The sequence below is a fragment of the Acipenser ruthenus genome, chromosome 28, assembly GCF_902713425.1.
Source record: "Acipenser ruthenus chromosome 28, fAciRut3.2 maternal haplotype, whole genome shotgun sequence".
Lineage (NCBI taxonomy): Eukaryota > Metazoa > Chordata > Actinopteri > Acipenseriformes > Acipenseridae > Acipenser > Acipenser ruthenus.
Genome location: NC_081216.1, coordinates 20,898,948 through 21,043,126, shown reverse-complemented (window position 1 = coordinate 21,043,126; position 144,179 = coordinate 20,898,948). Strand labels below are relative to the sequence as shown.

Here is a 144,179-nt window from a genome sequence, read left to right as displayed (position 1 = left end):
GTCAGTTCGTGGTGGGGTTGATTAATTTGGACCTGTGAAGACCTCTACCTACTGTAGTGTACAATACACTTCTCTACTAATCCAAGGATATTAGTTTAACTTTGCATAAGTTGTTTCTAGATTGCAAATCACTTCAGTTTAAAGGCTTTGCATTGTAAAAACATATTTTCATATACCATTCTTTTTACTGTCTTAATGAAATAAGCCATAATCAGTGCCTGTTCAGTATTATACAGTAGTTTGGCTTGTGTTGAGACGGCCAGATCTTCCGCAGAGGTAATGGTAGTGGCTTCCTATCCCATTAGCTACTCCCCTTCCTGGAATGTATGCTGTTGAAGTCAAAGGGCTGACTGGAGTCCCTTGTGGTGGTGGGTTGTGCTTTCGATAATTAAGCTCCATGCGCATTCCCAAGGTTTTTTTTAATTTTGTTTTTTTTAATTAAGGGCTGTGCTGAAATGCTGTTGTACTATATGTTGCCTTTAAAATCCTCCAGGTGAAAATAAAAGTATTATTATTCATTATTATTGAATAAAAAATATTATTATTCATTGGTCTTCCCAGGGCTCTCTGCGTAAGGAGTTCCCCCAGACACTGGGTGGCAGTGACAGCTGTCACTTCTGTACGAAGCGTGTGTATGTGATGGAGCGGCTGAGCGCAGAAGGCAGGTTCTTCCACAGGGAGTGCTTCAGGTGTGACTCCTGCAACACTATCCTGCGCATGGGCATCTACGCCTTCGACACAGAGGAAGGTAACATGGGACACCAGAAAGGTTTTCTCTGTTTAAAAGAAACTGTCTGACTTTGTGTGAGGCACTGTCAACACTGAATTATTGGCAAACATTTTTTCTTTAGTTTTTTTTCTTTCTGGACTAACATGTATTTGTAATTATTTCTCTCTGTTTTGGTTGCTTTATTCTCTTGACTATTTTATGAAAGTATGCTGCTGATCATCCTTTAAATGGCTTATCATCTTAAAGAGTGTACGCTGCTTTGCATTATGCTATGATAATGTAACACTTCTCATTTTGTGTCTTTTACCAGGTAAATTTTACTGCAAGACACATTTTGCTCAATGCAAAACCAACAACAGGCACAGAAAGCAGAGAACTGAGTTACAAAAGGTACAAAAAAATCTATAAAAGTTTTTTTTTAAAAAACATGATTTGGTTGCTCAAAACTCTAAAAAGTAAGTGTTTAATTATACCAGCCAATCATATGTTAGGTAATATGTATTATATGTAAATATATCATATCCCATGTGATTCCAGTGAGTTAAAGATTTTTAAAAGTACTGTACATCAACAGCTTAGTTTTCCGAATCTGCTTTAAGGTTACACACACAGTACTTGTATGTTGGTTTACTAATCACGATGTTTCTTTGCTAAGAGGCTAAATGGCCACAACTTATTAGATTGTCATTTCAGTGTTCTCAGATATTGACTGCAGACTGTTCAATGTTATCAGAGATTGACTGCAGACTGTATTTTTAGGAGGACACAGGGCTGTCAAAGCAGGAGGAGGCTTGGTCTTCCCCAGACTCGGCAAATGCCTACTCTGCTGCCATCACCTTGGAGGACAGCCCCCCAGGTACCATGACTTCCTTCCTTAGGAAAACCATAAGCTGGCCGATGCGTGTGACGCGGGATCTGTTTGATATCCCCAGGCGCCTGTCTTGCTGGATGCATGGTGTGATGCACGCCACTGGCCTCCATTTAAGGGACAATGCCGACGACTATGCCTATTTGTATGAGCTCTTGAGTCTCGGTGTGCCATTACTGTGCATGCTTCAAGAGGTCCTTGTGCACATGTACCAAGAAGCAGCTCCCCCCACACTTGAATACATGCTTGAATGGGCGGAGAACTACTTAGGAGTAAAACTTATTTGAAGATCCATTTCAGATATGGTCCTCCAGGTACCAGATGTGCATTTCAGTTTAGCGGTTACCGAATGGGAAAGTATATACTTGGCTAAGGCAAAGAAAGATTGCCTGACCTATTTTTTTTTTAAGGCTTTGTACAGGTTACTACTTGGTATTAAAATCTCATTAATACTGTGCCAGCAAGTAAGGTAGATATACTGAAAGCACTTTAACCTGGAACTCTCAAGCCCTGTAACTTCAACTGGGCTGTAGAAGAGTCGAAGGATGAATAGTGATCTGATTCCGTCAGAGGGTTTACTGAAATGTGCACAACCTGTTAATATACATGCAGCAGCTATGCATTTTGCAAAGTGCAATGGAATTGCCAAAAACAATTTTTACAAGCCATTTTTTTAAGTATTGTTTTGAGTTTACATTTTTATACTGGTCATTTTGTTGCCAAGAAATATGAAACTAAATTTAAAAGTCACGGTTGGCTGAAACTTATGTTTTTTATGACAGTGTGTTTGTGTTTCTTATAAACTGTATGCACAGCGCTTTGCTTTTGAATATATGCATTTTGATTTTTTGAATGTCTTTTAATTACTGTTGTAACCATTGACAGCCAACAACAAGTTTACACATTTTACTGTTAAAACTCTAACCTTTGTCAACACCAGCTTCTATATAAAGAGCATCTTCAGATTCAATGTGCAACCACATGTCACTGGGAGACGCACAGTACTTGGAGCTGTATGCCATGCATAAAATTTTGTGTTTATGGGTGTGAAATAATGCTAAACATTATAGGTTTCCACAATTCCATGCAAATCCATGACATCCATTTCCATTGCCATTCTACTTAGATCAACCCCCCTGTGCTTATTAAATACTAACCGAAAGAAATCAGGGTTTAATACAGGTTGTCATTTCATTATCCTGTATAAAATTAAATACTGTAATATACATGCAATATAAAGTAGCAACAATAAATATATTAACTTGGTGTTGCCAAAGGTTTATGCTTTAGATCTAAACCAGAATTTGTACACTGGAAGTTATTACATTTGAATACATTCATCATTTTAAGATAGATGTTTAGTTCAGGGATCATGACACTTTATTACCAGTTCAGTTTTACAAAGTCTGTTGATGTTTGATACCTACAGTGCAGTTGATGCTATGAGGAGATCATTGAGGTTTACAGCATTATCTAAACTTGATTGTGGTAGGAAACTGTGCTCCAACAATGAACCGTTCTCATTGAACAATCTAAACATTGTTCACAGGGACTAAAATGACAATCATAATCAAACAAGCAGCCTATGAGCTCTGCATTTCCTGCTAATGCTCCTTAGATAAAGATTTCTAATTGATAGTACCGTTACATTGGCTTTTGCTTGAGTGCAAATGAGAAGGTTCGTTATTTTTTCTTATCAGTTGGTCTTTTTTTAAAAAAATGGCAAACCTCCTCAGATTTTTTCTTCTGTTTTTTTTTGCTTTAACAAAACTAAAACTTTTTTCTTCTTATTTTCTTTCCCCAACCTCTCTCTCTTTCTTCAACTTGCTTGTAGTCCGTTTGAACTTTCCAGTGATGCATCCAGTTGTAGGCTGAAGCATTGCAGCTGGAAGGTGAATGGCCTGCGTTGTGTTTCGTGGCTTGTTATAACACATTAACCTTGTCGAAAATAAACTGCATGGGTCTTGCACATTGAAGCATGTCAACATTGTTGGCATAAACCATTCTAACCTAGCAATGCACTGACTGTAAGAGAGCTTAAATCAAGTAGTTGTTTCTTACCCCTTAAACTTTAATATTCCAAAACAGACATCTGATCAAACACTGTATGTTGTTATTATTGACGCGCAATTCAAAAAGAAAGCAAGGGACTTGAAACTGCTACATAGGAATCCCTTCAATGCTTTACTGCAGTGTGTTTGATGGGGTTTATTTTACTAACAGAAATGCCGTAGCATTTTTTTTATATACATTTTTTAGCTTAACAAACATAAAAACTGCATGTTTTATTTAGGCTGCGCTTGCAAATGTGTGCCTCGTTTATTTAAATAGCCAGCTCTTTCTCTCTCTCTCTATATATCCTATATATATATATATATATTCCTATTTTATCTTCTGTTGCAGCACCCGCTTACCTTTCAGAAAGCCAACCAAGAAATTGGTCTTGTTCTTCCTAAATATTGGGGTTGTTGTTGTTTATTCAGATGGTCTTCATTTTGCAAATTAAAGAACATTTTTGTAAATTAAAATGTGCATCTATAAAATCACCTGCAGTCCTGTATTTTGCACACAGTAAAAACATGTTTAGCTTTATTTATAATATTTAAGGCTGTAAGTAAAAAAAAATAAATGGATTGTATGCTTCATAAACTTACTTGCTTCCTCTGTTTTTTTACTGCCCTTGTTTTTTTATTGCTAATAAACAGGAACATGTGCAGCATTTTATTATATCCAATTACTAAAAAGTTCAAACTGTAATGGCTAGAAATATTAAAATTATTACAGTAAGCTTTTTAGTGGGATTACTTGTAGCAGTTGGAGGTTTTTAATGACCCCTTCAAACTCTGTTATAGCTGAAATTAAACACAGGTTATTCAAATGTGTCTCCAAAAAATGTTCCTTCTTAGAGAAAATGCCTATTGCTGATATTTTCATCCTGGACTTGCAAAATAACAACCTTACTAAAGCTGGAAACAGCTCTGCTAACCATAAACAAATCCTTTTAAAATAAGAATGATAAATAATTATGTATTAAACAGGTGCTGTAACATTTATTAAACACCTAATAAATTGTAAATAATAATAATAATAATAATAATAATAATAATAATAATAATAATAATAATAATAATAATTGTACACTTGGTAATAGTAACATGAAAAGTACAGATTGTACCGGTCAAAAGCTTAACACTAGAACCACCATGCGGGTCAGTTTGACCATTTTACATTTAAAATGTTAATTACTCTTCCGTTGTAAGTCGTATGTGTGTGTCCGTTTTTGACTTTTCCTAAATATATGAATTAAATATCCTGATGGCGTTTGATAGTCAGAATCGCAAAAATGATAAAGTTATAAACAGTTTTACCTGGAACCGCCACGTGGGTCAATGTGACCCATGCATTAAGTCTTTTTTTAATATAACGTAAGATATTCTATTATTTTTGTAAATGCAGTAAACAAGACACGCTTCCTCCTCCTAGCACACGTGTTTTTATTTTTTTTATTTCAAGCCTTTGTTTGTAGACTGACTACGAGACAGAGATTGCTATGATTGTGGATTTGTCAAGATGTCAACTCAGTGAAAGCCTAGTTGCTTATTTTTCCTGTACCTGGGAGACAACAATCCTTTGTTTTGCTCCACAAATAGAACTGGGAATATATCAGAAGGAAATATTTAAATCTTGAAAGTAGTCATTTTGATTGGAATATGGCAAGCTGCACTCAGATGCATACAGCAAACTGAAATGACAGGTAGTATAACAACATTATTATTATTATTATTATTATTATTATTATTATTATTATTATTATTATTATTATTATTATTATTTATTTCTTAGCAGACGCCCTTATCCAGGGCGACTTACAATCGTAAACAAAAATACATTTCAAGAATCACAGTACAAGTAATAATACAATTAAGAGCAAGATAAATACATGTGCCTAACTTATGTGCCTAATATGAAACTTATTTTATATATTCTTTTTAATATTATTTTTAGAAAAAAAAACATTTTGGTTTTACAGGTTTGTATGTACCAGTTTACACGTGTTTACACAATAGTGTTCAATGGAACTGCGCCTGTGTTTACAACACAGCTCCTGGATGCAGGCACAGCCAGCTGGCAGACGCGTACGCTCCTCCATAGAGTACAATGCAGCCGTCATACTGGAAGTAGTGTTATATTTTCTTTTTATGTAGTATTAGAAACAATGGTTTCGGTTTTATAGTTTTGTGTGTACATGTACACGTTTACACCTGTACACAGGTATATATACATACCCGTTTCTTTTGAAATGTGTATTTTATTATATTTTTTCACTGTTTGTAGTCATGCTGTATATGCGCTCATTTTCAAAATAAAGCCTTTTATGTTTAATTTTCCATTTAAATACTGTGTCTCTGCGATGCAAATGTTAGATATGATGTTCATGAATAAAACTTTTCACTTGTATCTGATAGTCTGTCTTAAATTTTCTTAACAAAGCAGTTTTAAAATGTATGGGTCAAAGTGACCCACATGGCAGCAGTGTGGAGTAGTGGTTAGGGCTCTGGACTCTTGACCAGAGGGTCGTGGGATCAATCCCAGATGGGGGACACTGCTGTTGTACCCCTGAGCAAGGTACTTTACCTAGATTGCTCCAGTAAAAACCCAACTGTATAAATGGGTAACTGTATGTAAAAAATAATGTGATATCTTGTAACAATTGTAAGTCGCCCTGGATAAGGGCGTCTGCTAAGAAATAAATAATAATAATAATAATAATAATAATAAATGGCGGTTCTAGTGTTAAAAGACATCAGAGTTTTCTTAAACAATGTGTTTATAGCGTGTGTTTAAATAAAGTGATTTATTGTGTTGCGTTACATTGTTCATGGTTGTCGTCATTCTTTTAAATCAATCCTCACATAAATCGTGTGTTGTAATGTTATTATTAACTCAAATTACAAAAAAACCCAAAACATCTCTGCACAATTTCTCTTAATTAAAGCAGCTGTATCATTGACTGCTTTATCCAAACCTGTCTTTGCCTTCAATGGCATTATAATGGCTTTGATATTTACTTGAAACTTAACCAAGACAAATACATTGCAAGAAGAAAGTTTAATCTGAATTATTCAGAATAAATATGAACAAGATTAGAGACAGCTGTGATTCTAAGTAGAGGCAGGATCGCGATGCCAAGATTATACACAGTACATTTTATTTAAACTTTCCACATTACCCACACATTTCGTTTAAAACATTGATTAACTGATAAAAAAAAATGGGCAAGGAGAAGAAGCCGTTCAGAGTGTTAATTGAGCAGATAGTTCATTGAGGTACCTCACTGGCTATTATATTACCTTTAAGCAGGTTTCGTGAAGGTCTGCTAGATGCTTTCCATCACTGATAGGACCTGCAGGTTGACATGCTGTATCCCTCAGTGTCAGGAACATTAATGGGATTCTTGTGGGATGAGGTCATTATCTTGAGATTAACTTTCCACAGAAACTCTGTGCTGTAATCAGAATGGGTGCGCCAGAGATACAGCCTTCAAAATGACAAGGCCAGAAGCGTCATTTGCAATTTGGCTTATCACTGCCTTTTAAGGCTTGTGTTTGCAATACAGATTACAAATCTTGTTGCCATGTGAACACTGTTCTGCCGTATACCAGGGAAGGAAGAAATTGGTTTCTGAGTGAAATTGGTTTATTCACCAGCATAGTTCTGTAATGACACCTGTATCATGTTCAGCTTGGTCAGAGACGCTAACCTGGTTAAAATGAATTTGCACTGTAGAGATACACACTTAATAACTGCATTAACGTACTATAGATTTATTTTCTAAAATCACCCTGATGTTCATGGGTGTATTTTGCAGATGCTGCACCGCAAAATCATGAATTCTTTACAGATACAGTATTTCGAATGATTAGTGCTGGCTATTCATCCAAAGCCTGGGCGATTCTACATCTGTTCTTATTGTATTCATACTTTAATTCAAGCTGATCAATAAAAAGGCTGATCAATAAAAAGAACACAGTCCATCTTCGTGACCCATGTTGTTTTCACTTTTCACAGAGGAAGGGAAGCGTTTCCAATTGAAGGCTTTACAGATATTAACACAAGAATTTCACATTTGTATAATCACAAATTGATCTTATTCCTGATTTAAATAGTGTTATTGAACAAAAAAATATAAAGCAGAACTCCTCAACCAATGTTTGCATGTGTCTGGTCAACAATATAAAGCATGTGTCTGGCCATTCGGTGAACAACACAGAACTTCACCTGCCTTCCAGCTGTTCTGCCTATTTACTGAACTGTACCAGAGTACCAGTGACCTGTGTTTATTCTTGTTCCTGTTTTGCTCACCACACCTTCCTGAATTCCACGGAACTGTAGCTGCATTCCTTTTTCACTATCTCATACATCTGAAAAAAAAAACAAGCCTGCAGCTATCAAAGTATATACTGCAACTGGGTGCAACACTGCCTTATGTAAGTAATTGAAACGAATTTTGTAACTAGATGACCTAAACTTCTTTCTTTCTTTCTTTCTTTCTTTCTTTCTTTCTTTCTTTGCTTTTTAAATCAATGTTATGTGTGTCTGTTTTCATGGGGAGCTGGTATCAGTGCAAAGCAGTATCAATTCAAGGTAACCAGAGTCAAGTTTAACTTAAGGAAACTTCAGCTTCAATTGATGCAAATGGACCATTATTGGAATTGGTGCAGGTCAGGAGCTGTGTGGAGTAACTGGGAATTTGTGAGAGCAGCATGGTAGTAGGGAATAGCCACGATATACAGAATATTCAAAGACAGAGAAGGTACTCAAAAGAGGGGCCTGCACAAACCCTTTAAATTTCTTTTGCTGACTCTAATTGGCTCATTGCCTTTTTTTTATTGGTTCTGATTGGCTCATTGCTCCATCACTCTAGAACACATACTAGTATCTGAGATATACAAAAGAAATGCATTTTCCAAAAATAGGAAATACTGAACTGTGCCTATAAGAATGAAAAGAGCACTGCCTGGTATTCACCTTTTTTTCTTGATGGTCAGTGCAGGTACCAGAAGAAACTGATTGTGTTGGCTGCAAGTCTGTATTTATAATGGTGAAAAAAACAATAATTTCATCTACTTTTTTTTTTAATAAGCTGGGTCCCTTATCTTTTTTAATGTGCATGGTGCATTATATTGTAAACCATATAGAAAATAGAGGGCTTTTAACATTTTTAAGAACGGAGACAAAAAAAACAATGTTTCCCTTGGGCCTTTGTTGCTCTCCTTTTATTTGCTTGGGTTGCTATTGAACCAGGCAGATTATGATCCACAAAACGAGGCAGAGCTCTGTGTAACGTCTGTATCATGTTTGAATTGGCTTTAGAACGGACTATAATGTTTACATGAACTTGCTAACAATTCATGTCATTGACATCTCTGCTGCCTCCTTTTTCATGCAGTCTGTAGGTTCCAAAGCGTTCCAGGGCATGATGGGAAAAACAGTGTGGCTTCAGTGGAGGAAACAGGTTTTGTTATTCTTGGTCCAAAGGTCACATGCAGTATCAAAAGCTGGACAAAGGGTGATTTCTATTTCATCGGAGTAGACATTACATCACCTACTGTACTTCCAATTAGATGCGTGGGAAATGACCACTTTATCATTAAAGCATGTGTATGCAGTCATATACATTTCCTGTTATGAGTGTTCTGCAACAAATAATGCAGAGCAATTACTTGCCAGTAAGAAATATTCTGCCAATATCTGAAGCATGGCTTTCCAAGCGTATTCGACACTTGGATTGCCCCAAAACATGCTTTAACAATAAATCAATCATCGTCACATGGGGATAGCCCATAACAAAGACTTGTGCCAAGCAAAGCAAGTTTAATTTGTATATTTGGGGATTGGGATAGAACGAGGTATAAACTCCTGACTAAAGTTTCTAAAGCACAACCTGAATTGCTCCAATATGGAATTAGGCAATCGAGTTGATTAAAGCAGGTATCAGCAGTGAACAGTTGTTAAGTAAGAAATCTTGACAAGTGCCCAGGTAATGAGCCTCCCATTTGAGTAACAATCTGGTCGTCTTCACGTGGAATGACATATAGAATGACTCCTTCATCTAAACTCTTGCAACATAGCGTGGAGATGAAATCATCTTAATCTAGTAATACAGTATTTTGAGTTGACCTAATGCTGATACGGTATGTACCTAGTAATAGCATGTTTGATAAAGCATTAAAATTATTGCAGGAAGTAGATCTCTTAGAATGATCTGCATCATAAATTGACTGCTACCGCCTAGACATTGGAACATTAACAGATTTTTTTTGTTACCAATCAATTTGTAAAATACACCCACAGCTGTATACAGTAATAAACATTGCCTTTGTTTGATAACTGCATGAAATAATGAACCTCTGTGGCCAAGGCTCCAACTGAACAAGGTCAGCTACTAAATGCATGAAAATGAAGGTCTTATTGTGATTGTAAACCAACTGGCCATTTTGCCACAGTTGTGGATAGTATCACATCTTTGAGTGGCAGGTTACTTATATTGAGGTAAGCAGGTAAAGTCCTTTAAAAACAGGTCACTGTTATTTTTGAGTAGTATTTTGACGGTTGGAATTTTTTTTCTGGGATCTGACTTGAAAATACACAGAGGATTCACTCAGGTAACCCAGCATGGTAAGAGTCTCACAAAATGGGAAAACAAGAGAATGACAAAACACAGCCCAGAAGCTTTTTTTAGGTAAGGTAAGGTATTTATAATTCAAAAACCGTGCATGTACAACACAAAGAAGGTTAAACTTAGTAATACATCATTAAGAACATGCAACTTGTGTCTTAATGTTAAGATTAAAACAAGCCTTTGCAGCTAGTTCAATCTAGCAATTTGCTCTGCACTGACCAGTAAGAAAAAAGCTGGTAGGTGAATGCCAGATTCTGTGCTCCTCTAATTCTTAACCATGTACTTTAGCTTTTTACTCCCTTTCTACACCATGATGACCCTTCAAGGTATTGTCTTTTGTATTTACCAGCATTTGCTTTAGCCTCCAGATGTTAGATATTCTTCTGTTTCCAGGTGGCTATTTCAAATGCCTGGGAGACCCAACTAGATCAAAAAAGTCCCATACTCCAGAGAACAGGGTGCATGGAGGTGAATATCTTTCATTCTCCTCAGCCCAGACCTCCGTGAGAGCAATCCCTGAAGAAGACATGACAGATCATAACCTTCTGGCAGTGCACGTCCTGGTAACCAGTGATGCCAATGAGTAAGTATAAAGAACCAGGTACCTATTCGATTCCACATTAGTTACTGTGTGCCTGTATTCATGAACACAGCTCACCATGACAATGTTGATAAAGACTTCTCACCCAGGGATATACCTACCTGAAGAAGTAATGAGCCATTTTAAATTTTGTATGACAGATGGAAATGGAGACAGCTGTGTTTCTAAGCAGAGGTAGGGTCACCGTGCCAGGATTATACACAGTACATGTTATACATAGTACATTCCACACTTTTTCACTTAAAATATTGGTTTACTGATAAAAATTTTAGCAAGGAGAAGAAGCCATTCAAACTGTTAATAGAGCAGATGGCTAGCTCTGCTGTGTAACCTGACTAACTCCTCCTTGTGCTCCGTCTTTCGGGTGAGACGTTGTTGTAAGTGACTCTGCAGCTCTTTAAGTCGTCTTGGATAAATGCGTCTGCTAAATAAACAAATAATAATAATAATACATAAATAATAAAAAAAAAAAAACCTTTTTTAATTGATGTACCTCGCTGGCCCCTCCCTCTGACCTTTGACTATGATATTACCTTTGAGCAGGTCTCGTGAAGGTCTGCTAGACTCTTTCCATCACTGATAAGACTTGCAAGTTGACATGCTGTATCCCTCAGTGTCAGGAACATTAATGGGATTCTTGTGGGATGAGGTCATCATCTTGAGATGAACTTTGCACAGAAACTCTGTGCTGTAATCAGAATGGGTGCGCCAGAGATACAGCCTTCAAAATGACAAGGCCAGAAGTGTCATTTGCAATTTGGCTTATCACTGCCTTTTAAAGAGTAAGAGTAAGTAGAGGGGTTCTGAAAATATAGCGTTACACGTTCCCAGGGGTTGGTAACATCCTGACAACTTTTAACACTTATAACTTTAAAGTCTGGGGTTTGAGATCTGTCCTCTAAATCACTGCAGAAAGCGATTATATATATATATATATATATATATATATATATAAAAAAAAGTGCTCTGGCTTTTCTGTTCCATACCACATAATGGATCGTTATTGCTGTGTTACCTGTTTGACAACATGGGCAATAATCCTTACACTATCAGTGCACTAGAGCAGACATTTTGAAAAGAGCTTTGAAACAGACTTTAAAGTTATAAGTGTAAAGTATGTTATTTAAACAGTTGTCATCTTGTTGGCATGTGAACACTTTGGCAGTATACCAGGAAAGGAATATATGGATATCTGAGTTTTTATAGTACTAGAGTTATAGGGGTTTTATATCATATTTTTATGATATTAACTTTTAGATTATATCATCACATCTACTTTTTTGTTTATTTTTTCCTTATATTTAAAAAAAACAACAAAAAAAACCAAAAAGGTTTTTAAACAGCGTCACTGTTCCTTCTTGGCCTGTCGTTTCATTGTGAGGAATCACCTCTTGTTTTTTTAGTTTAGTTCCAATGCTTTGGCAGATGTTTCCTTGCAACCATTGCATAGTCAACTGAAGGTCTGAACACGTATTTGTGAGACTAGATGTCCATGTAGTACAAATGAGATGTATTGTACCTTCTGTAGAAAGAGAGCATATTCTTTACGAAGAATTTCTGCAAAATAATCTTTCAGAACCAGGAGCCGACACATAGATCAAATGCTATGTTGAGTGCACTTACGAAGTCATATTATTTGACATGAAAAATGGAATCCCACCCACTTACAGCAGTTGTGCTATAGGCGCAAGATGGAAGCCATTTCATCATGAGGTTCAGCAGGTGCCAGTAGCTGTTGGGGCAGCAGGGTTCTTATTCATCAATAGCAGAAGGTAACATTTGATCTACAAGTGCTGTTTAGCTTCTGAGGGACGGGAATGGGAGAGTAAACATAATTTACATTTCAGTATGCGCTCTTCACCCGCTAAATACAACTCAAGAATCTCAAGGTGCTTTAAAATACAATGGCTCTTCAGTGTGCGACCTGAAATGTTTCCTGACTTCACTTGCTGTCTGAAAAGTTTTACCTTGAAAATTTGAGTAATTTTACAATTACAATTTAAGAAATGTGCAATGGCTTCCTCTAAAACCTTTATCGGGGGAGTTTTTTTTGTGTAGTGTATTGATGGCAAAGAACCAAAGCCTCAAAAGAAACCCTGGGTGAAAATACCTGGCTTCTGACTCACTGTAAAACACACTTGGCATGGCCTTCTTTTACCATCACAGCTGATAAATGAATTGAAAGCCTGTCCTAATCTAGAACCATGTCTAATTAATTGAGATAAACATTCACATCTCTGTTTGTTGTATATTTGATGTTTTTTTTTTAAAGCAGTAGATACATATGGCCAATTAATTGGATCCAAGATTAATCTGAATTGGTTGTCCTGTGGAAAAAATATAATATAATATTTCACAGTATAGCGCAAATACATCCTAGCAGCGTGTCTGTGCTAGAACTGTACTCTTAGGAGGAAAGCGACTTTTCAAACTTGTCACTAAACCCCAGATCATTATTATTTGTTTATCTAGCCGACACCTTTATCCAAGGCGACTTATAGAGACTAGGGTGTGTGAACTATGCATCAGCTGCAGAGTCACTTACAACAACGTCTCACCCGAAAGACGGAGCACAAGGAGGTTAAGTGACTTACTCAAGGTCACACAGTGAGTCAGTGATTTGAACCAGGGATCTCCTGGTCACAAGCCCTTTTCTTTGACCACAGGATCACACATCATGTTGGATCCATGACATTTCATTCATTGCTATGCTATATTTAGAAATGGGTTTCATATGTCACACTGGTTTCATATTATTCATGTGTGGTTTTCACATAATTCAGATTGGACTTTACATTTCACAGTAAAATAAACAAATGTGAAGAGGGAAGTAATTTCATACATACAGCTCTGGCCAAAGGTTTAGCATCACCCTATAGAATTAACTCATTTTGCTTCATAAAGTCGAATGAAACCTGATGAATAATGTTACGCTAACATACTGAATTACATACCGCTTTGTAGTTTTCCATATACTTAACGAAAAACTTGAACAATTTGACATTTCGAAACCTAACATGAAATACTGTACTACTATTGTAGCTTCCTGTAGACTTTTGCTTACGATTTTGTAGTTTCTTTGATTACATGATGTTAAATAAAAGATCTAAATTATGTTCCTATCGTTTTTTTTATTATTATGTGTTATTATGTGTTTATTATGCATGTGTTGTAGCTGTTGCTTTTTTGTTGTTGTTTTTTGGCCATCTTTACTGTACTATACATTGGAGATGTATTATTTATTTCATGTTCATACAAAATGATTTCTGCTTCCTTCAAAGTCAGTGTTCAGACACCGAATCTGACCCCTGTAGCAGCTCCTTGAATAGCGCTGGAGCAGAGATCCCAGATTTCAACTCCTTTACACCCAAGCCAGTCACAGATAGTTCAGAAGGACACTTCAGAAGACAGGACTGTGACCTGAGAGAGGAAAACTCCAAACCTGATGATGGTAGGTCAACCTTCCATATTTTTTCAATAATAATTATTTGTTTAATTATCAGACACCTTTATCCAAGGTGACTTACAGAGACTAGGGTGTGTAAACTATGCATCACTGCAGAGTCACTTACAACGTCTCACCCAAAAGTCGGAGCACAAGGAGGTTAAGTAACTTGCTCGGGGTCACACAGTGAGTCAGTGAGTGAGCCGGGATTTGAACCAGGGAGTTTCTGATCCAAGCCCTTTTCTTTAACCACCAGACCACACAGCCTCTTATGACACAGAGAGAGAAACAAACTTGAGCTTTATAACAGAGTGCAGCACATACTTCGAGAGAGCACAGCAGCTGGCTTAACCACGTATCCACTGTTATACTTTACATCCAGTTGTAGTATTTTAGTACATGACTCATTTCACTTTTTAGTTGTTTCTATTTAAACGATCCTGTCCACCAATCACACTACATTGTCCTTAGTTTAGCCACCGGTTCAATCTTTTTAATCAGAAATCAAGACACTATTATTTACTGTACATAAGATATTTAGCATAATTCTAGTAAGCCATGGCATTCCGTTAGTTAAAATACAAGATCTTCAGGTCAAATGAGCAAAATATTTGCATGCATGGGTATGAGACCTGAACCTTATTTATTCAGGTGGCAAACCTAATTAGTAAAAAACCATCAAACCCCATAACAATTCAGGAACAGTCTGCTTCAGTTGACACAAAGCATAGTATCAGGGATCATTCCTAAAAACCAAACACACGAAGTGGAGCATGGATTTGGTTAAACAGTCCTTGCACCTGATGCATCCTCTCTAATCAGTCTTGCCTGTTGAATCCTGCCCTGCAGAGAAACCCTGCTTGGGGAAGGTGATGAGGATCGTGTTTGTGTTGTGACTTTCTTTCTTTAGAGACCATTATTGCATTTACACAGAACACTCAAAGGAATACTGTTGCTGCATACTAGTAGCAATAGTAGTTCCCCATCATTTATAAAAGGATTTGAGGTCAGCATAAGTATGTAAATCTAGTTTTTATAAGTTCATCTACAGTATGTACAGCAATGAAGCAAACATGTAGGGCAATATTCATAATGCAAATATATGTGTGCGATTTGTCTAAAATACCATACTGCAAAATGAATAAAGGACAGACAATAATACAAATTAAAAAACTAGCTACAGAGCTCAGGTCTGATCTGGTATTATGCAATGCAATAGTGACATTATATCTGATAATTTTACATATCATCAGCACCATTGAATACTGTACATGATCGCCAAGGCCACCATACTGAAAATAACGGTATTGACGAAGGCATTAGAGGAAACAGTGTTAACTTCGATTTACCTCATATAACTGAGTTGTAATGTAAGTGTTCAGTTGTAATCAGGTTTATAAAGGCTTTTCATTCTGATGGGCTGAATTTAATATAAACCTGCTTCACTGCGCTTATAAGCAAAACAAGTGCACTGGTAACCAAAAATGTGATCTGTTGCATAGTAATGAAGTAGGACTGGAGATGTTTATTACCCATTTCATCACACTGGGCTGCCTAAATAGATACTGCAAGTGCCACATTTTAAAATACATACACGTTTTGAATTGGTATTACTAATGATTCCCCAGATGTTTTTAATGTACTTAAAATGTAAATGATTGGGTGCCGATTAAACAAAAATATGTTGTAAATGTGTGCAGCTGAATGCATTTGGTCATGTATACAAACTACCTGAATGATTAATCCTGCTATGCCCCCTTATGGAAGGAAGCTAAGGGCCAAATTAGTTGACACTCACCTTTTCAATTGGATTAGGAAAGGATACGTAAGTGTTCTGCAATAAAAAAAATTAACAAACATGCATGGTTGAATGTAAAATAAGAACAGTTCATGCGTTTCAAGGTTTCTAAATACAAAGCTTCATTGGGGTAGATTTCCAAAGCTTTCCCCCCAGTCTTCAATTACGCAACCTTTTTTTAAAGGAGAAAAAACACGAAAACCCTGCTGGTGTTTCAAAACTAGAACAAAGCAACTAAGTAGTATGATTCAAGGGTAAAGCACTCTTAATCTTATGTGGAGTTAATTAAAGACTGGAGTAAATGCTTTGAAAATCTGCTCCATTGTTATTTTTAATTATTATTTTTGGCACAATCCTTTTGAATATTTTAAGAGTTTTTTTTTTTTTTTACAAGAAAATAAGATTTTTAACCAAAGGCTTGTATTTTAATAAATCTGACTGTGCTGATAAATATTTTCCAGCTATCAGTTGATTAAAGAGTTATTTATTGTGTTGCTATTCTTCACAATTCTTGTCCTATTTTAATTCATTGCTTGCTTACTAATTTTAATAATTGATATACATATTTTGGCCAGCCATGCAGCTCTCCAGTAAGTTGCAATCATCCCAGCCATCACCATTTGACAGGCATAATAGATGGAGAAGAAAAATTCAGACAAGTAAGTATTCTTATTCTCTGGCCCTTGTCACATTCTGGGATAGGTGTTATGGTACATCAGCAGTGTTAATTCCTGTATTATCATTGTATTATTAATATTAGACTAGGGAAATAAATACCCAGCTGGACAAATGTTTTCACTGTGTCACCAACATTGCATGGACTAAAAAACAAAACACAAGTCCGCAGCCACTATGAACACACCAGGCAAAATGTTTATTAAATCTAAACTGCTTTAACACTGTACAAAATCGATTTCGAGAACCATACTCAAAAACGTTTCAATGAATCCAGCTTAAAGCGCCCACACTAAATGACTGTTTCATGTTTAGTCGGGCTTAATGCGTACTGTACAAACACTATTTCTAGCCCTGTTGGTCAATTTAATGTTAATAAACATTCACCCACTAGAGGGTGCTGCTGCTCTCTGGTACACTACAGTCTTCAGAAGCAGACGTTTTTTTTTTTGGCAGTTATGACCCGATTTGACTATAATCTGTGCATTCCATAGGCGTAATCAAGAGACATCAGACTCATTTGAATCTATGTGGTCCCCCATGAGCGACACATGGGGTCCGTAGGTGATAATCAACGCAATGAATGGGATTGAGTAAAACACATTTCTATAATTATTTTGCCACAAAAATATAATTGAATAGTGCAGGGTGCAGCCTGTCTAGCTGTGAACACCATTCATTGTGTTGATGATCATATACAGACCCCATGTGTGGCTCATGGGGGGCCACATATTCAGTCTCATGTGTATAGCGATCAGTAAAGCCTGGTGAAATAATGCTGGGTTTTGTTTTTTCTTTCTTTTTTTTTTTATTTGCATTTTTCAAACAGCATACATTATATAAAATGTATGGCATTTATTTTGAACTAATTTACCCAAACATGTTTGTGTAGCTAGTGTATATGCTGTTCGTTAATTTTAGTTAAAAAAAAAAGTTTTAAATAAATTCATATGATCATTAGATTTCAAATCTGAATTGAATGATGTGGATGTGCGTTTTACAGATAGTTTTTTTACAGTTTCTTTTTTCTTAAATCAAGCTCTGCCTTTAATCATGTATAAGAGATCTTACCAACACTCTGGGGGTGACACCCACAGCGTTCCAGAGGAACTCTCGAGATCTCAGGTAGGACACCAGTTCTGCAATTTGAAAGTACAGAATAATACGCAGTTTATAATGTGGATCATTCTCATGCAAGACACAGATGTGACTTAAATAAAATAGAAATTGTAATTTCAAAGAGGACACCTTAGCTTTACCATATGTAAGATTGCAAGCATATGTGTTAGTATAAGCTTTTTAATGTTATAAGTCTTATGTTTACTACATGTTGTTTGTTGGTATTCATTATGTTGACACTTGACCCAATCACTGGTGTGACATGCCTTGAACATGCCTTAAACATGCCTTGAATGGAAAATTAATTCATATATTTTTATTCTCATATTTATATACAGAAGCTCTCTGAACAAAGTTCATCTGAGCATTTACAAAGGCATTCTGAATCGTGCAGCCCAATTGAGACAAGTACAGACAAGACTACACCATCACCCATTGCTGACAGGGAAACCTATACACCATTTACAGATACCAAAAAAGGAGGCGCTGAGAGTCTGTTTCCAAGTCCTTATTCTACAGACACAACCAGAATAAGTGTCACTTGCCACGATGAAGGAAAAAATGCAGATGTATATAAAGAAACGAAACAGCTGATAAGGAAAAGATTAACTCTGTCCCCTAAAGAGAAAGCTAAGTTACTTGACTGGGAACTGTCTGCCCCAGAGGACACAGCTAGGCAGAGAAATAAAGGAGATAATAGCAACTCCAGAGCTAGTGATCATGTTGGTTCTTCAACTAGTGCTGCCAAAGTGCCTTCAACTGTGGATTCCGGTCGTGTGGTAGAACTTCCAAAAGTGCCTTCTTCCAGCAATGATAATGACAGTGAAGACTCTCAATCCCCTCTACAATTTTTAGCCAATGCTTTTAGAAAATCTTTCAGAGGATCTAGCAGCACTTCTTCTTCGAACATCAGAAGGACTGAAAAGGCTGCGCCCAGGACTAGACCCCTCTCCGAAGGATCTTTCTTTGACTTTAGCGCTGTGTTTGGCAAACCAGTGGATGTGTTGACCAGCAATGAGCCACCTCAAGCCTCTTCACACCTACCGGCATCAGAAATAGCTGCGGCAGGACAGCCTGTCATCAAGGTAACTCCGTGCTCTGGTATCAGTACTGAAGGACCTTTGCAGGGTCCCTCAAGGAATACCAGGAGAGCCAGGGTTGAAGCCCATGATACAATGGAGGATGATATGCCAAGATTATTAGAAAAGGCTTCATTGATCGAGAAGCCAAGCAGCTCCTCCAGTGACGATGTATCATTTCTCTCGCGGAGAAAACCCGGTTTCTTTTCCTCCTTGAGAATAAAGAAGCCAGAACAGACAAAGAATGGTCAACAAGGTTCGGAAGACGTAAGTGGCAAGATTGATATCTGGAGGCTTCTTACCAGCTTTAGAAAGAAAGGGTCTGAGAAGGAAACAAAGGAAACTCCAATGAGTGCACTTCCTGCAGACTCATTATCAAATGCGACACCATCTTATGTTCTGTCTGCAGCAAAAAAGCCAGGTAAACCTACAGTATGTTTTCTGATTTGTTTTCTCCCCTATACAATGTTTTGGTACATTTGTGAATGATAAGTTACCTGATGGATCTACGTGTCAAGGTGGATTTCTTGATACTGTAAAATATTTTAAAAAAGACAGCTTTGGCTTGTCCTGATGGTGTATAGGTTGATCAAAGCAATGCTTTAGCTGACTGGCCCAATAGTTTCTGCTTGAAGAGACACGAGACTGACAAAAGGCTTTATAAAACACTTGCAATTCTTTTAAGCTTCTATGATTTGAGATGGATAGGGTCAGAGAAATCAATAAATACTGTGTAAAATATTCAACCTGCAACCTGTTACTAATGAATTGAAGCTTTATGCCATTAGCATTAAGCATGTCTGCTGCTTAGCACATAGTATTTATTGCACTCAATAAACCTAGCACTCCATAAGTGATAATGCTCTTGAGAATGGTAAAATTAGAAACATACTAAACGATTAGATACTAATACAATCAGTAACCTTTACCTGTTGAATTATTATTATTATTATTATTATTATTATTTATTTCTTAGCAGATGCCCTTATCCAGGGCGACTTACAATTGTTACAAGATATCACATTATTTTTTTACATACAATTAACCATTTATACAGTAGGGTTTTTACTGGAGCAATCTAGGTAAAGTACCTTGCTCAAGGGTACAGCAGCAGTGTCCCCGACCTGGGATTGAACCCACGACCCTCTGGTCAAGAGTCCAGAGCCCTAACCACTACTCTACACTGCTGTAAAAAAAAAACACCATGCTCTGAGCAATGAAGCTTTGCATTAAAACAGATGAGTCTTGAGCCAAATCTTGCTCACTGGGATCCAAATTATGGCTCTTTAGATTTAGAGGCAGAGTATCCAATGGTAGGTCTGTTAACAGGCTCAAAAGGAGCCTGTTGTCTTAGGTGAACAAAATGATAAAAATACACAAAACCAACTTGTTAAAAAAAAAATGTGTGCTACTATTTCGTGAGCGTTTTACTAAACCTATTTAAGGTTACAGTCTGCAATGTTTAACAACCCACTGGTTGTCGGCATGGCTGGTTTATGAATAAAATACAGTTTTCTATTCATGAAACTGTTCTAGAATGTGTTGCCTTCTTTTAAATCAGTCTAGAACAGTTGCACAGAATTTACATTTTATTTAATCATTAAAAAAAAAGCCCACCAAATAAATAGCTGACACGGCCCTGATTCCTGTAATCCTGTGAAACACAATGAGACTTACAGAAAGCTTATTCTGGTCACTTTTCAAGCAACTATTTCTGGCAACTGCTGGCGCAATTAGTTGATTGCAACATCTTTAAGACATTTTGACCCAAACTTAAAATTGTTTTGATGTTCTTCCATACCCCTTCACATGGAGAACAAGTGTGCTGCCTGAAAAGCTGCCAGAAAATGTTTCCTGAAAGTGTCCTCATGTTTGGTTGGTTACCGGTAAGTGCTGGTACTGATACAAAAAAAAAACAACATAATTTTACAAAGTATTCTTAATGGTATTTTGATTAGAACTGGTTGAGATCCAGACTGTTAGCAGATAATTGATGTGGTCACTATGTGCAGAAGGAGGATATTCAATCAAGACCAGCTTTTTAAGAAACTGATGCCAGTTTGCCCCACAGTATTATGGCAGGTTAACTTGTTTGGGGTATGTGCAGTATAATTCCCCCACACCTTTCAAGAGCAGCTGATTTACTGTAGAGATGAAAATAGCAATGTTATTTACTCAGCAAGGAATGCTTTTGGTTATCTTATATTTAAAAATGTAGACTTTGAAGATACACTTGTTGCACATAATATTCGGCTTGAAGTAAAGGTGGTTCGAGTTGTGGAAAGCTAACGAGTCAGTCATCTGAAAGACAATAGCACAAGAGATTTGTTTCCAATCCAGGAAACACGCTTATAAAGAGTTTGTGACACCTGTATTTGTTAGTTAAACAATGTGACGATGTCATGAGCTAGCTAATCTGAAGGAAACGTTTATTGTGATAGATGCTAATAAAATATTTATGTTGCATGACAGTGTGAGATATGAACTTGTTCCGCAAGTGCTTTTGCTTATTATTACACTTTTGTTTCCATGTTCTTTTTTTTGTTAATATATTACCAGACTTTCTGACGCCAGATATTTTACATTGAACAGATGTCATGATGCAAATTGGGTGCCAGATGCTATGAGCTACCTAAGGGTAATATGCCTAATAGCTGCCTCCAATATTGAATCCAATTATGAGGCAGTGCAAAACTCACTAAGTCATTTAAGCTGGCATGCAACCTTCAGCTACACAATTTAATAGAACAGATACCTGGTTTAAAACCATTTAGACCAGTGAAACCCACGTCATTATGTATTTTAGCAGCAGGTCGCTCTGGCTTTGTAAGTGACACTTTTCATGGCTGGATAGTCTCATCAAGCCTTACGTTTAGAGAATGACCTTTGCCTAATTAGCTTACTCAGATTGATTACTGGTTAACATGGGGACATTTTCTGATATCACAAAGGATGCAAGTGTTCTGGAATTAAATTAACATCTACTAGTGTTCCAATCAGAAGTAATGTTTTCTAAAGAAATACATATTTAGTTTAGTTCCATCTAAGTTTTATATACAAAACTCACACCTCATAATCACTAATGATTGGAAAGGAGGATTCAGTGAAACATAATTAGAAATATATTTCACACAATATTCCTAGAACCACAAGGGGAGAAAAAAAAAGAGATGTGACTTCCTGCAAGGCAGCATGTTGCATTGACAGAACCCAGGACAGGTGGCTATAGGGCTGTTTGCAAAAGCCTCTAGGCAGCCTATTAATGCTTCTTTTTAGTGTCAGCACAACCAAGTACAGGGCAGACTACCCAGTGACAGTTGCATTGCTTTCATTTAATTAGCTTAGCAATGTGCTTTAGGAATACTTAATTAATGAGTCCGTACTAAAAGCATGACTGGTCGAATAAGTATTCATTATGTCTCAGTCGATCTCTACTTCCATGTCTTTTTTTTTTTCTTACTATTTATTCCACCTTTAGAAGTTCATCTCTCTCAAAACACTGCAAAGAACCCACATTCAGATTCACAATAGCCTCAAGATGACGTTTCTGTTGCCTTCCATATTTTAGGCCCCAGTCAGCTGCCTGTGGGGAGCTTCATAAACCACCAGGACGACAGCTCCTCCAGTGAGGACCCTGAGGAGAAACCTACTTCAAAACTAAAGGTACCTGCTAGAAATCAAGACCAAGACCATTTACTATGTAAGACAACTGAGTCATCGGGTATGATCTGGATCAGCATGGGCCCTATTTATCAACACTTTTCTAGTGCTTAATCAACATTGTTGTTACATATGAACTAACACATGATTGTCCCCTTAATACTTTTATTCACATATAAATAAATCAACATAGAAAAGCTTTGTGTCTGATAATGCTGTCCCTGTGCAATTCAACTTCAAGCAAATTCGACTGTGAATTCAGAATTTACTATGTCATTTTACTACGCATGTCACAGAGAGATACATGCAACACCTTTTGTTACTACAGTATGGTTTTAGATTGAGTTATGGACAACCTTTTAAAGCCAGGGACCTCCTGAAGCTGCTCAGTTTTTACATGGCAGGCAGTGGGAGTTTGCTGCTGTGTGTGGTAGTTCAGACCAGCCTGTTCTGCGGATTTCAATAGCATTGTGTCTAATTATCTGTTCAGGCGACTACGAGCTTCAGACGAAAGAAGAAGCAGGAGAAGGTCGCCCAACACCAGGCACGACAAGAAGAGCTAAAAAGACTTCACAGGGCCCAGGTATGCCTGACAAACCTGCAGCGGAGATGAATTACAATGTGTATTAATCCATTAATCACGTTTTGTTCAGATATTTCTTGTGGGTGCTAAGAGGCTCAGTAGCCTTTCATGTCTGGATGCCAGGGTCACAGGTAAAATAAGTTAGGTGGTCTCTACAAAGCCCGACACACTTCAGCACAACTGAGAGTCAGTTTAAGCGAGGCCTTGTTCAGGCTTGAGGTGCACTCTGGAGCTGAGCGGACTGTACATTGAGTTTGTTTGGAACTCCTCGTAGTAAAGATCTCAATGCAAAGCTATGCCAGCTCTAACTGGATTGACAGTACTCTTAAAGGTAACCGCAGTGACTCTCTGTCATCAATGATGTTCCAGGTTATACAGAGGCAGCTGCAGGAGGTGGAGGAGCGGCAGAGAGCCTTGGAGGAGCAGGGTGTTAAACTGGAGAAGGCGCTGCGGGGAGAATCAGGTTAGTGACTCAGCTGAGACGACAAATCCATTTGTATTGTACTGGCTGGAAGGAGGAGAGGAGCGAGTGCCTTCAGAGTCAGATAACGAGTGTAGTGGGAGAGGGGAGGCATCTCTTTGCTATCCAGCTACACCTGCCACACGGCATCCTCTGCTATGTCAGTCTTGTATTTCTGAAATCACATTCTCTTTCCTCCTGGCTGATTGAAGCAGTGCCTTTTCATACCAGGTGGCTGTTTACCTCCAATTCTGTTCAGCCCGTCAGGTGTGCCTGACAGAAGTCATTTCACCTCAGAGATGAATGCCTGTCAATTAGACATGGCTTTGGAGGGAAATGTCTTAATCGGAGTGGAATCTTTGTACAACACACCTTGCCCCTGCAAGAAAGGCTCTCAATTGTGATGTGAGGGTGATTGCATTACTTTGGTCTGTGGCTGTAGCCAGAATGATGGATTAAGGTACAACTGAGAAATTACAGCTGTCTCTTTATAAAGAAATTGGTAATGCAGTTTACTGTTATGCTAGTGCCTTTGGCAACTTGTGTCTTGCTTTCAAGCTCTGACTGATTTTTATGGCGATAATCACAAAGGATGCATCTAATGTTGACAGGGCATTTCATAGCTCAGAATTTGCTTTCACCCACTGTATCTGGAGTGGCTTGTAATGTTACTTTAAGCATCCGAACTGTGAAATGTATAATATATACTCCATTTGAATTCAATATTAATTCATTAAAGAAATGATACTGCATTTGTATACATAGTAATAGTTCAATAGGTGAAGCAAAGGCAGACCTTTATACTGTGGAACAGGGTATAAGGCCATACAGTCATGGCTTACATTTGCCATTCCATTAGCACTAATATTCCTGTTATAAGGAGGAACACAAATAGCATGATCTTAATGGTGTAAAGGGGAGCTCTTTATTAAAGCATGTCATTGTGTGTAAATGCGAATACTGGTTGCTAATAATGAATTTATGTTCAAAATGCACAGTCATTGTAGTCCCTGAATATGCATGCAACGAATTGCTGGGTAATTCTTTATCAGGCTTTCAGTTTAAAATGCCTGTTTCTACCTGAGTCGCAGAACATTGAAAAGCAAGATTTTTTTCAGTTACTGGCCTGCACTTTGCATGACCTCCTATGGAGAGCTTGGACTAGCTGGGAGGCAAAAGAAGGAGAGAAATGCAATATAACTGTGATTAGTGTGGCAGTGATTTTTCTTTCAGAATTGACAGCGCCGCTGCTTGCACTACTTCAGATATTAAGCCCTAGGCATCATTAGGATTATCAAGCACCAAAAAGGATTACATTTATACAGTGCAATATGAATAAGCCACGTTTTATTCTTTTTAGAGTTCTGTGTTAATTTCACAGCTCTGAGTCACTGCAGTATACACAAGCGATGGGGAGCTTAGAATAGCATAGGCCTTTGGGCTAGAAGGTTGAGTTTCAAATTGAATTTCATTAAACGAATGCCAGAGTTTATTTTACTGAAATTAATTGAAAGCACCATTTGTCAGTTTTGAGATTGAAAGTAAATACATATTTAAAATGAACTAAATCAAATAGAGCATCAAAATACTTAATGGAGGAAAGTGTATTAGTCTTGCAATTACAATACAACAAGAGAAATCATGCAGTTCCTACGGAAAATCCATACATTCTAGAACTATTTATTTTATTTATTTTTTTTACTGTGCTTAAGATCTCATGTCCCTGTGAGGTCAGTAATGGTTTGGTATCTAATGTTATCCCAAACGTATTCATATATCCAGACAAATGCTTTTATCTTTTTAAATCAGTTTTATTTTTATCATTTCCAGCTCTTGGCTTAGTATGCAGTCATTTCTTTTCTGTTTGTTTATAGAGCACTGAAAATGTTCATAGCATTTGATGTATTTACTGTACTGTACAGGAAATCTTTTGAAAATTAAAGGGTTTAGTCTAAAAGAAGCAGCAATTTTTAACAGATTTGTTTGAATATTCTTTTCTTTTTTAATGATTACCTGTGGAATAAATGTTTTACATTATAACTGCTGCTTTGCAACACACTAATATTGTTTCAGACCATCAATTTTCCACGGTGCTGCTAAATGTGTAATGATGATGGAAGATGTAATGGTTTCCATTTTTTTACATAATGAAGGGCTGCTTGAATATAGACATTTTATTGTGATAATGTTTATTAAAAACAAGCTGAAGTGGAGAGAAGCAACAATAAAGAGGGTTATCTAAGACAATATATATTTTTATTAAAACCAACCTGCAAATGTAACCATAATATACCCAGAAACTAAAAACTAAACTGGGGTGCTCTGGTTTTTTCATATGTCGCAATTCCTTTTAGTGCAACACATTTTAGTACATAAATGCATGGAACATGTCTCCAGTAATGAAAGCTTGAGGCAGAGCAATGACCATTGTGTGTCATGTTTACATGGCTTTGTTGGGATAATTGCATTAAGGAGGAGAGAACATGCAATGAATGGCCCTTTTGTTAATGACTTATTCATAAACCCAAACTGGGTTGAAAGAGAACATGAGTTGAAAGAGAACATGAGTAGGTGGAGAGCAGTGCAACCAAGCCCCTGCTTTCTGTGTTAATTAAATAGCAGAGTATGTTTTTTGTACATGTTAAACATGATTTATTTACTTACCAGCAGTATGTACTGTGGCACTGAACATTTTGGAGAACACTCCAACTCTGTCTGATCATTCTAATTCTTTTCACAAGGAATTACCATTTGGTTTTGATGGTTCATATGAATAAGTGTGGAATGCATCATAAATTAATTATTACATACAATCTTCCATGCAATTACTAAGTAGTTGCTATGTAAATATATGGTTCTCAATATAGCTTAAAATAAAATAGTTAAAAAAAGAAAAACAATCTGTACGTAAATCTATCATACAAGCCCTGCCCAAGCATTGAGGGATATTATTTATGAGAGATACTAAGTGTCTATTTCTGTAGACAGAAGATGGAGGCCCCCTTACTGTTGTGGTTAGTGGTTTCCTTCAAGGGCAGGGAGATTACTAAACAATGTTCACCAGTCATGCATTTGGCGCCAGCACAGATATTTCCAATTCAGCTGGAGTGTTTCCTGCATAGTGATGGCCAGTCTTCTACAATATATATATTAACATTCTAAAACTTTGAATGCGGCATACACAGTCCAAGCATAGTAAATGTGTGGAAATGTATTGTGATAGAAGTGTCAGGGGAAAGAATCAGAACCTCCCCCTGCAGAAGAATGCTAGAATCAATTAAAATGAACAGGAAAAAGTGTCAAAATGGCATAGTAAACAGAAAGGTATTTAACATGTATTTTACCACAGTAATGGACAATGTTTGATGTTTGGTGAACATACAAATGCATGCATATTTTAAAGAAAAAATATTGCTATCCAGTATAGTATTTCATTTTGGCTTGACACAGACTTGTCTTTTGTCTCTCTTTTCACAAAACAAGTGCCAGAAGGGGGCACCCCAGCTCTAACCTAATTTGGACACAAATTGAAATGTTGGGAAAGGATTGGTAGTGAAAGGCAACTGCATTCTGTAAGATTCTTACAGTAGGACACCGTAACTGGCTTTGGTAGAAAAGGATCTGATTTTGTATTTTGTAACGGGTCAGTCTTTAAAAAATATATACAGTATGTATAATAAAAAAAACTAAAAAAAAAACTACAATAACACATAATGCTGACAGCACAACCATTGATTTATACCAGTAAATTATACAGCGGTAATTTGTAATTACCACTGATTTGATATGGGTGTCTATTTTAATGATCTACTATAAATAGCGTCAGATCTTAATATACCGCCACCCTAAATCAATCTCACTATTAGCGTGGTGGTGTTTAGATCAGTTATAGCTTGGAGCGTTTAGGAGGACGTGTGTTCCAGCCCCCATGATTTATAATATCATGTACAATATGCTACAGATATTCTACATTTTGCTTTCCAATTTCAGATTGCAGCCCAAAAGATGAAACGCACCTTCTACACTCCTGGTTTAAACTGGTTCTGGAGAAGAACAAGCTAGTCCGCTACGAATCTGAGCTCATGATATTGTGAGTATAGATGGCAGACACAAGTTGATGAATTGATTGTGTTTCTCCAAACCCTTCCACAAACGCTCATTCATATGCACTCTCAGTTAATCAACAGTGTGGGCTTGACTAACCTCTGAATCCCACAGTGCCCAAGATCTGGAGCTTGAGGACTGTCAAAGCAGACTGCAGCAGAGGCTACATGAGAGAATGGCCTTTGATGGTAAGTGCTTTGACAGATAGGAAAAAGCAAATATGCGGATTATTACAAGACTGTTTTGTCGTTTTAAAAATCAAAGGCTATGGACGGTATTGTTAAATGTGATGAGCTCTGGGGGAAAAAGTGAGGCACAATCAGCTTTAGCAATGTCTGCATTTAAGCCAGAAAAAATGCTGTTGTTACCTCACAAGTCTGTGTTGAAAATATTAGCTTTCCAGATTTTGTAAAATGTTAGTGCTCTGTGACAATGTTTTCTTTTTGTGTTGCTTCACTTAGCCTAACCCTCTACTGTACATGTACTGTAGCATTTGTACTCTGCTCCCACAAGGATGTATATGTAGTATGTTTTAGGTAATGTGAATTTGTTTTATGTGACAAACAGCCTTGATCCAGCTTGCTCAATAGTCAGTACTTTCACTTATTAATACTACCCTGCAGAACCTTTGTCACTTTTGTAGACAAAACTCCTGGGAAGTGTGAGCAATAATACAGAAAAAAAGATTAATTGAATATAGAATTATTTTTCAATGGACCATTTGACCTTGGGGTCAGTTATAATGGAATAGCAGGGTATATCTTATGTTGCCCTTTTAATTCCTGTTCTGTATAGAATGTACAAAGCATCTATGATAAAACATAGTGGTTTAACCTTGCAATAGGTGCCCTGAGATTGATGCATTAATTATGTTATGAGAAACATATTTTCTTTTATAAGGTTCTAACTTTAAGGAACAAAAATCTTAATTCCTGATACGTGTTTCATGGTAAAGAATTAACAGTGTTGTTATATTTTATTTGTAACATGAGAGAGGTTTTTTAGAAGTTTGTTAGACTATTCATATTCATAGTTAATATAAGTGTATATGTTTTTCCCCAAGTGTTAGCAAATGTGGATGAAATTTCAGAAGTTCGTCCTGAGCAATATTATTGTGCTCGATATGTCATTGTTTTAAATAGGATTTCAAACCGTGTAATTCTCAAAGGTCTCATACAGTTCTTCATTCCTGAATGAATTTTGCTTTATTCCCAAATCTCTCTAGATTCCCAGAAAAGTCAGCAGGAGCGTGCTGAGGAGCAGCAGGTCCTGGAGAAGATGCTGGGGGTGGTGGAGAGACGAAACAAACTGGTGGCTCTTCTGGAGGAGCAGAGGCTACGAGAGAAGGCAGAAGACAAGGACTTGGAGTGTTGTGCTATCCAAAGGGTACCACTTTCACTGGACCTGAATCCTCCAATGTGAAGACAAAGAGTGGCCCAGCATTTCAACAGCACCAATGCACATTCAAGCAAACTGTATTTCAAATACAGCTGGATATAAAAAGACATTTGTTTTGATTTTGCAGACTGAAGGTGAATATTTATTTATATCAGGACCAGTTTTATGCAGACTGCTGTGCAGGAGAGTGTATATATATATATATACATTTATTTATTTATTTCGTTCAATTTAAGATTGTAGCTGAATAATTGTTAATGCACAGTACAAGTTTTATGTACAGTACTTCAAGAGCCTTGCTCACAGGAAAAGGACGTCTGAATGAGATTCTATTAGTTTCTGTAACTGTCATTGCTGAAAAAGGGGTTGTCATTATAATACTGCCCAGAAAAGAAAGCCGAATAGCAGAACACAACATTACCATTGTTGGCAACACAGTGGATTTGGAAGTAATACTGTGTTGCACTGTGGTAATGATACAATAAATAACAGTGCCTATCAGTCTATTTATCTTATAGCTATCGGCTATCCACCATGATTCCATGCAAGAACCCATGTGGTCACATTTCAAGATACACATCTTCTGTACATTTCAATAAAAAGGGAAACAAACCTGTTTTTGTTTGCTTTAGAAAAATGCATAGTATTTGTACTCATGTGTTCAGCTCATGTGTAATATTTGTACACCATAGTCTAAACCCTGGTCCAAGACTAACCCAATGCAGCTGTTTTTCTTTTCGTTTGGTCATTTGCATTTTGTATACTGACATTTAAACATAAATTGCTTTATTAGGCTTTTTGGTGCACTTTGTTTATCCCAGAGAAATAGACATGCTCATAATTGAATACTTGAATAAAACATCCCAGAGTGCACTTTAGTGAAAGCTAAGTAAATCTAGCCTAAGTAAGTCTATTTCGCAAGAAATAATTAAAAACATATTCAGGAAGCATATGAAGCAATATTGAAGAATATTTTATAAAAATAGTCAATGCCAGAGCAAATACATTGTTCAGTACAGAAGAATACAAATAAAAAAATGTAGTTTTCTTCTTGCCAATGTTGCCTGCATATTACTCAATATGTCGGGTGATTAAAATCCATTTTCTTAATTCCGACTTTTTAACATTATTTCTGGTCCAATTTTAATGTGCTCAGAATTTTGGGGTTCACTTTTTAAAATGAATTATTCTGCCCCATAGAAATGCAATACAAATAATTAGCAATAGATAGATAGATAGATAGATAGATAGATAGATAGATAGATAGATAGATAGTGGACAAAAAATGGAAGCACCTGGGTGTTTATTGAAAGCAAGGCCTTCCACACAGATGTGGCTCATGCATTAATTAAGCAAATAACATCCCAGCATGCTTAGGGTCATGTATAAAAATGCTGGACAGGCCAGGTTGCCTATAATTATGGCTAGCATGGCTGCAAGAGGAGACCTCAGTGACTTTGAAGAGGGGTGATTGTTGGGGTGCGTTTGGCAGGAGCTTCAGTGACCAAGACAGCTCAACTTGCTGATGTTTCACGAGCAACGGTGTCTAAGGTGATGTCGGCATGGAACACCGAGGGAAAGACATCATCAGCAAAGGGCAACAGTGGGAGGAAGCGCATACTCCAGGATCGTGATATCAGTGCACTAATTTGAAGTGCAAGGCAAAACAGGCAAGCAACTGCAGATCAATTGACTGCAACTTTCAACCTGGGCCGCGAGCAACAGGTTTCATCAAAAACGGTCCACCGATAATTCCACAGAGCGGGTTACCATAATGGCCCAACGCCCTATTAAGTGACTTTACATTGGTGTTTCCATTTTTTTGTCCACTATGTGTATGTATGTATGTACAGTATGTGTGTGTGTGTGTGTGTGTGTATATATATATATATTGATTTAGTGTTTTATTTGGTGTAGTGGTTCATATACTTACACTGGATTATACAGTGCATTTCTATGTGTGTCTGTATAATAGTTTATGCCCAGTTCCCATTTTCAGTAACCAGGTTATTTACTGATACTGATAGGCTGCTGGGTTACACTAGCTTGCTCAGTGAACAGGGACACCTCTTACTCTAGTGCATTTCAAAGGACTTGCAATGTATCCAGTTTATGTAAATGACCTATGAAATATGTTCTTTGCTTCATTGTACTGTCTATAAAAGATGAATGCAGTAGTATATTGAAATTCCTTTTTAGTGCATATAAACCCACTGAACAAAACAGTAGAGGTATGCTTAAAAAGAAGCAATTAATTCACTTTCTACTTTATTTTTATTTATTTATTTATTTTTTCTTGTAACCATGATTTGGTTGATGGTTCGGAAGGGCTCCTCCCCCTTCCAGTGTTCAATCAGTCACACCACGTCAGGCATTTGAATGTGTTATCGAGCCGTTTATACTGTAATGGACAGTGTATGTACACTACTTGAATGTATCATGCAATTACCCAAGACCGACTTGGATGTAGTAAATTCTAGAACTTCCCAGAGATCTTTTTTCTACCTCATGTAATACAGCAAATACCTACAATACCTATAGGGCAGCAGTGTGGAGTAGTGGTTAGGGCTCTAGACTCTTGACCAGAGGGTCGTGGGTTCAATCCCCAGTGGGGGACACTGCTGCTGTACCCTTGAGCAAGGTACTTTACCTAGATTGCTCCAGTCAAAAACCAACTGTATAAATGGGTAATTGTATGTCAAAATAATGTGATATCTTGTAACAAGAAATAAATAATAATAATACAAAAGTATAGTTTCTTGTTATACTATGCACCATATTCATACATTCTGAGATAAAAACTTAAAGCAAGGATGTTGTCTGATGTCTTCATCTGTGTTACTTCATGAAGGTATTAGTGTAAATCTGCCTATTTGCCATTAGGATTAGTCTATGTGTAGCATTTACTCCAGTGAACATGCTCACTAAATTGTAAAATGTGTCACAATAAAAAAACTATTATTATTATTATTATTATTTATTTCTTAGCAGACGCCCTTATCCCTCTCCTTCAAATATAATATATATATATTTATTTATTGTTTTATACATAATGTGTCTGATATTGTAATTTCTGTACCAACATGGGGAACCTTTTTGTCTGGGAAGTATTAAAAAAAAACAAAAAAAAACAAAAAACAATTTGTCTCGCATTATTGAACACCAGCAACTTTTAAACTTCTATATAAATAAATAAATTAATTAAATTTTTAAAAAAAGTGCTACTGGTTGAAGAAAAGTATTTAAACTCTGCAATAATTACAGCCATGCTAGTTAAAGATTAACTTCCACTTTGCAATTTTCTTCCGTGATTATTAAACTGTCAAGGTTGTTACTGTATAGTTGACACTACATTCAAAATACTCCATCTTCTGTGCTTTTTTCCCCCATAAGTACTTTTCAGTTTCTACTAAACTGAAACAAAAGTGCATCGGTTTGATGTAAGTGCAAGATTTCACAATGTTTTTTTTCTAATTCGTAAAGGAAAAAAAAAAACCTTTTACGTAACTTTTCACTTGGCTTTTAATGCCCAACTTGCAGCGTACAGTGCAGTAACTTCCACAGTTGTACTTTTTGTTTTGAAGGGGAGGGAGCAAAGGCAGAGGGAAGGGAGCTGGGCTACATCTGCACGGAGAAGCAGAGAACTGAAGGTTGATCAAATACTTGAAATTCCGCTTCCGTCTGAGGGGCAGCCTCTGATTAAAGTAAGGACTTTCTTTAGGATTTTCTTCTCGTTCTCTCTGTCCCTCAATCAATCCTAAAACAACGGGATTTAGCAATGGCTTCTTCACCCCAGAAATCTCCGTCCACCCCCAAATCTCCTACCGGTACCCCTAAATCGCCTCCTTCAAGAAAGAAAGATGACTCCTTTCTCGGCAAACTTGGAGGGACTTTGGCAAGGAGGAAAAAAGCGAAAGAAGGTAATTGAATTTTTTAATAACATCGCGTATTCTTGCGATATTTCTTTATTCTGGAAAATAACGAAATATTTGCAGTTTCATATCTTACAGATGTTTCTTGTTTTTTTTTATTATTCATTAAAAAAAGGGATGAAAAGTATTGTGGTTATATTTTTACGAAAACCACAACTTAATGGATTCTAATCTCTCCTTTTGGTATTACAGATGGTATATAGACTACCGTCACATTATATATTTTAATAGAAAATATTATGCGACAGAAATGTTACTGTTATTTTGTAGCAGCATTCTGGCTATGTTTTGAACGTGGGTGTGCCCAGACATCTTGGAATTCTTTCCCGTGCAACCTGACGTCACTACAAGAACAACGTTGAACAAAAAAGTTACAGCAACTTCTGAAACGTGTTCTCAAGAGTCTGGTTCTGTGATTTCACTCTTCATTGTAATGTGTAGCAACTAGAATTCTCCATAATGGACACAACGATCTGGTGTGTGGCATTTTTATCTATCTATCCAAAACACTCCAAAACACTTTTCATACATTATAGGAGATCACTTTTCTTTATTCACATTAATAGCAAGTTCAACTACAAAGTTTTTTTTTTTGTGTATGTAGATGCTTAGCGCCCGCTTTTATAAGTTGAGAGGTGTGTCTGTGTGCGTTTCTTTTTGGTTTGTTTACTAAAAGTTGGTCAGAGTATTAAAACAAGCTTGGAGCTGCCAGGTACTGTATATATCAACAAGCTGTTATCTGTATTAAACATAATCAATCAATCAATCACTCAATCAATCTTTATTTTATATAGCGCCTTTCATAGTGGACCACCATCACAAAGCGCTTTACAAGATGCAGTAACAATAAAATCCATAATACTTTAAATACAGAGAAATGCATAATACATGCTGTACAGGAAAAAATAATAATAATAATACAAACAAATAGTGCTTTAAAAAAGGTAAACATTTGAAATGCATGATTTGTAATTATTACTAGAGGATTCTGTTGTTGTCTTTCGGTCCCATCATTATTACACATTGAGAAGAATCGTGCAAAACGTTAAGATTTAAACAGACTGTCAGCTTTCTGAACTCAGGAGCTGTGGTCTGTCTTTTGAACCACGTGTAAACGGATACGGAAACAAACACAGGGTTGTTTTTAAATAAATACACCTTTTCCTGGTGCAATTATGTTTGACTGAAACATTTTGTAAATAAGCCGTTTGAAAATCTTCTGTCATGCATGAAAGTGTTTTAACGCACACTTATGGTATGGGTATTCTGCTACATGATTTCAACATTGAATAAAGCAAAAAAAAATAAAAAGGAGATATGTTACCACCTGAAAATAAACAGAAACCAAATCCAATCAATTTACTGTAAAGTAAGCATGTAATCTCATGGGAGTATTTACATACATACTTACATGCATGCATGCATACATACATACATACATACATACATGGAAACACATACATACATTGTTGGCTCCATTTTAATTATCTCTAGTCTGGAAAAGACCTCGGTCTAAATATTTTTCCATTTCCATTTTTAAATGAAAACAGTGTGAAAGGCTATTGAAAAGACTGAGTTGAAACTCTGAATGATTGAGTATGAGTCTAGCAGCTGAATAACAAGTCTCTTGTCTAGTATACATTTTAATAAACTGCACCTGTTCACCAGGGTCTTTTATTGACATTGCAGTGTTATGGAAAGCATGTCAGATTTGGCTCTTTACTCTAAATCACCCTTATACTGTTGCAATAAAGACAAGCGTGATAGTAGCACTGTCCCTGTGAGGATTGGTGTGTTGTTGGGTGCTGTGAATATCTTCCTTTATAAATAAAACCCTTACTTTATAAGTAATTATTAAGGTTGTGCCTAATCTTTTTAATGATATAGTTACTTATGAGTAAGTTGCTGTGTAAATCAAAATTTTTTTGGGTTTCGCGGAAATCGTGAAATTAGCCCAATACCGCAGTCTTTACAATATTCTTAAGAAGCAAAAATAAATTATTTCATAATTATTATTTGTATTTCATACAAAAAAAATCACATTAACGAAACTGTAGAGCTCTGCTGTTTGCCTGCGTGTACTATTCACCATGCACACAGTGCTGTGCAGTGATTTATGTCATGTGACTATATGCAATCTAGACGGGAAATTAAAATGCTACACACTGCAAACAAGAAAAAGGATTTCTCTAAAAAGGCAAAAAATGTGTCTGCAGCAGATCACGTAAAGCAGTATCCAGCAGGAGTTTTACACAGCGATGGAGGGAAGCTCTTCTGTACGTCCTGCAATGTTGCTGTAGATCACTACCGTGAATCAGTTGTTAACAGGCGTTTAGATTCAAGTACGCTGTCGTACGCTGAGAAGATTTGCCTTACAATTTAAATCCAAACAAATTCAAATAATGAAATTGCACACTGTAAGTTTTAAAGTATTTTTTAAAACCCTTAAAATATACATATTAAATACTAAAGAAAGGTCAAAACGCATGCACCAATCAGCAGCTACATCTGTGTCATCCAATGGAAGCAACAAAAGTTTTGCTCTTGTTTGATTGGGTGATTCAGATGACTCCATCCAACCCCTCACTCTCTCCTAAAAAAAAACCCCAAAAAACTAGGAGGACTGATACCTGACGCCTGATGTTTGACTTGAGGAGGACTGATGCCTGATACCTGATGATTGATTAGAGGAGGGGTGATTCCTGACACGGGAAGGAGTGATGTCTGAGGATGTCTTAAAATGGACACCGTAGACTTCAAATTCCTTTAAAGTATGTATTATGTTTAGTTTCAGTTATTGAACAGGATTTATAATGAATATTGTCTGATTAAAATGTACTGCTTAAAATATATAGTGTACTAATGCTTCAGCTTATGCATTGATGGGGTTAGAGTAAGTTACCATTAACCACATTCAAAGCATTGTCTGAACAGCAACATCATTCTTGCTGTGTATGAAATCCAGGGCCTCCCTTGACCATGTATGGAGAAATGCCTGGTAATTGACAACAGCTGTAATGACACAGGAATGCAGGAAGGCTCAGTTCAACTGAAACAAAAATAGCAGTAACTTGTTAGGTGGATCTTGAATGTCATTATTTGGATTTCAGTTGAAATCTGTGTTGTGTATGTGTTTTCATTTTCTTTTTCTGAGGTCTCGTTTTAATAAGCTGTGTTGGTTTTTACACAGACTGCATTTCTTTGTATTTCCTTTGCAAACTGGGAAGCAGGCACACATTCCCTTCCTGAGAGTATCCTGTTTTTGCCTGGTACATACATCATACTGTGCTGGAAGCCATATGTGGAATTGCACAAAACCCAGTTCCTGGCACTGTCTAATAAGCTGTCCTCTCCTGTTTCATAGTGAATGCTTCATCAACACTGTTCACAGGAACTTAGGTGAATTCTCGTACCCCACTGGTGATGGATATATCCTGATGAGGGGCCCAGTGTACATAGTGTATGGCATGCCTCTTATAACATGGATATGGAGAAGTGCTTATCCAGTTGTAATGAAATTGTTTAGCACAAGTTATTGAGATTGTGAGAATCTGGAAAAACCTATATGTTCATGCATCTGTATGTCGCCATTATATTTTTACAGGACATAGTTCATGGTAATCTTATTCATAACACACAACTCGAATGTGACTTAGCATTGAACTAGGGAACAAATACAGAAGCAGTCAGTTTGCAAATCAAGTTTTACAAAAAAATTCAAACCATTTCATCATTTGGACATGGAATTTAATATAACACAAAGACAGTCCCATTGGGAGTAACCGAATAGTCATGTTCATTAATAAAAATAGGTAAAACTAGACAAGGGAAAAAAATATGTGTCTTAGCTTATCTGAGAAGCAGCAACACACTCTCCCTGTTTACTGTCCAGTACACACTCAGCCTTTCCATTTGCATTCAAGATACATCAACAAAGAAACAGTCATAGAAAATGAAGACAGTGCTCCTTATGGATGGCTTTCCTAACTCAAGGCGTTGTTTTTGTATTCTTTTGTTTATTATTTGGTAAAACACGGCGTGTCCCTGCTGTCTAATAGTCAATGAATGCATCTGTTATACAGTATCTTTTGCCTCTCACCTTGATTGTATTCATTCTCAGACTGTTTTTAAATAAAGTACAGTTTGTATTGAAAATGTTTCTGTATCCTGGTGAACTAATATTTCCATGAGTATGTGATTGTAAATATTCCCCAGAGAATAACCCCAAAATCCTGCTTACAATCAGTCAAGGATTGCATGTGAATTTGGTGCCTACTGTATTAAAAGCAAGGTAAGACATGCAAAAGTGGTTTGAATCCCGCTCCTGCCAAGTTGACGATCCACAGGGCGTGTGTTATTGGTCTTTGCCTCATTGCACTTTTAAAAAGTCTGTAAATATTATGATAGGGTCCATAGGACAAGCACCTTGTATGGAAAATAACATTAACAAAACACAGAAAACAAGACAAACAACAATTGTATATCCCTTGTTCAAGGCTTGCCAATTTATTGGTGTTTGCATTAAATAAAGATCAAAAAGGCTTTTTAGAATGAGGCTGCTGCAGATGGTAACGTATTTACACAGAATAATGCCAGCAGAATGGAACTCGCCAGGATGTTTGAAGGACTGATTCGATTTGATATAAAGTCTTTAAGTCCCGAGTGGCATATTATTGAATTATAAACACTCAGTCATTCAGACTTTTCCTTCGTGATATATAGAGGCAAGAGAGGTTTTGAATGAGGACAGTCTGTCAGCAGCGCTTGTAAAAAGAACTTCCGTTTCGCAGATAGAAAGAGTGGGAGGCAGCGGCTCGCTATGAAAGGTCGTTAACATTTTACTGACAGTTCACATTGTTCAAAGAAGATGAAGGTGTCTTGGTTAGAATACAATGGGATGCGGAGCTCTTTGTCCACAAGGTAGGAGATCCTTTTGCCCGTCAGTGTCTTCAATCCATTGAACAGATGAGGAGTGGAAACTGGGTGGTACAGCAAGGAGTGTCTTTGCTGTAGGAAGTATGTCTCAGTGCTGATATATGGGGCACACTACTCCGTAATTAACCTTGACGGTGAAATCAGTACATGACGAAGTAATTATTCTATATTTATCATGATATTTTTTAATATCAAATACAAAAAAAAGGATCATTGGGAAATTTAAACTTTTAGTGTAATACTGTATATATTTTTATTATACATATATTTTGTGTTTTGCTCTGTATGTGCTTTTCTAAAATTATAATTTCAAAACTAGAACTGGGATCGCCATCCTGATACATCATACTAGATATAGTCCAACCCCTTAATAATTCATCTGATCTTTTGGAAATAATAATTTATTTTCTTTTCTTGGCTTTTCTGTTGCTGTTGAACAAAACATTCATTTAAGAACGGCAGTAATCTCACCTGACATACACATGCAATATATTCCTAACATTCCTAAAAGTTTCTGAGATCTGAATTAGGAGGGAAGTTTCCAGAAGTACAAAGAAATAATAAAATCAGACGCATCTCTGTTTCCAAGCTCCTTGTGTTTCTTCTGCCTTGGGGGTAAAAAAAAATAATTAAATGAAGCGTTTTAATTTGGAATCCAGTTAAGGCAGACTCAGTGCATCTTGACTCCAGTGTTAATTGACAGGATGCAGAATCTCATGTTGCTACGAGTGAGAAGAGGGCAACAGTGGTTGTGGCAAAAGCTGCTTTCCGAAGGGAAGCTGTGGAATCCAACACAGCATATTCCCCTGAACTTCCCCGGGTGAAGAAGACCCACCTACAGAGCACAGCATAGCTACTGCAAGCCTTCCTTCCCCTAGAAAAAAAAACACATTAAAAAAATGTGCTATTGCAGCACCATTCCTGCTGGGTATTAATGATCAGTCTGCCAAGAAAATCTGCTTGTTGAATATTTATACTGCGTTAACCTTGATACAGAGCGCATGCAAAAAATAATAATGGCAATTTTAGCTTCGATTTTTTTTTCTTATCACATTGTAATCTAATACTTCTATAAAGACATTTATAATCCCAGACCCTAGAAAATTTTACAATGAGATATATTTTTCTGGCCACTTGTAGTTGTGAGGATTCTTGTTGTGCAAATCCAAATCTTACGAGGGCGATTACGCAATGCGGTCCATTTTGTTTAATGGAGAAAGCCGTGAATAACTGCTTGAACGAGGAGCTTGCTTTTTGAAGGGCCAGTGCTAATGTAGTGAAAGCGTCATTGAGAGACCTAGTGTTGTAGCATGGCTCCAGTACTTAATTTACCAGTGTGTGGTTTTGAGTCACGAGTTAATGGAATGAAAGTGATGCCTTTGGAAACCTTCCTGGAAACTATCAGTGTTTGCAAACATCACTCCTCAGATTTTTAATTTTTTTTTTATTGTAAGCTATACAGAACTGCCTGATATATTGCTGGTGTACCACCCTTAAGTACTGGTATTAGGGAAAAAGACTAATAATAAAAAAAATATATGATATATATATATATATATATATATATATATATATAATGTTGCTATATAATGTTGTTGAAGCTGACAATGTCAGGGGTTAAATAAATAAATAACATAAATATGTTTTTGAAGTTCATATCTCCGTGTGGTTTGCCGACTGCTGCATAATCCAGTTCATATCCTGCCTGTCATATTTGTTTACATCGTTGAGTTGAATTTGTTTGAATTTCAGAAAGTCAGAAAATTGTGACAGTGACGTTTTAATCACATTTTAGTGTCTGGTGCATCTTTCTTTTGTAGTATGTTTTGTAATTAATTTTCTGTTAACTCACAGAATCGGTATTCAGCCATTTTGTCTTGTGAAGAGAGCAGGAGGAGAAAGGCATTCCTTTGAAAAGGGGCGTGACTGTCACTGATGTGAACCAATCACATGACAGATGGAGACTATTGACCGGTGGTGTAAGGATGTTAGAGCAATAGTTCTATCTATTTTTCCTCCTATGATGAGGCTTTTAACCAATCACAGGCCAGCATTTCCAATCACTGATAGATATATTTATTTAGTTCTGTAGTTAAATGACAAAGGTTTTTGATATCATTTTAATATTTCGATGTGTCTATAACTGCTTCTAAAATGCTCAGGGCCCGCTGCCCAGCTTAATCCAGTATTGTTTGAGTGATATTGTTCACCACTGAAAAATGTTAAACTGTCATCTTCCAAATGTTTAATTTTGGTTCATGATGTCATTTTATGGTATTCTAAACAGCAAACTGTCACTGGGAAGGAAAAAACGTTATAAATGCAGAGCTCCTAAATTCATCTGTGATCACAACAACGACTACTGTGCTGCAGTGTAGCTAGACCCTATAAGAAAGCGAAATTAAACGTGAACAATGCAATAAAGTGGTATAAATAGTTAGGCAACGTATCAGCTCCATTGTAAGTGCTATCATAGTGCTATCATCTGCAGTTACCATGCAGTTAAGCTGTACTCCAAAGTAATTGTCCCAATTTGATACACTGCCACAGCAATTAGGCTGCAGATGTATATTTATTTTTTAACATGTTTGGGCTTCCCTTACTCTGACCAACAAAAGTATTCCTGCAGGTGAGCATGTGGTAGTGTGTTCCCAAGCCTTCACAGAACTAGAACAGAAGCTAATAGAATGCTGCTCCACTAAAGTCATGTTCACAATAGTCGAACCTAGGCTGTAGGTTTAGACATGCGTATTGACTTGTTCTTATAATATGACAAGAAATGGTAGTTCAGGCAGGAAACTCACTTTTAAACTCAGATCAAATCAAGCATCTTTTAGCCGCTTCCAATAGTTTCAGTCCAGCAGCTAGTAACTTATTTGTCATCCGATAAACGATATGTCCAATGATCGGCGAGGAAGGGATTTTTATAACCTCAATCCGTTACGTCCTTCCTGTGCGTCAGAGTTCGCCTCCTCCTCCCCAGCATCCACCTGCTTTTTGGCTTCGGCTGACGGGGAGGGCTGCTATCCTGCCACCCTGCCCATGATTTCCCTACGGTCAGCCCCTCCACTTATCTGCAAGCAAATTTATGTACAGGGTTACCTAGAAAGGTGAGGCCAAAGGCCAAAGAATGTAGTGTGAAAATATGTATAATGTAGTAATGCTGTCTAGTCTATGCTTTAATAAATAATCTGTAGCATGAGTTTCCTAACTGAAGTGTGCAGTTACAGCTTCTTAAACAGAGCAATTGTTGCTTTATTCACCCTGCAGAAAGGCCTGCTGTATACCATTCAAAATACAGCCAGACATGGTTAGAACAAACATGATACACACTTTAGAGCAATGCTGAGGTATATGTCTTGTCATATCATAACCAATGCATATTTTGTCTTATGGCAGGACACTGTGTTGTGTTGTATTATTTACCTACAGTGAGTATATACACTATATGCTATTGTCAAAGAACCCTGTGCAATTTTAATTACAAGTAATTTCGGACATATTAATTATATTACTCACTAAGTGGCTTTCACCAAAGAGTACTAATTTGCAGATTCTTGTAAACCCTAATTACAATCTATTACTGAATGTACGGTGAAATGGTAGGCAATTAGAGCACAAAAAGCTTGTACTGGAAAAAAGAACATGTGATTTTGTGTTTCAGTCTCTGAACTCCAGGAGGAAGGGATAAATGCTATCAACCTGCCTCTCAGCCCTATTCCTTTTGAGCTGGACCCCGAGGATACCATGCTAGGTATGACATTATCCTGAATTAAAAATCACTCAGTGGTGGAATATGTAGTAAAAAAAAGTCTTTCCCATTGTCCTCAATGGGAAAGTGGACCACATTGCCTGACAACCTTTCATTTGACTGTTCTGCTTGACAGAGGAGAATGAAGTCAGAACAATGGTTGACCCAAACTCCAGAAATGATCCCAGACTTCAAGAACTAATGAAGGTTTGACTTTATTGTTTATTTCAGTATTTGGTTTTGATATTTCATCTTTGGAATATGGAACTGTACCGTTAAAAGGTTGTATGTCAAACATCTTTATATCTTCGTGGCTGCTATTTACTGTAGTATTCCTCTAGAGACTAATTGCAAAGCCTGTAGACAGTACATCTTACAGCTCTGGTGAATATTAAGAAATGTGGTCATCCTACTCTAATAAACACATCTCTCATTCCTCTTCGCAGGTATTAATAGACTGGATCAATGACGTGCTGGTTGGAGAGAGGATAATTGTGAAGGACGTGTCGGAGGATCTGTATGATGGACAAGTGCTCCAGAAGCTGTTTGGTTAGGATTGAGATTTTAGTTTTTTTTTTTTTTTTTTTACAGAATCAGTACTTAAAGGTTATCTCCCTAACACGGTTTGCCTTTATCATTGTCGTTTTAAAATAAAGCCATCAGTCTTTGGAGTATGTTTCCACGTTGAGGTTCCGTTGTAGTGCCATCATGGAAAGTGACTTTTATTGGAGGTTTCGTATGCTTGCTCACAGATTGCCCAGTGTCAATTTTCAAGACATCGTCATTTAAACCATCGCATCTGCTTTGTATTGACGCAGAGCCTGAAAATACCAAGTTAACACAATTTAGTTTTAAAGCAAAACGACAATGATGAGATAGACCAGGTGGTGCCAGTAAGTAATGATCATAATGTTTTCAAGCACGCAACTGAAACATGACTTTTATTTGATTTCAATTTGGCTGTCAGAAAAGCTGGAGGGCGAGAAACTGAATGTGGCTGAAGTGACCCAATCAGAAATCGCTCAGAAACAGAAGCTGCAGACGGTTTTAGAGAAGATCAATGACACTCTGAAAGTCTCCCCCAGGAACATCAAATGGAATGTTGACTGTAAGTGTTGCGCTATTAATATGTGGCCGTGCCAGCATAAAGCAATCAGTAAGGGTTTTTGTCCAAAGATCCCAATTGTAATACAATCGAGTATCTTGTGCTTCACAGATTTGAAAAGGTCACCATTGAAACTGTTTTTTTTTTTTTTGTTAATGGTTCTCTTAGTGTTGAAAAGGGTCTGTTTCGTCAGGGTAGAACTGACTAAGACAATAAACAAGCTACACTAGAATGTGTGTAACTGAGTGAAAAAGAACAAGTATGCATTATAACAACTGCAGAAATCCTAAACCATATTCCGCCCTCAGACAAAATATGTAATGTATCCCTGCTGCCGATTAAAAATAGCTGATTTGTCACAGGAAAACGTTGGAAAATGTCCTTTCCAAGAAAAAGAAATCGGTTCATATTGAGTTCATAAGCGTGCAGATTCCCAGCTGCCTCATTGTATGGATTGGAATTGCTTTTTTCCCCTTAACATTCCCTTAGACTTTACCACTGATGTATTTTGTAGATTTTGTCACCCCAAAAAAAAGTGTTTTTTTTTTTTTAAATCACGCCATGTAAAGTAATGACCGTCCCCACTCCCCCAGACATACAAACGTACAGACAAACGTCTTTGTTTGCTATTTCTGTATGGCAGAACCTACAGAAAAGAAGTACATTCTCCTATTAAGACCCTTTGATTAGTTTCCCTTTATGTGTAGAAGGAACAAGACTGTCGTTTGTTTTGCCAGTGGAATCCCAAGAGCACAGGAAATGTCACACTGTCATCGTCTCACTCTCAGCCGTCCCCTGACATTGTCTCTTGTAAAGACATCAAGCACTTTAGCTCTGCGTGTGCATTGGCACGGCAGTTTAAGGTCATCTGAAATCATTCTTTGAGTGCTTCAGAAAGGCCTGGAGCCCTTTAATATCTTCTAATTGTTTTGATTATATTATTTTAGTCTGAGTAGGCAGGTTTACTGTCCAGTTTGATTCTGTTTTTCATGCAGTTTCCTGTATTAGTTGCTAAATTAGTTCAAATCTCCATTCCTTTGCTATGTCATGCATGTGGATGTAAAAAATATTGTTCCCAAGTCAACGTAGTGCCAGTTTTGGCTTTTATTTTTTAACCCATTGACCTACCTTTTCCAGATCACTGTAGTGCCACCTGCAAACACTGGTTGTCACTTTCATTCAAACCAGGCTTTGCTCTTTCTTTTAAAATGAACAGAATTTTTTTTTTTTATGGGTTGAATTTCTGATTTTTGGTTATCAAGTCACGTGACAGCTCTTGTATGTTGAAAATAATTACTGCCCAGATATCAGGTGACATCAAATAAAATGGCATAAACACTGGTCATGCAGCTAAGATTATTCCTTTGTGACCATTAAATTGCCTGCCAAATGCAGTACCACTGTTGTCAACGGGCCTGATGTGATCTTGTCTATGACAAGAATAAGAAATAAAACGAATGCAATAAAAATGGACTGTGTAACTTTGACAAGATTAAATCCAGTATGTTGTTTCCCCCTGTCAGATTTGAAGGCTTTGTTTCAATGTGCAGTGCTCTATCTAATGCTCCCCTGTATCTTGTTGGCAGCTGTCCATGCCAAGAGCTTGGTGGCCATTCTTCACTTGTTGGTAGCCCTGTCCCAGCACTTCAGGGCACCCATCAGACTACCTGATCACGTGTCTATCCAGGTGGTGGTCGTTCAGGTAAATTACAATCCAAGAGAACAACATCTCACCTGAAAGACAGAGTACAAGGAGGTTAAGTGACTTGCTCAGAGTCACACAACGAGTCAGTGGCTGAGCTGGGATTTGAACCCGGGACCTCCTGGTTACAAGCCCGTTTCTTTAACCACTGGACCACACAGCCTTCATATGTTGAAGCGTTGGGCAAAACTAGACTTGCCCAAATTAATGGCATGGGCAAACCAGATTTGCCCAGCATCGATTTTGAAGCGTTGGACGAAGCTAGACTCCCCTGGGCTAGCCCCGAAATTCAGTGAAAACTGTTGAAAAAACGGGTTTTGCCCAGTCGTCTTTTTCGTCAAGTTCTGGGCCAATCTAGATCTGCCCAATAGGTCGCGGGCAAGTGCCGAAAAAAGTGGTAACTTCGGGATTCGCCCAGAAGCTCTTGGCGAAACTAGATTGGCCGGGGCAAAACTAGACTCAACAGACGACGGGTTTCTCCCTTAACATATGTATATAATAAAAATTGCAGGCTGTAAAGTAAGAATTATTTTGAGGTTGATAGGGATTCCTTAAAAAAACACCTGTGAAGATTGTAGAAAGTTAATTTACACTCTCGTCACTCATACTTGCTGAAGAAAGTCGATCAAACTGACATGTAATGTATGTTTAAAATGAAGGCAGTGGGATCTTTCTTCCTTGGTGCTACTGTGCTTTATAAGCTCTGTGGGCATGCTTTCTTTTTTAAAGCATGCTGGTCATAAATCATAAGCCTCAAAATGTTTTATTAAAAGTTAGACTTGCCAAGAAGCACATTTTCCTTCATTTGTGATGAAGAGGCAGAGAGTGTTGATCACAGTGAAATATAACAAAACAGAAAATGTGCTGTTTATAAAGGTGAAATGTGATGGTTTTATTAAAGAGAATCAATACCGGTATATTCAGTTAGACAAATCCTTGTGAAGTCCCATATCCTGTGCCTTATCTATTGATATTAAATATCTTTAAATCATTCAAATCTCAAATTAATATAAAGGAGATTGAATCATTTTAAATAACTTTAAAGATCTGGGAATTTCTAGACTTTTTTTGCAGAAAGAAACACATATGTAGGAAAATCAGCCCTCTATAAATGCATTGGATTTTTTGTGGTACATTTTATTGTTGACTGCATTCTCTTCTTCCCCACAGAAACGCGAGGGAATTCTTCAGTCTCGCCAGGTTCAAGAGGAAATCACTGGCAACACTGAGTACGTCAGCATTATTGTAGTCAGCGATTCGCTAATTGAATGCATATGTTAAGATGAAACTCAATCACTTGTCATGGCTTTGATACTTTAGTTTAAGTTCCTGAGGGGCTAAGCTGAAATATGTTTAACCTCTCAACTAAAACTATAATATTTTCTTTGACAGGGGATTTAAAACGAACACCCATTTGCTGACCTATAGTGTTGTGGATAACTCCAGTAGTGAATTTAAGACGCAGCCCAAATTTCCCACCCTTAATTTGAGCAAAAAATTAAATATTGAATAAAAATGCATTTACAAAAATAAAAACTCAGTTATGCATATAAGAAAACGACGGATGGAGGCAGTTTGCGGGCATCTGCTGTCACACAGAGCATTACAGTTATGAGCTGCTTCTCATTTCCAGTCGTGAAATTACTTGCACATGTTTTTCTCCCTTTTTGTGAACTGTGGTATTTCTTGGCATGTCGAAAAATACAGGGGTCTGATCAGCATTTCCAAGCCTAATGAAATGAGCCTAATAATGAAGCACTGAAATTGTAAAAGCTTCTCTATGAATACCTCAGGAAACTTTTAAATCAAATTTGAAAACATATCTGTTTGAGTTAGCTTATTTTTGAGCTGGATTGCTCGACTGTTGGCTTCCTTTCTATTTTTTGGTTTTATTGGTAAGGTAACCGGTTTGAGGATACATAGATACCAGAAACCCTGCTATTAATAAGCACAGTATAATTAATCAGGTTGATTTTACTTTGATAAAATAGAAGTTACATTCAGCAAACACTACAATACATAATGCTATGAATACTATGTAAGGAATGTGTCCACCCTTTATTAATCTTTCTCAAACAATTCAAGTGCTGCCTATTGTGACGCAACAACATTTTATTTAAACACTGCTTTTCAAGGCAAACCAAGGATTTTCACCCCTCCAAGTACAAACAAAACAGTCTATGAAGGCAGCCTCCGACTTTTATGCAACCTCAAAGCATCGGTTATTTGTTAAAGTGCCTCTATGTTGCAGCAGATTAGAAGATTTTTTTAATTTTTTTAAAAAGGCTCTCTATTCTCTATACTAGAGTGACCTTGTCTTGATGCCATGATTGCCTCCCTCGGGGACAAGGAACCTATCAAGAAACATGATTACCTCTTAGCTTTCAGGATCCGTGTGCTGTGTCTGAACTTAGGAAAGAAAGACCTGAGCAGGGAATAGGGTTGGATTCTGCTATACTTCTTCCAGCTGTCTGATTTGGCATGGCTTCAACAGTTGCTATTTACTTCAATGTTATATATATAGTATATATATATATCCCTATTTTGTATTACAATGCTGAACCATTTTTTTCTCCTTTGCTTCTTTAGGGCTTTGTCAGGGAGGCATGGTGAGTACATATAAAAGGAGGTTGATTCTCAAGAATTTGAAAAAGTATTTCAGTGTGACACAAAATGGATTTTGTGTTACTGAATAATTACAATTAACTACGAATAAGTTGCAGTCGCAAGATGAGGGAGGAACCAGCTGAGAAAACAGCTGGAAATAATAGCACGTTTACTGGGCTCAGTGTCAGCAGTGTAGTTAAAAGTATCAAGTAGGCTTTTCAAATGTAGAGCCTTCTTCAAGAACAGCTTACAAGTAAGCACAGGGAGCATAGCTATCTGGCTGGATAACCGTGATCTTTGATTACCTATTACCATGTTAAAACATGTTTATTCACGTCATTGCCATTGTATCTTGCCTTCGTTTTGAATCATGTTTTACAGAAAGGGATGCCTTTGACACGTTGTTTGATCACGCACCAGACAAGCTGAATGTCGTGAAAAAGGTTGATATTTAACTTGCACAAACTTTTATTACAAATTACAAAATTTCATACATTCTCATTGCTTTGTTGCAGGTTGCTTTTTTAACCAGTCACATCAGTGCTTCTGTCCAAATAAAAGTATCTCTCAGCAGTGTTGCTGTTTCTGTTGTTTCAGCAATAGCAGTGACCTGGAGGGAGTTTTATTTATTGTAATTCTTTAACTATAACTCGCTCGCTGTGTGTAACACACATAATGCAGCAGTGTGGAGTAGTGGTTAGGGCTCTGGACTCCTAACCAGAGGGTCGTGGGTTCAATCCCCGGTGAGGGACACTGCTGTTGTACCCTTGAGCAAGGTACTTTACCTAGATTGCTCCAGTAAAAACCCAACTGTTTAAATGGGTAATTGTATGTAAAAATAATGTGATATCTGTATAATGTGAAATAATGTATAATGTGATATCTTGTAACAATTGTAAGTCGCCCTGGATAAGGGCGTCTGCTAAGAAATAAATAATAATAATGTGCACCTCTTGTATACACCCTTATCAAACAATACCAGTATACTGAGCAACTCATATATAACGTGCAACCTGTTTTTAAAATGTAAAGATCCTTATAAAATGTATAAAAGGTGTGTGATATATTTGAAACATTCCAGTACACAGAAACATGCAGCAGTTATCTCCCACAGGGTCAGCGATCCTGAGGGAGAATAAGGGCCCCAAACATATGGCTACAGTTTGAAAACAACATACAACAAGCAGTGAGATTGTCACCACAGTCGCAAAGTGTTTGCTAATACAGCAGTAAACGTGCATCAAAAAGCATGAATCAAGTTTAACCATAATGCAAAAAAAGTAATTTTGCATTCAGAAGTGTTTCTAACTGTTTCTAAGACTTGTTATTTAAAATGTATAGTAGCAGTAAAATCGCAGTTTATAATGCATTGATTATTTTGCAGACCCTGATCACATTTGTGAATAAGCATTTAAATAAACTCAATCTGGAGGTTACTGAATTAGACACTCAGGTAAGATATTTACAAGCATCTGTATGGGGATGGGGGTGCAGAACTAGGATTCATATACAGAACTGTTTTTTTTAATCATACATAGTTTACCTGCAATATGTTACCTAACAGCATTGCAGATACTGTGATTACATTTTGGAAAAGTTTGGCTTTAAAGTTTGCGATATGTTTGGCAATAATGAAACAGACCTAGAGTTTGTGTGAGCACACAAGCAACGTTTCAGGTCTGTTTCCGTTTAGTGCAAGAAAACCACGTCTCGCTGCTGCTTACCTCGAAAGAATGTTTGCATCTTTTAGTGACAGAAAAGGACTCTGAGACTCACAGAGTGAATAATATTATCACTGCCCATGAGGATGCTTAAACCTGTATTTGTTATGTATCAAGGAGATTCATTGTGCCTTTTTGTTTTCAGTTTGCTGATGGCGTCTACCTCGTTCTTATCATGGGACTACTGGAGGGCTATTTTGTTCCTCTGTACAACTTTTTTCTCACGCCAGAACACTTTGAACAAAAGGTATTCAGCTCCTTTTAAGAGTTGAAGATTTGACCGCCAAATGTGACAGCATATAATGTGGAAATAAATAGGGATCTTTTTAAAATGTAACCAGTTGACTAGAAATAATATATATTTCTGTGGAAAGCAAAGACGTAGACGTTCTGTTGTATAGGTTTGCTTACACAATGGTTCCCACTTTATTGTTGATTGTTTTTTACTTTTTAATATCATGACAATGAAAGATAAATCAGCACTCAAAAGCTTTAAAAGATGATAACCAAGACTTTCAAGAGAATTTTTCGCAATTCTCGTTAGCACAACAATATTCTTAGTTTGATTAACCTGAGATCTACAGTAAGTTGAAACCAATGTATCCTTCCACCACATTTCACATTCACTTCTTGTGAACCCACATTGAGTCCTAGACTCTGGGTGGCATCCTAAGTTGTGGTGTGGCTTCAACCCAGTCAAAGTGAAAATAAATGCTGGAAATGTTTGGCATTTAATTAGAATAAATTATTTTTCCATTAACAAAAAGCTGGACAGAACATCTTCCCAGAATAGAGCAACAAATTCGGCTTGGGAAGCCAGTTAAAGTGTGAAGGACTGAGCTGTTTAGTATTAGTGCAAGGGAGTGTGCTTCCTAGCTACCCCACACTGTGCCTACAGAAAGCAATCCCATTCCTTATAGGGTAAGAAGGCATTCTTCCACGGTGCTTGTTCAGTCAAAATCCCTGCCATTAGTGCAATGTTTCAAATGTCCGCTCCTATACACTAGGGACTGTACCAAGGCTTTCGGGTGTGCTCTCTAAGAGTAGTGTAAACACAGCCGTATCTGCTTTTCATGATGTTATAAAGAAATGTTTACTCAGGCAGATTTTATGGATAAGACAGATCTTGGAATAATCCATTTAGAGCTGATGCAATCTGTTTTCGCCAAGCTTTCATTAGAACCTTTCCTGTGTATAACTAACATGCTAATCTGCATAGCATGTTTAGATTTCAATGAAGTAAGGATGCAGCAATCCTTAAAATCCGGGTACCACATTTTAAAGACATTGTGAAAATCTGGCATAGAGTTCATCAAAGGAACGCTCCTTGTGACAAGGTTGCATGCAAATGGAAAATAGCTTGGGGCAGCCTTTTGGGATCCCATTTGGCCTGCCTGGATAAGCAAACACAACCGGAATCTATAAAACACACATGGAAACACTTTCAGGATGTTCTCTTTATGAGTCAAATCGTTGCTTGCTATTTGTCCTGTTGATAACCGTGCTGAAGTTTACACTGGCTTCCCTGCTCATAATGGCTATTATCTTCTTCTATTGAGAAAGTCTTCCTGCTAAAAGGGCAGAACCTGCACACAACCATAAGATTTCATGTCAACAAGCTGCCATATCTAAGATTTGCTATCCTTAGCTATGGCGCAGTTTACCAAATTCAAATCCCAATAAGATTAAGCACTCCAGCATGCTTGCCCAAATGCTGTGCCAGTAGAATCTTAACTTTCATCACTGCTTCTGTCATGCAGGTACATAATGTTTCCTTCTCCTTCGAACTGATGCAGGATGGAGGTTTGGAAAAACCCAAACCCAGGCCAGAAGGTAAAAACCCTGTATTTTGTGCTCTTGTGCAGAATGACCAAAAGTGGTCATAGCGTTGTCAGTATGTCAGCAGCATATTCAAGTGAATCTTTCTGTATCAGACAGTCACATAGGATTTGAGCAATAAAGAGGAACATTTCTATATACTGAAGAAATGGTTCTCCCACGCTTTAATTGTGAGGGTAAAAGTGTCTAATCATTGTGCTTGTTCTATTTGTACCCAATTCAGTGCTCCAAATATTCCAGTCAATTCAAGTAGGAACTCGTTAATATAAAGCTGGACGAGTGTGTTAAATGTAGTTGTACAGTCAGCTTTATTGTTTCACAGATTTTTGGCATCACACTCCGTTTTCACTTGTTGGACACTACAGTGTTTCATTCTTATAATGCTGTAGACTGGAGCCATATATATGCAACTGGAAATGTATTGGTTAACACGTACTGCAAGGGCATGCCACATATTAAGAGTGACACTATGAGCCCTATTCACAAAGTTATTTAAAGTTCTTTCATAGTCTGTTTGTAAGAATAAAATACAGTTTGCTATTCATGAAACTGTTCTAGACTGTTAAAAACAATAGCTCATGAGTTAACAGTGTGTTTGTCTGTATCCAAGCTTCAACAAATGAGTGGTTTCTTGAGAAACAACTAGATTTCCACTTGCAAGTTTGCTGAAGGAGTTAGGGGTGGTAATCAGTTTTGAATGGTCACATATGCTTCTAAAACCATTTAAACACTGTGCTATCCTGACTTCCTGTGACCTTATTGACTGTGTTCTGCTATGTGGTTAAATTTTTTCTCCAACCCGGTGCAATATATTTCAACATGATTTACTTCTAAATGAGTTGTCAAATGTAATAGAAGAATATTATGGATAATTAAGTCATGGCATATTTTATATAGGCTCCAATGGATTGTGAATAGGTCTGAAAATCATGTTTGTGGGGCTGAAGCAAATGTGACTTGACATGCCAACCTTGAAGATAAACTTTGCTTGTGGCATCCTAGCTGGCACAGTTAAACTCAAGTTCCATATATCAATAGATATATAAGCGATTGCAAAAATATGACGTTTGCTTGTGCATGTTATATTTGAGCAACGATTGCATTTCAAGTTTAATGTATAATCACATCAAGATGAAATCAAAATAAGCAGAGACATACGCAACAACGTACAAAACCAGACAGCAATAAGCGTTCTGCTCAGCATTAAATAAAAGACTCAAGAAATGACATTTTATAGAAGAGATCTTGTTCTGAGAGGGTCATACAAATAAATATTTTGAGAATGTAGATGGAATGCAATGTTCTTTGGCATGTGGGCAGAGTGTTTGGTAGGGTGGTAGTTCGGGTGGTGTTGTAAATTTAGCAGCACAATTTGTTTCTGTCAGTAGGTGGTGATATGGTGCTGCATCGTCCTCCTAGAGGTTCTGTTTTGGTTTCTGTAACTGCCAGGATATCAGCCGTCGAGAGAAAACAGGATATTCTTTTAAATGAAACTCTAACAACACAGCATAGTGGGGTTGCCTAGTTGAGAAGGCTACTGTTTTTAATGTGTTTGATGCCTGTTAACAGCAATAACCTGATCTGTTGATTCCTGTAACTACAGCTGTTTTGTTTCCTCACAGATATCGTGAATTGTGACCTGAAGTCAACTTTGAGAGTGCTCTACAACCTGTTCACCAAATACAGGAATGTGGAGTAAACAGGAAGTGACTAGGGGTGTGTTTCCAGAGCAACGACCTCTGTCCGACTCAAGCTGTTTGCCCCGCCTTCCTGTCTCAGTCAATGCAATGGAAAACAGCCACAGTACAGATACAGTAGGTAACTGTGTGGCTCAGTGGTAATATAAGTCTCAAGACTCTATAGTGCCTATTTCAAAGATAAGGGACCACAGAATGTAAACAAGGCAATAAAATGAGGTCCATAGGAACAATACAACAGTATTATATAGTATACACCCTAAATCATGAATATATTTTACTATCAGAACGTGTAAAGTCATTGGTTGTAAGTTCCTTCCTTGTAGTATTTTTATGGTAAAATCCACTGGTCCCATTTCTTGTGCTGAAGATCTTTGGGTTTCTTGCCTGTTTATGCTTTATACAGAAAGTACAGGTTTGTGTAGATTGAAAAAGTTGAAGTTGTTTCTTCCTGGCATCTACTGTAAGGAGACTGGAGTGAAATTGCGTGACAGTACAGCACAGAATGTGGTTTCATACTTTAGCATCATCTTTGAAATGCCTCCAAAGTCTACAAGGAAATGTAAAATAACAAATAATCAAAGGAACATAAACATAAAAACAGGCATATGATTCTATATGCTAGTCCTAGTGAGAGGAAAGGAAATTAAATGGCTTCCGAAGGTAGCTATACCATATCAACAACTAATTGAAATCCCAGAAAGCAGGTAACTGTTTTACTAAACCAAGAATGACAGTCTTTCACATGAAAAGCACTAATTTGGTTCACTACTAAGATCCTTTCCTCTGAAACTCAGTTTGTTTAGAAATTAATAACTACACCGGTATAGTTCTTAAAATATTATTATTATTTATGAATTTGAATGATCATTTGAAGAGGGTCCACAGAAGAGGATCAATTGTTATATTTTAAACTATTAAAACCTTTTTTTTTTTCAATAAAAAGACTCTCATATCATACTAAATATACTTTCCCCAAATTGGTACAACTTACCACTGTGCTGATAGAATTTTTGTGGACAGTGTATTAACAATACATGTGTATGTCTCCAGACTGACTCTGTATCCAGGTTACATGTCTAATGGATAACTTACTGTATGAAAATCATGATATTTGCATTGGGCTTTGGTTTGTGTTTTTCTTTTTCAGTATAAATCGTGGCTAAGGATACTTACTGTATTATTATTATTTATTTCTTAGCAGACACCCTTATCCAGGGCGACTTACAATTGTTATAAGATATCACATTATTTTTACATACAATTACCCATTTATACAGTTGGGTTTTTACTGGAGCAATCTAGGTAAAGTACCATGCTCAAGGGTACAGCAGCAGTGTCCTCCACTGGGGATTGAACCCACAACCCTCCGGTCAAGAGTCCAGAGCCCTAACCACTACTCCACATCGATAGAATCATATATTATTGTACTCTCATAATAGTCCTCAAGGTCTAGATTTGAGAAAATCTTTTGAGAAATCTTTTACTACCGCTTTCTCTGCAGTCTTGGAGCTTGGCTGAAAAGCATTAGCAACGTACTTGAGATGCAGTTGGCTCATTTAATTTGTATGTACGTTATCTACAGTCTCAAGCTCTGGTTAAAATGTATTTTTTAAATGGTAAGGTAATTGAAAACTTTGAAATACAGTAAGTGATATGGGGTCTGTTTAATTGATAAAAGTGTAACTCACAATCAGTCTAAAAACACATTCTAAAACAAAACTGTTTCCACCCTATATTGATAAGGGGTGAATAAGTAACCCCTGGAGATGAAACTGGCAACTATATTTAATATAATCAACTCCTCGGACCTCTATGAAATCATAATAGTCTGAAATACCCACGGTTTATGTAACAGATTGTATCTCTATGCAGTGTGTATCTTGGTTTTCCATTCCAACCCTTATGCAACCTAATATGAAAACGTCTTCGACTGCCAACATGTATTGATTTAATATAGTGAAGTATGAAGTTGTTTAACTGAATGCTGTCCAAATGAAGGTTTCACAGTAAACCTCCAATTTACCTGCTTCACAACCCTGCCAGTGTAATGCAACAAGAACAATAGCACTGTATTTATGATTTCTCTTTGCTGCTTGTATTCAGCGGCTGTAAATTGGGCACAGTTAAGTGGGTTCTAACAATACATTTCAATTACCCATTGTTCTGATGCATTATCTGTATATCTATTATCATTAAGGTTTCGGGATTATGAGCTTTTACATAAGCAGCCTTTTGACAGCGGAAATTACAGAAAAGAACACCTTTGTGTAATTGAAGAGCTGGGTTAAGATACTCTTCAATAGGAAAGAGCTCCCATTAGATTACAATTACCACCGTATGCTGTACCCCGATGTTATATATATATTGCCATGAAATAGGGTGTTCAGATGAGCCCTTGCGATTGTTGTCTTTACATGTGGGTTCTGTGTGCCTGAATGAAGGCTGAATCTTTTGTTCAGAATGAAAGAATTGAGGTGTGTGTGTATCAGTGAGTCACCCTTTGCTGTAATTTTACGGTTTCATTGATAATATGTGGGCATTTGTACCATTGGCAGATGACAAAACAGTACTAGGTAATTGCAATATTAACAGCAGGCATCACAGTGATTAAATGCTGCAAGTCTATATTCCTTTGATTAGATTAGAAAGGCATGTTAAGATAATTACTTTTTTTTAAAAAAACACATATTACGTAATTAAGCCTTTTCTCAGTTGTCATAGTATTATTTTATGAATACTAGACGACTGTAAGACCTTTAATAAGACTTAATTAGAGCGACTGCTACCTTTTCAGAAAGAACTAATATGGGAAGCAGTTTTTTTTTTTAAATGGGTAAATAATAGTCTAGATTATACTGGTCAAAAATGGAACTTTATGTTGAGCACCTGCTTGGGCTTTGTTTCACTTTTGAGCTGTAGCTGTGTGGCAGTCGACTTTTGAATTTTTACTGTTTATTCAATGTGCTTATCTAAAACATATGCATTTTAAATAATATTATTTCCTAAATCTGCACTCATTATCCACTGTTCTGCTGTGGTAGTTTCATTTTTTTTCAATTTTTTTAAAGATTTTTTTAAAATCTGATATTCATTTTTGGGATTTTTTAAACAATACCATGATCTTTTAAAAAAAAAAAAAGTGGACTCTCTCTGCTATCTACATTCATTGGGATTGCAGAATAAACAAATGTCATCAAGGGTCTATTGACAGCAGCTTTTCACAGGGCTAAAAAATGACTGATTTGAAGTCATAGTGGATGCAGCACATACGCTAACTGATTTGTTTTTTAATAATTATCCATGACCTTAAAAAAGCACACACCTAAAGATCTCGCGTTTTGGGACTCTATTATAACCATTATCCTCACTCCTGTTGCTGAACGTAATGGAGGAATTTTATTCTTTCTTTCTTGTGGATTGATGATGCACACAGAATAATGAACACATAAGTTTCAGAGTGCTGTTTTATGCTGTATTAATATTATTATTATTATTTATTTCTTAGTAGACGCCCTTATCCAGGGCGACTTACAAGATATCACATTATTTTTACATACAATTACCCATTTATACAGTTGAGTTTTTACTGGAACAATCTAGGTAAAGTACCTTGCTCAAGGGTACAGCAGCAGTGTCCCCACCGGGGATTGAACCCACAACCCTCTGGTCAGGAGTCCAGAGCCCTAACCACTACTCCACACTGCTGCTGTACTATACTGTCGAACCTCCCACTGACCTACGAGATTAAACTTAAAGACACTCCTTTTAAAAAAAAAAAAGAAAATCGGGCAATAAGACAAACAGTATCCCGAAGCTTGATTCTTCCAAACGAAAAGTAATGATCCAGTCAGCAGTGCTAAAACTTGAAGTACCCTTGGCCACATACTTTAAGGATTAGGTTGCACTTTCTTTCCCTCATCAGTCATTATTGTTCAGATTAGAATGGTTATATTTATACTCAAGTCATTTTAGATGTGAAATATTGGTCCATCAGGTGGTGCTATGCAAAACAATCAATCAGTCAATCTATATTTTATATAGCGCCTTTCATAGTGGACCACCATCACAAAGCACTTTACAAGATACAGTAAAAATAAAAAACAACAATGCATAATACATTAATAACACCTTCAAGGATTGGAAATGGTATGAGGAGAAAGGGGAACAAATGTAGTTTTGTAACTGTTGTTGGTGATGAAAGAAGGCAAAAATATATGGGTTTTTTTTTACGATTTAGAGGAATTGTGGTAGTCCAAGGTGACTCACTCAATCATATGGTAGATATTACTCCATTTTTTGGTAGCCTGCCAAGGAAAACTGATTTTATGGAAAAGCTCTTCAGTTTATTTACTGTACTAAATACAGATTTCTAAAGTTGCTCATAGTTGTATAGTGCAACACGAACACAAGTTTAAGATGTTTTTTCTCCAGTTAAGTTTATATAGTTTGCTGAAATGTTTACAGATTTCCATGTAAAATAAAATTGTACACTAAAGTAGGTTGTATATGTGGTCCATCAAGATTCTTACATGACCAAGCCCTTTGAAATATGTTTATGCTTGCTGGAGTTATTTACAGTATATTTGTGCAAAGTTTTTTTTTTTTGTTTTTTTTTTATATATATACATAATACTATTAAATAAAATATATTTATAAAAAAAGTGTCTGGTTGTTAAAATGCTACATAGGTCATATACCTACCACTTGCCTCTAATATTGTACCGTCACGTCATCTTTTTCTTAAGTAACTCGAGCAAAAAGCAGGGCTTTAATGATGAATCACATTTTCAATAATAAAAGGATCAGAGTAAACAACCCATTATTACTCTATGTACTTAATGTCATTTGTGATCAATTTATAAGACAAGTAGCTTTAATGTGGGTGACATTTTTGGGCTCCAGACACGGATGAAGGGGAATTTAATAGAATGAAATCCAAAAAGAGGAGCACCTCAACAACCCCCCTTTCTAGGAACAGTTGGGCTTTTGTGAATCATGCAGTAAAATTGTCTATAAAACTGATAAAGGCCAGGTTGAATTAATAGCCTGGGCATGACTAATGCATTTCTGTTCAATGAACAGGGTGAATATTACATAAAATTAAGAGTACATGAGAAAGAAACTGAAAATCCAATGTATTAACTTGCTGGGTGTGGCGGAGTGTCCCACCCCTATTTATTATTATTTGTATTTTTGTTTGCGGCGCGGGTAAAAGCGCCGCGTCTTTTATTATTATATTTAAAAACCCCGTGAGGATGTATGGCTGATCAGCTACTGATTATTTAACTAGCTGACAGTCATGCATCCTTACCAAACGCGTGCAGACTCTGGCCGAGGGATAATAAGATAATTACCAACTAGTTAATCCCTCGGCCAGAGTATATAAACCTGCAGCTCTCTGCACTTGTGGTTGGGTGTACAGAGGAGAGTACGGGGAGCGGAGAGAGCGAGTCACATTGAAAAAAAAACAATTGCTAAAACGTGCTGGATTACCCAGCACATCACTTACTTGTTTGTTCATTCGTTTGGCCCTCGTGCCCTTTTGTTTTGTGTTTTGTTAAATCTTTTGTTTTGTTTATTAATAAATACGCTGAGTGCCGCAGCATTCAGCTTCACTCGCCCATCCACTGTTTTGGTGTCAGTTACTTCCTGGTCCGTGACGTCATCCACCTCACCACTGCGAGCCAGACTACCACACTGGGTCACTTTGCATTTCACCTGGAAAGGTCATTATTTATGTTTCTGGTGTAAAAAGGCATGGTTAAGGGTGCCCAGCGGCCCTATACTGCCACACGGATGTGTGTCATGTGAGCATGGTTTGATTCCTGCTCACGCCAAGTTGCCAGTCATGCATTAGGGGAGAAACCCTGGGAATAGTTTCTTTCATCACACTCCAGGCTCCCAACATGTCCGGGCCGAGACCTCTCAGGCTGAGCCTTTCCAGGGTTCTGTATTTCTGTACCTTTGTTTAGGTAAGGCAGGTGAAGGGGAGTGAGTAAGAGTGAATTCTAAACAGTAAAAAAGAATCAAGCAGATTATAGTGACTCCTTTAAATTGTGCTTTCAAATGTGCCATACAGAGTGATTTGCACAGTCTGTCATTCATTCTGAAAGTATCTGAGATTGTGCGAGGCATGACTATGGCTCGGGTTGCTGTGTTTTGTGCAGTAATGATTTTATAGGACTTTAGCTGGGTGTTCACATGGATGGTCACATTTATGTAATGACTTCAGCAGGGGCAGACAGCAGAGAATGCATCCTGTACTATTCATTGTAAAAGCGAGTCCTCGACACTGCCCTCGAAGAAAAACTGGCACTTGAAGGAATATTTTTTAAGGATCTGTCTGGTATTCACATTTTTAAACATCCAGGTTTTTTTTTTTGGTTTTGTTTTTTTTTAAAATGCGTTTTGACATCTGCTCCTAATTACAAAATGAGGTTTGCTGCCACTTCCATGTATGGCAAGGTAATGCTTTGTTGAAGGCTGACAATACTGTTCTTACTTTGATTATCAGTCCTATTTATGACATAAATAAAACAAGAAGAGTCACTCTAAGAAATTAGGTGTCTGCTTTCCAAAAGGGGAGGACTCATTTTTTTTTTTTTTAATTTATTTATTTTATTTTCTAAATTACTTATTTGACTTTTCCTTTATTTGTTTGATGTCATTAAAACACCAAGTAAACATCAATTATGTTATATTCTTTCCCGTGCTTTAAAGCAATTCATAATTATTGATATTCTATTCAATAAATGATCTGCACCTGTGCACACTCATGCCTTATTGATGTGTCACTTGTTTGTGTTTGCATTTCAGAAAGGAATGCTGTTTATACAATCAACATTATTTTATTGATAATCACAGTAATTCCATTGTGTCCGCATAGGGTTCATCTATACAGTTAAACACACACTCTTAGGGTACACAGTAGTATGTTTCCCAGCATTTTAAAGTGAGATATTGACAGTTTTAAGGCATCTGCTGAAAGCCACAATACAGTTTAATTTAAAAGATGCGATAATGCTGTTATGAACAGAAATCTGAAGAACCATTGCATAAGAAAAAACATGTGAGCACTGCCAACCTGAAAAGTCTGGAATTTAGATGAAAATTTTTAAACAAATCTTGTGTCTATTCACAGCAGCCTGAAATGTGCCCCAAGTAAACAGGGCATGCTTGGTAACATAAACGTAAATCTATTGAGTTCTCCTTCAGCCATTCCACAGACATTCTTGCCTGTTAAAATATACATTTTAAAATCTTGTGAGCTGGGGTCCAGCTGGCTGCTGAGTGGAGAACTGACTGTAGGCTGGAATGGAGAGATGAAAGTAAGCAGTTTTTTTTTGTTCGCTGGTTATGATCATCAAAAGACAGCTCTGATTTCAAGAGCTTGCATCTCATTTCCAAAGCCTTCACCAGGACTGCCTTTGCATATCAACGACTTGATTATATTTAACCCTTCCCTTCTCTGACCTAAATGTTCCTAGGTGCAGGTGACACTAGAATATCTGTTCAAATTGGCATTTTCCAGTTTTTAATTTAAGTGCCTGCAAACAAACAACACAGCATCTGTTTTATTCTAGTTACAGACCCGCATTGTGTGTGGAAGAGTTTATGATGCCAGGCTCTAATTGGCTTGGCCATTGGACGAGCTGCACATCAACCTTGTTTCAATAAACTGCTTCGTGGCTGTGCTACAACTGCTGTGTTGGATCGTGCCACTGTCATCTGGAAAGAAGCAGTGGAGAGCATCAGATCATGCAAAACAGCCCTATAGACAATGCCCATGTTTACCTTGCCAGTCAATGAGATAAGCGACTTAAGGCTATGGCTTAGAAACATCTTGGATAAAGAATAGAGACTGCAGCTGAATTATGGTATCTATGAGGGGAAACTAGTTTTATTTGTTCTGAATGAACGGTGGTATAGTGTGCTTGATTATATCAGCCACATAGTTTGTGTCAACAGTTGGCACAGCTGTGTGATTTCTAAGGTTTCTTATGCAATTTTGGTATTTGAGTCACTTGGTGGTCAAGCTGTCCACAATCAGACCGCCTTTGAAAGGTTATACTCATGTATTTTCCTATTTTGAGTCTTACTACTTTGTGTCCATTTTGAACAGCTAATTTAGGGAAATAAAACCATTACATACCCAATGGTGGGAGTTCCTATTAAAGTTGCAGGTGGTTCTGGGACCTGTCCTGCACTTGTTGAACATTTAACAGTGTATTTAAATGGGATTCCCATGTGTTCACACATTACCTGCATGCCAAGGATTCTGTAAGTGTGTAAGTTGTTTTTTGTTCTACAGTATATACAACGTGCTCTGTTATAAATAACAAAAGGAAAGGTATAAGTGAAAATCCCCATCATAAAATACACTTGAAAGCCAAACCAAAAAACAAGAATGCTAACCTTCATTCAGCTTTTCTCCTGGTTTCTAAGATTAGTGGGCCTAAGTGCCACAAACAATGGTGGAATTGTAAACCCATGTACAAAGTAAAATATATTTAAAATAAACTGCTGCCTTTCTGGTTTCACACAAACCTACAGAAAAAAAGAAAGAAAAGAAAGAAAAATTGATTTATGGGGGCTTTTAAGATTTTTCTATAATTACAGCATTGAAATGCCTTTGCTTTGGCAGTACTTCAAATCAGAGTTCTTTTAGACAGATGTAAAAAAAGGTCTGAATTCTTTTCAAGTAAAGTAACCCTTTAAAGATCACAGCACTATCAATATAATTCCATTAGTATCCTACATTCCATGGTTTCAAAGACTCTATAGCAAAAGCAGGTTTTTTTGAGGTTTTTTTGAATTTTGAGGTAAAATTATAAGCAACGCAAGTCAGGCAACTCAAGTCAACTCAAGGCATTTGCAGAATGACTGAGTGTCTGAAATTGTAAATGTTCTGCCAACATAGATTTAAAACGTATCTAAAATGTAAAAGTCTTGGAATTCACAAATTGAAGGGTTTACCCACTTAATACAGCACATTGTTTTTATAATAGTTTTTTTTAGGTTTATTGGCAAAGGTCTAGTCATTTTTTATACATTATACAGAAGGGTTAATAGGAAATGTAACCCACTGTGTATGTTACGAACCACCGAAGCCTAGCTGGTCTAAGAATAAAGGGTTTTTCATTTTAACACATTTTCTTTTTTACTGTATGAATCAGTGCATGTGAACAATCAGTACATAGGTTTGTGACATTACTGAGTCTTTAATACGAAACCAATGTAACAATTAGGACATTCATAACTCTCATTTACGGTATGTCACATAATCTTTGTAGAAATATTTAATTCTATCATGGTATTGGTTTTACATGAACTCATGAATTTATATTTTCATTATATATATATATATATATATATATATATATATATATATATATATATATATATATATATATATATATGTGTGTGTGTTTTAATAAGACTTTGATTTATGGAAGTGTATCCCTTTAATCTATTTGAAATTATACAATTGCAAAAATATTGGGCAATTTTAGATGTTACCACTAGATGGCAGCCATTCACATGCTTACATCCCATTTGAAGTGATCCAACATTTGATCAAATTCTCTTCAAATCAATTACAGATTATTACATTTTGATTAGGCTCACTGTAATTCACTCAGGGGCAAATGACTCGCTAGATAAGAAAGGTTAGAATAGCATTAAATGTCTGCATGGGTACACTTAAAATATTGGGTTATTTTTTTTATTAAATTAGAATTCGGATTTTGAGCAAGCTCCATTTATCAAGTGAGGAAAACCAGTGTCCTCTTTTGTTGTGTGTTTTTTCAGGCTGAACAGCATGAAAAGCCAATTCCTCAAATCACAGGCAGAGAGATTGTATTTCTCTGGGAACAAGATAAGGTACTATGCCTCACTGGTATGTATATTATTATTATTATTATTTATTTCTTAGCAGACGCCCTTATCCAGGGCGACTTACAATTGTTACAAGATATCACATTATACATTATTTCACATTATACAGATATCACATTATTTTACATACAGTTACCCATTTTTACAGTTGGGTTTTTACTGGAGCAATCTCGGTAAAGTACCTTGCTCAAGGGTACAACAGCAGTGTCCCCCACTGGGGATTGAACCCACGACCCTCCGGTCAAGAGTCCAGAGCCCTAACCACTACTCCACACTGTATAGAAACTGTATAGACCTGCCATAATTCCTATGTAAATAATATCATAGAAGTAAAGCACTATTTGTTTAGAACTCAAATTGTGCATTACAATGACATTAATGAAATTAACGTTTGTAATGCTTCCCTCAAGCAGAAATCACCGTTTTATTTACACTGTCCTTTCATTAGAAAAGAAAAGCACCTGCAGCTCTCAGATGGCAACAGCATGCCATAATGCTGGACACCAGTTGCTTCTGTTTTTTTCTTTATTTTTTATTTACTGTAAGGTCCCAATTAACAACCTCTCCTGACAACGATTCTCCTTAGCAGATGCTGTTTTTTGATCCGCTGAGAGAACAGTGCTGAAGTCTCATTGTAAAGATTGGGCAGCGATATCAGTTTTTTTGGGTCAATGAAGGGCCTTCTTTATGATTTTTTCTGCTCGTCTACGTTTGTTTTAAAATGATCCATATCTAGTGTATTATATATATTTTTGTATTTACATAGCAACAACTATACATACATACATACTTAAAAAAATATTAAATACTATAGACACTGCAGTATGCTGAATAAGCCACAGAATTCATAATTTTTGCAATATAGACAATGCACATTGCAGCAGTCAGCAATCAAATATCCCTTGATATTTTGCAGCTAAATATGTGTTGGTATATGTATTGAGCGTTACAATGCGTTTGTCAATTTGCCTTATTCTAAACATCACCTGAGGGAGGCGGTGTGGCTTGCTTTAGTGTGTAGAGCTGGAGGACAGGGAAGTTGGGGCTGGCAGGTCCAGGTTTCAAATTTCAGCTCAACCTGGGATTAACTCCTGTGACCCCCAGGGCTTTTCATTCCTGTGTGTCACCTCCCCACCCAGCTGTAAAACTGTTTAAAAGCATGACACAGCCACGGTAAACTGGAAATCTGAGCAGATCAGTTGGGTGTAAACAATTAACAAGCTGTACGTTTGTGTTTATTCGGTCTTGTTTGTGTGTTTGTTTATGATCAGTTTTGTTTTTTGTAATTTCTGTGTTATTTCATTTCTTAGTGATTTTCTATTTGAACATTTTTACTCTGCTCCTGTGAGCTGGTTCCTGGCTATTGTGTGTGCTGGCAGGTTAACAGTTCAAATATAATTTATATACAGTACATTATTTCCAGTATTCATTTATGTTTGTAGATATTCCAGTGTGTTACTGGCACTCATAGTAATAATTGCATTTTGCTTGTTGTTTTTCTTTTTTTAATAACAAATGGCTACCCTGGGAACATGTGTGTTGACATCATTAACAGGTCTTTCCCTTGCTTGCACTGTTTTCAGCCTGTGCTTCCTGTATTTCTGTATCGTGAATGGCTCTCTCCAGTGCTGTCTTTGCCACATGAGACATTACATCTTAGCTGACCCTGTGGGAACGAAGCTGCAGTTGGTTAAGGTGTATTAATATACAGGGTGTTATAATGTGAAATTGGGATCCTCATGGCAACTTGTTACCAAATCATTCCCAGTTGACACCAGAATGACTGCATTAGACATTTAAATGGAAACTGAAGAACCTGCTAGTGGAACAGTAAGAGAAGAGGACTGGAGATCTGCTGACATTGTGGTACCTCTTGCCTGTAAAATGTTTGCTGAGGAATTGTATTGCATTGCAAAAAATTTAAATAACAAGAACTAGTAGTTTGGGAGCAGCATTGTTTATATTTGCTGTGGGTTTAATCCATCCGTTAAGCAAAAAAGCTCCATTTAGGTTTATCCTTTCATTTTAATGGTTATGATTATGAAACAATTAATAAACAGACATATGAAGGTATTTATGGTTATACTTCCTGGTTACATATTGATGTTTAACCAAAAGCTTTTGTAACTGTTTTTTTTGTAGCAGCGTTTGCTCAAATGATGTCAGGCCCCAAAAACAAAGGGCCGGAGAAGTTTATCCACACCTTCACTTTACATAAATAAATACACCTTGTGAAACCAAACAGCGGTACTGAATTGTAAGTGCCAGACTCCACCCAAGAGAACAAGCCATGCCATGATTAACTGATGTCAGACAGAAGCTTTTCCATTAACCAAGAGTCCAAACAAGGAAGAAATTGGGTTGTGTTTAAATTGTTTGCCAGGGGCACCCATGATCATTGCCATGGAGCTGCGAAATTACATTCATTGGGGTCACAAAGGGGCAATAACAGAGGACTTGAGAATCTAGTCTTCAACTAGTATTGTACTAACTGGAGATAATCTCCTGTTGATCCCAAGGTGTCTATCTTCACTATGAAGTCAGAATATTGCAGTATCTGACTGAGAAAATCAATGCACCAGGTATAGGATACAACTTTAAGTATAATAGCTGTTTTTATAGGGGACTTTTTTGAACTGAAAAAAGAAACAGGGAACAAATGGAGATTAGATAAAGGGGCATTCAGAACAGAAAATAGGAGGCACTTTTTTACACAGAGAATTGTGAGGGTCTGGAACCAACTCCCCAGTAATGTTGTTGAAGCTGACACCCTGGGATCCTTCAAGAAGCTGCTTGATGAGATTCTGGGATCAATAAGCTACTAACAACCAAACGAGCAAGATGGGCTGAATGGCGCCTCCTCTCGTTTGTAAACTTTCTTATCTTCTTCTTAAAATTCTCAAGAACACAATAATTTGATCCTGCAACTGTCAATCAATGTTGTAGTGACTTCGCAAAAGACAATTTAGAAATTGACAAATCGTGTATAATGTATATTTTTTATCTGGATAGGCTAGTTTATGCCATCAGCATAACATCTGTGTTTGATTCATACTGTGCTCAGCAGGCTGTTTGGCACAACATATCCCATTTTGAAGTGTATTCACTGCAATTTGAGTCGTCATTAACCCTTTCATCAGGATTAAAATCCAGGTAATATGAAGGTTTAGCAGGTACGAAACAGTGGATATTTTTGATTTTCTCAGTAATATCCATTGAGTGATCTTTAGTTTACCCTTAGTTGTCACCCAAACAAACCATAAGAAGTAACAAGCAGCTCCAAATATCAGTTTAGTTTTGTTTTAGGTTTAATAGACCCAAATATATTGTGGCAATGGCATTAAATAAAAGATAACACCTGTGCTTGCCTCGACATGATCATACAAGCTTCTGCCATGCGCCTCACAGAAGCGTGATGGGTGGGAACATATACCCTCAAGCTCTTAACCAAGAATAAGGTTTTGAAATAGTTTCCTGTCAGATTCTGATGCTGTGTTGTTTAATCTTTTTCAGTGCTGTCATGTAGGGGCAAGTTTTCCATCTTCTCTAGTAGGATTACAATGGGGTACATGGGGGTGTAGTACGTAAAACTGAAAGTTTGACTTTCACTGTCTGAGGTTTACCAAGTTTACCATGCTTTTCCATGTTTATGCAATCACTGCGTTCTACCATTCATTTAAGATGTTTTTTTTATCATTCTTTTACTACATTTGTGTATTTCACAATGCTAAATTCTTATTGAGGTCGCTAAGGGTGAGACCCCAGGGCACACTTTGCTGATTCTAATGAGAGACCATAAAGGTCACATAAGAAGTTTTACTCTGGGTCACACTTTGAAATGAAATTAACAACTCTGAATGTTAATTTGAGGGCTCCTATTTTCTGTTTTTGTCAGTGTGAAAGGATAGCGCTGTGGCCCTGGATGTTATTGGCAGGAAAAAGGCTCAGAGACAGGGAAGCTCCAGTTTAAAGTGCTGATGCGCACATTTATTTTAAAAAATAAATACAAATAAATAAATAAACTGCTTTTTTTTTTTTTTAAATAGGAGACAATTATCTGTTCAGAAATACCAGGGCAGCAGTGTGGAGTAGTGGTTAGGGCTCTGGACTCTTGACCAGAGGGTCGTGGGTTCAATCCCCGGTGGGGACACTGCTGTTGTACCCTTGAGCAAGGTACTTTACCTAGATTGCTCCAGTAAAAATCCATCTGTATAAATGGGGAATTGTATGTAAAAATAATGTGATATCTTGTAACAATTGTAAGTAGCCCTGGATAAGGGCGTCAGCTAAGAAATAAATAATAATAATAATAATTTAACTAAGGGATTCAATAATTTCTCGAAACGCAAAGCAGCCCAAATGTTGTTGTTCTATCTAACACTACTTAGAACAGAACGTACCTTTCCCTGTTCATGCTCCCTGACGTCTGTTTTCGTTATGCAGAAAATTAAGTTTGCCAGGTGCGTGTCATTTCTTTTTTATAGTCACAAAAGTGTTTTTTTTAGCAGGGGCTACATTGTAAATATAGCTATTATCCACATAATATATATGTAAGGTATAAATCACAACAGGCTGTGGGGTGCCCCTGAAATATATACGTACGCCTGGGTGATGATTAGGCCCAAGATGAAGCCAAGGGTGGTGTTTGGATTTGTCTTTACCAGCTGTCATGACAGGAAGACATTATAGCTGGTCTTAAACTCGCTGTCTACAGAAATGTTAAAAATTCTACTGTTAAAAAACTATTTAGTCCAGCTCTCAGCGTCCCCCAGAATGCTGTTGTTTGTTCTTCTATTTCATTGAGCTGTATTCTTTTGTGTCTACTGTTGTAGAACTTAATTATTTTTATTTTTTTCAGGTGGACTACTGTCATGACTGTGAAAGTTGGTGCTATACCAGTTCCCTTGAGTTTCATCTCCAAATATATTAAAGAAAATGGGTGGAATGTCACTCATTTTGTGGTAGTGGTTTTCTAACAAAAAAATAAAATGACAGCGTGTCATGGAACTTTGTGATGGCATGTATAATGTGGTGCATATTGATTTATACAGTGTGAAGCGGCTCATTAGCATGCAAGCCGGGTACACGCTGTTGTTCCAGCAGGGTCATGTGATGCTGTTTAACCAATAAGAGGTTGTTATTTTTCCGGATGTTTCATAAACATATGCGCACAATATAATAAAACAATAAAACAATATAATTTTAGTTTAAAGCTAATGTATAACCAGTTTGCTTGCAGTTTATCATTTACATTCCCCAAAGGTATTTTCTGCTGCAGAGACACACGCTTTCTCCGCCCTTGCCACCACCTCACTCACAGCCAAAAGGCATGCTCCTGCTTCTACATGCAGAGCGGTGCAAGTCTGCAAAGAAAACGTTCAAGCTCTATTACTGCTCAAGAAGAAAAACATGTTTTAGAAAGCATGTCTTGTTGGAATGCTAGAGGCACCTGCTTTAGAACTTCTATATTTTCAAAATGTTCCTAAAACTGTATAGAGCACTTACTAAGCCTTTAACACATGAAAATAGCATTGTTGAAAACTATGAAAAAGTATAACACACAAACCCAGTGGGATTTGACGCTTATACAGTACAAACCACAATGTAATATAAGTTTATAATGAAACAACATTATTTTATTACTTGTTTATTTAGCAGACGCCTTTATCCAAGGCGACTTACAGAGACTAGGGTGTGTGAACTATGCATGAGCTGCAGAGTGACTTACAACTACGTCTCACCCGAAACCCACAAGGAGGTTAAGTAACTTGCTCAGGGTCACACAATGAGTCAGTGGCTGAGGTGGGATTTGAACCAGGGACCTCCTGGTTACAAGCCCGTTTCTTTAACCACTGGACCACAACATATTAGTTATCTTATTCTATTTTATAAGAGCATTGTTGTTTAATTAAGTACACTAGAGTACCTATAATTAACCCCAAATCCAACCGCCACACACACCTTTAATTTTTTTGGCGGTCGCTTTAGGGTCCAGCGTGAACACTCCTTTTCTTTGTGGGTGTCTACTGTGACTTGAGTCACGAAGTTCCCTCCCTTTATGTTTGTGCTGAATTTAAAATCGTCTCTCATGAGGTCACCTCTTTGGCTGTGGCCCCTCCTCTTGCTGGCCCTGGAGTTTGGGATGACGCCACCCTCGCTCCGCCCCATGGAAGCTCGGGCTTCGCGTTCATTTCATACCTTGTCTCATTCCGAGCATTCTTCACATCCTTCTCGGTGCGCTGGCGATTCACGTGCACATACCCGGCTGCACCAGAAACACAATAATAACTTTACACAGTTTACAAACCTATACATTACATACAAGGAAAAAGGGGGTTGAAATTAAACACTAAATAACAGTACTAGCAGAGTGGAGGTTGAGGTAAGTTTGCCTTTAATAGTATGCAAAATGGTTGCAGCTGGCCAGTTTTCAATAAAGTTGTAGCTTTTTGTTAAAAATGATTTTTTTTTTTCCAACAAAGAGGAGCAGTGGTCAGGATTGATCACTAGTAGCAAGAAGACGGAGTTAAAGCCAGTGGTTTAGTTCTCTTATTCGGTTCTTTTATAATGTTTCTTGACGCTGTTGCAACAGGGTGCTTTCAGTTTGTCCACTGACTCACTGCGTTGTTGTCTGACATAGCACGAAAATTTTTGACATTTTTCAAATTTTTTGTGAAGCCCGACCTTACGCACGATTGGGCTACAAGAGCCCCCAGCCTCAAGCTGTAAATGCTCTATAATACGGGCTTCCGATTAGTTTAGATTTTTGTTTGGTGTAGAAATTGAAATTTACCGAGATGAAGGATCACATTGTTGGTGTTTTGTTCTGCAGAGGCGCTGAGGTTGGGAGTTGCAGATTGGCGTGGATCATTTTCAGGACTCGGCATAAACGTTGTTTCCAAAAGGAGGACTTGTTGCACCGCCGGGATAATCCGCGTTTTTCTCCTTCCTTTGTTGTTTTCTTCACTGTGAGTATATAAAATAGTTCTTTACTTTTTGTGTTATTTGTAACCGTCTCTTGATTGTGGCATTCTTGGCATGCCTTAAGCCTTTGTGTTGTGTTCTGTAAAATTTACCGTGTGTTTTGTAGCAAAACATGGAAGCAACATGTCACAAGAAAAGTCTTTTAATAATGTAATTACTTGAAGTAAAATAATAATTGACATGTAATGAGTTCATAGGATTTTAAACCTGATTTGTACATTGTTTTAAAAACCTACAAAGGTAGTCTGGAGTATAGCTAATGTATTTTTAAAAGTTGGTAATTTGTAGTTTATGTAAGAAAGGGTATTTACGCTTAAAAAGGTGGGTGGTCTTTTGTGTGTGTGTGTGTTTGTTTGTTTGTTTGTTTATTTATTTATTTATTTATTTATTTATTTATTTATTTTTGATTTATTATTTCCTCCAGAATGTGATGATACGGGAAAGTCCATTTTTGGAGCGAGGCTTTTGTAAGTCATGTATTACTCGGAACAACGACTGCGAGAGAGCTCTGACCAAAAAAAACAAAAAAACAGTACCGTCCTGTGATTCTGTCAATAATTAAAACCTAACGATTGAGAAGTGTTACTGTTAGTTACAACTGGAGCACTGGAAGCTGTCTTGGACTAATTTTTCCAAGATAATATAAAAAGTAGAAGTCTTTCCTGGTGATTTCTTATCCGTTTTTACAGTAGCGTTTTTTTTTTTCTGAATACATTTCAATCGTAGATTTACCAACAATATTTAATTTAATAAAATATAATAATAATAAAACGTGTGTGTATATGTACGTGTGTGTGTGTGTGTGTGTGTATATATATATATATATATATATATATATATATATATATATATATATATATATATATAAACGGTCTTTGATCGCGGCCTTTAATTACAAGAAAGTGTTCTTAAGTTTGCCCCTCTTGAGGTTTATTTGACACACTGTATATAGTTACAAGATAAACAGTCACAGTGTGGGTGTATGTTGAATTTCTTAAAGTACGTGTATCTGTGTAAAGTAATTACTTTGGTATTAATATTGCAGACTAACCGATGGGAATGAATGACTACACCGCCAAAGAGTATGAATTACGCGTTTGCAGGAATGATTTTTCAGCATGCACTGCTGGTTTTAGGTCCAATAGTAGTTGCTTTGTTTTTTTGTTCCCAAAAGGAAATTAAGAGTTACAAAGCCATTAAGTAGAGCTTTGAAATGGTAAGCATCAAATATATACATTTTTTTTGCTGTATTCCATTTGAGTTGTAGCAGAAACATGGACTTGGTGTGCTGCCTATTAATAACTGTTCATATATGAGAGAGAGACCTATCTATCCATGTCTACATTCTTAGGTTCAGTGCACTCCATATCTGAGCTATCTGTGTAGAAGGCAGTGCAATATCCTTAATTTGAGGCAAATATTGCCGTACATTACAAGATATTAAGTAATATGAATCAGAAAATCAGTAATATGAAATCAGACCAAACCCCCTTGTGTTATTGCCAATGGAAAATAGTTCAATTTTTAAACAACCTATGGTATTGTGTGATTTTTGAACTTGATATTTTCAGTTAGTCATTGACCTGTATCTCACAGTAGTCTTTAAATAAAGTGACAGACTAGATACAATGTGCTGTTTGTTGATGTCTCTAACTGAGCCATTATCATTTACTACAGTAAACAGATTGACTTCTGACGGACTTAACCCTTGACATGACAAGATGGTGAGAAGAAAAATCTGTTTGCTGTGAAAAAATACCATGGATAGCAATAGTGGCTTTGTTTTAGCTTATGCAACTACTGGACCTGTTGGATTTCAGCCTACATTAGATTTTCCAGTGGAAGAATAGAGCATTGTCTTCCACAGATCTTTAAGCCCGGTTATCCCCTTTTTCCATTGCTTATGAGCGTAAAAAATACTTTAAAGTCACCAAGTTAACTTGAAAAAAAATCAACATGGTATAGAGAACAGGCAATTCACACACATATATCTATCTATCTATCGATCTATCTGTCTCTATCTTTTTATTTATTTTAATTTACTTTTGACTCATTATTTTTAGTACCAAGTTATGCTCCACATTGAACAATTATTGTTTCTTGGCTTGTCTAATAATAGTGTTTTAACATTAAGACATTTTTAATAAAATGAGGTTATTTCAATAAGGATTTCAGGAACAGAAAATTGGAAGCAAGATCTCGTGGTGCGTGGCTTTTGAAATTGGATTTACAGAATGCTTTGCAAATGTGTTTTTTTTTTTAATGCAATGAAAACAGCATACCTGTAAATTGTCTTGTATCTTTGCTAAACGGTGGACTAAGTGCATTTACATAAACTAATAAAATAAAAGCCTTGTGATAGTAGCATACTGTTTCCACTTCATTGTTAATAATGGGCAGATTTTGAAAATCTGCAAAGAGTTTGTACATATTCTGGATACCCAAAATAATAAAGATTCACTGCTGTTTTTTGTAGATTGCAAATGATGGAAAATGCTATTTATGTGAGAACATACTGAACTTATATGTTTTTGGCAAGATTCTTTTCTAAATGCTACAACAGAGCTGTCTTTATATGCTCCAGTTTTAATTTATTATAATTCAGTGCCAGTTTTGATTTTGGAGAGTTCAAGGGCAGTCTTCAGCATGCACACAATACGATTTCTTTTCTGTCTCACGATAGTGTAATGATACATTAAAACTGAACTATAATTGTGTTTACTTATGAAAAATGTAGAAAGTAAATATTGTAGTATCTGCAATGGGAGTAGAACTGTTGAAAGTAAGGAAATCGATAGATTTATAGACAGACCCTTGAGATTTGAGCACAGACATTCATTCCTTTGAGAACAGTAATTGTTAGACATAGAGACCACTGTTATTACTATTTTTATTATTATTATTTTAAACAAGAAAGCTAAAACAGTTTTTGGCATTGATGAGATTTCTGGAGCAGGGTCGCTGTGACCTCGGTCTCAAAATGCTGTTGAGAAAACTTTTGTGATTTGAGCTGCAGTGCTGGGTTGCCAGTGTCCCTTTTGACTAAAAGTCTTTGATTGAATGATCTCAAAAGCTTTGCTCTGAATAGAAAAATAACAGTTTGAATGAATCTGTTTAACATCATGTTGCATATTGTAATGAAAGCACAGAATGACTGGCACACAGAGCAGAATGCAGGGCCTTCGTGATGAAGTGAAAAGAAGCCAGGTGTTTTAAATAGGCTGCACTGTTGACTGGGTTGCTTGTAAGGCAAAAAAAAAAAGCTAATTGTCTTTGCCATAGTTGTGGCAGTATGCGAAATGGTGCTGAATCACAGAAGCCAAGCAGCCTGATTTCTGAAGTTGACATCTGGTTTATTATGCACCTGTAGAAGAAAAAGAAAATGCAAATATACATGGTCGCTTGCTCTTGCCCACTGCGCTCTGAAAAGTCATGCTAACGATCATTTGTCAAACAGTGCTTTCCAGTCTATGTCTGGAACAGCCTATTGTTACGCCAGCAACAGGCGGTAGTGGTCGTGGCACCATATGGCCAGTGTATGCTTCAGATAAGCTATCTGTTAATTTAGCTTATCCATAGCATTTTAATATGCTTCATATTTGAGTCACCAACTGCTTTAGTTATTTTTTCGAGAGGGGGGGGTGGTGTGGAGGAGCAAATAAATTTTGAAGCAAATGCTAACGCGTCTTTTTTTTTTTTTTTTTCCTGTGGAATCTCTTTAGTTATGTTAAATGTGTTGACATTTATACTTTGCAGGCATAGTAAACATTAACAATTTTAAAAAATGATTCTAGAGCATTGCCAGTGTATCATGTACTGTAATTAGAAATGCTGAATTCCATTTTACTATTTACCATTAAACTACTCAGTTTTCCTAGTTTACTCATTTTTATTTAAGCTTTTTTTTTTTACTATAAAAAGTTCTTAAGAAATGGATGCATATGGATCTAAAGCTTAACCACTTGCTGAATGTTTTCAAAGCCCCAGCACCCTGTACTAATCTGCAGTAATTTTATTAGCATGTTTAGTGTTTCTGTTCTGCCAGATGAAACTGCAAACGCAGAACAGTGAAATTGTGTTTCAGTTTAGTCTAGTCCAAGAAAAATAATCACAAGTCCTGACCACACCGCTTATCTTTTTCCTGTGATCTGGCAGATTAAACGTGCATACTTATTTGAAGAAGGGATTTCTCTTCTAATTAAAGACGTATCCGTTAGTAATGGAACAGTTAGGAAAGTCTGTGCAATGAAATTATTCCCAAAGTCTGAATGACACAAGCACTTCAACCAACAAGCCAAATAAAATATTAGCTTGAGAGCAGCCAACAAAATAATCCTGTACTTGAAAGTTCACTTTTGGGGGATCAAACACACATTAACTCTTTAGTAGCAGGTTGTGATTATTGGGGGCATTGATTTTAAATTAAATCCAAGTGGACTTTTAACTGGTGATAGGGAGGGTTAGAACACATTCCACATATTTAATGGATCCATCTGTAATATTGACCTGTACTGTAATTAGTCATGCTGTGTGTGACATTGTCTGAGTTTCTGGACAAATCTCAGAATTCATCTAAATTTTATTTATCTGTCTAAGACTGTGTTAAAATGTCGAGTAAATCTCAAGTTATCTCTGCCCTCAGGGTGTTTGTTTGCCGTGCCTCAGAATGTATTTCTGTGTACTTCAGTTTCTCTCTTCTTTGTATGATACACGCTTGTGCTAGTCCGCAGTATGCCTGCTTTGATCCTGTGGGTATGCCTTAACTGTGCAAACAATATGAGATTGCTTTTTTGTTTGCTTGAAATGCTGTTTGGATAAGTACAGTATGCTGTAGCATTGTATGTTAACAACATTTCTAAGCACTTTCAGCTGGGTTCAAGACCTACAGCTAGGCCTCAAAGCCCTGAGGTAAACTGTCACAAAGGGGATGTTTATTACGGTCTTCTGCACTGAATACTAAGAAAAGGGGAATGGAGACACTGACATCATCGAAGTAAATCTGCTTTAGGACTATATCCATAAAGTGACTGCCAGCCTCTGAGTGCACTTTGGCCTTGTCAATTGTCTTTGTGAGTGATTTTCTGACTGAGGTACTTGTTTTAAAATTTAAATATTAAAGTTGCATTAATTTGTGTGTTTAAAAAAAAAAAAAAAAAAAATGTAAGCAATGGTTGCTAGACACGTGGTTCAGTAGGCATACCAACCAGGTGTTTCAATACTAAAAATCACACAGGTCTTGGATCAAGATGAATTTAAATATGCGTCTGGTTTAACAGACCTGGATTATAACTAATTTTGGACTACAGAACATTATCTGAAGTAGATAGAGCCTCTGAAAAGTGAAAATTGTTGACTTTTAAGTAGTAGACCGATCTTTGAAATTGGACCATCTAGTCTGACTAACTCACTAATCGCACGGGTCCTGTGGTTGGGATAGAACCGAGGGCTGGATAAGTGGTCTGTGAACACTGCCATCTATAAGTTATCAATAAAGTGAATTGCAGTGATGTCAGTTTTCCAAAAACCCTTTAATACACGGTGGTGTATATTTAAATAATTGTATAGCCATCTGTTAGAAGCCTGTTTCCAAGAAGAACCATCGTTTAAGCTTTGTTATTCATTGTTGCTGTAGGTCTAGTATAGCAAACTGTAAACCACGGGTTCAGCAGTAATGAGATGATTTAAACCACGTGCCAAGCTTTCTCTTCTTTTTCCAAAAAAATAATCCATCAATCAATGCTCTTCAGACAAAAACAAATTCTGGTTGCTTTTGTAAGTAATTGTTGTTTCCATCTTACAAATTGTTTAAGTTCTATAGTCTCCTGACCAGAGACGTATGAAAACCAATATCTAATCCATGAATCATTACATGAGTCAGTTCCTGAAACCACTCTAAACCTCAGAGTTCTTGGCCACGGGCAAAAGCAGGAAATCCAGGCTTCAATAGCTTCCTTTCCCAGTGCTTGCTATGGCAGCATTAGCGGTTAGCATGTGCTTCTTTTGCAAGCAATAGGAAGATGTATGTCTGTGGAACAAAGGCACTGAATCACTCCATTTACTGAAACTGTTTATAATTTGTGGTCTTTATTCAAATGCCAGTCAATCTGGCTTGCTGGCATTGTGTTCCAATCTCTCTTGCAAGGCAATTAACAGCTGTAGTATCGTTATGTCAAATGCGCTCTTTACAGACTTTCCACAGTGGCTTGATACAATGTTCTCTTAGTTGCTCTAACTTTATGATAGTTTGGGGTGGTTTGCACATTATTGTTCATTAGTATGCGTAGTGGAGTCCACACCAGACTGCATCAAGCCCTATTATTTTCAGTACAGATTTAACACTAGACACAGTACAAAACAAAACCCTCCTTGTGCATATTGATGTAAAACTACAGTGCGTGGAATTCTGTTTTTATAACTGTACACTCAGAGTATAAAAATAAGTGCAGAAAACTATATTTTATAGGCATACACACTGAATTTGCTGTAGATCCATCCCGGTAAACAATTTCTATTCAAGCATATCTTAGTGGTTTAAGTCTTTGGACTTTATACATATTGTACTGTACTGCAGGAAAATGTATTGGGTAAACCAAAATCTGAAGATTGCTAGGTAAGGTGACAATCGAGAGGAAACTACACATTCCCCCCCCAAGCACTTGCTGAGGGCCTCATACTTTGAATACCATTTTAAGGTACTTTAAAACTGCGTGCTTTATTTTATGATGATGGATATATTTAGTGGCAGAATTCAAGGCAGCTTTTAAGGACATATTGCTCCTTGGAACATACACTTGCTAATGTTTTAAGAGGGTTTTTTTGCACCGCTTTTCTGGAAATGCTGTTTTTATGACTCATTAAAATGAATGGTTCCTTTGTGCTGTTGATTTGGAGTCTACAACACATACGATTAAAGCAATGTTAGTTCAGTTCAGACTGTTCAGTAGTTGTGCAAATCAGTTGCTAATACTGTGCTGTGTGTTGACTGTACTAATCCATGGTAAAGTATACAGTAAAGAGGGAGCTTTAACTTGGTGCAAGTGTTATTTTGCTGAAAGGGTTTCAGTCCCCGTAACAAATGGGTAACTTTTGGATATTGATGGTTTCTAAGGCTTCTATGAGTGTAGTGGCTTTAAATAATGCATTTTAACAGGAAAAGCTGTCCAAAACCCAAACGTCTTGAAAATGACAAATAATTGCGGCTTCCTCTGCTCAAAGTGAAATGGAACGAAGGAGGACTGACATGCCTCGTTAGGATTTAGAAACCCAGTATCTCGAGGAAATGTAGTTTTTGCAATTATGCAGCTACTTTGTACTGCACTGTGTTTTACTTGAATATCGGCTGGTTAATTATACAAGTGAAGTTGTACACTGTGATACACACACTGTAAAAAGGGGTTTTTGATACCCTGATTTCACGTGTTATATTGAATGCTAAACATCACAGATGGATAAGAAGTAGAAGTTGCAGTAGAAGGACTGAGCCTCTAAGCTGTGCCCGGTCAGACCGAACTGCACAATGTGAAACAGGGTAAAGGCCACTTTACATACAGCGTTGTGAATAACTTCCAGAAATGGAATTCGCCTTGTGTAATTAACACAGTGGTGTTAAAAGCTGACATTAGCCCAGTGAAACAAACGGTGACTTTGTTTTTCATTCTTAAATGGCTACTCAGCTTTTAAAGCTGCTAATAAAGAAAGAAATGTCTTCAGTTGAGCTTGGAGTTTGAAGTGTCGTTTACATTTCTCACATACAGCAGACCTGCGAGTCAAAGCCTGTGGCTGCATTCTGTACCCAAGAAGCCTTGGGTTTATGTACTGTAGTATTTTGAAAAAATCTGTACATCCAATTTTCAAAAGTGTCTAGAAAAGCAAAGAAACGTATTGTACTTTTTTGTTTATTTTATAGAAATTATGAAGGAGAAGATTATGAATCCTAATACAATAGTTGGAATGTGAATGGTGCAGCAGTGTACTGTGGTTGTGCCAAAAGCACACAATACATGCAGTGATATTTCTTATAGTTAATGTAATGGATTCATAAGGTCTCTGCAGTACAGATAAAGTGTTATTGATACGCCACAAAGTAAATCTGACAGATTTATTTTAAAGAACTAAAGTGAGGAATGAGATATGATATCAGGCAGACTAGATATTTGTGGCATTTTTTTCTTTTTCATTCCAGGTCTGTAATGGGTTCCAAGTACATCAATAGTGTTTGACAGCCCATGTAAATCAATGCTCTTCTCAACTAACAGAAAATTGATCAAATGGTCTATCACTTTGGTGCTTGACTTGAGATTTGAGGTTTACAGTTTGAAGTTCTCATCTTTAGACCGTGATCTGTTGTGAACAGTCCTGTGGGTTTAAAGTAGTGTAGCATGAAATGGATGATGTGTTATTACCAATAGAAGCACTATGCCCAGTTCAATCTTCTGGAAATGTGTACACGTTCCTTTTTTGGACATTTGTCCAGAGTAAGTAGCTGTTTAATCCTCGTTTTATAGGTATTCATAGAATTCAAGATGGCAACTCAAGAACATGCAGAATATATACTAACCTGCCTGTGCTGTCATCCTGGCTTTGATTTTAAATTGTGCTGCATCACATTTTAGTGTAGCTTTCAACAGAAATAATATTGAAGGCAGGTGCACTAAAGCAAATGCTTACGGAATTTGACTCGCCAGGTCTCTTGTCTTTTAATGCTGTCTCTGAAAACTTGCCCTGGCCTGTTGCACTGAATCCGACCCACCCATGCCTTTTTTGGAGGAGGAAAGGCTCATTATTTGCATATAGAATGGATCCTTTCTGAGACTTTATTATTATAATAACATTATTATTATTATTATTATTATTATTATTATTATTATTATTATTATTATTGATTTCTTAGCATATATTTTTTGCAATACAGTACTGTATTTTGTCTTAATTTGACAAATCAAATAAACACTGCATGATTACAGCAAAACATATTTCTTAAACAATTATACACAGATTATGCCACACTTTTTTAAAGCATATGTAGGACAATGTGTTTTATGATGATGGCCAAATTATAAAACTGTACTTGGCAGCCAGATCTCTGTTGCTTGGGTCATCACAAATTTGATGTGTTCATAAAACAGATAACAGTGCAGAGGACTCCAAACAGAAAATTGCATTTTATTTTTGCCGTCTGCTTTCTTATTACTCCTGACCTGAAACCATCATGAAATGTTCTATTCATATAAAGAAGGGATTCTTACTCTGCACAACGGAGCCCGGTTTGATGTAATGGATTGATAAGTTAATGGTGTCACAGTTACAGCCCACTCCTGTCTGGAAATGCACTTTTCATCTCGTTAATAAGAACATTTCCAGGGCGCTTGGTGTTAAGGGCAGTAGTATGTAATTATCTGTGTGACCACATTGACTGCTGTACAGGTGTCATTCTTGGCTTTCACAGAAGAGGCTTTTAATTAGGATTATTATATAACAATATCAGGGGTGACAGTGCGGTCTTATTATAATTAAGTAAAAAGTATGCAACAATAACAGGAAACTCAGGTTTTATAATGACCTTTCCAAGTAGTGTAGGTTCTAGTTTGATAGAAATGAACATCATTTTAAGCAGGGGTGTGCCAGTATTTATGTCGGCAGGTATTCATTGAAGCACGCCTCTTTTATTAATGTGCTGATTTCAAAACAAGAAAAGCTGCCCTTCCTGGCACTTAACTTCTGCATTGAGTGTTTTTTAAAAGCCGATTTGGAAGCAAATTTTCCTCTCTACCGGGTGCTGACATTTTTACTGCCATAACAAGGCCATAAATTGACAATGAAAATATGTTGAAAAACTAGCAAATGCAACTGATTCATAATGTAAATGTGTCCTTTCATTAAACCTAACCTGAGCTACCGCTGTGGAAACTGGGATATGCATTCCTTTGTCAAATTGAATCACAGATAACACCTTGCCCAGGGCTACAATCCCACAATCCACGGCAGCGGTGACACATTTCTAACAAAACTAAGAAGAAATAAAAAAAAAAAAAATTATATATATATATATATAGTACATAAATTTTTATATATATATATATATATATATATATATATATATATATATATATATATATATATATATATATATATATAGTACATAAATTTATATAAATTTATATATATATATATATATATATATATATATATATATATATATATATATATATATATATATATATATATATATATATATATATATATATAAAATTTATCGTATCAAAAGGCTGAAAGTAAGAAATAATTGCTTCTAAAATATAAATGAGTTTGTTAGTTTGATCACGACAGGGTCTATGTTAAATAACTGTCAGATTTGTTATTGATTGAAACTCAATTGTCTAAACAAGGGAAGCAGAGAGACTGCATTGTTTTGTGTTGAGTAATTAAAATGTTTTCTATTTAATACCTAACAACTTCAAATTCCTTAAAGGTACTGTAATTGCTCAGAAAACACGAGTTTCGACACACCCCTAAATGTAACCATTTATCTCTATATTTTTATATAGGCATTTATAATAATATATATATAATGTGACGGCTTCACAGTAATTGCCTAGGCTTGAAGCTGCCTTTAGAAAATAGTCACATTTAATTTGATAACCATAAAATGTTTATTATTGTTAACATTTAAAAGGTTACATTCATCTGTGTTAGTTTGTATTTTAGCTCACAAAAAGCAGCATCGGTGCAGTTTCGTATTGCTGTCTCCAGGGTTGTAATAAAAAACATACGTATTTAAAGAGAAGCAACAACAGCACACTCATCCTGTAAACAAGCCTCATGCCGTGCAGGCACTTTGATTGGATCGTCATCATTGCCTTTGCAGGGAAGTTTCATCTTACTGCAAGTAAAAGAATTGCATCCAATTGAAATACAAATGGATTGAAGTAAAAGCATGAAAGGAAGCATTTTTTCTTTGTTAATTTCATTCTATCGGATGACAGATTAATGTCTTGTAGTCTTGAGACACAGAACAGCCTATATTTATTGTGAATTGATGACTTTTCTTGTTCTCCTAAATGTATCAGAGCTTTACACAAGTCTTGGCGCACCCTTTCCTTTTTCTAAATCAAAATATGCGATCGTAAGTTTAGATTATTCAGGTAAGGGATTCTAACCTCACCCAAAAAGCACTTGTCCCTCCAAATGTTGGTTTTCTGTAACACTGTCTACCAGCAAACCTGTTTCTACAGCCATTTGGTTAAAACCCTTATTTTTTTCTACCTCCTCCTCCGTTTTGAAGGTTTTTATCAAGTATTAAAGAACAAGGCTGAGCCGCAGTCCCTCCTGTAGGATTTGCCCTATAGGGGGTCAGCTCTCCTTTACAGAGGGTGATGTGGTTATCTTAACCTCCCCCTGAGGTGTAAGGCAGGCGACTCAAATTAATTGGTTGTAAAAACAAATTTAAAAAACAGTTAACTGGCTTTTCTGGTATCCTGATGTGACACTGAATACACACGTTTACTGTTGCTTGTCTGTGCAGCATCACTCATGTTCTTACATTATGGTATAAGAAAAAATGAGCAAAATTTTAAAAAAAAACACGTTTTACTGTGTGCAGAAAATCTATTGAAGTAAGTGCAACATGATTCCGAGTTTTTACTTAAGCAGTCATGACTCGGTACGACCACATTTTATGAGATGAATTATTTTGCACGGATCAGTTATCATAATGGGCCTGTGGTTATACAAATATTTTTAGGCTTAACCTTTAACGCATACAAATTTAACACTAAAAACAAAATACTCTTTTTGTCCACCAGCAAACTAACATTGCAGCGAAGAACGCAGATTGCAAAAAACGTTTGCGTACTGGGTTTAAGCAGATTTAGGCAGATAGTCTTCATAAGAGACCAACAGCAGCACATCCATTGTAACGCAAGCATGTCTTCGCTCCTGTGACGGTGCTCTACATAGCTAGGGTATGTCACGAGAACGAAGGCACTGTATGTAGGAACATCCAAAACTATTAAACAAAATCAAGAGTTTGCATGATAATGTGGAAATAAATTGTTTAGTGATTGAAACACACACGTCGGACTTTCCAGCGTGTCCTATGTATTGCTTTCTAGACTGGTTTGTTTTACTTTTCATTTTATTAAAAAAAAAAATTAAAAAAAAAAAAATTTATAACCAGAATTCTTAATTTCATCCTTGCTACCAAGAAGCCTGAAGCTAAACAGTTTAGATATTTATTAAAAACAGTGAGCTTTGAATGCAAATGATACCATATCATTAAAATAAACCATTTAGGACAGTGACTAGAAAATATAAATCCTAGCTTACACATTAAATTACTCTGGCTCCCAGGTGATCCTCTGCTGTGCCCTTTGATATCACGAGATGTATTTCTTGTATAACCTGTTGTCTTCCCATTACAAACACTATTATAACGCATGTAACCTCACAGAACAAGCAATAAAGCTCTAAAAGAAATTGATTTAGGAAAGAATTCCATCCTTTCAGTGTTGCTGCTGTGATACAAAAACTGACTGTCATAAATACAGATTTATAACATGCATTGAACGCTGTTTTTGCTCAGATATATTGGTCAGCATGAACAGCAAGTGATTTTAATTAATCTCATCTTAAATGATCAAATAAATTCAATGTTTTTTATTTTTATTAAACGCTTGGAATACTCGTTTTGACGAATCCTTTTAAATGTTTCACATTTTAGGTCAAATTCATGAAACAATCTCACCAAGTTGCAGAGTAAACAGTTTGGAAATGGAGAGGTGTATTGCAAGCCAACGTACGCTTTTGGCAAAGCACAGTAAATCCGGTTTTTCCAGTTTACCTTGAAAGACTCTTTCATGGTGGAGATTAGATGCATTCCCAGAAACAATTTTTTTACAACACCAGGTATATAGAGTACTAGGGATCCCTCTCCACCTTAGCTCCCAGCTAAAACACATTTAACAGATGCAGTACACCCTGTCCCTTGTCACATTTTTTTAGGCTTTAGCTATGATATTAAAACACTTTAAATGCTACATGTATTGGTTTTGTGACACAGCAACTTGTGTCCACTAACTTATACAAAATACTGGTTGCATGATTTAGACCTAATACCAAGAACACCTGTTACTTCCTTCTTAATCATGTTAAACAATGGAAAGGTCCACTTCCTTTTCAGACAAAACTCCTGGTGCTGGATGCTTAATGCTATAGAAATATTTCTGGTGTTTTAGTTTGGTGAACCAGGAAGTGAATCATGCTGCTTGAACTTTACTGTTTCTGATGCTGGTTTTGCACCATTTGTACAAGTATCTGCAGGTTGGTATGTACTTTGTCGGTTCATAACAGATAGTATTGCTTAACTGTGGCTAAAATACAGAACACAGAATTTCTTTATCAGATCTAAAAAGACTTTGAGTACACTCCTCCCCCTCCTTTTTGATAAGTTACTCAGCCTTGTTGCGTACGTAACATTGGGTCCATCTTGACTTCCTCATTAAACAGTAGAATGAGCTGATCTTTTGTCAAAGATATGTAATCAACACATCTAATGCGAATATGGAGAGCAAGCAACCATTTTTCTTGAGGTTTCAAAATCATTATTGCAATTGTACTAATGCAACATCCAATAGCAAACGTGTCCTTGAAATTCAAAACCGCCGTAGAAGGATATCTACCACAATGACTAATGTGTGCAGCGACAAAACAATTAATATTGCGTCAGTAACGCAGCCACCACTACATTCCACAGTACTTAACTTAACGTTTCTCAGGTCAAATATCCTGGGTGCTGAAGGAACAACGTAGAAAGATAACTCCCTATGGTGGTGCAATTCAGTCAACTTCAAGATTCCTACTTGCAGAGCTTGTGGATAATTTGAGGTCAAGGTCACCTCAATCTGTTTTCGTTTCAAATACGGAATTAAGGAGAACACATGTTGTGTGCAGAAAACGGGAAGGGAACAGAATCTTTGGATCTGGGAGTGGATTGTTTTTTATGCATTCTCTGTCAATATGGAGCATTGACAAACGTGCACTTTATTAGCCTGGTCTTTGTTAAATTAGCCCTTTTGCATGTTATTAGCCTATATATTGAACAAAATATTACATTTAAAACAAATATATACAGTAAAAGATTTCACTTTATTTAAACGTCCGTACCCTGTTTGAACCAGACACAAGATTGAGGTGTTCTAAAGCACTTTCTTGCATTTTTATTAAATACATAAATAAGACAAAACAAAAGCCTCACTTCGGAGTGCTAACTCAGACTTTTCACCGTCCCTAAACTATAAAAAGGTGGTTAAGCTGTTTATCGGTTGCAGAACACACAGTTTTTACAAACAAAAAGGTTGACACGCTTCCTTTTTCTAAACCACACCGGGTTCTTCTCTGTGACAGCCTCTCTTTACACAGACTGGAGACTGACCCGAACACACACTTCTGCACTGTTATATACCGGCCTGCTAATTACAGGCAGGTGACACAAATTAAATCATAAAACAATTAAACAGGTCATCAAATTAAATAAACTAATTACATCTGTGTCTGTGAGCACAGCAATTACAGAAATTGACCCTATCCCTGCCAGTCAGCCACCAGCACTCTTTTTTTTTTTTTTTTTTTAATTTTGTCCTGAACAATCTAAAACACTGCACCAGTTCTTGTAAGTATTAAATCTCAATGAATTATTCACAGTATAAAGGTTCTGCTAATATTGGCTTTTTATTCAGTGCTTTTCATTGCCTTACTTACTAATGGTTTATATGGTCAGAAACATTTGCTGTTTACATAGCCTGTAAGCAAAGATAACTAACTTAAAACTTTTGAAAAACAAAAGAAAATAATATTGATTTTGAACATTTTTGAACATTAATATTTTAGAAATACGTCTGACCCAACAGTGCAGCTAGTTCTTTTCTGGTTTTTAACAAGACCAGAAGCAGTGTCAAAACCATGTTTTGTAATCCTGCCAAGTTTGTGTACATGTGTTTTAATTTGTTAATGAAACAAGACGGAGTGGCTTCCTGCTACACCTCTTTTTATGCGTTTGAACCAGGGCACAATTCATTTTTAGCTGCGCAGCCTCTGTAGGCATGTGCCAGCTAATGTAGTGTAATAGCTTTTATCTTCCTATTTGTAACAAAGAAGTGACAGGATTGTGGCACACAGAGAGTATTTACTGTGGGACTCATTCCCTGTGGACTTCTTAAAATGTTTTCGCAAATCAGGACGGTGAACCAGAATCCTTTTCATTTGCTGAAGCCTCTTCTGCTTGAAAGTGCTTCAGAATCACAACTTGCCCATCCCTCCTGTTCCTATTGCTGTGTGCTGAAGGGCAGGCACTCGCACAGGGGTGATGCAGTAAACCTGCAGAAGGTCATTAGAACTGCAGATGACTTCAAATACCTGGCGTCTGTCAACCATGCTGTGATGTAAGATATTGCCATTTTATTTGTGTGTGTGTCACTGCGAAGTACATGCAACCACTGGCAGTGGAACAGGAAAGAGAACTCTAAATTGGAATAGAGTGGAATAGTTGTGATCAAAGTATTTAGAAGGCAGTGCTGGCAGCTGCTGTTGCCAAGTACAATACAGATAGCAGTCCCGCCTGCCAGTAGGGTTACCCATTGCTCACCCATTACGTGAATCATGAGAAGTAACTATTCCAAATTCATTGTGTGTTTTTTGTTTTTGTTTTGTTTGGTCCCACAGAATTTGTCACACAGACTCATCAAATTAGGCAAATATGCAGTAAAGTATTCATTTCCATAACTCCTTGTGAACCAAGTTACTTGCATTTGGAAAGACAGGATGTGTTCATTGTCTGGAAGTGCCAGCCATTGCCTTTGTAGAAGGAAATTGACACTGCTTTATAAGGACACGTTTTCTGTGTAAACGTGAAGGCCTGCGTTCTGCTTCCTTTTCAGTTTAGACAGGAGACGATGTTATTCTTAAGGGTTTGCACTCAGGCAAGACCATATTTAACCATTTCCCCATGTGTTTAATCAGGGTGCCCAAAGCAAATAGTTAAATACTCGTCTTGAAATAAATAAATAAAAAATTATATATATTGCACATCCATCCATCCATCCATCAGTGTGGAGTAGTGGTTAGGGCTCTGGACTCTTGACCGGAGGGTCGTGGGTTCAATCCCAGGTGGGGGGACACTGCTGCTGTACCCCTGGGCAAGGTACTTTACCTAGATTGCTCCAGTAAAAACCCAACTGTATAAATGGGTAATTGTATGTAAAAATAATGTGATGTCTTGTAACAATTGTAAGTCACCCTGGATATATAAATATGTATGTATGTGTAGATAGATAGATAGATAGATAGATTAGAAATATGCATGCATGCATACAGGTCTGTAGTGTTGAAAGAGATAAAGAATGGAATATTATCCCTACCTACGATTCTGGTCGTCTTGTAGTTAAACATTTTTCAACAAAGATTGATGCTTTTAGAGAATTCTTTCAATTGTTACTGTGCAGATTTCTCCATTAGGGCTTGCCAATAGAAAACCAAGTCGGGGCTTTTTAGAGCCACTGATTGCTGTTGCTCTTTTAAAGCTGTATTCATAGTCCGGTCTTCTATCATTCAATTAAGCAATTATTACACAATTTACAGAGCAAGATAAATGGTAAATTTGTTAGGAGATAGGACAATTATTTCTGGGCTGAAGGAAAAAGTTTACAGTTAATTGAAACCAGAAAGAAAAAGGCTTAATTTATATTACCACATAATGTGTTGCAGTAGCTGGGAATCCTTATACCCTTGTGATGAGAAGTTAAGGGGCTTTCATTTCTTGCAGCGATCCAAATTTATTAGGAAGCCAACATCACAATAACCAAGTGTTCAAAGCAGCATTGATCTGGTTGTAGAGAATGGTTCTCCTAAAGAACAATGCATATAAAATAGTGGCGTTGGTCACTTGTTTAACCCTTTGCAGTCCATTTATTAAGTGCGTGTCAGGCACGTCTGGTCCAATTTATTTTCACACGCGCAGTTAATTTTAGACGCTCTTTAAAAGTTTTTTTTTCCACAGTCAAACGGGTTTAAAAGGCCCTGCATAACAACAAAGCACTCACTAGGCATCTCCAGCCCCGCCCCACCCTTTCGTTCGCTATAGCTTTCACCCATGTAAGAAATAAATAATAATAATAGTCGTACATACCGATCAATCATCTGATCACTCGTTTTATCACCAAACTCCTCAATAATGCGATCCAAGTCATTGTTTTATTACTATAACATCTCAAAAAAGCTCTGCAAATGTCCGTGTTCTCTGTGCGCTGACGCACTATCAGCCAGCTTGTTTACTTATGACCGCCCCGTTATCTGATACCAGGGCCATGTATGACGCCTTTTGTTGCCCGCCCCCCCCCCCCCCCCCCCCCCACTTGTCTCGGCTCCTATCGCTCCCACTCGGCAATTGAATGGTTTTCTCGGCTTTTTCCAGAGAAAAAACGACTAGAAACCAGTTTTTTGCGTTTCTATAATGATGTCGGACAGGGTCCGACAATGGACCTGATAGGAATAATTGCAATGTCGGACCCAGTCCGACAATGGACCGCAAAGGGTTAAGGTGATTTATTCTGTAGTAAATTGCCTTAGAGTGACTTCAACCATGTATAATGGTTAAGTTGTTTTGTTGAGTATTGATTTTTAAAATGTTCTTTTAACAAATGTTTTGGTTAATAAATAGCTGCTTCATCATTCCAGGAAAAAAGTCAGGTTTGTGCTGTTCAGTTACAGTTCCTTTTCGTGCGTTATATTGCATTGCTGAATAATTATTCTGCTTTACTTCATTGCTACTTTCAAACCTTCTGGGTGTCTGTATCAAACCCTGCCCAAAAAACAAATTCATGTTTGTAAAAAAATAAATAAAGAAAAATACAATAGAAAAAGAGAAACTGGTTTAGTGATCCGCAGTTTAAACCCTGGGGCAAGAGAATAAGCTCAAGCACAATTTAGAAAACTATTCACCCAGAACGACCAGCGAAAACTCTCAAGTTTGATTGTGCAGTTAAATGGAACTGTTACTGAAGGTGACAAGTTAAACTGTTCAACAAACTGGGAGATTTGCATCACCTGCTCCTTGAGGACAATTCAGTTGTCAGAATGAGGCCAGAGCTTTCAAGGTGGCTATTAAATGTGTAGTAAATAATAGTAACGTACAGAACATCTAGTAGTTAGAAGAGGATGAAAAAAGAGGATCCAGGAATTAAAGTAAAACCATTTTATATCCTTTTCTGTTCTGTTAACTGCTCATTTCAATCTCTTCTGTGTTTTTAACTTCCTGGTGTGGTCTGTGGGGAAAGCACCTGTAGGAAATGTCTTCCATTATGTCTCCAATCCAGAAGGCAGTGCATGCTGCTTACCAAAGTGATTACCTTAATGGAGTGTCTATGAAGATGTCTGCTCTTTGGAGTAGTTGTAGCTATCTTCCTAATTAAGCATGAACTATAAATAGGACTTATTCTTTTTTTTGGGTTTTAACTAATAAAACCTGATAAAACACCCCAGATACAAAGATAATTAAATCAGTGGATAGCCAATAAACACCGGAAAAACTCTGGAAATGGTTAATCTATTCACGTTGATATGACCCTTTTCCCATTAAAAATAAATAAAACCTACTACAAAAATAATAATAAATCCATTTCTCTGTGCTGCTGGGCAATGTCCCGCCTTCCTGACTTGTATCTATCATTGATTCGTTCTGAATACTTTAAAACTGCCCCAACTACTGAATGACAGCACATTCCTACATTTCTATTGGAGACTCCGCTTGTGAGATTTAAAACGAGATTACAATGGAGGCTTGTTAGCGGGATTTAAAGCTGTATTACAGTTAAGATACGGAGGATTTAAAACAGAATTGTGACGAAATGTTCAAAAATTCCTACATACAAAAACCCCAGAAGAATGTGCCCGTGACCATTGGAATTTCATTGTGGAAGACAGCAAAGGAAAGAAGGTACAACTTAAGTGTGCAAGTACTGTCGAGTTCTATACATATTTTGACACGAAAAAAAAATAAAACTGCTCAAGCATTTTGGTAAATAACCAAAAAAACAAATTTCATACAGAATATCAAAAATGAAAGCCCCCCAAAAAAAAACTATTTACATGAAACTCAAATAGCTAAAAATAAGCACCAAAAAATACAATTAATAAAACCTGAAAAACAGAATCCCTGATTTATAAATAAGAGTTGTTTTAGGGTGTAAGGGTGTTTTTGTCCCAGGAGTTTAAAAAGTGTTAGATTGCTACTCACAACTCATCCAAAGAGAGCGGAGAGAAAAAAAATAAACAGGATTCAATGAACATGTTTATAAGTTTATGTCCTCATTCCTCCTGCAAAATGTTTCAGGATATCAAAGAAAAACATGTTTCTGTGTTTCAAGCTGCAGTATTAAGTCAAACCACCACATTATGCACATTGCTGGAAGTGATTAGCTGTGTAGTTCATTATTCAGTTGAGAGAAGAAAAAAAAAAAAAAAAAAAAAAGTGAGCCATTTAGTGGGTTTTTCTTTCCCCTCATCAGTTCGCAAGCCAGATCTGCAGTGTCAGCATTCAGCACACAAAAACGGAATTCAGTAAAAGCTCCCTCCACTCCTTGTGAGCTTTTTTCCAACAGCTTGCTCCCATCCCCCTCGTGAACTGACATTCTAGAAGAAACATATGCTCCTAGTCCCACTTTACAACAGCTTGTGGTGCATGAATAGAAACTGACCAAAGTCTCCAAAACTACCTCTTTGGAACACTTGAATATTGTTGTGGAAAACTTTTTTTTTTTAAATGTTTTTACTGTAATACTTCTCTAAGAAAATACTTTTTTCATCGTCATGTAATAGTACTGCATATTTATAACTTGTAAACTGAAGTGGTCTTATTTTAGAAAGTTTACAGAGATTACACTAGAAATGCTCGTACGCAAGTAATACAGCACAGTAAAATCTGTGTTTCATGGTTCAGAATGTACTTGATAGTGACAGTAACTTTGTAAAACACACAACAGTCGTTTTTGATTATATTTTGTTATTACAGTTCTGTACACTTCACACTGATGCAGATTGTATTTCAATGCAGATCAAATTAAATAAGACAAATGCCTTAACAGCTAAGTTTACCAATAAACATTCACGCTCCTAGATGTGGTTGGCCGCTGTTTTGGATAAATCTGCTTATCATTCACGGTTACTTACACAGTTTTAGGTTCCACAATATTTTTTATATAAATGAACAGCAATACTTGAAAGAGAGCCAATTAAAAAAAATAAAAATAAATTGCCTCAACAAAATAGCCACTAACACAGCAATCATTTTCTGTAACCAGCTATATGGCTTGTGATCAAGTCCTCTTTTGTGTGTTTCAGGTTTCTCTTTCATAGGCTCCAGGCTTAAGCTTGGAGAAACCAGCCGTCATCATTGATCCCAGCAGCTGGAGCGGGAGCGAAAGCCCTGCCGAAGACATTGAAAGGTTGAGCGACTCCGCAGAGAAGAGTCTTGACAATGATGCAGAAGGTGTCTGGAGCCCTGACATTGAACAGAGCTTTCAAGAGGCACTGGCTATCTACCCTCCATGTGGGAGGAGGAAAATCATCTTATCAGATGAAGGGAAAATGTATGGTAAGTAGCAATCATTCCCACTGTTACTTAATGTGGATAGTGGATCCAAAACCACAGTGGTGCCTAACACGCTTATTTACTACCCTTCCCTCCAGATTATATAAAATGTGAAAAAACACTATCGGATTGTATGCCATTGAAGGGTTGCTAAGAATATCGTGTGTCGTTTTTTTACACAAATGTTTAGTTTAGACCCACCCTTCGTCGGCCACTAGTAAATTAAAACAATGAATTAATTCATTAATTGTAGTACCTATACAAACAGCTGTCTTATGCAGGTAAAGTTATTACTGGTATTTGGGTATTCACAAAGTCCTCTTACCCACCAGTGGCAACCAGATATGACTGTCCCCAGCGCTAGAAGTAGGAGTCTATAAGTAAACCAGCATGAACTATTAGTTGAGAGCAGATGGTACTGCGGCTGCCACCAGCTGTGCCCCCTCCCCCATTCCTGGCTGGGTGATGTAATGGAAAGAAGGAATATTTTCTTTCTGTGGTGTTGGAGTCTCTCACAGCTTGTCAGTGTCAAATGAAGGCAGAAAGAACCCTCAGGGCATTAGTTTGCAGCTGTCATGTGACCCCTTTGGCCAAATGAAATGTAAAGTCTGGAAAACAGAGCGTTGTAATGAAGCTTCTCAGCTGCTGGTACAAAGAGATTCTAGACCACAGATCCCCAGCGCATTGTGTTTGCCAAAAAAATATGCTCAGTCTGCACAGGATTAAAGTAAAATAAATACATTTGCTTTGTAAGTTTTAAATGATTAGCTTTAAATATGCAGGGCCATCATTTTGTAGGAAATTTTAAAATCAGATGCAAACAGTTTATGATTGAAAACATGCTGTTTAGTAATTGGCACTGGGAAGTGTAACGAATAATCATTTATAAAAAGTTGTGGAATTGTTTAACTTTGGACTGGATATGAAAAACTCCAAGACAATGGATTAATACATACGGCATGCAATGTGTTCTTTATCTATAAAGAAATACTGCGAGTAGCACATGTCTGAACTATATTGTAACAATGTTTAATTGGTATACGCTCAGATAATTAAATAGTGTTTGAAAAACTTAGGTAAGATTGAACCTGTGGTGAAGAGTTCAAATCATTTTAGACTTAATCATGATCCTATTAGCTGACCACCACAGAAGTCACTGTTTCACTGGGTACACAGGTATAAAAATAGCCTTGGCGTTTTAGGAGCACTTCATTTGAGCCCCAGCTATTTCAGTGCTCTTCAGTCATATTGTTAAAAATAAAAATAGGCCTCCAGAAGTTCAGTTAAACTATGACTGTATTGTATGTTAAGGACTGTGGGCTCACCAAAGTCTTACACAAGCCTGCTTTTCCTGAATCTGTTTTGATTGAACATTTTCCCACCTGAAGAAGCCTCAAACCTCTCGCACCTCATATTTTGTATTTCCAAACCAGCCTTCTGCTTTTAGGATATACATAGTGTTCCGCGTTTCCGGTTTATTCTGAATTTTACCGAATATTCAAAAGAAAATTAATGCTTCAAAGTATACAAAAATCAAAAATAGCAGAAGTGGGTCAGATGAGGCAGAGGATGCATAGCGCTGCAAATACTGCTGCATATTAAACTAAAACAAGAAAGTGAACTGAAAGACAAGCAATCCATTTATCTGCTTTTACACACGCTTTTAATAAAAAGAGAATGCAGAGTGACTGTGTTAATGAGTTTGTCAGAGCACTGTGCTTTGCTGGACAGCCACTGTTTATTGCAGACTGCAGAGAGGTATGTGTTGACTTTGTGCGACAGTACTGTCCGTCCATCAGTTAAACACTGCCTAAGCCGACAATCTTAATCGTAAATATTTGACAGAAAATGGGGATGCTTTAGTTGGTAAACTTATATGCATTGCTGGAAATGTCCAGTGTGATATTTGACCCGTCTCCCGATGGCTTGCACCACCCAGTTCTGTCAATTTTCTTTTCTTTTTGTGATTTAAGGCGAATAAACCTGGCTTGTTTTGTGCTGATGTCATGTTCATACCATCTGTAGATACTATTTCCATCAGCACAGCGATTGCCCTAATGTACGCAAATGACCAGCTAACTTGGGAAAACATGGCTTCGACTTGCACAGATTCTGCTCATCATACATGCCAGGGACATTATTAATCAGAAACCAGAACTGCTGCTCATCATATTCCACATGTAAAGTGTGTGTATACTGAAATTTTTTCCACCCGATTTTTACCGATGTTTCAATCAAACTTTTTTTTTTTAATCCCTATTTTAATATATGTAAAAAAACTCTGAAAAATTCCTGGAATTTTTAAAAAAAAGATAAAAACCGAAAACGCAGAACACTATGTATACAGTGTTTTTATATATATATGTTTTTTTTAACAGTATAGTTGATACTATGTTGTCAATGAGTAACATGCAATTTTTTTTTTAAATGTAAGGATTGAAGTTAAAGATTGTAACTAATTAATAATTATAAATTTGTTGTTGTTATTTATTGTTATTTTTACTTTAAGTAAACATGAAAATAAATGCAATTTTTATTCATGTATATTATGTAGTGTTTCAGGACACAGTTTTACAAAACATACAATCTGTGTTGATGGAACACTGTACACATGTAGGATTAGAATTATGTAGTTGCAGAACACATATGGTAAACGCGCTATTATGTTTCTGTGCAAAATGCAAATGAAATGTATGGAGGTAGACAATACCAGATGTGTAAGGTATCGGATTACATGTTTATTCAACTGGTATTGCAATCAAAGTGCTGAGAAGTGCAATGGCATTTAAGTGCTGCAAACTAAAATACAGCACACTTGAAAAGAATATATTTAATGGTTCGTAAAATTGGATTCAATTTGAATCTCTGTACGGGGTGGGGGTTCATGGTATTATAACATGTTTGAAACAATATGTTGCGTGAAAAGAATTGAACCTTAGACGTCGTACTGCTTTCTCTCTTCCTGTCTTGGAACGGAGGTGAATCACCAGGAATCACATTTTTGCCAGCTGTCCTTGTAAATAGATCTGGCTGAAAATATCTGTAATAATATCCAAAGCTTTATCAAGGTTTCCTGATGCTGAAAGCAAGTTGCTCGCCTGCGTTTTTAAAAATAATAATAATGAACAGTGGCCAAGTTTAACAGAGAAAAAAAAAAACCAGTGTGTGACTGCCACCTGACTAACCTTATAAGGTTTAAAACTACCTTTGAACACAGCCCTACAACCAATCAATCAATTCTTCAGGCTAATAAACACTATTCCCTGTGGTGTTTTACAAGACATGTTAATCACAGCACTGATCACTGTCGCCAAATTATAGTGAATCTCATTTTTTTCATCTGATTCCTCCCCTTCGACTCTATGATTTTATAGTAACTTAGTGTTGCTTTGCATTTTATTCTTGGTATACCTTTCTTAAGCACATGACATTTTAGTAACACTTAGAGTAGGTAGCAGGGTTCCGAAAAATATACCATTGTACGTACCCATGTGTTTCTACAACTGTTTAAATAACATACCTATATTTTTTTATTTTCATTGTTAACACCCTGAGAACTTTTTACACTTACAACAGTAGTCTGTTTCAAAGCTCTTTTTAAAATGTCTGCTCTAGTGCACTGGGCTCTGAGATTTGCCCTCTAAATCACTGCAGGAACAGCGAATTTCTAAAAAAAAATCAAAACAAAACAAAAAAACGTAAGTGCTCTGGCTTTTCTGTTGCGTACCACATCATGTATCTCTATTGCTGTGTTACCTGTTTGACAGCATGGGCAATAATCCTTACGTTATCAGTGCACTAGAGCGGACATTTTAAAAAGAGCTTTGAAACCGACTTTAAAGTTATAGTGTAAAAAGTTGTCGATGTTAACAATTAATTACAGGTACGTTATTTAAACAGTTATAGCAACACGTGGGGACTTGGAATGTTGTATTTTTCAGAACCCCGCTACTTTAAATACCCTTAGATACTAGATGCATGCTTGTAATTTCTGTGATGTCTAAATTCAGCTCCTTTAGCATGGTATTGTTGTATTTAGTAGGTAACCTCATTTTTTTCTTTTAAAAAAAAAAAAAAAAAAAAAAACATGCAGCTGAAACATCGTAACAAAGGCAGTAATGAGTACATTTTTGTTCATTTTGAACTAAATATTTTGATTTGCTTGACATCTCTTGTTCTTATGGCATCTGCAACCAAAGTAAAGGCTCAGGTATTTTAGTAATGAGAGACTCGTGGATTGCGTAAGATGTTATGCATTGCTCACTATGAGAAACGCAGTCCTGAGTGCCCTTAAGCCCTTTGTTCTCTTGGCTGAATGCAGTTAATTAGCAACTGTCTCTTAGCAACTGCCTCTTGGTTCAAAACAATGTCTAATTTTTGCAGCTAAGCTTATCATACTGTTTACCTGAAGGGCTTTTTGCTGCTTTGAGTCTCATTTGAGCTGGCTCTCTGCCTGGATTTAGAGGTTAATTGTGAAGACAGCAGCAGCACTATGGCAGCTTCATTGTAAACATTGCTCTGTAGTCCTGATTTCTAGAAACAAGTGCAGGTACGGTCAGTATTTACAGATTAAAAAAAAGATCATGGAACCTAACTGTGTCAAACCTCTTTGTTGTGGGGGGGGGGGGGGGGAGAGAGAGAATCTACATTAGTGCTTGAAATTAGCACAGAGAATCTTCTGTGCGTTTGGTGCATCATGACAGCAGACTAAATGAAAGGAGCCTAACTTAATAGCTTTTCTTACGATGTGTGAAATCGCTATCTGCTAGGGCTGGTTGTTTGCATTTCTCAGTTTTTGCTGTTGCTTGAAGGATATATTTTCAGAAGAGCATTGATAATGTGCGGACAGACAAATATACTTTTAAACATGAGAAATTAAAAAATAGATTAAAAAAATGAAAAGAGACTAGAGTAGGCAAAATAGAACATAATTGTCTGTATTCAGGATTTTTCAGTCATAAAATCCCTTAATCAGCTAAAATGTAAATTGAGTCAATCAATGTTATTGTCATAGTAGATCTCAGGTGATTTGGAGAGAGCAGAAGGGGGAAACCACACAAATGAATATTTATTTTTATTTATTTATTTATTTATTTATTTATTTATTTATTTTTGAAAACAGCAGGAGTATCCAACAGCATTTAGAAGATGGAACCAACCGTTCTTATGCAGTGTGCCAATGTGGTGACGTGTTCTCATACAGGTTGCCTCATGAGAAATTAGGAGTTTATATTTTGCCACCATCTGCAATGGGCAGTGTTGTGTGAGGCCCTGCCATTGTGGATTCTGTCCCCTGTCGGCTCTCTTGCATAGTGGATAATAAGCTTGCTTAATCATTACCGCCAGTTTTAACATTGCAACCTCTTATCAGTTTAGATTTAAATTAATGTTTGTTTGGAAGGGGTTATAATGTCCTTAAACATGTGGCAGCTGATCTCCAGGTTTTGGGTGTCTGATAAGGAACAGCTCGTCCTCTTGGGTGTTGATTCTACTTTGGTGACCTGAAACTGATTTCCATAAGATGGCTGGTAAATAATGTCTCTCTACCTTAAAACTAGCACCAACTTTGGCAATAGGAGTACATTTAGATTATGACGATACCAAAGTACCAAATTAAAAAAAAAAATATATATATATATATATATATACAACTGTGACCAAAATAATCTCTTGTATTTATCACAGTAGTTTTGTTTTTTGGTGCTTATTAGAAGCCACTCTGTCGATAGCAGTATCATAATGAAAATAATCCTTGGAACAGGGGTATTTTGCTGGCAGAGATGTCAAGGATCGTATTGGAATGATACCTGAGCTGCTCCCTCGTGTTCTAGAACACTCCCTCCAGGGCAGGTATTATTCAGTGGGGAGTGCACATGCATCTCTCTGCCTACTTCACACATCATAAATAAATAAGTTTACAGGTCTGTCGAGTCTTATCTGTACTGAAAAAAATCTGATTTGGAGAGGGCAGGCTTGCTCATGCGTCAAGCACCTCTGTTATTTGAATGGCATTTTAGGTATTCAATCTTTTATGTTGTCCAAGTTTTTAGTGTTTAATGTAGGGATATCCTGATGCAGATAAGGCTGCATTTACTTTTTGAATAGTTGTAGTTGAGTAAGTTACAAACTTTGCTCACACATAAAGATTAAGAACATCTGGAAAACGTTCAAAATGATTGTGGCAATGTGCTAGCACGATTTGCAGATAAAGTTTCAATTTACTTGGTGCATTTATCAAAATGTTTTTGTCCACAAATGAATGTGCCCCCTTTTTATAGTCTGATAAATAACTAATGTGTAATATTCAGTACAATTATACATTCCTACAAGATGCATATATATATATATATATATATATATATATCAGAGTCATGAGCAAATCTCAACTGAGTGTGCTGTATTAAAGTAGAGCATTCATGTCAACCTTCAGGGACATTCTTTCAATAAAAATGTTTATAGTGTGTGAAAATGTAGGAGGCTTTTTCTTTATTGGGTCACTTACTAGTGATTTTAATGTCAACCAGGTTTTGCATGTCTTTTCGCTATTTGCAAGAACTGTGTATTATATTAAACAGCTTGGGTAATAGAGGCATCCTTTATACAATCACCTGCTGTACACCCTTAATAATAAAACATACTAGCAAAGAGAAGGTTGTCTAATGACCTTATTAGCTTGTTTAAAGCAGCATTGAGAATTCCTGATGGTGTTTCAGAAATCCTGGAGAGACCACCCTCTTATGGGGTGAGGAAATATCAGTGCCCATCTTTGTCCATATATTAACCGATGACCTGGAAAGATGGCCACCCAGTACATATTGCACCAAATGTCCACTGAGAGCTAAGACCATAGCCAAATTTAAACCCAAGTGCTTCAGATGGGAGATGCTAAAGACAATTTCAAATCCTTCCTCTGGTATTGTGTAGCCAGCAGCACCACATGTTTGGTCTTTGTACTCTGGTTTTCCTCTGATTTACAAGATCAGCAATGCACACACACACTACACAGAGATTCTAGTTTTCTTTTGTGTTTTAATATGAAATCCTCCTACATAAATACGTCAACAGACCAGCAGGACACACTAAATGATTATAGGTCAGAGTTATGTCAGATTTCTGTTTTATTGTACACAATAAGGCCTTGTCTATTTCGATTTTAGAGATTTCTGACCACTCACTGTATAAAAACCACAAACAAAGCTGCTGTCTGTGTGACGTTAAAGAGTCTGTCCCGTGCCTTTCAAAGAACCAACAAAATGGAAGAAAAAAAAGACCCAGGGCTCAAAGGAACCTGTTGATGTACCTAAAAATAAAAAAATAAGCTTGAGGTGTTTTTCTTTGTTTCATGGTGTTATTAACTTGAACAATGCCCAACGTTGACAGTGCAGCTGTATCTCTCTGCACCTGGTTTTAAGAAAAAAAATTACACAAATCTGTGTTTTCATCAAAAGCTTTTATATCCTGGAAGCCACGTCTCTTAAAGTAGGGATGTACTTCAAGATACAATTCCCCTTTTAAAATACATTTGAAAGGTTTGATGGACAAAGAAAAATGTACCTTATAATAATGGGCTGTCCTGCATATTGTTTTGGAACTGAAATCTAATGAAATCTGTCTTGAATAGATGATATAATTTGATCTACGTTGTCTGCATAATATTAATGGGCCAGCTGTAACGCAAAAACATTATTCCACTCTTTGTGCTGTGGTAAGAATTGACTGTTAGACAAACGTTCATTGCAAACAACCAGGACATTATGTATCCGTTACACCTGTGTGATTTTAAAATGTTGTTTACAAATATTTTGTGGCCGTTGCCCAGTATTGCTTTTCACACGTGTGAAAGCTAGAGCTCTCACAAAAGACACCAAAGATACTTCGATACTTTACTGTGATACCAGTGTCGGGAAAGGTTTGTAAACCAAGCAGAAAAGCTACCAGGAAAGCTTCCTTTTTAAGAAGGTCTGACTTCTGAATAGATTTCCAGGATTTAGCCAGGGTACTTGAGTCAGAGGCCATTCTAGTTAGGCATGTAAAGTCAAAGTTGAAAATCATGAGGAGTTAAGTGGGTGGGGTTTGGCTATCACGAGTCAGAGATCACGAGTTCAGAGGTTGCATCTCCTGTTGAATTGTCATTATAAGAAATATGATAATTGGAGTTTTCACTGAAAGGAATTGCTTATTTGAAGCTGACACATGACCGTCCTAAACTAGATAATTGCTTTTTCCCGTAGGCTAAAACAACATCGTTTTCTAACATTTGTGCGTATATCATTTTAATTAGCATAAATCTGAATGCTTTTTTTTTTTTTTTTGTTCATGTAGAAAATGTATTTGGTTAATACAAGCAATGATATTCAATTGCTGTAGTTTTAAAGAACGTTGTACATTGCATTTGATTTGTATCTTACTAAACAAAAAATAAACAAATTAAATTAGTCCCTTGTAATGGCTAAACTTTGAAAAACAGTACACAATGACATTTCTGTATATATTCAATAAATCTATTTGACTAATGTGACAACATGTTAACATATGTTACCATGTTAATTGTGTTTGTTAGTTAAAATATATATTTTGCATTCCAACTGAAGTAATAAAAATGGCTTCTGAAGTTAATTATTTCTTTTAAAAAGGTAGAAACTTTATGATAAAAAGCAACTGTACCTAGGAAGGGGGTATGTAAATACCAACCAAATAAATACATTTTATATGTTTTATGTGTAATCCTGTTGACAAAAAAATGAATTAATCTGCTTTAGGTGCATTAATTTTCCAAGATCACGGCTAATCCCTTATTTACTTAGGCGTTTAGAAACAGCTGTAACATTATGCATTTGTAAAGCTGTGCATACACTTGCAGTGAAAATGTATATTGCACTGAGCCACAGTGGAAACAGATGATTTACATGCCAGGTGACTTGACTAGATGGCCAACGCCAGCAGGGGTGGTTATTACAAAGATGTTGCAATTTAAAACCAATCGGTTATATTACTTTCTTATCTTTAAAACACAGTGCACTTTATGCTGTCAATATTAAACTGAACAGATTTGTCTTTCAGGATAGCTATATATAGCTTGGCAGAAAATGTAAAAAATATAGAAGGGGTGAATCTTTTTTTGCTGTGTCTTTATAATTTATTGGGGGGGAAAGTGCAGGCTTTTTAAAACGTACTGCATTTAGTAAAGCATTTCAGGTAGAATCCTATCAAGGTGAGCAACATTATAACATTGTAGGAAATGGTACGGATATGCTGTTTTGAGCTCCATTCTGATCTTTAAAGGAGTTATTAGGGTGTGTCGGAGTGAAACAGGCTGCAGATTTCTCTTGGGCAATGCGTGGGCTGGTTTCAGGTTGCATCGGTTTTGATTGGCCCTTGCGCTAGTTAAATGTGGGATCCAGCTGACTCTAGCATCTTAACGATGCAGCATTCCAAATGTTCCACAATCACAAACGGTTAAGTTGCTTTTCGTTTCTAAAATGGTTACATGTTGAATGGTTTTGATCGCCTTGTCTAAAAACAGCTTAATACCCCCAAAAATAAGATTGTTGGTTTCAGATATCTGTTGATTTTTGTCTTTTAAATGGAAAACATTTTATCCATGTAAATGTACATTTATAAAGAAAAATGTAGGCAGTCCGAGTAAAATAGACTTAAAAAACCACCTTCCTTAAAGTTGAAAACATATATTTTAATATCCAGCACGCAGTCGACCGGCACTGTGTTGTAGCTTGCTTGGCATTGAGATTATTTCTGGCACGCTAGTTATTAAAAAGAGAAATGTAATCTCTTTTTATGCTTTACAGGAATCTTCAGTGGACTGAGGCAAGTTGACCTTATTGTCAAACCCAAAGATATTGTACTGTAGGTGTTTGTTTTCCAGTTAACTGAAGCCAGATTAATGCGGGGGGGGGGGGGGGGGGGGGGAGAGGGGGTTGCAGTGTACCCCCTTCCCCAGTTAGATCAAGAGATGGACCGCATTGGTTCCTTTTCATGTAAAACAAATGTCAGGTTTGACTTTTCATTTGCACGTTCTGACCATTGCTAACGTGCTTTCTTCATGCTCCTAATACTAGACTGATCCTGAGAAAACTGAAAGTATTGATTTAACCCTGTGTCTGACTAGCAGAGCCGAGGGCGCCTGCCAGCACAGTCTTAGCACATTACAATTGCTTGCTTGTAATTCCTCAGGGGACTTGTAATAACTACTGCATTTGTCTTCTCATCCACCTGAAATTATTCTAGCAGTTGTCTGAGTCGATGCTGATTCATTTGATCCCACTCTCCTGCAAGACGTATTCCAGCCCGATAGACTTTGCTCACCAGTAATATATGTGATGATATAGTTAGTCGTACCTAATTGATAGAGTGATTTCAGTCTATCTATGGTGAACAATATTAATTGGTCCCCAGTGGCCAGATTGGAATCGACCAGGAGGAGGAGGCCATATTAGCCTCTCGTCAAGTACAGGCAGTGTTGAGAGGAGGTAAACACAATTTCGACTGCAAATTGACAAAGCCTTCAATCATGTTGGAACTGTATGTCGAGAATAATCAGCAATCTAGTGGTGTAAATCTAGTGGTTTTCTTTTATTGCCAGGCTTTTTTTTTTTTTCTCAACAGTAAGCCAAATTGGTGCATGTACACACTGGCAAGACGAATGGCTCTTTATTGGTTAATGTTTTATAGCACATCGTTTAACTTTAGATTGATAGACCATGATATGTTGCTTGGTCAGTAATGAACCAGTTTAGTACCGTTTTTTATCCTTTTTATGTGGTTTATTTATGCCAACACTCCTGTTTTTAAAGGTCAGGCTGCTTTTTCAGTTTGAATCTGAAGGATTATTACTGAAATCAGAATAAATACATTATAAGCAGACTAGTTTAATTCCTCTGCTCAAGTAAAACCAGTGGCACTTTTATGGAACAGACAGAACTAAAGAGAGGTGCCTGCTGTATCATTACATGTGATGGCTAAGTAGTCTTAAAGGTTAAAATGAGAAGTTATTTAACTGTACCTTCTGTATGCAGGCTGACGCTGATAAATAGAAAACATATTTAGAGTGAGGTCTGGGTACATGCTGTAATGTTTATTCTGTTTATTTTTTTAAAACTGGTTAGCATAAAACCACATATGTATTCCTTTTAAGACGCAGCATAACAGTGTTTTACTGTATAAGTAAGACCTTATTTAATAACATTGTTGTTGCACCATACCAAGTGGTTTCCAATCAAATAAATTGCATCTGTTTTAAGGTTTCTTCAGAATGTTGTTTTTGAAATCAACAAATTGTAAGCACTGTATATACATGTCAAAATAAAACCTATAAATAAGCTTGCTACTTTTCGATTTTAATCGGCAAAGCTCGTTAAATGTCGAATTCACAAAAATGAGTTTGTGTTTTTTTCTTACCAAAATTATAATTTAGAAATCATCTCTAGTTTTGTGTAGTTTTTATACTTGCTGTCTGTCCCGTCTCCGTTCCACACTGAATGGCTAGGGGTTGCTGTCAGTCGACTCGGTGGCTACTGTAGTTTCACTGTCATTTCATCCTGTCCTGAAAGATCTCATTGACTGAAGCAGCACTAGAATGCTCTCATTCGTTTAAATGACTGTCAATCATCAAGAACTGCACCGACTGTGCACTTTCATTTGCCAGCTACAGCGCCTGTCATTCAAAGCGCCTACTTTGAAGTTAGTGGGTTAAGTTGTGCATGAGCTTTTGCTATAGGTATATACGGTGACAGTTACTAGTTTGATTTGAAAATGGGGCGCAAGAGGGAAACACTTGGACAGCAGGACGAAGCGGGCCTGTCTGCCTTGCCTTCCAGTGACTCTGAGTCCAGCTGTGCTGAAAGGAGAGGGGGGAGCTCAGACTCTGCATAAGTGTAAGTTACTTCTTTTAAGCTATCTAATGTTTTGTGCTGTGCATATTATTTTTACTTGTAAATCTATGCTATAAAAGCCAGTGTAATACATTTTTATATTGTGTTTTTCTATGGCTTATTTGAGACCATTTTTAAATTTGTGTAGGATCTTTTATCCTATCTTTAGGTAGCTCTGCTGTGACCAAACTTTATTTCAACTAGCATGTTGGTAACCATGGTTTTGTTGCATGCTGAATATGATAAAGGGGTTTCGCTAAATGAGACATTTCTCAATGGCAGCTTTTTTTTTTTTTTAAAGCATAAAGGTCGATTTCACCCATTCTCTGCTTCAATTGAAAAATAAAGATAGAAAAAAATCTGGTAAATTCTTCCAGAATAAATGTCTATTAATCGTCGATTTTACAAGAAAAAAATAGATATCGAATAGTAGCAAGCCTAAAATAAACTTCTATTAATCAACCAAGCAGGGTAGACTGCATTACTATTTCCTAGGTGTTTGTTGTCTGATAGTAGCTTCTAACATTTACACTAGCCATTTTTATGCTGGCTTTGAGCCGGCTTAGCTTCTAGGATGAAAGTGGCCTGCTCCAGAGGTTGGCTTTGCGACGACACTGGTCTGTGTTTTGCTCTGCTGTGAATGCATCTGACCCTGAGCCGGCTCGCGCAGAGGCACATTGTGAGCAACGCCCCCGCATCAATGTCAGTCAACTGTCTCCTTGGGAACAGAAAGCATAAACACACTCGGCTGAAGCTGTCGACATGACAACGCAGAGTGATCAGAGCCGGTACTTGCTCGTCTCTTCTGGGCAGTTTCACTAATGCACAGGATCCTGGACATTAATCTTAGTACACTTGTCGATTTTTTAATATGACTTGAAAACAGAGAAAACAAACAAAATACTACAGTTTAGTTCATATAGTAAGTATTAGTTTAATATTGCCCTCCTATTGTTAGACACATAGACATGCTGGGGCCCTGTGCGTTTACAATGTTATTAAACAAAATGTACTTTTAAATTTTTACAGAAACATTTTGTTTGATATGTGCATGTAATATAAATGGGAGTTCTCAAGTGGAGAAATAAACGTTCATTTTTGGATCAATTTCTGCACTTCAGTAACATATACTGGTAACTTCATACAGATAGAAATTCTAGGCCCTCGGGTTATAATCAGAAAGAAAACACTTGTGTAATGCAATATATGTTTGTTAGTGGCCAAATAAGGGCCTGTGTTAACTGTAAAATAAAGAGTAGTTCAATAATTACATTTCATTTTCAAAAGTTTAAATGGCGGTTTCTTTTTGCCAAATCAGTGCCAGTTTAGTGAGGTTTGTGGATTTGTAATGCATACTGATATTCATTAGGGACAAGGCCAAGACCTGCAGTCATCGTGAATGTTTTCCAGTAGCGCTCTAGCCCAGAATTATTCCAATTCAAGTTTTACTATCACAAATGTACGTGTTTGTGTTTTTTTATAATATTTATGGACATGTTTTAAAGAGAACACACATGGTATGGTTTTCCTAGTACTTTTTACACAAACTGTAAACGCAGCACACATTATTTTCTACAAGTACAGCCCCAATTTATTTCCTATGTACATGCATGGATAGTAGCCATTTAAATCTCCAGATTAGTTTTTCTTTTGGTGGGAGTTCACAGGAACTGTATTTGTGGGTAAAAGGATTCCATAAACACAACAGGACAGTGGATATTGTGGAGTAGTACATATGCCTCATAATGCACTCTGGAGTTCATCTGGAGGAACTGAAGCTAAAGGAAAGTGTAGAGGTCAGACGGTCAAAGGGGATAGTAATGGCAAGAACCTGTGCTGGTAGAAGACCCGTGGTTTTGATCTATCACCCTCTAAAAACACTGGGTGTGCTATTATGACAACAAGAATGCCCCAAGACTGTCCAATCATCTTGCACTAAGGAACAGACTGCAGACTTTCTGACTTTGGCCTTGATGCCCTTCTTAGACTTTCTTTTCAAATCCAAGGGTCCAAAATATAGGGATTTAAATGGCCTTCAATAGCCAGCTGGTGGGCTGGAGTTAGATGTGGGATCTTGGACCTCCTTTTTTTCACAAGGAGCTTCACTGTGCTCTGTTTAGCCTTAATTACCACCGCAGGGCTACCACACCTTCGTATGGAGACTCCTACAGTCGGTGGAGATGCAATCACATTAAAATCCCCTCTTTCAGAGGAAGGGTTTTGAAATGAATCTCTGATGAAATGCTGATCTTTAATGTATGAAAAGGGTGCTTTTCATCATTTGCAATACAGGTTTAAAATATTAAAGTTCAATAATCCAGTAAATCCAGTGTTAAATGCAAATGTGGTATTAAATCTGATTTTATGAATTACACAAGGCTTCGAGTTAATTGTTTTTAAGGCAGTCCGCTCAGATACACAGTACAGTAAAATTACCCACCCCAGTTCTGAAGACAGTACATCTTGGTAATAGTTTTGGATAGTAGTGAGTTTGTGACCTTACAAACAAAGACCTGAATGGGATTTTAAAGATATACTTACAATTTATGCTTTCTCCATTTAAAAAAATAAATACAGCTTTTCTCTGTAAACATTTTAGAAAGGATCGAGATTTCTGCCAGCATTAACGGGTGTCTCCTTCCTTTCCTACTAAACGTTTTAAGGTTTTGTTTACTGTGTTTCAAGCCTTAGGCATCTGTGTTTCAAGCCCAGCGTTATTCCTTTAAGTAGAAGGTTTCCTGCTTCCTCGGGGCATAGGCAGAACTGGGGACCTCCGAGTGAAAAGCTCCATATTGTTGATTTTGTCTATTGTAATGCAAATCTGAGCTTGAGACCCTTGAGTCATCCATCACGCATGACTGGACAGCCAGTCTATTGTCCATGCCTTTGGAGGATTTGTGTTTTAAACTAGACTCTCTACCAGGGGCCTAAGCTATTGGATTCTGGGAGAGGAAAAAGAGCAGAAAGGATTAAGCCTGCTGTTGCTATGTAAATATAGGAGCATCAGACAAAAACAATAAGGTTGTATAGAAATACTACCTGGACATTTGAAAGGCACATGAGAGATCAACACTGTTCTAAGACCAAGCTTTTAACAGATTTAAAGTGTTAACCAGCTCTAATTTAGTTTCTATTGAAACTTTTTTTTTAAATCCTCAAGTTGCTCTATAAAGGTGCACAGGAAGGATTTGGGTGAATTTCCGGGTGACTAATTTAGACCTTTTTATTATTCTTGGTTAGTTCATAAGAAAGGGTTTCATTTACAGTTGCTTAGAGAAACTGTAGCCTCATACATTAGTATTGTAACAGTTTTTAGAAAACCCAATTGTAGCAAAAAGCAAAGTATAATTATAAGGGAACAACTGAAATTGAATGCAGGCATCTTGCACTTGTATATTTGATTTATGCTCAATCATTTGGGTAAATTTATAATTGTGATTCCTTTTTGTTGTGACAAATGACACCAACAGATTATGCCCAAATAAGAATTAATGATAGGCTTCTCTCGAAATAAAAAACATGTCTATACTGCTTTTGAAAATGACTTTACTCTACTATTAAAATCAAAGCAGAAAGAGAATAAAACAGAAAAGCCACATGAAGTAAACTTTGCGTGTGTGAATATTCCACAGATTTGAAAACACGCCAGACAGAACTCGGTGCAGTCAATTTACATAATTGTGGACTGTGGGACCAGATGTGACTGGTTATTTTGGGTTGTTAAAAGTGCTGCTATAGGCAAGAGAACATTTTAAACAAAACTTACCCCCCCAAAAAATGTATGGAAACAGGACCCCTTTCACCCTACCTTATTACTGTATCCATAAAGAACCAATTTTAACAGCCACAGGGTTTATGAAAACAACAATATTATAATCAAAAAAACACCCCTCGTTGGTTAGTAAGCTCTCTGCAATGGCAGTCTATAGCTACCATTGGCTCTATGACTCTACTGTAAAGAAGACACTGCTGACAAGGGCAAGCTGCTGGCCTTTCTCTTTTGTACAACAGTATGTAGATCCAAGATCTTTGACACCGTGACACTGACCAGGACAAGTGACCACGGGCCTCCTTCTGGTCATTGTCGGTCAGTGGCAGCAAGGCATGTTGGGATAGGCAGCAAGTAATAAACTAAACTGGCAATCCATCATCGCCGGCTGTGTCTCTACCCCTGGGAAATGGCTGACTCCAAGAAAGGAGCTACCATTTGTTGCTTGAGATCAAACATTGCTGTCACATCCCTGATCCGGTCAGATCACATCCCAGTCCTACTGGCAGGAATGAGATTATAGACTCTGGCATCTCAACAGTCGGTCAGCCCATAAGTGCACAAGGAGTGCATTGAGTCACCCCACTACCACCTGTCTGTTTTTGCACATGGTAATTCTAAACTTGATGATGATGTGAAAGATATTATTAATTCATTAAATTAGGCGCAATGAGATTGAACAATTCATATATGCCGGTGACACCAGCATAAAACTATACAATTAAACAAATGCATTTCATAGCGCACTGGTGTTAATGGCTCTGAATACAATGAGCCAATCCATAATGAGGGAGACATGCAACTGTTGTAAAGCTGGCCAGATTTAGCACATGTGTGTAGTATTTCAGGTTAACTGTGGTATAGCATGAGTATATCGACCGTTCTTTATAACTGTTTCTTTTATTCACGTCTGACTGCCGATCTACCGAATAAGTGGGTAGTACTAGCACCACCTCCTTGTTTTTGTGCTGCTGAAGCCTAGTGTAACTACTAAATTGGATTTGTTACTGAATGAAAAATCAGCTGCTGCAGGACAATCCGGGGAAAGCAGGGCTGCTGGTTCTTTGTAGGCAGTCGGTTGGAGTGCAATTGATATGCTTTAGGACCTCTTGGGGTCATTGAGATTCAGAGGAAGCTATTCTTAATGACAGAAAAGAGTGGACGAAATACACGGTCTCACAGCTGCCAAGCAGCATGTGACTACTATGGGGGTCAGGTCATAAATATCTAATCCTTTTCCTGCTGCTTTGACTGACAACAAGGGATCCTTTTAATACTCTGAAGAGTTAAAACTGTTTTTCGTCTGAGACGGAATTTAATCAGAGCAGAGCAAATTGTTTTATACTGTTGGAGAAGTGAATATGTTAGTGGGATTTTAAACTAAACAACAGAGGTCCAGGATAAATTCAGAGGGATTCGATAAGCTTCCTCTTGAAACATGTAAAATTGAACATAAACTTGGATGAGTTAATGCTTAAAACAGGTTATATTTGACTGCGGAATTCTGTGTATTGGTTAAAAAAAAAAAAAAAAACAAAATCTGCTGCTTCCAAACCCTACGGGTCCCCATCCCTGCATGGCCAGATAGGTGGTCATGTACTCTGATTTAGATGGGGGGTAGTATGGGTGAGGGGTTGGCAATTTGCTCAGCCTCTGGGTGGGTATCAGGGTGGGGAATCTCAAAGCTGTTAGTGTCCTACCCTCTCCCTGCAAGAGGTGCTACAATTTAGGCGTGCCCCCAGACAGCCGGGGTATAAAATCTTAATGGCATTATTTTATCATTGATCACAGTTCTTGTGAACAAGATTAACAACCCTGACTGTTTCAGATCACGTATCTCCCACCAAGTTTAAACAAGCATGTGTAATATCAGAGTCAGTCTTGATCTATTTAAACAAACATGTGTGATGTCAGAGTCAGTCTTGATCTGTTTAAACAAGCATGTGTGATATCAGAGTCAGTCTTGATCTATTTGAACAAGCATGTGTGATATCAGAGTAAGTCTTGATCTATTTGAACAAGCATGTGTGATATCAGTCAGTCTTGATCTATTTAAAGTGAGTGGAAGTAATAGTTAAGGGTGGCTTTTAGATCAAAACTTTCTTTTTACTGCCAGTAGAGGTAGTGGTAACCCATTCTTCACTTTAACTAATATATCTGTTATTATAATAATAATAAATAGTCACACATCTTTCGAACTTTAGTCTGATTTATTTTTTATTTTAGTTCTGAAATGTTCATTGCTGGATGTCGATTTTCTAGTTTTTTCTAAAAGCCAGTCAATGTTAAATTAGTCGCTTTACACGCACCTTGACAGGCAATAGACAGGCCGCCTGGGATTTATTCAGAACTACCTTGTTGAAAGGGTGCCTGATTGTTTGGGGGTATTTCAGTATTCATTTTATGTGCATAGTGTTACAATTACAAGAGGGCTCATTTGGAGCAACCCAACCTGCAGCTGAAAATCGTCAATGTTTTCATGTTTTGATGCCATGTATAATACTGCAGTTCTTCCAGGAAATAAACTGTTTAATGCTGATTTTTTTGAGACACAAGACAGGTCCTTATAATTGGAGAGCGGGGGAGCTTTTTTAAAGGGTGGGATTTCTGGGCCTTAAAGTTGACTGCCTCTTTTTCAAAATATTGTTTTGCACACCACACACGAAAGAAAGCAAGCTTGCCAAGTCCTGCTGAGCATTTTTTCAAGCTTGTGAAAAGAATGAATTATTCAGCAGTAAGCATGCTTACAGCTGGCTGTTTGGGGGCTTTGATCTATGAATCAGGCGTCTGCATGAATGCCCTTATTGTCATGTTATGTGTACACAGTGTGTGAATTATTGAAAATAGCGAGGCCCTAGCCTCATCTGGTAGAGATTACAGTGCAGGCATGCTGGATGAAGGGCTGTAATTGAAAATCCCCAGATGCTGTTTATTTGGCCTGGGTCACATGATCTCCTGCAGTTGGCGTGGCCTTAACAAAACGATACCTGCTAAGAAAGCAGGGCCCATCCTCCCACCAGCTCTGGTTATCAACTCTGAGTCAACACGACACTGAAACACCTGTCTGAGGTGTATTTTTAAACTTTGAAAAGGTGGTTGTGTGCATTCAGGCTGATTTTAAAAACAACCAATGTTGACGTTTGATGATGGACATTTTGTCTTTTCATTTTACTTGAATGTACTAAAGTATTTTATTTTTTATATCTGTATAAAAAAATATATTTATTTAAAATCTGGAATCGCCAATTATTTTTCTCATTTTCTCCCCAATTTGGAAAGCCCAATTTTATTATTTCAACCCGGCTCACCGCTACCACCCCCGCGCTGACTCGGGAGAGACGGAGACAGACACGCGCGTCCTCCGAAACGCGTGCTTTCAGCCGTCCGCTTCTTTTCACTCTGCAGGCCCGCCATGCAGCCACCTCTGAGCTACAGCGTCGGAGGACCAGGCAGCTCTTGGTAACTCACAGGCAGGCCCGCAGGTGCCTGGCCAGTCTACAGGGGTCGCTGTAGACAGGGGTCGCTGTAGCCAAGATGTCCCGAGGACATCTTGGCTGACCTAAGCCCTCCCCACCCTGGGAGCAGCGCTCAGCCAATTGTGCGCCACCCCCTAGGAACTCCCGTCCACGGTCGGCAATGACATAGCCTGGATTCGAACCTGCGGGCATCCTGCACTCCATGCGGAGCACCTTTACCGGATGCGCCACTCGGGAGCCCCTTTCAATATATTATTTTTAATGAGACTTACTACATAACCCAAACTCTGTAATCTATGTGCTCTGTAGCTAAACTGCTGTAAGAATTACTGTAGTTTAGTTTATTGTAGTTTAGATGCTGTAGAAAGCATTTTGTATGTTTTGCAGTATTTCATTATTTTGAAGGCTACTTAAAATATTAGCGTTTCAGGTTTGATACCATGTACAGGCATACAGGGCCAGAGCTAACATTCTACCAGGCCAAACTTGGGTTTCAAGCTATAGCTGGCAGTATTTATGACTGCTTGGTATTTACTATTCAACTTCCAAATCTGTTACGCGGCAAACCAACACAGAAAATTAAAGAGTCTTTTATACTTTACCAGATGTCAAAGACCATGTCAACCAGCAAAAACACAAGATCCTGTGAACGAAATAGATCCCATTATTGATGTATTTGTAAATTGCCATCACCAAATTCACACGGTGGACTTCTCTCTTGACTTTTATAAAGAGGTAACATTAGTTAAAAGGAGCACAAGATTGGATAGATAGATTATATTTCAATCTGCTGTGACACCTGGCTCCATGATCAGAAAGCCCCCCTATAATTTGCCTAATAGTTTTGAGGTGGTGGTATGCAATTAACAGATGATAAATCCAACCTGAGGTCATTTGTGTGCTGCCTGGGTAATTAGGAAAAGTATTGGTTATACAATTGTTAGTTGACAGTTATCAACTTCCACAAACATAAGACTCATCAGTAATATTTGTATTTGTAAAAAAAAACACTTCCTGTTCTGCAGTTTTATGTTAATTTAGTTGGAAGGGACCCACAGAATAAAATATGCAACTGTCAGAGCACCTGTCCCTCTAGTAGAAAAAAAATCGTGCTTTGAAATGATTGCAACTGGACCGAATCGCATTAATATGTGATTTCTCCCTCCTTTTTTTTTATTTCTTTTCTTCTTAAAGGTCGAAATGAATTAATAGCAAGATACATCAAACTGCGAACAGGAAAGACGAGGACAAGGAAACAGGTAATATAGACCAATGGGAATGTATGCATGTGAAATAATGAAGAAACATGGCTGTAGCTGGCTTTACTGCGTCTGCTACAGCTCTCATGAGCCGGAGTGTAATTGACTGCCTTCTATTACGATTTGCTTATGTATATTTGTATACAGTATGGTGTCATAACTTAAGTGACCTGAACAAGATACACATGCATGCATGTATCGTGCTTGCATGACCATGTTACTTTAGATAAAGATTTATCTGGCAGTGTGTTGGCATGAAGCTGCTTACGATCACAGTAATTGTATGACGGCATTCTTTGCATTTGCTGTAGTTCACTGCGATTCTGGTTTATGTGCAAGAAATTCTTGCTCTGCTTATCGGTGCTGCAAGTGAACATGGCAAATTGCATTTTTCAAAGGAAGAAGACATTTAGACATTTTCATTTGACAACGAAACAGTCCAAACAAGATGTGTGCTGTTATAAGCATCGATTGTGTGGTGCAGAATATCCCTCTCATCTGTAAAATAATGTTTCCTAATTTAAAAACTCATTATTTTCTATAATTTTAAAATTCAGGTTTTAAACATTATTTAAAAAAAAAAATAATAATTTTATGGGTCAATTTTTTTCTCTAGTCAAGACAATGTGTTTTTTGGGGGATTTTAAATATGTTTAATCCCCTTGAAGATATTCCTTTTACATTTTACATTCATAACTATAGGCTTTATTTGTCCCCAATAATCCAAGTTATTTCTTATGATTTGCAAAGTCTGTGCGTAGCACTTTTTCAATCGGTAAATTATTCAGAAACAAAAATAATGAGCATTTTTCTCCATTTAATGGAAGCTGCAATTGAGAAATCAACAAAACAACCCATTTGCAGCCAGCCCAACACTTAAATGCAGGTTTGTTTGTACAGTAAACGCTGAAGGAATATAGTTTTTAACAATGTAAATCATACCACAAGCTCAAACAGTTTGCATTCATAAGCTTCCAGACAGATAAGAAACGGAGCATCTCTGTGATCAATTAGAAAAGAGGGAATGAAGGGTAACTAGCCCGTTAGCCTTGCAGACACCCATATTGTGTGTGTGTATATATAGATTATTTTCACTGTTGTTATTGAAGTCTTTGTGCTCCTGTAGTTGGCTTTAGCAACTGTGTGGACAGGATCACGTTTTAAAATGGGAATACCAGAAGCCTAAAGGATCCCTGTTGCTTTAAATTGAGACGGTTCATGCGAGATTCCTTCTTGTGAGCAGAGACTAGGACTCTTGATGCATGCTTATATGTCAGATGAAATATTTTAAGTAATCTTATATGGTGAGTGATCAATTTTGTTATACAAAAGGTCACGCCTATTGACCGATAACCACAGCCATGATTCATTCTTTTTATAGACCAATCAAATGTACTTAAACCGTTGGTCTTTTGTGTTTTTACTTGGCCCAGAGGATTTATACGTCAAAGAAGTTAAGCTATTAAAAATGCATTAATACTTTGATACTGCTGTATCCAACAGTAGTACACACAGGCCTGCATTTTAAATGAGCCCCTCTTTTAAATGTTTTACTTGGAAGACTTCAAGTTTTAAGATGCTACATCAACTGTAAAGAATTACAGATTAAATTTTATTTGAATCCTAACATAAAATAATACAGTCTAAATATACAACAAAAAACGAAAACACATTGTATATCAAATGTCTAAGCACGTTTATAAATATATACAATGCATTTCATAATACTGTTTTGATAGCCTATATCTAGATTTTAGACAACAAAAATATATATATTAAGACTGCATGGATATCTGGATTTTTTAGTAAATAATCCAGGCATTGTTGTGTGCAGCTGAGTGGGAATCTGCACAAGACTAAATAACTAAATGAGACTGCCTTCCTTAAGTCACTTATGTGATGGTGACCCAAATAATAATGCCTTGATGCTTTAAGCTTGGTTTGTGGCTGAGAATGAAGTACACCCTACTAGCTTAGCTGGCTGAAGAAACACAAATTGTTTCCCCTAAGTATTTTAACAAATAGATGTGTGTTTTTACCTTTGGTTTCCTCTTTTGTTTCTATTTTTTGTTTTAAAAATTTGAAAAAATAGGTGTCTAGTCACATACAGGTCTTAGCAAGAAAGAAAGTTCGAGAAATCCAAGCCGCCATCAAGGTACGTCTGGCTTGCCCAGTTGCAGGGGGCTTTTCATCTCCATGGTTACAGGCTTTTCCTTTGTTTTCCTCCCTTCCCCTACCCTGCAGGTGTCTAGTCACATTCAGGTTCTTGCCAGAAGGAAATCTCGTGAGTTTCATTCCAAGCTAAAGGTATGCGCTTTTCTGCTTTTGGGCTTGTGGTTGCTATGCATTTCACTTCCTGTTTTCCATGGTGATGGGTGAATGCCTTGCACTGTGATTCTTGTAACCTAGATTTCTTGCATGTGACAGCAGTCTGTTTACCATCTAGAATACAACACTCTTGCATCGATTCAGCCTTTAAGAATTCATTAACAAAAAAGAACGAATGCATTTGTTTTGAACAAATCGGTGAGTCTGAGGATGTCTAAAATGGATGTCTCATTCTATTACATTACAGTAAGATATCTTGGATCAGCAGTTCTGTAATTTATGTTAAATAGATAAAGGACAGGAAATTGCCATCTGCCTGAAACTTTATAACATGAACTAATATACTGCTGTAAACGTCTCTAAACAAACACACTTTTTCCACCACAATGGCTCAGACAACAATATGTAAATGTTTTATTTTAAAAATCATTACAAGTTACAGGATGGGAGGACAAAAAAAATAATCCTGCATAAAAGACAACTCTTAACGCAGTAAGCGTACGTTCAATATTGAAATGATTCCTCACCATTTGTTAAGTACATTTCTGCCTTTTTATGAGCTTTAAGAATAAGAACAAATAATGAAAAGAAAATGCTCAAAACAAATGCTATATTGTTACATGTTTCAAAGACACAGTACTTACTACAATGCTGGAAGTTGCATGGTGTCAGTAACAGACTGACTATATAACAGACTTCCTTGTAAATTAACAGAAATGCAGTGTTTGGTTTTGAATGTAAAACGGGCAGCATGCTGGCAAGTGGCTTTGGCTGTTAGTGGCTGGCTGTGAGCTGTGCTAACAGAACTGGGGTTGACAGGGCATCGGTGGAATGCCTTGGCTTAAAATATTGTAATTGGTTACAGTATTAAAGCGTGATGGGTTTAAGGCTTCAGGCTTAGGCTGTTGTATTGCTTTTCCACTTACTTTTCTTTACAAATGCTGGTCCCATCCCCCCCCCCCTTCCTCACTTTCCTACAAATAACAAAAGTTGGCAAAATCTAAAGCAAAAATCAGGCTTTGGCACATGAAATGCTCTTTGTTTCCCCTTCTTAAATTCTTACAAACTGATCTGAAATCGCCAATTCTCATATGCTGCAGCAATGAACAGAAAATGTACCTAATAAATAACATTAGGATATCATTTTGCTCTTAATGTTTGATTCTTTTGAATCACAATGACTGTGTATCTAGTGTATAATATATTTTAGAACATGCAACAGTAAAGAACTCCCATGGGTTATTAATTGAATAACAAAAAGCTAGCTTCAAATCTCCTTTTGATGTTCAGTCCTCTGCATTTTGAAACACCAATGAGATGGATTAATTGCTGCTCATTAGGCAGTATGTTGGGACAGCTATGAATGCACGTTCTTTCATGGCCATTGCCTGTTGTCTGGCTAACATGGCCAGCTTTTGTATGTGTTACTGTCTGCCTTAATGAAAAGCCAATTAGATACCAGAGGGAGAATTATTCAAGTACAGCCTTTCCATTTGTGCATAATACTTTTGTGTTTTCACATTTTCTATTTTTATCCTCTATATTGTGTTACCTGACATGTTATCTTGTTATTTTCTATGTCAGTAAAATGTTTTTTTCATGAATAGGATGCAATACAAACTAGTGAAGCCCCCTGTATGTGTTTCATATTTTTGATTCCCGGTACTGAGGAGTTATTTTTTTAGAAATACATTTTAGAATAAATCAGTTAATAATGTATCAGGTTAAATCTTAAAGGTGTTGCCGTACACGATGCTGAACATGAGATACATTTATGAATAAATTAATTGATTGCAACAGATTGCATGAGTTGAAAGGGGGCACATGTTGGATAAAATAAAAATGTCATTTTCATACACTGATTACTGTTTAGAAATAGCATTGATTAATTAAAACATGTTGTATTATGCAGTGACAGCAGAGATAACTATCGACTACCGGTATACTATTAAAAAGCAAACGAGTCATCTTGGTGGAACATATTAAGATGTGTGGTTTTTTTTTTTTATATGAAATATATTTGACACAAGTGACGTTATTCGCAAAGATTGAAAATGAATACAGTTACTGTTTAAGTTGAAGTTTTGTGAACAGTGACTATTTATATTTGAATCTGTTTTAAATACTGTGCAAAACAGATTTATAGTTTTACATGTTCAAAAAGCAAAAGGCTTAAAGTACATGTCCTCTTATTTGTTTGTATTCAGGTAACAAGCATGGTAAGTATCTCTTTCACAGTATGTGTTGTAGCTGCGCTTGACCAATCTTTAGGCTAGCTTGTACAGTGTCTCCACTGTTACTGTAAAGGCCTCTCTCAGGGAGCATGGTTTCTTACACAAGTGTTTTTTTTTCGTGTGTGTATTTGCACCACAGTACCTTTCTTGCCAGCATGCTCACCCAGGACGTTTGCTTTTTTAAACCTACCTGCATGTGCATTTTGCACAGTCGTTTGTCTTCTGTGTCGTGTTGGACTGACGCATTTCACCTTGGAGTCTTTCTTTTCAACTGTTGTAGGCCCATTCCATGTTACGTGTGTTACAGCAACATTTAGGACTCTGTAAATCTCAAAATCAAAACGTGCTCAGTCTACATTACAATGGAGGAAGGTGTGCTCCAAACTTTGACACACTTAACGTGGAATGGACCTGTTACAAAATGTACACTTACTGTTTCTCTTGATTCATATCACACTCTCTCCGGTACGCTGCACTGCATACATGAGTGTTATTTTCTCATCAGTGGGATGATAGATTTCAGAGCTTCCTGCCTATCTGGTTTCCAGTACGTCACAGATTCCAGTACAGTGGTAGTTTTGTGGACTGGTTACACAGCCAACACGCTAATGTACCTTCTTGCTTTCCGGGCCCACAGTGTAGACCGCTGTCTTCAGGTCCATTTGGAGTTATTTCACAGCATGGCAGTGATCTCACAAAGGGAAGATGTTTTGTTAACACTGGCTATTGGCTTTAAGGCCTGAATGCTAATACCACACTATTGCACCTTAACGATACCTCTGCACACAAGGTCAAGGAAGCCTGATAAATCGGTACATATTGAACATGTCCTAATCTTGCAAAAAAAAACAAAGCAGCAGTCCCTGTTTAATTTCCTTCATCCGTGCTTGCTTGTGGGTATTGCTTGAGGCTTATAGATTTAGCTCTCTGCTTCTTAGCTGCTCTTGAACAACCTGTTCTTTCCTATGATATTAAGACTTTGTGTTACTGATGTTCAAGGATCAAACCGTGAAGGACAAAGCACTACAAAGTATGGCAGCAATGTCATCAGCACAGATCGTGTCAGCCACTGCCATCCACAATAAACTAGGCTTGCCTGGCATTCCTCGCCCGGCTTTTCCAGGAACACCTGGGGTAAGTGAGGACAGCAAATCCAACAGTACTTCACACACATCTCCTATGTATTTAATGAATGCTATAAGGATCTGTAAGAACTACCATAGAAAAGCATTAAATACTTGGACAGGTACATGCAAAGTGAGATGATTCTGATATTTGAGTAATTTTGAAATGTGTCAAACATTACAATCTGTTGCATTTGCATGCAAAATGTAATACTAGAAGACCTTGCATATAGCCAGATTAAACATGGGAAATGTAATCAGTGGAGGGGAAAAGGTGAAAGTTAAACCAGGTTTATTGTTCAGAAAGTATATAAAAAAAAAGGAAAAGAATGGAAAACTTGGTTGTGTTTCTGGAAGGAGAATCCGCCCACTAATCAACACGTCATATCCAAGCGCCATCAAAATTCTGTGTGGCTTTCATTCATGTCACTTCTTTTGTTTGGCCTCTCAGTCATGCGTGGCGAGGCCAAACAGGGAGACAGATGTCTTTAGAGCCTAGAGGATGGGCTACCCTCAGCCATGGATTCTTTAAGGTTTCCTCCTACTAGCGATTAGGGTTTTTTTTTCCTTACCGGAGTGCCGAGCGGTTTGTATTTAGTTTATGCAGGGTGAGTGACAGGCTGGAGAGGCCGGGTTCTCCCTCCGTGCACTTCACGCTCTGGGGGGCGGGCCTGTGTTTCAACTGCTTACTCTTCATTCATCCTTTTAGTTTTTTGGGGGGTAGGTGGCATTGCACCACAGCCAGTTGTTCTGTTAACCATTCGTCGTCTTCATTTTATCCCGTCATGGTTTTGTGGCTTTGTAATGTGGGGGGGGAGGTGGCCCTACGAGCCTCTTCCTATCTGCGGCACTAGACTACATGATGTCCTCGTGTATTCGCTAGCCGGCCAACATTGCGGACAGCTGTCAGCACCCACGGACGTTATCATTAATTCATCTGTTCAATTGCAATTTAAATCCTCCACATTGCGGATTCTCCGTCCTGAAAAAAATTATAATTGAACTATAACGCAGATAAGTTAGGACATGTTTTTTAACTATAATTTTATTAAACTGTATTGTATTGAGAGAAATAAATAAATAAAAAGACTGGTGAAGATCTAGTATGTGTTCTGCATTAGTGAAACACTCTGTTATTTTGTTGTAGTTTTGGCCAGGAATGATATCAACAGGTCAACCAGGATCCTCGCATGAGTAAGTAAACAAATTGTTCTCCGAATTATATAAAATAAACTACAGTTTGACTGCCGCTCTAAAGCAGCACATGGCTTACTACATAGAATTTACACCTAAGCCTGGATTAAATCCAAATTATGGCAGCATTATAGGCATTATAAAGTATAGCTGTGGCAGCACCATGCATTTCATTTTGATTTAAGCCCTACATTGTTTTAAACTGGTATACTTTATTTAAATACGCTGTGTATCGGTCTGAGTGTATCTAATGATCCTTCAATACAAATATTTGTATTGTTTTTTTAGTATAAAGCCATTTGTTCAGCAAGCATATCCAATCCAACCAGTAGGAACAACACCTGTTCCAGGTAAGGATTATAATATTATGTTGTATGATACTCCGTTCCTCCTGAGCCAAACTCCAGAAGTGAGGTGAGAAGAAAAGTGGCAACTATTAGAGCTTTAAAATCCTTAGTATCTTATTAGTAACATCATCACTTGTTTCCTTATAAAGTCTTTTTAATTTTATTTAGAAATAGTTGCATTTTTAGAAAATGGCACTTAATATTAAAGTGGGTCTAGGTACGCTTGTCACAAAATGTTCTTCCTTGCTCCCATAAGTGAGTTATTAACTCAAAGAATTTGAATGTTGTCAAAGGTCTTGGGGATATTATGGAATGGTTGTTTCTGTGAAATGGTATTGACGGTGTTGTTTGATATGCAGGGTATGAGTCTGCAGTAACACCTGCCCCGTCAGTACCTGACTGGCAAGGCCGCTCCATTGGAACAACCAAACTGAGACAGGTGGAGTTCTCGGCTTTCCTCGAGCAGCAGAGAGACCCCGATTCGGTAGGTGTCTTTGACAGCCATGCGTTGAATATAACGGTCTTAAATTCACATCTACAGCTTAAATCATACATTGTTTTTATTGAATAGCTCCTGGTCTTCGCTGTGAAAAACCTAGACCTGGTTAAAATAAATTTCAAAGCATTTTTAGAATCATTTAATTAAACTGGCATGCCTCAACTGAAGTCCTCACCTAACTCTTTAAAAACAAGACCAAAGGAAATGGCAAATCTTCACATCTTTACTCCTTCATGCATTCATTTATATTTTGCTGAAATGCTTTTTGCCAGTTAGTCACTCTATCTCGACTTACATATGTAACTAAAGAAATATAAATCTAGATGTTCTAGCCTTCCTGGAAAATAAATCAAGCCAGTTTTCTATTCATTCTGTTAAACAAATATCTTTGTTTTTTATATTTGAGGCAGGTGATTTGTCTTGGTTAGTCTACATTCCTAAGTGGATTATATATATATTTTTTCTATTTTGTATTTGACAGCTGCAATTTATCTTACATTTATCCTGAATACTTCAGCTGTTTTAAATCTTCCAAAGCCTGTGTTTCAGTTTCGTAGAAACAGCTATTGAACTGAAGGCTGGGATGACTTTGAAATAACCCTCATAAAAATAATTATTTGAAGTACTTCTGTCAAGTGGTACATTCCAAGAACTCTTGCAGTATTTAATGAATTCTAAAAAATAGCTTGAATATTAATTCTATTTATTATTATTATTATTATTATTATTATTATTATTATTATTATTATTATTATGATGATGATGTTATAAGATAATATATATATAAGGCCTGCAGTTACAGCAAGCTGTTGCATTGGTGTGCTTCCTGAATAAGACGCATACCCTAAAACTGAGGGGAAGTGACAGAGCCTTTAGGTTCGCCTTGCCCAACAGTGACTCTTCTGATGCAGTGTCCTTTTCTCTTCCAGTATAACAAGCACCTCTTTGTACACATCGGGCAAACCAACCATTCCTACAACGATGCCCTGCTTGAATCGGTAGACATTCGTCAGATTTATGATAAATTCCCTGAAAAGAAAGGAGGCCTGAAGGAGCTGTTTGGCAAGGGACCGCATAATGCCTTCTTCCTCGTAAAATTCTGGGTGAGTTTTCTACTCCACAAGCCTGGCTTCAGCATTGACCACTTCCTTGCAGGCCTGAATAATAATTAAAAACCAGATTTACAGCTAACATTGTCCTCTAGAGACTCGATTTTGTTTTTGTTATTTTTATCTAGTAGTAGTAGTAACTGAATTCAAAATTGATTACACATTATCGTTTCGAAGGTTTGCAGGTATTTCACAAGCTTGGTGTATTATCTGGGGGGGGGGGATTCTACGTTTTTAAATAGATGAGCAACACAAAACGCCTCTCAGTGTCCGTTAAGAATGCATTATTATTTCTTTGTTTGAACACCTGCCTGCAGCATGACAGGTGGCGAGATCCCAGTGTTCTACTTCTGCCACCTGCTGGTGGGCATGTTTCTATACACAAAGCGAGGCTGATGCAGATCACAGGGGTGCAATATACATGTGGTTGTCTGGCTGTATGCAGTTTTATTAGAAAAAAGATTTGCTCGACCTTCACTATAACTAAACATCGCATGTTAGCACCTAGGTTTCATTTAAACATGTTTTCCATCGGGATTAATAGCAGATCAATTAGTGGCCAAAATTGAAATAAAAAAATAAACCGTCATAATAAAACCATTAACACAGTGGAATGCAATGCCTTAATTATGCAATGCATAGCAGAACACTCATCTTTATTACAAGTAGGTCAGTGACACTTAAATAATGCATTCATCCATTAATTACTTTGGTTTTATAGGCTTTTAAAATATACACCACACAAGACATAAATGGTAGATCACCCTGATATGCGAATAATTATTTTGCACAGTTAATGCTCCTTATTACAGACTGTTCTCAAAGGTATTAGCATCTCAATGCTAATTGTTATATAAAGATACATCAAATGTAAATTCAAGAATGTGCTTTGCAATTTAAGAGCTCTATATTTGGTTAAATGACCCTTTTATAGTTGGATCAAAGCATGCAGCAATTCTGCATCATGTTTTTAAAACAGTAAAGTGACCTCCTGTTTTCTTAATAGCTGTTTTAAACATTGCCTACATTTGCTGGAATATAAAATGCAAACTAGCGGCTTTGTCCAAAGCATGCATATCATAATCTGAACAAGCCTTTTAAAAGATTCTTTTGAAGTACTGGCTGAATGTAAATTTCAAATAGAGAAGAATCTGCACAATAATGTCTGCCTTAATATGGTCTTTATATAAAACCACTACTGTTAATGAGTTGGAAATATGGTTCTGAAGTATAATTGTGTGTTTTTTTTTTTTTGCTTGTGTGAATATATTAGTGGATCACTTCATCTCAAGTGAAACAATGAGCTATATGACATGTCACAGATATTCATCGAAAAATCATGCTAAATGGGGTCCATGAGGAATGGGGGGGAAAAATGCAAACTCAGCTCCCTCAGCCACTACCACCCCCCCCCCCCCCCCCCCCACCCAAAAACAGTAGATCATGTACATAAAAGGGGTTACATACTTGTTGCAGGGCTACCCCTGGTCATCATAAGAGTGCTGTATCATGCTTTCTTATCGGGTAAGGCGCGTTGTTACCAGTTCAGGTTCGAATGGGTACGTGAATGTGTATTTATTTTAACCTCCAGTGATTTGGTATGTAAAAAAGTTTCACAGGGCATAAGAATAGGCGTAGGGCTTTAGAACTTGTCTGTAAAATCGAAACCTAAACACAGTCTCTTATACGTTACAGGCTGACTTGAACTGCAATATACAAGATGATGCGGGAGCATTCTATGGTGTCACAAGCCAGTACGAGAGCTCTGAAAACATGACAATTACCTGCTCTACTAAGGTGTGCTCGTTCGGAAAACAAGTCGTGGAAAAAGTAGAGGTATGCTCTCAACTGATTTAATATACAGAAATGACTTCTTTTTACCAATATTAAAATACGACCAGCGTCAGACCAGCAACATTTCAGTTTGTAGATGCATCAAATAGCCTGTAATTTGCTTGTATGTCTTACTGAGTGTGAGACACATACACACAATAAGTAAGCCAGCTCTAGTTCTCGTAGCCAGCTTGTAGTGTAATCAGGTGTTTATCACAGAGCACAAAGCAAGGCAAATACCAGAATACAAACACTGTGTGGCACTCACACTTGTGGTAACAAATTTCCCTGCCCAGAAATAAATACTTTTTTAACACAGTTAAGAACTGACCTACCCTGCTAAAGAAACACTAGTTTTATTTAGTGAACAGAAGCAGGATACTCTGGCTCATAGAACTGCGAAGCACAAATGAAAACCATAATTTATCATTTAAAACCTCCTGAGGTAATGGACTGTGTTATGTTTATATTATTGTTATGATGATGATGTTTGTTTTTCAGACTGAATATGCAAGGTTTGAGAATGGACGCTTTGTATATAGGATAAGTCGCTCTCCCATGTGTGAATATATGATCAATTTTATTCACAAACTTAAACACTTGCCAGAAAAATACATGATGAACAGTGTATTGGAGAATTTCACCATTTTACTGGTAAGATCTGTTCATTCATTTATTAGTGTCTTGGCTCCTAAGATCCTTTAGCAGACATTACTACATACTACTATTTTTTTTTTTTTTTTAATATCAGTGCTCTTATGAAAATCAAGGGGTTAAATAATCCTATATGATTTTATGCTGCTTATATTTTTTTACAGAATACATTGAAATGGGGGGGGACTTTAAAAGGAATGTATGCTTGTGTGAATGTATTATTATTACTCGGCAGGAGGGGGAGTCGGGGTGAGCCTGAAAAGGGAGTGCATTTCTGAGACAGAAGCAGTTGAAAAGCCTGCATTTTTAACATTCCTTTTGCCATCCATGTGTCAAAACTGGAGCAGGAAGGAACAGCTGCAGTAGTATTTCTCAAAGACTGTAGGCAGGGAGTTAATCGGGGCAGAGCGGATTTGTAGCAGGAGGTAGGAGGAGCAAGAAGGAACAGGATTCGCTGGGAGGGATCTGTCATTTTTTAGGACCTTTCTCCAGCCAGTTTAAGAGCAGAAGCAGACACCCACATATGAACAGCGTGTGAGGTGCTGTCTCTCATGCTACATGATGATAGAGAAGGTTTTTACATACAGTGCAAAATATCAGGCTGCTTGGATTTCTGCTTGTTTAGTCTCTAAGTCGGCTTGGATAAAGGTGTCTGCTAAATAAACAAATGACAATAATTTCCTTTTAGGAAAGAAACAGCAGTAACAACATGTGGCCACTGGGTGGCATGTGTTCCATTATCACATTCAATAAAACAATCACAATGTTTTTTTTTGTTTTTTTTTTAAGCGCACCCCTTGTGAAATGGATCCAACTAATCCTATGCTTTTTGGAATGTATTCTGTTAATTCAATTTTTTGATCACATTTTTAGGTGGTAACAAACAGGGATACACAGGAGACTCTTCTTTGTCTGGCATGTGTGTTTGAAGTGTCGAACAGTGAGCATGGAGCCCAGCATCACATCTATAGGCTTGTGAAGGAATGAGAGAGGAACATTTTACTGAAAACCTTAAACAGAGACTGTAAACCTCACTACAAGTGGCAGTGCCTCGAATCAGAATCACACCCACGTTTGTTGGATTTGGGTGGAGTCATTTTTTTGATGTATATATGTGTACGACTGCAGCTGTGAATTGCGGTACAGTTGTAAAAACTTTTGATACTGAATTAGTTCATTTTAACAGATTTATCAATGCCTGTTCTTAGGAAGGTGTGTGTGTGTGTGTGTGTATATGTATATATATATATATATATATATATATATAATGTGCACACATACATTATATACACATATATATATATATATATATATATATAATGTGCAAACATACATACAAGTGGAAATTCTAATGTATTATAGTAGTATCTGTTGGTGGGGTTGTATCCGATCGCTAGACCTTTTATTTGAAATTTTTTTGTGGTTTCAACTGAGGGAAAAAAAAAAAAAAGTAATAGACACTAGCCATTATAACATGGGACATCTAAGCTCTGTATAATATATTGAACTATTGTGATTGTGTTTTTTTTTTCCCAAAGAAAGTATTTCATCAAAGATATAATTTTGGATAAATGAATATTAAAAGAAATGCTAGTTTTAAGGTGAAAGATAATAGCCAGCCTATTTATAAATACACTACAAAGTTAAAACTTTTGCAGCTTCGAGGAGATCAAAATATTCTCTTTAAACAGGGTTCATTTGTCTGAATCTCTTAATACAAAGCCACACTACTCTTTCACTGTTTGAAAATGAAAGGTGAAGACTGAATGCACTGTGATATTAAAACCTAGTCTTTTAGGTTTACCTTGGCCGTACCAATAATCACTTTGCAATAAGAATGTTGCATATTACATTTGCAAATTCAAAGAATTCTACGAAATCCCATTCCTTAAGCTGCAGAAGGTTTTCACAATAAAGTATTCGTACTGCTAATAACACGGAACAGCACTACATTCTCACAAATCGTCTATCGTCGCCTTGTCCTAAGCACTTGGGTTTTCAGGTAGGACATGCCTTATTGAGGTATCTTGTTTTGTTCACCTTTCTTGATCAGTAACAACAGGCATTCTGTGTAAATATAATTGTATGTGGGGATCACTTGTTAAAGAAAATTGACAAGAAGAAACAGTGAAGTTTAAAAAGTTTCCGCTGCATTAATCTGCTGTGGTGCATCATTCCTGAGCAGGTTCTGTATTTATTTTTTGTTTACCAATATCAGTTGGTTGCTGCCTTTACATACACATCAAGACCTATGAAATCTGTGCCCTACACCATTCATTTGATATAAGCCTTAAATGTGGTGGTGCGAAATCCAAAAGATGCCACTAAAACTGTGAGCTCTTTCCTAAGCTGGAAGACTTTCTTGTTATTGTCAGTCTTTGTAGGAGTATATCATTCAAAACTGCCAAAGTATAACAGTGTACAGTGCCTTAGTGTATGTTGTAATACTGGCCTTTGTCTGCCTGTAACAAATGTAACATCAATCTTGGTCTGACATTTTAACTAGAAATTTACTTCAAGGTAAACCAAAATAACCGATTTTTAATAGCAACTTATCTGAAAAGACAACTTCTTTACACATCGGAATGAAGTACTGTGAGTTCCACAATATGCACACAATTAGAACTAGCCTACACTCAGTTACAGAAAGTCCTTTTGACAGGGTAGAACTTAAAACACTAAATAAATGTTGCCTTTTCTTCTCTAAATGACCAAAAAATATGACCTGATCCTTCGCGATTTCCTTCACTGCAGCATGAAAGTGCCTTTGGTTTGAAACGTCCAGCTTAGAAAAGACTGAATCAATTGTAAGTATTATTATCTGTAGCAAAACCAAAAAAAAAAGAGAATAAGAGATCACCACAATGCCTTTTTAAGCTTTCTAAAAAAAATTAAGAAAAAAAAAGTGTTTAAGGAGAAAAGGAAAGTTGGATTAATTTATGTGAATATGTACTGAGAGAGGGTGCAGAAACACAAAAACAGCACCTGCCAATAATGGGGCGATTCGCTAACTAATAGAAAAAGCTGGTCCTCCAGAGTGATTTTTTTTTTTGTTTGTTTTACTTTGATTCAAGCTGATATGGAAACAGCCATTGCACTGATTAGTAGAACCTTTCATTATCATTTGTACGGTGGTTTATTATTGGTAAATAATACTTCAACTGCTGCTAGTTTAAAAGCATCACTTTATAAAGTGACATTGCAGAAATTAGAAGCAAAAGTCATACACAACTTAAATGGGGGTCTATCCTAACGAACTAAACTGGCAAATCTTAAATACCACCACTGTATCATGTAACCCTTCTACTGTACATGTAAATATTCAGTTTCTGACAAGATTCAAGAGCAGATATATGAGAGAGAACTTTACCTAAGTGTTTGTTTTTCTGGAATATGACTACAGTAGATGCATTAAATTTGGGCCTGCATTAAAGTAGATCTGTGTGATTTTATATATTGTTAGGAGTGGTAGAAGACACCCTTTGACTTTTAGGATTCAAGCAAGTCCTAAGAAACGAGACAGTCGAATGTATATATGTTACCGTAGTTTACTATTGTAGCTCAGTGACCTGACAAAAAATGAAGGAAATCAGCTGTTGGATAAATCACTTTGGAGGATCGTTCTCTGTGTCCTCTCAGTGACAGAATGTCACCTGTTTAGATTCCAGTTTAAGGTTGAAGGAGTTCCTTAAAAGTTTTAATCTAATACACCAGTCCCAGAATGTTTAAATATTTCTATTAAATTATCAAAATCAGAAAGGTTTCTATATTAAAGCATCTCTAGTATCCCTGTACAGATTATGGGATTTTAGAGAACTTTTTTTGTATTTTCAAATCAAATAGTCTTTATTGATGTATCTCCAGGTTTTGTGTTGTGTTAACAGCTGTTCTGCCCTGTGTATTTGTTCACATTTATAAATAACTTAAAATTAACTCTGTTCATGTTTTTATTGTGTTGTGTATAAAAAGGTTTTGTGACGAATTCAGCATATTCAAATAAGGTCATTGGTGAACTCGTTACTGCACTGCTGCTGGTAACCTGATCTGTAAATTCCATTTTGAAGCATCTTATAATACCTCTTGTTTTTAAATATGGTGGTTTTCTTAGCTTTTACATTTATAAATGTTAGAAAAAGAAGATTTTAATATTATAGACAAGTTATACAGAAATCGGAAGGAATTTCATCACAAACCTATCAGCAGTACAGTTATACATTTTTATATATATATATATATATATATATATATATATATATATATATATATATATATATATATATATATATATATATATATATATATAATGTTATTGTCTTTGTAGGTACTGGTACCTTTTGTTTATAACCATTTTAAATGTTGGCTTCAAAGTGAGTGAACTTTAGTTCAGATAGTATCATGAGAATTATGGGGTTTGTGTACAGAGAGTTTTTTTTTGTTTGTTTTTTTTAAAAGGTGCTTTGATAAAAACCTGTCCTGTCTCTCGGTACAATTGTGTGATATCTTTAATATCCATGACAGTAAAGTGCAATTATTTCATCACATCAAGAAAAAGAAAAAATCTGCTACACGTGTGTGTGTGTTCTTTTACTGCAGATGTTCTTGTCTTTGCTAAGTAACACATTTTGATGCCTTCTTGATAACGTGTGGTAGACATTTTGTAGCTTTCTAGGAACTTTGTATGCATACAATATCAATTGACAATAAATAAAATTTGAAACATTTGTTTTTCCCCTCTCTTGTGCTTAATGTGGGAGTGTGCAGTATGGGTATCAGTACTGATTTCAAAGCACATATTTTCATACACAGTACAAAAATATATAAGCCAATACATTCAGCCAAACAAGGCATCACCAAGGGCATTGAAAAAAAAATACTTTCATCCTTCTGTCTTTGTAAATAAATAAACATTTGTGTTTGACTTTCCCTCAATAAAAAATAGCATTACAACAAAATTGTCCGCTGTGTGGCATGTGTTCTATCATCTCAATTGCTGTAAACAGTGGGGAGATTAAATACCTCACTCTTTTAAAAAAAAAAAAAAAAAAAAAGTCAGTTTTTTTGTTTTGCAGACAGAGATGCACTAAGGAGGTGCACAAGCACTAGTGAATGTTTCATTTTCATATGCTTGTACACACATTTTAAATTATCTCGGTGGCAGTATTTAAAGCCACCATTTATATCAACTGAAGATGTCCGATTTGAGCGGCGAAACAGCTAACAGAACTTGCTAACTTATGTGTTTGCCTTGGCAGTCAGTCTTTTGCTTGCCAACACATCTGCTCTACTCCTGTTTCGTTAACAGACAAATAATTCAAAAAGAAAAGATTTAATCTTAAGTATTTAAAAATGGTCAAAACCAAAATGTTCCTATGACATGAGAATTACTTATTTTATTTTTTTGCATGATCCTCTCCAGCTCTGTACTATCTTAGTGCCAATTGAAAGGCACACATACAGGGAACAAAGACTGGGATCAGCTGACCTTGGGGTTAATCTGTTTCGTCTTTGTGGATCAGAAAATGCCAGTGAGTAGGGGAGAGGACAGCAGAGTAACAGGAGCGCTGTGCTGCATTCCTCTAGTGCAGATTTCAAGTTTGAAGCAATTTCTTACATTTTCCTTCATTCTATAAAAGCCCAAATCATACTTGTGTATGATTTACATTTTAAAATATATTTTATAAGATATGTTAAGTTCCCTTTCAGCATTGAAGAGAGTGAGATCTATAGCACGGTGTCAGTGAAATTGATCTATAACACTCGGAGATATGCAGTTCCTGTAGTCAAAAAGAGTTTGTTTCTACCAGACCTATTGGCCAGACATTCATCTAATTAGCTATCTATAGCTGTTTCTTTTTAGTAGTAGTCAGTGAAATCCATTTAAATTAGGTGTAACCTTGAATCATGTAACATGTTTTCTTTCATTTTCAAGTATTGGGAGTTACAAGAGACGGAATTTGAATTGATCTCAATGTATTTTTTTGATTTGCACGTTCAGAATTTTAGATTAAAAAAAAAATAATACTGTAACAGCTTTAAGATTAAAAAAACGGCTAATATTAAAAACCAGGATCTTCCTCAAAACCAGAACGATCCAGAGAAAACAGGGACAGGTGCTAACCCTGAGGACTGACACATTTCACATGATACAGTTCAATTGAGAACACCTTCACATCTGCAGTCTGCCTGGAGGCACTTGTTTCATTGCAGAATATCATTGCTGCTGTTCGCCGCACTAACCACTGGATCATCCTCAGTTAGTGTGCTACTTTCAGTTTGTTGCAACTGACCATAAGAGACTCTCACTTACCCACTTTTTTTTTTTTTTTTTAAACCACAGACTGCCTGAAGTGTGGCCATAAGTGTTGGTTTGTGTAAAACAAAATGTTTCAAACTAAAAGCACTGCCCTCATCATTGCAGGATTACAGGCTCCTGTATGGAAGTGGAATCTGTCAGCAGAAGCAGGCTGTAGTAATTTTGACCATTCAGCTTCCAGTCACACTTTACCTGGCAAAGCCACACCCATTTCCTTACCTGGTGCTATATACTAAATCTACAGAACCTCTCTGAGGTAAAAGAAAGCATTGAGTCGCAATATGACACACAGAAGACTCTGCACCTGCTAACATATGTTAATTAAGAAACGTGCATTAGCATTTAAATATTGTTTCTGTAATTGTAGTTCCAGGATATCAGAAAACATTCAACTATCTGAAAAGGTAAGAGCTCTGACATTTATTTACAAACTGTATAAGCGCAGGATTTTAAAATTATGAGAATTATTTCAAGCAACCTTATTTAATATATAGATATAGATATAGATATAGATATAGATATATAGATATATAAATTTTTAAATGTAGGGGGAGTATGAGCACTCATTATGTAGAGGTTGTCACAGTGCCTATAACTGACACTATATGGTGGTAGCACATAATACTAACTCTAAGATGTGTGTTTAGGTGTCCTGAAGTTTCATCTCTGTGCCGTCACATATGAGAGTTAGCATGTTTTTTTTGTTTTGTTTTTTTCATACTGCGAGTAAAATTGACATCTTCTTGTTCATGTTATTGTTCGGGGCTGCAGTGTGGAGTAGTGGTTATTGCTCTGGCCTCTTGACCGGAAGGTCGTGGGTTCAATCCCAGGTGGGGGACACTGCTGCTGTACCCTTGAGCAAGGTACCTTACCTAGATTGCTCCAGCAAAAACCCAACTGTATAAATGGGTAATTGTATGTAAAAAAATAATGTGATATCTTGTAACAATTGGAAGTCGCCCTGGATAAGGGCATCAGCTAAGAAATAAATAATAATATTTCAGAGGGATTAACTTTGCTGCAGTACCACAGTGGCAAACCCATTGATGTTTGCAGTATTTTCTGTCATTTTTATAATAACACATACAATGTATATAGAGTACCTGGCTGGGTTGCCTTGGGTTACAATATTTGAATAAAGTGCACCTGTTATACAATGCACACACATTATCAATTCAGAATCAAATGTTCCAAGAATATCCATGCTTCCAGGACACCTGAACCTTAAATCACAATTTTACCACAATCCTCATAGTCATAATCATATTGCAAAACTGCAACTCAATCCTCATAGTCATAATCATATTGCAAAATTGCAACTCAATCCCCTTGCAGGACGCTACAAACTTCGAATTCTCTATACTCCAGATGCTATTCAAAGTGTGGATTTTCCTAATACTCACCTCTTCTATAACATGCATTTGATAAGACCCTATCAAAAACACCACAATATACCACAGGACACTATACTCTGCACCTTGTATGTAACATGCAACATGTATATAATTTGCAGAGATTCTTCTAATAATTGCATGCTATATATTATGATAATTATGTTATTTTTTATTTATTTATTTATTTTTTTAACTACAGCAGTTTTGCATTACAAATCTAATTTGCTCAAAATCCTACCTTATTTTTGTTTGGAGCACATTTAAAAATAGAATAGGCTTCAGCAGAGTCCAATCATAAACATGATCTCCCATTGAAACTCATTAGCTATCCTCTAGGTAGGATTTAGTAGAATTAATAAACAAGATCAAGAAAAAAAAAACAACGCAGGAAAACATATAGGTATCAGGGTTATTAAAACAAATTCCCAAAAGCCCAACATTTTTGTAACAAAGCTCGATATAGCGGTCAAGGAGGAAAGATCTTTAGAGGATACTTACATGTTAAGGGATTATACATAGTGTGGCAGAGTATGGGAAGGATGCGGAGAAATGTAGTCCTGACTACATAGCTAAACATCAGATTAACTGCAGTGTAACCAAAGGGTAGCTCCTGTACCTGTGTATCTGGAAGTACAGTGAGGTAACCAAATTAAACATAACCAAATGAAAGATGAATGTTTTACTAATAATCTAAAGAGCAAGCTCTGTAGTCATGAGGCTGCTAAGAGTAATAACTCATCAGCTGTTTTTTTAAGCAAATGAGAATTTGAACAAGACAAACATCACATTTTACTATTAGTTACCAGGCTAAAACGCAACAATTATACACGTTTTAACTGGTGTCTCACAATCGTTCACTAAGCTTCACACCTTCATTAAAAAACTTGACACTTATCTTGGAGGATTGAGCCACTCAGGGTTTTACTCTATGGAGAACATAAATGTGGACCGCTCATGCAGGCCATGTTTGATTTACAAACACGTTTTTGCAGCCCCAGCTTCTCCTCTGTACAATGAGCGTGTAGGGGGGTAGGGTGCGTATCAGCAGCACAGCATTACAGACTGAAAGAGAACTCAACCGCTACATCAGTGTGACCGACGTATGTAATGACCTTGTTTAATATTGCTGAATGAGATATTCAAAGAGTCTTCTCCTGTGTGCTCTGTCATTGGAATAGAATTCTAGGAGTCCTGCAGTTGTCAGTGGCTTACAAAGTGAGGAGTGCAGTATTAACAGAATCTCACAATGATTGAAAAGCAAGAGCAACGATGATAAAAACAAAACGTGTTGTGATTCTTAAATGAGTTATTAACTACGTTTCTGCACTGTGGAACCAATAACGTGCTGTTTTAGGAACCTGGATTTACACAGCTGTATAGCCTAAAGCTATGAGTTCAGCTTCGTCATTTAACCATATAGGGCCAGTGTAGAACAGATTTACAGCAATGACCTGGGGAATAGCAAGGGGAATGGTAACTTGTTTTTCTTGTGTCTTGTTTTTTTCTTATGGTTTTAGGTTAGAATGGTTTGTGTATGAGACATGAAATTCGCCTCTTTGGGTAATGTCAGCTATCTTTTTCAATGGCATCCAAAAAAAGGCTGGTCATTGTTAACCAGCAACCAGGCCTGAACAGACTCAAGGCTATAGGATCCACACAGAACAACAGACTCAAGGCTATAGGATCCACACAGAACAACAGACTCAAGGCTATAGGATCCACATAGACCAGATTACTTCCAAACTGATTCGGCACTAAATGATGGACCAAACCTTCCTGGCAATCTTCCAGCCAACCCGTTGTAAAGGGGAAACTATATACACTGTTATATGGCAAAACCACAGGTCAATTATGCACCGCCCCCTGGGAACTCCCGGTCGGTAATGACATAGCCTGGATTCGAACCTGCGATCTCCAGGCTATAGGGCGCATCCTGCACTCCACGCGGAGTGCCCTTACTGGATGCGCCACTCGGGAGCCCCCATAAGGATTGATTTAACAAAATCTTTGTCTGCTTTTGAATTCTTCTAGTTTTACATTATAACATGAGTGTTTTAAAGTAGATGAGCCTCTATTAAGGACATATTCCAGATGGGACAATGATCTAAAGCAGTGGTGCACAATTTTGTTTCTACCTATAAACTACATTTCTACCCAACTGAACCTCTTAATCCGTTCCTTTAATGATACCTATACATCCTGGAGGACGTCAGACCTTGAGGTCTGTATATGCTCACCCCACGTCACTGAATGTTGCCATCATTATTTTTCTTTCTTTTTCCCCCCCTCTCGGCAGGCTATGGGCATCCGTTTACCGATTAGACGGCTCTGTCGACGTTATCTGTTCCCTCCAGCCTTTCTGATTTTCTTCCTCGCCATACTGGTGTACATTTATCTGCAGCCTCTGGCAGAGGTTGCACTGGTGAGAACCTCCCTGACAAGGTAACTGATGCTGTGGGGTGTGTACATCTCTTTATAAAGAAACAGGTTTGGGTATCTCAGATGTTTTTAGTTTTTTTCAGAACCAGTCAAAATGTTCTAGAATCGTTATTGAAATCTATAGCATGAAATGAAAATGACAAGGCTTGTTATAAAACGTCATGGAACATTCTATCAATCTGATTGGCTAGCAAATTGGTAAACATGTAAACCTTTAAAGTATAAAGTACAGTGGGGGTGGTTGTATGTTTATAAAATGCAATAACACACTCCAGTGTCTCTAGTTGTACTGAGATCATGATTATTCGGTGCTATAATGAGTGTCACATACAGCTACAACCATGGTGTCACGCCAAGTCATTCTCAACATTTTCCCTCTGATATAGGTTGCGTTGCAGACCTGAAGAATACAAAGAGAGTAATCCTGGATCCACTTAAAGTACCTTACAGCTTCCTACTAGGGTTTCCTCCTCTACAAAAAAGTGGGTTTCGTATTAAAGCACATTTTAGAAGTTTTGTATATTCTCATATTTCTTCAATAATTAACATTTAGCAGCCTAAGCAACTTCATTTAAAAAAGAAACTCAAATCTCCTGCTACTAAAGGTTGTCACATACCATAAGTACAATAGACTGAATCACACTACTTCAAAACCTTTATTGCTCTAATATTATGATGTTGGCACAGCGCTAAAAATACAACATCCAGCCATATTAAAAAACCATGGGCCATATAAGTGTTTACTCTGTTCTTTAACTGCTATTTTTTGAAAGTAGTAAAACATCTGTAAGGTTTTATTTTTAACAAAACTAAAACCAAACAGCTAAGCAATCTACCCCAAGTTCTCTTAAGCCCTCTCGATGTGTTTGTTTCTCATTTAACGGTTTACATGATTTCTTTTTTTAAGACGGGAGTAACGCTTTGGAAATACGGCCCTATGAGTTTAACAATAGAATCAAATTGTGTAGTTATTTTTCAGTTCAACAATCAAAATACACACACAACACCCAGGCTCTCAATATTTCAAACCCTGGGATTAGACTATTAAATAGCAAATAGTACATGTCTGTATTTTTTTTTTTTAGCAACACGCAGCAATTTCTTGTTAACCCTACCAATGCACTCTATTATTCCTGACTGGGCTTGAGGAGTCTAGATTGTTGTAGTTTGAAGTAATTTACTTCTGCTTATACAGCTTTTCAAACTGCAAGGAACACTGAACACTGTACTACATCAACCCGTTTACAGGACTGTTTCACACAATATATATCAGTACTAATTAGTGCTGGGATGAACACAGGATTTTCATGTTTGGATATTCGCTCAGAATTTAAATATTCGTTTGTTTTCAAAAAGCCATTATATTGCTCAGAACGCAGGCAGAGACAGCAAAGGTAGGGGGCGTTGCCCCTGTGTGTGTGCCTTTATTTTACAGCAAGATGTTACAATATGCAACACATTAAAACAGAAAAAATATCCCAGCAGTAAAGAATACGTTGTGTAGGACTTACTTTACCCCAGCGAATTAACTACAAAACAAAGGATGCCAAATAGCAGTTCAAGTGAAACAGTGTTTTGTTTATTTCCAAAATAAATAAAGTTGACACCGCAATTTATTTATTTATTTATTTATTTATTTATTTATTTTCATTCCTTGCCATTGCCGTTTCTTCACGGTAAACAGTGGCCATCGACACGTTTTCATCAAGTAATAACACAAGGTTTACTTGTGCCTTTTTGTATCTGAACAAGCAAACGAAAACTGAAATTTAACTTTAGGCACTTCATTTTACAACACCATTTCCACGTTTGTTTTATCATGACATTCCACATAATAGAAAGTCGCAACACAAATATATATATATATAATATATACAATCTACATAAAAACCACCACACAACATTTCCAGCAAGTTGGGCTCTGTTTAAGCGAGGCATTTCAGAGTGACGTGCTTGCCTTTTTTCTGTCCGACGAGATTCTGACTCTAAAGCAGCACAATGCATTTTTGACCCAGATGGCCTTCCATAGAGATCACTATGCGTTCTCCTACATAATCTGTTTTGTTTACTTTTTGCTGACTAAAGAGTATCAAGAGCTGCTGTGTTGATACTGTTTTTTATTTTTTATTTTTTATATGTATATCCTCACATTACTCTGAGCTCTTTTTCATTTGCCATTTTTGAAACTGTCCTGCAACTTCTGGTGAGGCGGTAAATAAAAGGTAATGTATTTTTTGTCATTTCTAGTGAATACGAACATCTGATTTTTGTATCCAAATAAATGTCAAAAATATTGATATGTGTACCAGCACTAGAACTAATGCAATACTGTATAAATGCATAATAACTGCAATATTGTCACTGGCAGATTTTACCTAACCCTGCAAGAACTCTTTGCTGCCATTTTTTGGTATTTAAAGAGGTTACTTGCAACAGAGTTTACAAGACACGTTACTAAAGTGCCTGCACGTTTTTTCTAGGAAAAATTGAATGTTGTTTAAGTGCAAAAGGTATGTTAGCAAAAGGCTGCACCAGAGTGAATAGCATCGTCTTCACGTCTGCTGAGCAGGGGTGAGGGCATCTCAGGTGACGACAGTTGTGTCAAAAGTCATTTTAAAAGTAATGTGTTTAGTATAAAATTTCAATAAAACAGTAAGACGTATTAAATAAAGACATATTCTTCTTTTTTGTAGAATATCTGTCAATAGGAATACGTTCTGTCAAGAGGAAGAAAGAAAACTATCTGATGGAGACCATCAAGTCTATCTTCAGTCAAGTTCTTCATAGCTGGAAGAAATGGTGCTTGTAATCTACCTGGCCAATTTTGATCCTGCCCTCAACACTGAGGTTACCCATGTTGCTGCTGGCAGCCTGGTTGTCATCTCCTGTTCAAAGGAGGTCTATCCAACACTGGAAGGCCTCAAGAGGAACTACAACGACCCCGATGATAGAGTCCAATACAGGTCCAAACAGAACTTGGACTACGCTTTGTTATCCAACTTCTGTGCCAACTTGTCTCAGTATCACCTAATCTTGGAAGACGATGTTCACTGTTCCAAAAACTTCCTGACTTTAATCAAACAGTACGTGGCTAGAATTTCAGTATCATGGGCTACCATCGCTTTCTTTAAACTGGGTTACATTGGGAAATTGTATCATAGCGAACACCTTCCCAGACTTGCAAGATTCCTTCTGATGTTCTACGATGAAATGCCCTGCGATTGGCTCCTGGATCACTTTTATCTCTCCCAAGCTCAAACTGAGATAATCCGACACAAGCCTTCGTTGTTCCAGCACATTGGGTCGTATTCTTCCTTTCAGGACATCCATAACAAGCTGAAAGATGATGATTTCCAAGAGTTTGCTGGGGAGGGAAGCAAAAACCCTCCTGCTGAAATAGTTACTGACACAAGTCAATGAAAATCATTCCCTTCAAAATACATATGATGGAAATTGATTTTTCTGGGGAAAGTCTGTCACCAACGGTAACTATATTTTGGTAATCTTTGAGCAACCTGTGCTACTCAAAAAGGTGCATATTGTGACAGGCTCTCCCAAGTACGAACGGGATGTCCTGCAGTCTGGGTACGTGGAAGTGGGCTGGGGGACAACCGAAGAGAGTGGCAAGGTGACCTGCAAAAATGGCACCAGGATTGGGGATTTCAGCAAAGGGAAACTTGATGCAGATTACCTGAATAAAACAATTACACACAAAGTGGGCTGTCTCAGAATTCAAGTGACAAAAACGCAATTGGAGTGGATCCTTATAAACCAAATATAGATCTGGATTGCAAACAGTTAGACACAGGAGTTAAAAAACGATCCTGCCATCGTCCTCCAGCCACCTTGTTCCTACGAAGACAATATATACTGCATAGAAATGAAGACATTTCAACTAAAAGACAGTGCAGTAAATATGCTTAAAATCGAACCCTGCACAGTTACCATGTAGTTTAATAAAGGGCTGTCGCTTTGCAGAGTTCCAGGGTGATACTCATAGGATGCCTTACGGACCACAACAGTATTCTGTGCTGTCTGAGATTCACAATCCCACTTCTACAGTGACCTTTTGGCCATTATGTGTACACAATGCTACTAGTTTGTCAATTAAATCTCATTGTGTGTAAAGTGGTAGTCATTCGACTAGGGAAGGAGCCGGTACCACACCAACTAATTTGATTTTCCCAACTGAGCACAAAAAGCCACAAGTAAAACCCAACCCAATGCCCTGTGTACTACAGTATTTTGTCCAGCACCAACAGCAAGAATGTGCAAAGCCAATCATGGGTAAATTGCTTGATAACAGTTCATTTTCAAGAGTAAAACAAGGATCTTGGTGACATACTACAGCTGACAATATCAGTTTCAGGGAAAAGCAGATTGCTTACACTTTCCTATGTCCCCAGATTCGCAAAAACAAAATGTCGATATAAATGCAAAACTAGAAGACTGGTTTACCTGCACACAAGACAGACGAACAAGAACCTCTATAGACCAACCTAATTCTCACTAAGAATGCTCCAACCAAAGTTTCATAATAACTGGACAGGCTGTTCTCTGGACACCATCCATCTCTAATGACACACACACAGGAACAGGAACAGCCAGCATCTCCAGTCACCCTGGGTCAATTGCAACGAACGTACTAACTGGTAAGGAGGACGGTACTAAACTAGTACGCAAGTTAATGCCAATTGCAACGAACCTAAGCAGCTCAAGAAAGTCCCCAGCTGCTATTTTTTTTCTCAATAGCAACGAACTCAAAGTGCCTGCTGTTGACCGGATACAAAAGTTTTATGAAACCGTTTATGAAACTGAACTACTTATAAAAATGATTTGAAATTCTTAATAAAAACACGTGTCAAAACGTTTGCAACAAAACCACTTTCAACCCTATTTTATAAAAATAAATAAAGACTTTCAGTCTTCCACAGATTTTTTTTATTTGCAGCCGCACCTGCGCCTCTCACTCTTTGAAATAACGTTTTTGCTCCTTTTGTATAATTTTGCACACGACTACTGACCGTGATTGCCTGAGAAATGTACTGAGAAATTAAGCTTCGTTCTATAGGCTGTACCTGAACATGTGTAATTAGCATTTCTGATTCGATTTACACCTTATAGTCTATAATACACTTCTGGTCCTGTCAAACGAATACATTTGTTTTGTGTCTGAATTAAATAATGATGAATAAATAGTTTTGTTTATCTTCTAACACAGCTTCATTAAATTTTGGTGGTTTTAGGAAAAATTGATTATACATGTGAATTTGGTTTAAGAAAATGGGAAAATATTCTTATGCAATTCAGCCTGTATCAGTAAATATTATATACTATATTCATATAATCGTCACTCAAAATCCGTTTTGAAATCGGAATTGCCTCCTTTCTAAAGCCAACTCGGCCCTTTAATTCCCCTATTAATGTAAAATGTTATTTTGTTTTAGTCCACTAGAGGGCAGAATAGTAAAATAAATACAGACACGAAAGTGGCATATTGGGATTAAAAAATCAGTGGTATTTACCTATTTATTAAAACACATGCAAATGTTATGTGTGCATATTGAGCATTCTTTCAAAATACAGTCGATTTACAACAGATGAGTAGCTAGAAGAGAGAACACAGTTCGTAAAGTAGTTCTCTCTTCCTCCAGTAAAGGGCACCATACCCAAGACAATGGCAAGAACATCGTAACCTGTTTTTTTTTTTTATCTGATCCTATTACTCTATTGTATGTTAACCCTCGTACCAAGAAATATCTGATATGTATGACGTATTCCACAGAACAACAGCTGTCAATTATCAAATGCATCTAATATGTTTAAGTTCCTAGAAATGCTATATCATTATATCATATTGCAGGCAGGGAATTACCAACTGTGCCAACATTAACATCACTTAATTACTTTAAATAGTGTTATTTGTTAGATTGCATAAGGCACGGTATATGGGTGAAAATGAACATCAGTAACAAACCCATATAGTGTCACATATAGCAACTTTAAGAAAAATATTCCTTATCCCATTAATTCATTCCAAGGCCAGTGTTGGTGCCAGCTGTACACAGAAAAAGGGAGAATTAACCTAAATATTTAAAACTTTTAGATTTTTAAAAATATATATATAATTGAAAACATGGTGTTACTTCTTCATCATTGTTTGAATATGGGCTTTGTAGATAAAAACACGCCTACCTATAAAGAATTTGCCTGTGGTTTCGGAACAGAGCTGGCCTTTAGTCTCATTAACTATGGTTACTTGCTGTAAATTATGCAGAACACTTAAATGTAGATCAGATGAAAGAACATTTCTGATTTATGTTTCATGCCAAGAAACGTGTCCTTAAAAAGCCACCTCTGTACCTATAGCTTTTCCAGATAGCAAACTTCTCTTATTGAAGTCAAACCAAGCATTGGCTTCCACACACACCATCTTCTGTTGTTGTTTTTTATGGCAGACTTCTATAGTAAACCCCATTAAAATACTGTACCATTTAGGAGACTAACACTGCCAGTGAAAAGTGTGGCATCTACCTCAGGTTTACCATTAAAGATGTGGCATAGTTTGTAAACCTCTAGTTTAAATCAAATCAGCTTGTGTTTGAATGCAAACATCTAAATTCATGACTGTTTATTCCATGAACTTTTTCAAAATATTATTCCCCCCCCCCCCCCCCCCAATCTGAAAATGGGCTGAACTGGGCCAAAAGAATGTGCACCTTAAATAAAACTGACCTAGCACACATATTCGTTATCATTATAAAATGTGCTGTTTACTCGGTCAGCTTGGCGTCTGAAGAATTATGCTTGGCATTAAATTGTAATTCTGACTAAATCTAAATGTGCTTAAATTTATTGGAACCGACATAGAAAAAAAGTACCATAAAAGGATACAACTTTTCAGTAGACTTAAGAGTTGTTTTTTTTTTTTTAATATATAAATAATATATAAATCAACGGGCCTTCTCCAAATTGAAAGATGTATTTTTTTTCCTATAGCTGCATCAAAATGAATTTGAGACAAACTGTTTTTCTGAAACTAAATAATTTGTATTGAAGGATACTGTTGCCTCACTATAGAATGAAAGCTCACAGTCTAAAACGCGTATTTAAGTCAATATATCTACAAAACCAACATTAACATTAAGTAAACATTTTAAAATTACAGGATACACGATTTCATCACTCACTCACTCAAGTAGGGCCTACATATAATAAAGGTAAAAACAACGATAAATAACACACTGTCGCAATACATTGTTATATAAAATAGCCAATGTATCGGAGCTAGTGAGCGTGAGCGATTGTTTAATTAACATAACACGTGCATAAGGTTTTACAAGTAAGAGGGACAAGTTAATATATATATATATATATATATATATATATATATATATATATATATAATGCGCTCATCAAAGCATTTAGCAAAACTGTCAGTCTAATGGGTGGACTACGCAATTGATAATTAAACCGTCTTAATCAAACACAACGCAAGTGACATACCGCAAAAGTTGCATTACAGTAGTTTCAACAATTTTGAATTACTGTATATTTTACTTCTTATTGCAAAGAAAAAAATGGAACCATGAGAGCTCGATTTATAAAGCGACCCGCTCTGCTCATACAACCCGCGGTGCAGTCTGTTGCTGTTAATGAATGTCTTGCCATTTAAGTAGCCGAGTCCCTGTCTTTGTTTGAAGCGTTTCATTGGACCGTCTCAAATGGAGCGGAGGCGGCACAGGGTTTAAGACAGACTGAATTCTCTGTTCAAGTGCACTTCATCATTAAATCCCTTTAGATTCAGACAGTCTCTCCAGCAACGTGTTTCCATAATCTGAATTGTGACCGTTGTATCTATTCATTTACTGGAGCCCTTGTACCACACAGTGATTGCACAATAAAAGCAGGAACATACCGATTCTGTAATTTAAAAAATAACAACTCATTAATAAAACTATACATATTTTTAAATTAAGGTTGGGCAAAACAAAACATTTTGTAACATTGCAGCAATTTTAAATACCAACAACTACAAAAAGCTAAAGTTTATCACATGCTGCCAAGTTAGTTTATTGAAATGTGTTCATGCAGATAACTATGTAAGGGTTTATATTGGAACATCCAAGTCTCATATGTGTTGACATGAAATAGTTTTCTAATAGAGTCAGTTCGGCATGAGTCAGTTTTACAACAAAATCTCTCAAATAAATGCGTGGTTACGGTTGCGCATACATTTAAATAAATACAGAGAAATCGACTTGATGTAAGCGTGCTGAGTAGTGTGTTTTTTTTCGTAGCGAGGTAGGCGGTGCCACTGGGAAACCTTTGGAGAACTTTTATTGTTAAGAAGCTGTCATGTGATCAAAAAAAAAAAACAAAAAAAAAACACACCAGCAGGGCTTAGAACTGCAAAGCTGGGAGCGCGCAGAGACAGAACTGCGGGTTGGTTTGAAAGCAGTGAAGCTCGTCTGACAGAAGAAACGCAAGAATTATCAGGCTTCAGCGTACAGCGGTAGCAACATACCCGGGATACACGGCACTGAACAGAATACAACGAACACAGCGTTTGGAACTGCCAGTAGGAATACGCTTCTGTGAAATACTGTGGAATTCTTGGAGGCACTTAAATCAATTAATGACTGAATGAATGAAGGACTGTTTGTTGTCAGTATTCCATTTTACATTAACCTTGGCATCATTTAACAAAAGCAAGTGTTGGATTTGTTTTATGTGCTACAAGAGCCCGAAAGACGTGGACAATAATTTAATGAAACAGTTGCAATAGTTTATGATTAAAAATGGATCTAGGGGGGTGCAAGATCTCAGTGTGGGTTTGCAGAGAGGAGAAGCTGGTGTCGGGTCTGTCGAGACGCACTACCTGCGCTGATGTTGTCAAGGTGCTTTTGGAGGACCACAACCTCCAGCAAGGGGCATCTGCGCGAACGCTATCAGGGTCCCCACAGTCTTACTGTGTTGTGGAGAAGTGGAGAGGCTTTGAGAGGATTTTGCCCAATAAAACGAAGATCCTGCGACTCTGGAGCGCTTGGGGAGAGGAGCAAGAAAACGTCAGGTTTGTGTTGGTGAAAAATGAAGCTTCTTTACCCAACAACGGACCCAGGAGCGCAGAGGCAAGAGTCGTTCTCAGCAAAGAGAGCCCATGTGGTTTTAAAGGAACTGCAAGGGCCACCATGGCTCTGTCCCAGGAGAAACAACGCCGGATTGTCCGGAAAGCGTTTAGGAAACTGGATAAAATCAACAAGAAAAGACAAGAAGCGTTACCCAAGGATACAACGACAGGGGAAAAGATGGAAACTTTAGTGCATCTGGTTTTATCGCAGGATCACACTATCCGCCAGCAGATACAGAGGATTAAAGAACTAGACAGGGAGATCGACAGGTATGAAGCTAAAGTTCACTTTGACAGAATGAAAAGGCATGGGATCAACTATGTGCAAGACACCTACATGGTTGATGCCAGCCTGGAGGCTGACTCGAATGCGGACGGCGATAAAAACGAGTCGGCGGAGGATTTTGCACAGTTTGAAGAGTACTCAAGGCGGTGCGAGGAAGTTATAAAGCTGCAAGAGCAATTGACAGATCAGGAAGCATTGATGGACACGATTACTGCGGAGATCCAGGAAGAGTTAAACCAGAGGTGGATGAAGCGACGCCAAGAGGAGCTCTCTGCCAAAGACACAGACAGCAACCTGACAGAGACCGAATCTGCAATTGCAGTAACTGCAACAGCATCAGAGCCAATTGCTTCTGATAACGAGCTGCTTATGGAGCACGAAAGGATAAAAACTCAACTAGACACTAGTCTATACATCGGGCTCCGATTAAATACGGACTTGGAAACGATTAAAAGTGATTTAGATCTTAGTCAGGAGCTGTGGGATGCAAAGGCGGAAGAGTTGCGCGTTTTGCTCGAAAAGGTGAATTTTATGGATATTGAGACGTCGGACAAAACAGAGGAGCATACTGAGGACAGTTATGAAAGCAGCCCTGTAATAAGTGAAACTGAAACGCTACCCCCATTGGACACAAACAGTGGCTGGGTTGAGCAGGCAAGGGGACTGTCAAAGAACTGCAACACAAACGACGAGGACTCAGACACAGGGTTAAGCTCGATGCACAGTCAGGATTCGGATACTACACCTGTCTGCGAATCTTTGGTATAAAGATTTTCATTTCTTCAATGTTTACCCATTAGCTCGGGGTGCAGTATATAAAACACTACACAAATTACAAAATACATCACGTGCAATGCACTGCTAAGAGGATGAATGTCACCAGTAATTTTTGCAAAAGTGCTACGCCCAGGACCTCTGATCATGTTTTGTCACCTGTGCACCCGTTATATCATATAGAACTGATAACCTTGCATCACAGTAGCTGTTTTGTCCTGCAGCCCAATTGGTATTTTGCGCTTACAAAATGTTGCTCTGCAGCGTAAGTCACATAAAAACTAAAGGCGATGCTGCATTGTGATAGATTCACGAAACACACTCAAGAGTAAACTTTATGGCAAATGTGTAGAACTAAGAAAAACATTTAAATGACTGCGTTGTAACCGCAAATAAAATACACTTATGTCGGCGGTGTAGATATTAAAGTGACATAACTTTAGTAAGTTTATACTGTAGAAATCAACAATAAAAAGACAAATGTTCTTTAATCCTGAGTTACTGGTTTCAATGCATGCATGTATGCCCAGGATATTTTACCTTGTTGGTATGCTGGAGCAGTCTGCAAGACACAACCTGGTGGTATAACTGGAAGAAAGGGATTATAATAAAATCTAAGAACAAGTATATGAGCCTGTATGTTTCAGCCAGGACTACTCTGGGCACCTTTGGTGATCCACACCATACACCTTACATCATGTAACCTATAATGCCAAATGTACAAGTTTAACAGGTAGTACAGAAGATATAGGATGCATATTATATGTTATCTGAAGGGTAATTTGTGCTTTAAGCAAAAATGGAATATTAGCAAACAGAAGACATTTGATGCATTACAGTATCAGAATCAATTTTAAACATTAAAAAAATGAAAAGGTGTCTGTTGTACTAAAACGTTTAAGTTTTAATATAGATTGCTGGTTGACAATACATGATGCATGTGTCAGATGTCAAATACTCACACGTGCAATATGTAAATAAGAACGACCTGTGGAATACAGCCAGGAGAAGTCATGGGAACAGTGGAACTAGTGAAAAGGGACTCCGTCATTTTAAACACATTGTATCCATATGCATTGTGTGGGTACTGGCAATCAATGCTTCTATGCAATACAGTACACAGTACAGTTTACTATATTAATATATCACTGTAAAGATCCCAAAAACATTAAGGGCCTCTTTTACAAAGATCCAGCAATGTGATGTCAAGTTTATGTGAAGAAGAAATGCATTCGAATCAATCAGTTATCAAGGAGTGGAGCCATATACTATGGCTGCAGCCCCCACACTACTTTGTGTTTCATGTTCTACCTGTATCAAAGTGTCTCTCCAGTTGGATTTAAGCTCTGCAAGCTGTTTCAGGAAAATTGTTAGGTATGTGACTTGTCTGAAGACTGGTAAAGCCACATTGGGTGAATGCTATCTGCCTTAAGGAACAGTATGTACAGCATGCCGATTTGTATAGGAGACAAAGAGGAAATTAAATAACTGAAATTACAAAAGTAACCGTGCCTTTGGAAATTCTTTGGTGTACATTACAGCTGCTAAATCGGTTACTACAATTCATGAGTGCTACACAATTCAAACCTGCAGTATATAGAGGATTGTATTTAGCAAACAACTGGCAGTTAAATATCATCTTTTAAATCTAAACTCATATTGTTAAAATTTGATACAAAATATCACATTGATGCAAAGTTAGCCGCAAAATACATCCCACTAAGTTGACAAAATTGGTTCTTTTGAATTTATCTAAAATAGTGGTACCTCTGCTAAAAGTACAATAGTGTATCATGCATGCTATTATGCCGGGTCACACACCATTAAATGGTGCAGACTGTGTCATTACAAACTGTGTATGATTCACCCATGGTGTAGAGTGTGAAGTTAAATTGTGAATGTTTTTCTGAGTTACTACAAATCTCATTAAAACTATATGCAGCACCATTACCAAGGAGCAAAATATTTTACAGCGTTTTGCTTTTGAATATTTAAACAAGGAAATAAAGTTGTGTATCTTTATTATATTCTACTGTATATAAACTTGCCTGCTGGTTTCCAACATTTTTGTTATACTCTACTAATATTCACAGTTTATCATCCACAACCTCAAAAGTA

General features: G+C 37.0%; 4 protein-coding genes and 1 pseudogene across 12 annotated transcripts in view; all 5 read left to right on the top strand.

The window, feature by feature from the left end:
* LOC117434979 (F-actin-monooxygenase MICAL2-like) overlaps positions 1 to 32,285 on the top strand; it is a 79,084-nt gene extending 46,799 nt beyond the window's left edge. Inside the window, exons 26-39 of one of the 5 annotated variants that reach the window (XM_034057744.3) lie at positions 562 to 748; positions 1,041 to 1,120; positions 1,490 to 1,586; positions 10,774 to 10,864; positions 14,164 to 14,333; positions 16,701 to 16,784; positions 17,840 to 17,925; positions 18,258 to 19,419; positions 22,567 to 22,661; positions 23,149 to 23,241; positions 23,611 to 23,704; positions 27,692 to 27,791; positions 27,920 to 27,993; positions 29,031 to 32,285. In XM_034057744.3, coding sequence (XP_033913635.3) covers positions 562 to 748; positions 1,041 to 1,120; positions 1,490 to 1,586; positions 10,774 to 10,864; positions 14,164 to 14,333; positions 16,701 to 16,784; positions 17,840 to 17,925; positions 18,258 to 19,419; positions 22,567 to 22,661; positions 23,149 to 23,241; positions 23,611 to 23,704; positions 27,692 to 27,791; positions 27,920 to 27,993; positions 29,031 to 29,227 — 2,610 coding nt within the window. In that variant the 3' untranslated portion in view covers positions 29,228 to 32,285. Of the gene's footprint in view, positions 1 to 561; positions 749 to 1,040; positions 1,121 to 1,489; positions 4,252 to 10,773; positions 10,865 to 14,163; positions 14,334 to 16,700; positions 16,785 to 17,839; positions 17,926 to 18,257; positions 19,420 to 22,566; positions 22,662 to 23,148; positions 23,242 to 23,610; positions 23,705 to 27,691; positions 27,792 to 27,919; positions 27,994 to 29,030 lie in introns of those variants that run through there. The other 4 variants (XM_034906801.2, XM_034057745.3, XM_034057746.3 and 1 more) reach the window with 4 other exon arrangements.
* A 489-nt stretch (positions 32,286 to 32,774) lies between these two features.
* Positions 32,775 to 53,663, top strand: LOC117434670 (alpha-parvin). 2 transcript variants are annotated; one of them, XM_034057273.3, is made up of 13 exons: positions 32,775 to 33,123; positions 41,735 to 41,824; positions 41,958 to 42,028; positions 42,268 to 42,370; positions 42,789 to 42,929; positions 44,513 to 44,628; positions 45,799 to 45,857; positions 47,218 to 47,237; positions 47,617 to 47,678; positions 48,620 to 48,688; positions 49,102 to 49,203; positions 50,717 to 50,789; positions 52,418 to 53,663. In XM_034057273.3, the coding sequence occupies exons 1-13, from the start codon at positions 32,982 to 32,984 to the stop codon at positions 52,492 to 52,494; spliced, it is 1,125 nt and encodes a 374-aa protein (XP_033913164.1). In that variant the 5' UTR covers positions 32,775 to 32,981; the 3' UTR covers positions 52,495 to 53,663. The 2 variants fall into 2 exon arrangements, with proteins under 2 accessions (XP_033913164.1, XP_058859298.1); XM_059003315.1 differs by lacking the exon at positions 32,775 to 33,123 and adding an exon at positions 37,921 to 38,055.
* A 14,841-nt stretch (positions 53,664 to 68,504) lies between these two features.
* LOC117435037 (transcriptional enhancer factor TEF-1) lies at positions 68,505 to 126,446 on the top strand. 4 transcript variants are annotated; one of them, XM_034057905.3, is made up of 14 exons: positions 68,505 to 68,774; positions 69,225 to 69,360; positions 89,762 to 90,014; positions 110,339 to 110,403; positions 112,496 to 112,558; positions 112,648 to 112,710; positions 115,965 to 116,099; positions 117,237 to 117,283; positions 117,572 to 117,633; positions 117,990 to 118,114; positions 119,059 to 119,232; positions 120,934 to 121,074; positions 121,573 to 121,725; positions 122,599 to 126,446. In XM_034057905.3, exons 3-14 carry the CDS (start codon positions 90,008 to 90,010, stop codon positions 122,710 to 122,712), a joined length of 1,149 nt encoding a protein of 382 aa, XP_033913796.1. In that variant the 5' UTR covers positions 68,505 to 68,774; positions 69,225 to 69,360; positions 89,762 to 90,007; the 3' UTR covers positions 122,713 to 126,446. The 4 variants fall into 4 exon arrangements, with proteins under 4 accessions (XP_033913796.1, XP_033913800.1, XP_033913799.1 ...); XM_034057909.3 differs by lacking the exon at positions 112,496 to 112,558; XM_034057908.3 differs by lacking the exon at positions 112,648 to 112,710.
* Positions 126,447 to 130,973: 4,527 nt separating this feature from the next.
* On the top strand, positions 130,974 to 135,652 carry LOC117434522 (alpha-1,3-mannosyl-glycoprotein 4-beta-N-acetylglucosaminyltransferase C-like; annotated as a pseudogene).
* A 4,614-nt stretch (positions 135,653 to 140,266) lies between these two features.
* Positions 140,267 to 142,552, top strand: LOC117434752 (ras association domain-containing protein 10-like). Its single transcript, XM_034057393.3, has one exon. It carries the CDS (start codon positions 140,673 to 140,675, stop codon positions 142,053 to 142,055), a length of 1,383 nt encoding a protein of 460 aa, XP_033913284.1. The 5' UTR covers positions 140,267 to 140,672; the 3' UTR covers positions 142,056 to 142,552.
* Positions 142,553 to 144,179: the final 1,627 nt, after the last annotated feature.

Coding starts and splice junctions, on each gene's coding strand:
- LOC117434670 (XM_034057273.3), top strand. CDS start 32,982: ATGGCTTCTTCACCCCAGAAATCTCCGTCCACCCCCAAATCTCCTACC. Junction 47,238..47,616: donor GGCTTTGTCAGGGAGGCATG/GTGAGTACATAT, acceptor CATGTTTTACAG/AAAGGGATGCCTTTGACACG. Junction 50,790..52,417: donor ACCCAAACCCAGGCCAGAAG/GTAAAAACCCTG, acceptor GTTTCCTCACAG/ATATCGTGAATTGTGACCTG.
- LOC117435037 (XM_034057905.3), top strand. Junction 117,284..117,571: donor CAACCAGGATCCTCGCATGA/GTAAGTAAACAA, acceptor TTGTTTTTTTAG/TATAAAGCCATTTGTTCAGC. Junction 121,726..122,598: donor AGAATTTCACCATTTTACTG/GTAAGATCTGTT, acceptor TCACATTTTTAG/GTGGTAACAAACAGGGATAC.
- LOC117434752 (XM_034057393.3), top strand. CDS start 140,673: ATGGATCTAGGGGGGTGCAAGATCTCAGTGTGGGTTTGCAGAGAGGAG.